This window comes from Sarcophilus harrisii, chromosome 3 (genome assembly GCF_902635505.1).
Source record: "Sarcophilus harrisii chromosome 3, mSarHar1.11, whole genome shotgun sequence".
In the NCBI taxonomy this organism is placed as follows: domain Eukaryota; kingdom Metazoa; phylum Chordata; class Mammalia; order Dasyuromorphia; family Dasyuridae; genus Sarcophilus; species Sarcophilus harrisii.
This window is the reverse complement of record NC_045428.1, coordinates 191,821,790-191,965,968: the sequence shown is the minus strand read 5'-3', so window position 1 is coordinate 191,965,968 and position 144,179 is coordinate 191,821,790. Positions and strand designations below refer to the sequence as shown.

General features: G+C 33.9%; 2 protein-coding genes across 3 annotated transcripts; one reads left to right on the top strand and one right to left on the bottom strand.

Moving 5' to 3' along the window:
* The first annotated feature begins 58,030 nt into the window (after positions 1–58,030).
* Positions 58,031–143,915, top strand: ARL13B (ADP ribosylation factor like GTPase 13B). Of its 2 annotated transcripts, XM_031958899.1 has the most exons (10): positions 58,031–58,128; positions 65,200–65,270; positions 68,651–68,900; positions 103,389–103,494; positions 105,486–105,688; positions 107,650–107,770; positions 109,939–110,158; positions 131,163–131,285; positions 136,981–137,103; positions 141,320–143,915. In XM_031958899.1, exons 1-10 carry the CDS (start codon positions 58,046–58,048, stop codon positions 141,400–141,402), a joined length of 1,383 nt encoding a protein of 460 aa, XP_031814759.1. In that variant the 5' UTR covers positions 58,031–58,045; the 3' UTR covers positions 141,403–143,915. The 2 variants fall into 2 exon arrangements, with proteins under 2 accessions (XP_031814759.1, XP_031814761.1); XM_031958901.1 differs by lacking the exons at positions 136,981–137,103; positions 141,320–143,915 and adding an exon at positions 132,218–132,389.
* Positions 78,325–81,623, bottom strand: STX19 (syntaxin 19). The gene is given in 7 exon segments (XM_023501022.2): positions 78,325–78,411; positions 78,414–78,587; positions 80,969–81,187; positions 81,190–81,317; positions 81,319–81,459; positions 81,461–81,566; positions 81,569–81,623. Coding segments are annotated over 7 exon segments (849 nt in total). The 3' UTR covers positions 78,325–78,385.
* Positions 143,916–144,179: the final 264 nt, after the last annotated feature.

Below are 144,179 nucleotides of genomic sequence, written 5' to 3'. Positions count from 1 at the left end.
TTTTACAGTGGAGGGAAGAAGAGGAAGAGGTGAAAGTGAACTTTATTCTCATCAGAATATGCTCAAGAAAATAACATACACACTCAATATGGGTATAGAAATATATCTTATCCTGCAAGAGGAGAAGGGAATATGGGAAGATTGGAAGGTGGTAGAAGAGATGGTGTGTTGGGGGAGGGGTGGTCAAAAGCAAAAGGCTTTTGAGGAGGAATAGGGTGAAAGGAGAGAGAATGGAATAAACGGAGAAATAGAGATGGTAATTATAAAAAGAATTTTGAAGTGAGTTTCTCTGATGAAGGCCTCATTTCTCACATATATGGAAAACAAAGTGGGCTTCACTGCAGCTTCAGTTAAGAGAGTGTCCAAGACCTCTCTTGCCTAGGTATAGTACATCATCCCACTCTGATTTTTGGAAGCATTTCTATCTCTGCATCTATCTCGGTTCAATTTTGGCTTCTTTTCTCACACAATAAAGAAAACTAAAACAGCCAGAATATTTTTTGCATGCTTTGAGTTGGTGAGCAGCAACTTTATATTATTTCAGAATTTTCTGGAAACCGATTCCCTTAGCTCTTACAAGTGGCCTGATATCAGGAAGAACAATTTTCTAAAGACAACAAAAATGTAAAGCAGAGATCTTACTAGAATATGGAAATTTATTTCATTGCATGTGTTCCTAACTAGGGTTTTATTTTTCTTCTCAATTGATGGGGAAGCAGAGGAAGAGAAAAGATAGATTTTTATTGAGTGAAAAAAAAAATTCAATTTACAAAAGAAAAAATATCTTTATCTTCACTTAAAAGAACAACTGTGGTGCTATTATCCTTCCTGATTCCCATAATTTGTAGTACTCTCTACTTCTTTTTGTGATTTTTAGTTACTAATCTGTGTCCGTACTATGTTCTACTCGGCAGAATGTAGGCTCCTTGAGGTCAGGGACTAATACCAGCACAGGCTGGTAAAATGTAAAGTAGGTATTTATAAATATTTATAAAGTAGGTTTTTTTTTTTAAATTATAGTAACTTTTTAATGACAGAATCCATGCCAGGGTAATTTTTTTACAACATTATCCCTTGCACTCACTTCTGTTCCAATTTTTCCCTCCCACCCTCCACCCCCTCCCCCTAGATGGCAAGCAGTCCAACATATGTTGAATATGTCCTAGTATATCCTAGATACAATGTATGTGTGCAGATCCAAATAGTTTTCTTGTTGCACAGGGAGAATTGGATTCAGAAGGTAGAAATAACCCAGGAAGAAAAACAAAAATGGAAACAGTTTACATTCATTTCCCAGTGTTTTTTCTTTCGGTGTAGCTGCTTCTGTCCATCATTGATCAATTGAAACTGAATTAGGTCTCTTTGTCAAAGAAATCCACTTCCATCAGATTACATCTTTATACAGTATCGTTGTTGACATACATAATGATCTCTTGGCATCAGTAAGTTCTTCCATTTCATTTAAGTTGTCGAATTTATTGCCATAAAGTTGGGGAAAGTAATTCCTAATGATTGGTCTAATTTCCTCTTCATTAGTGGCGAGTTCTCCCTTTTCATTTTTAAGACTAACAATTTGATTTTCCTCTTTCCTTTTTTTAATCAGATTTACTAAGGGTTTGTCTATTTTGTTGGTTTTTTCATAGAACCAACTCTTAGTTTTATTAATTAATTCAATAGTTTTTTTTTAACTTTCAATTTTATTGATCTCTCCTTTTATTTTTAGAATTTCAAGTTTAGTGTTTGACTGGGGGTTTTTAATTTGTTCCTTTTCTAGCATTTTTAGTTGTAAGCCCAATTCGTTGACCTCCTCTTTCTCTATTTTATAAAAGTAGGCCTCTAGAGATATGAAATTTCCCCTTATTACCGCTTTGGCTGCATCCCACACATTTTGGTATGATGTCTCATTTTTGTCATTTTCTTGGGTGAAGTTATTATATCTATGATTTGCTGTTTCACCCAATCATTCTTTTTTTTTCTTTCTTTTATTTAAAAGCCTTTTATTTACAGGTTATATGCATGGGTAACTTTACAGCATTAACAATTGCCAAACCTCCTGTTCCAATTTTTCACCTCTTTACCCCCCCACCCCCTCCCCAAGATGGCAGGATGACCAGTAGATGTTAAATATATTAAAATATAAGTTAGATACACAATAAGTATACATGACCAAACCGTTATTTTGCTGTACAAAAAGAATCAGACTCTGAAATATTGTACAATTAGCTTGTGAAGGAAATAAAAAATGCAGGTAGGCATAAATATAGGGATTGGGAATTCAATGTAATGGTTTTTAGTCATCACCCAGAGTTCTTTCTCTGGGCGTAGCTGGTTCAGTTCATTAGTGCTCCATTGGAAATGATTTGGTTGATCTCCTTGCTGAGGATGGCCAGGTCCATCAGAACTGGTCATCATATAGTATTGTTGTTGAAGTATATAATGATCTCCTGGTCCTGTTCATTTCACTCAGCATCAGTTCGTGTAAGTCTCTCCAGGCCTTTCTGAAATCATCCTGTTGGTCATTTCTTACAGAACAATAATATTCCATAATATTCATATACCACAATTTACTCAGCCATTCTCCAACTGATGGGCATCCATTCAATTTCCAGTTTCTAGCCACTACAAAAAGGGCTGCCACAAACATTTGTGCACATACAGGTCCCTTTCCCTTCTTTATAATCTCTTTGGGATATAAGCCCAGTAGTAACACTGCTGGATCAAAGGGTATGCACAGTTTGATAACTTTTTGAGCATAGTTCCAAACTACTCTCCAGAATGGTTGGATTCGTTCACAACTCCACCAATAATGCATCAATGTCCCAGTTTTCCCGCATCCCCTCCAACAATCATCATTATTTTTTCCTGTCATCTTAGCCAATCTGACAGGTGTGTAGAGGTATCTTAGAGTTGTCTTAATTTGCATTTCTCTGATTAATAATGACTTGGAGCATCTTTTCATATGACTAGAAATAGTTTCAATTTCTTCAGTATGAGATTATTTAGTTTCCAATTATTTTTTGGTCTACTTTCCCCTGGCTTTTTATTGAGTAATTTTTATTGCATTGTGGTCTGAAAAGTGTGAAGACCGTGTATTTTTAAATTGGCAGGAGTCAGGAATTCAGGTTAGGGGAAAATCGTCAGTCTTTATTCTCAGTGAAGAAGGATCAGAGGTGGAAGATAATCGGCGATAGCAATGTGTGCAGCTGAGTCAAGAAGCTAGCTAGATCAGCAGCCACACGACCAGCAGCTAGGAGTATGGAACCCAGGCCCAAACTCTCCCAGCTTCTCTTCCTGTCTCTCTCTCTCTGCCTCCACCCACCAAAATCGTCATTTCCTATACAACACATCAGGACTTGCACGGAGAGTGGGCAGGGACCATTCTTTATCCAATCATGTATATTAATAGAGTATAGCCCAATTACTATTTAGCTTCACGGACTTGGGACCTCAGTGCATCAACTCAAACCTCAGCCCATTACAAGCCTCCTACACCAGACATGTAGATGTCTGCCTTAATCTTTGGCCAGTGACTGGGCCAGCTGGCACCTCTAATGACAGTACGATCTGCACCCGTGTCTACCAATCCTTTTAAAGGTATTCCATTCAAATAAATAGTGAGCATAGGTCGGTCATCTGTCACAACTGCAGTCCAAAAGATTCCTGGACTCTTCTGCTTGAAGTCAGAATCTGGAAAACTATCATCAGATTGTCTATTCGGGGTATGTAACAGTAAGGCTGATGCTACTACTTCTCCTGGCTGATAAATCACAGATTGTCTACCTGTGTTAGTGACTAGAATATTAGCTACAAATTCCCCAGTTTCCTACATCAGTGTGTGGATGGCCACTGTTTTGTAAGCATTCTCTGGAGGTGAAATGGTCAAGCCTACTGTGCCTGGAGGCAAGGGATCCATAGACTGGACAGGAAGAGATTTCACCTCTCCAGGAGATATCTCAGTAGTCCCCACTGCATACAACTCTGTTTTTCCTAATTGCAATCCCCTTTTACCCTCTGATTGCCTTTTGGCTAATTGATCATATGTTACTATTGAATTTCTAAAGACTCTCTGGGTGTAACCTCAGCTGCCATCTTGCCCCACCTGGGGCCCTGATTGATACTTAGGAGCTGGGCCTTGCCTTTCACTTCTCTGAGTCAATCTACATTCAGTGGCCCAGTTATAGCCTTGATTGCATTTTGGACATGGAGTTTTGGGGTTTCTCTCACCCTCCCTTCTCATTCCATATCCATATCTGCATTGGGCCCTCAAATGTCCAACTTTTCTACACTGAAAACATCGACGAGTTTCTCTAGAACTCAATTGCCAAGAAGGACCCTGTCTTTCCATGTTCATCATAGTTTGGGTATAATAAGCATTTGTGCCCACTGTGGCACAGTGTCTTATGGTCTCTTCTAAAGGAGCATCTTTGTCTAATCCCCATATAATTCTTTTGCAAATCTCATTGGCATTTTCCTTAGCCTGATGTCTCGTCATTATTTCTGTAGCAGCATTATCTCCAATGGTTCTGATTACAGCTGTTTGCAACCATCCCACAAAATCTGCAAAAGTTTCATTGGGACCTTGCTCTATTTTTGTAAAAGCTTCCCCTCGATCTTTTTGCCCCAGTAGGTTACACCAAGCTTTTATTGCAGCCTTAGAAATTTGCTCATACACTGTTATGGGATAATAAATCTGTTCTGAATTCTCTGCATACTGACCTTCACCAGCTAGTTGGTCAAAAGTGATTTGTTCAATAGTTCCTGTTTGTCTATTGCGTTGGGCTTTAATCCTACATAATTCATGAAACTCCAAAAGCCACAACAAAGTTTGTCCCGGTTCTAAGCATGTTCTCACAATGGATTTCCAATCATTTGGGGTTAAGATTTCATAAGACAAATTATCTAGCAACATCTTCACATAAAATGATGTAGCCCCATAAAGAATACAACCTTTTCTCAAATCTTTAATTTTTTTCCAAATTAAAAGGAGTGTATCTTCTCTCTTTTTGACCTGAAGGGTCAAGCTTTTCAATCACAGGATATGCATTTATAAAGTCAGATATATCTTCTCCTTTATTTTTTGCTTTAATTAATGCTTCTTCTAATCTTGTCATATTCTACTTCACAAGAGAAGCTGACTGTGTTTTTGCCTCTCTCTCTTCCTCTTCTTCATGAGATGAGGAATGATCTAATTCTTCCTACTGTGAAGTATCACACTCAGAATTGTACTTAACTCCATTCTTATCTGAATTTTCCTGCTTATCACCTAATTTAGTTGGCACTTTCTTCTCTTTCATTTTAACACTTAAATAACTTCTTATAGCCAGTTGTATTAAATTATATGTATTAAATATGTCTTTAGAAATTGAGTTAGGGCCATTTTTATTACAGAATTGACAAAGATCCTCTCCTACTAATTCCCATTCATCTAGATCTAATTCTTTCTCCAGAGAGAAACAAGGACATATGTTCTTAACAGTTTGTAAAAATTCAGTGATCTGCTCCATAATTATAATCAAATCTTCGCTTTTCATAACTTTCACAATGCTCTCTAAATATTTTCCTTGTACAGAAACAGAAGGCTTTTTTCTAAAGATCTGTCTCATCTTAGCCGAAATTCTACTTTAATTCTTTTAACAAAATTTCTTTGTTGTACTCACTCTAATTTCTGAATTAAGGAGACTTTTCGACTCGATCAGGGTCACAGGCTTTTCCACTGAAATCCACTGAGGGTCCTGTCAGTCCCTGTTCGAGCGCCAAAATGTGAAGGTTTTCTAGAGACAGCCTTAGTTTCAGTTGTAATCAATAATTACTCCAAAATGCATCCAGCTGGTAAAAATGCAAATATTTATTTCTCCTTCCAAAATAGCCCAGTTAGTTGAGGCCTTACTCTCTGCTTGGTTCCAAGAGATCTTGCAGCTTTGTCCTTGGCTTCTGCCTCTGCTTTCTTCAGCCTCCAGCCAGCACCAAATTGGAAGATGCAATGAATCTCTTGCCTCGAAGACAGGGCTTGTGGGTTCCAAGAGCTCTCTCTGACTCCAAGTAAAACTCTCTCCAACTCTCAGAGTTTCTAGTAACTCCTCAAGTAACTAACTCGAGTAAGTCCCACAAGAAAAACTAACTCAAGCTCCAAGAGCTCCCTGTATATGTGATCTCCCAAAGGTTAACTCCGCCTTCTGGAGGGAGAGGGATTCTGGGTTATCTCCCAGAGTGCTCTCTGGCCCTAAGGGAGGTGTGAATTCAGACTAAGCCATACTAAGCCCTGAATTCTCCCAAATGTGTTAACTCCATTGAGTACTTAGATACTTATGAGCTCTCTAAAGGTGTGAACATAAGCATTGTTTCCATCAGTTGTACTTAGTACCTTGTTTCAAGTTCTGGCCCAAAATATCTCTTTCTAAGATCAAATCAATCATATTGAACCATGCCAAATTAGATAATTATTTTCTCTATCAACTCCAATGGCTTAACACTTTGTAAAGATTCCAACACTTGCCATCTTGTTAACCCCTGTTCATGCTTTTCTCCCTTCTTTCCCCCTTACCCCCCTTCCCAGTATTAAACTTGTGAGCACCACTTGCTTCTCACAGCCCTCCCTTTTTAGTATCCCTCTCCTCCCCCTTAGAGTTCCTCCCCATTTTACTCCTTTCCCTCACAGTTTCTGTATTCCCTTCTGCTTAGCTTATTCCTTCCCTTTTCACTTTTCCCTTCTTAGTTTTCAATGAGGTGGGAGAAGTTTCACCATAAATTGAATATGTCTACAATTTTTCTCTTAAAGCCAATTCTGATGGCAGTAAGATACACACAATATTCATCCCCCTCCATTCTTTCTCTCAGATATAATAGGTTTCCTTTGCCTCTTTGTGAGATGTACTACTCCCACTTTACCCTTTTTCTGGTACAATGTCCTTTCCACCTCTAGTTTCTAGGACAAGGTATACATGTATTCTTTATACAACTTTACAGCAGAAATATAGTTCCCAAGATTTCTTTTTGCTTTTTTAGGTTTCTCTTGAGTTCTATGTTTGTAGATGGAACTTTTTGTTAAGTTCTGGTTTTTTCATCAAAAATAGGTGAAATTCGCTTATTTCGTTGAGTGACCATTTTCTTCCCTGGAAAAAGATGCTCATTCTGGCTGGGTAAGTTATTTTTGATTGCATACCGAATTCCTTAGCCTTTAGGAATATGATATTCCAGGGCCTTTGATCTTTTAATGTGGATGCTGCTAGATCCTGGGTGATCCTTATTGTGGCTCCTCTATATTTGAGTTGGGTTTTTCTAGCTGCTTGCAGTATTTTTTCCTTTGTTTGAGGGTTCTAGCATTTGGCCACTATATTTCTTGTTGTTTTGACTTTAGGATCCCTTTCAGTAGGTGATTGATGAATTCTTTCAATGTCTATTTTACCCTCTGTTTCTATGACTTCTGGGCAGTTCTCTTTGATAATTTCCTGGAAAATAGTGTCCAGGCTCTTTTTTTCATTGTATTTTTCTGGGAGTCCAATAATTCTCAGATTGTCTCTCCTAGATCTATTTGCCAGATCTGTTGTTTTCCCAAGAAGGTATTTCACATTTTTCTCCATTGTTTGATTTTTTTGCTTGACTGATTCTTGTTGTCTCCTCAAGTCATTCAATTCCATTTGTTCGATTCTCATTTTCAATGAACTATTTTCTTCACTCACTTTCTTTACATCTTTTTCTAATTGTCCAATAGAGTTGTTTTGTTCTATGGAATTTTTTTCCATTTTTCCAATTTTATTTTTTAGAGAGCTATTTTCTGTTTCCAGTTCACTAATCCTATTTTTCAAGGATTTGATTTTTTTATCCACTCTGTCTTTAAATGAGTGGAATGACTTCTACAGACTTTCTTGCCAAGCCTCTTTCTCCTTTTCCCATTTTTCTTCTAGCTCTTTTGTGAGAGCCTTTTTTAATTTCTTCTGTGAGTTTTATCTGTGCTGAGGAACAGATGATCTCCTCCTTTAGGGATTCACCTGGAGACAGTCTGTTTTTAGTCTCCTCAGGGTTTAGAATCTGCTCTGTATCCATATAGAAGCTGTCAATTGTTAAGATCCTTTTCAATTTTTTGCTCATTTTGTCAGAGAAGAATCAGAGACAAACTAGCAAAGAAAAAAAAACCCAAATGCGAGGAACTAGCAGAAATGTGCTGCAGCTAGGCTCTGAGACTCTGAGAGCATGCTGAGACACTGTGGGGGAGGGGTGGCCAGGTCCCAAGACACCCCAGCTGTTTGGGGTTGTATTCTTCATCTCTGGTGTTTTTAGCTTCTCTGCTGGGCTACTGACTTGCTGACAGAGCAAAGTCTCCAGTCCTGTAGCAAAGCTCTCCCCACAGAGATGGCTGAGATCACACCCCACCCCCCTCTGGTCTGCTCAGCTGTGAGCTGCCTGCTGAGCTCTTGCTGACGCTGCCTGCCCTCAGCCTGTGCCAGATCTGAAACCGTCCCTGCCCTCAAGCAAAAACAGACCTTTCCTGTGGAATCTCAAAGATGTCTTCTCTTGGTAACTATTTGTGGGGTTTTATTTCAGTCAAGCATTAATTCATAGGCTTGTAATGAAATAAGATCTGAGAGAAAACTTGGAGCTTATACAGCTGTGTGCCTCCTCTCCGCCATCTTGGCCGGAAATCCCCTGACTGTTGGATTTTGTTAGTGATATATAAGAATGCTCATGACTTATGTGGATTTATTTTGTATCCTGCACCTTTCCTAGAGTTGTGGATTATTTCTAATAACTTTTTAGTAGAATCTCTAGGGTTCTCTAAGGATATATGTATACATTTATAGTTATCTTGTTGCACAAGAAAAACCAGATCAAGAAGGAAGGAAAAAAACTGAGAAAGAAAACAAAATGCAAGCACACAACAACAGAAAGAGTGAGAATGCTATGTTGTGGTCCATAATCATTTCCCACGGTCCTCTCTCTTGCTGTAGATGGCTCTTCATCACTGAGCAATTGCAACTGGCTTGAATCATCTCATTGTTAAAGAGAGCCACATCCAACAGAATTGATCATTATATAGTCTTGTTGCCATGTATAATGATCTCCTGGTCCTGCTCATTTCATTTTGCATTAGTTTATGTAAGTCTCTCCAGGCCTCTCTGAGTAATATTCCATAACATTCATATACATAATTTATTCAGCCATTCTCCAATTAATGGGCATTCATTCAGTTTCCAGCTTCTTGCCACTACAAAAAGGACTGCAACAATCATTTTTGCATATGTGGGTCCCTTTCTGAGGGTAAGAAATGGGAAGAAAAACTCTTCTGAATGTTCTCTTAAACTTGGATTCCCCTAGCACAAATGAACAATGAAAATCAGTCATTCAGATAGATGGAAGTGAGATACTACTCATAATCACTTATGCTTTTTCCTCCACCACATTTGCAGGCAGAGAATATTTTTTAACTTATCTGATGCTCAACATGCTTTTACTTTAGTAGTCATTGACCCTCTGGGCTCTGACATTCCTTTGTCATTTTGTTAAACTTGAGAAAAAAATAAGATTCTTATCCTATGTTTTTAGAGACATGAGAATTAGATTTATGTATATATTTTCTAAAATGACTTTTGAAAAGTGAGATATTAGATAGATATGTTTGAAAATAAAAACTAGTGAACATGTTTTTAAAAAGCTTATGAGAATTCAGAATCAATTGAACAGTATTGTTCAAGGCAGGAAAGTCAAGGTTTTGTTGTAGAGTGCTGAAATTTAGAAGGGACACAACTGTATCTCCATTACCTAGAATAGTTTGGAAATGGTTGTTGATAGATTGATTCCAAGTTATTCCTGGTATTTAGTTAGAATAAAAAGCTACCAGGTGGCAGAGTCTCCGGATGCCTGCAACCCTTTCATCAGCAGTGGCCTCAGCACATTTGGAGATCTCTTCCCCTCTTTCTTCTCCTTCCCTACTAGCAATGTTGATTTTGGGTGGGTATGTTTTTTTTATGCTGCTTATCCTGAGCAGCTTTTGTGTTATTTGTTGTTCTTGAGCACAAAAATTGCTAGTTATGGATTATATATAGAAAGACCTGAATACAGAATTTATTGATGCCATTACATTGGCTTTATTGTTAAAATGCAATGTTAAAAATCTATAATTTTTGAAGAACTCTTAAAATTTCTCATAGAGTTAGCCTAAAGTAGTATAGAAAATGGAAAGATAATTATTTAAAAACAAATGACTTCCACATTAAAGTTCATTATGAAAAAATATTTGAAGTATGCTAACAATTATGATCACCCAGTATTACAATTAAGGAAAAAAATATTTGGCATCCCCTTCCTGCTGATGCAGGTTCATTAATTGGAAAATGTGAGAGCAGCAAATGTAATTAGCAGCAGTCAATTGTGGCTAATTTTGCATCTGGTAATGGCATTTCCTATGTGATTTACATTTTAAATATTGTCGTGGCATTCAAGTTCATGCTCTCCTACTTCCCTCATGTACAACAGAACCTTCTAAACTTTTCATCTATGTTTTTATCAATCCTGTTTCTGAGAAGTATTTATTGATGAGATGGAAGATTTTGGGAGTTTTTGAGATATTAAATTTTTTTTGGATTTTTTGATTGAATTGTTTTTAAAGGACTTTAAAAATATTCTAATTGTATTTCTACATAATTGGTTTCATGATAATCTTATGTAATTTATTTTGTGCATTAAAACATGATTCTGAGAAGAAATCAATAAGCTAAATCAGACTGCCAAAGGGATCCATAATAAGTTTAAGATCCTCCTCCCTTTTTTATTATAGCTTTTTATTTACAAAACATATGCATGGGTAGTTTTTCAACATTGACCCTTGCAAACCTTCTGTTCCAACTTTTCTCCTCCTTCCACCACTCCCCTCCCCTAGATGGCAAGTAGTTCAATACATGTTAAATATGTGAAAGTATATGTTAAATACAATATATGTATACATATTTATAGTTACCTTGCTCCTCAAGAAAAATCAGATCTACAAAGAAGGTTAAAAAAAACCTGAGGAAAACAAAAATGCAAGCAAACAGTAACAGAAAGAGTGGAAATGCTATGTTGTGATCCACACTCATTTCCCATAAGTTCTCTAAAAAGCCCCCTTTTTAAAGAGACTCTTGGCAACCTGATAATCATCTTCTTGCCTAACCCACATCAAATTCAGACTGGTTGAACATGTTAAGAAGTATTGCACTTTGGAGGAGTTCTTGTCCCCTGACAATATGGTAAGCATCATAAAATTGTGTGGTTGTTGTCTTATTCCCAGACCTGAGAAAAAACAAGAGTTTATACATTATCCAACAACATGTAGAAATGTTGAACTGAATTCTTCTCACTTGGTAAGGATGGGAGAATAGAGAAAGGCAGATTATTTTAAAAGCAAATAAATTACGTATAGGGTATGAACTATAGAACCATATTTTAGACCTAAAAAGAATCATGCATTTACAACTTCCTTATTTTTTTTAATATTTGAAGAAATAGATACTGAAAGAACATGATTTCCCCAAGGCTACACAAATAAGAAATGGTAGTGAGAAACTCTTGATTCCAACATCAGTTATTTGTTCCAAACTGACTGGGCAGAAAAGCTTCTAATCGAGGACTTTGTAAGCCAGACCTCTAGGCAAGTGGGCAGTCAGATGGCACAATGAATAAATAGAGTGCAAAGTTTGTAGTCAGAAAGATTTATCTTCCTGAGTTCAAACCTGGCCTCAGTTACTTACTAAGTGTGTGACCCTAGATGAGTCACTTAACCCTATTTTCTTTCATTTCCTTATTGATAAAATAAGCTGGAGAAAGAAATGACAAACTGCTCCAGTATCATTGTCAAGAAAACCCTAAGTGAAGTCACAAACAGTTGGACATGACTGAAAATGACTGAATAGCAAATAGGTAAATGATCAGACAAACAAGAATCTGGTAATTTGTGATAACAACAAACAGAATAAGAGGATAGGTCAATGGATAGAGAGAGAAATAGGACATAAATCAAGGTAAACTGTTCTGTTCTGTTGGTTTTGTGGAGGTCTTTGCTTCAGTTGGGTAATCACCATGAGAATAGCCAAGTGTTAAAGTCCAAATCTTTTATTATCTCCTTCACAATCTAGTTTCCTTGCCTGGGGCCTGGGCTAGCTTTCTTAGAGGCCTTCTGGAGTCTTGGTTTCAGTGGAGAAGCTAAGGAAGAGAGCCCTGCCTCCATGGTGGTGTGAGATGGGATGAATGAATCTGTCCCTTGGTCCCTGCTGGCTATTATGTACTCTATTATAATTACATCATCATAGGTGTGAATCTTGTAGAACTATATTAAGTACTAAGTACTTGTACTGAATTAGAGAACTATTAAGCACCATGCTAAATTAGATAACCATTGTATTTATCAATTCCACTGAGTTAACACCTTATAAGAATTCTTGTTTCAGAGTTCTGGCCCATAACAGCAAGCAGGAGAGGTTAAAAACTAGGTGACAAAACCAGGGAATGTATTTACTCTAAAACAAGAGTCAGAAGAATAGATACATGACATCACCAGCAAAGATGTTACTAAAGCTTCTTTCGGTGTCAGGAACCTTCTTATGCATTTCACTGGAGAAATAGAACTAACTCAAGGATATGGGTAGCTTGCACTAAAATAACTCATTATTAGAGCACCAGCCCTGAATTCAGGAGGACCTGAGTTCAAATTTGGATCAGACACTTAACACTTCCTAGCTGTGTGAACCTGTTGCTTACTTAACCCCAATTACCTCAGTAAAAAACAAAAACAAAAACAAAACAAATAAAAATAAAAGAACTCATTACACCTGGGAGATCCTAACAATTCTTATTTTCTTAGAAGGCAAAGAGAGCTGTAAAACTATTTTCAGGCAGAACCATAAGAGGAATTAGGTTGAAAGATAACAAGAAAAATGTATGATTGGAGAGCAATCTGGAATTGTGCCCAAAGAGTAATAAAACTGCGTATATCCTTTGACCCAGAAATACTACTATCAGGTATGTTTCCCAAGGTGCTTGGGGAAAAGGAAAATAACCTGTATGTCTTAAAATATTTATCGCAGCTTCCTTTACGGTGGCAAAGAACTGGAAATTGAGGGCATGGCCATCAATTGGGAAATGACAGTTGTGGTATATGGTTGTGATTGAATATTATGGTATTTTAAGAAATGATAAGCATTTCTAAAAATCATCCAATTTTAAAAAATATGAAAAGATTTATGTAAAATTATGAAGAGTAAAATGAGTAGATCAAAGAGAATGTTATACATAGTAACAGAAATATTGTTTGAAGAATAACTGTGAACTAAGTTATTCTGAATGTTATAAATATTCAGATCAGCTATAAAGAACTTATGAAGATCTATCCTCTTCCAGAGAAAGAATTATCAAACAGAAGCTAATGTAAAACAGATAGTTTTACATATATGTGTATGTGTGTATGTACATATGCACAGGAATATTTATGTACATGCATACGTATTAAATTTTAGACCAAGAGTCTATGCATAAAATGGTCTACTCTAGTAAGAGAGAAAGGGAGGTAAGAAGAAAGTTCAGAACAAAAATAATTAAATGAAATAAAAAAAAGAAGTATGTATGACTAAATGGGCTGAGCTCTGTCCCACTCCTCATTATTTGCTGTTCTAATTACCCCTTAAGGATACTCCCCAACTTGTTCTTACACTTTAAGAATTAGATCCCTAGATGGGAAGCTCCTTTCAGATTCTAGGGGTTATGAGATTTTCACTACTAGCTCTTGAATCTCTACTGATGTGCTTTCTGTGGATGACAGACAATAGACTTAATTAGCAAAGGCATATTCTAAGTTGAAACAGTAAGAACAAGTTAGTAGAAATGTTTCCCTCCAAAAAAACATGGGCTGCATTCCAAAAATAATATAGAGTTCAAATAGTATTCAGAATATAAGGATAATGAGACACATATGTGGCAAAGGGTAACTCATTACTTCTGGATTTCTCTTTCTTTGTAAGCTTTCCTTAGGAAGTATCTCTGCTGGCCAGGTCATTCTGCTGTGTTCACAGAATCTGCTCCTTTCTTAAATCCATAGCCTGCACTCTTCTCTGCACCAAGGAGGTCACAAACCCTGAAATAACTTCCACATTGAACTCTAAATCCATCTTCAGGTTTATGTTTCTGCTCCCAGGTAGACCTGCTGCCTCTTACTTGTCTAGTAGAAGAATAGGAGGTATATAATATAGAGATCCTCCTTTTTTTTTTTAGTTTTATTTTTTTCTTCCATTTTTTTTATTAAAGCTTTTTATTTACAAAGCATATGCATGCGTAATTTTTCCAACATTGACCCTTGCATAACCTTTTGTTCCAAATTTTCCCCTCCTTTCTCCCACTCCCCTCCTGTAGCTAGCAGGTAGTCCAATACATGTTAAATATGTTGAAATACATATTAGATCCAATATATCTATACATATGTATACAGTTATTTTGTTGCATAAGAAAAAATCAGATCAAGAAGGAAAAGAAAAACTGAGAAAGAAAACAAAATGCAAGCAAATAACAACAGAGAGAGTGAGAATGCTATGTTGTGTTCCACACTCTGTTCCCATGGTTCTCTCTCTGGGTGTAGATGGCTCTCTTTATCACTGCACAATTGGAACTGGTTTGAAACATCTCAACACTGAAGAGAGTCATGTCCATCAGAATTGATTGTCATATAGTCTTGCATTTGCTGTGTATAATAATTTCCTGGTTCTGCTCATTTCCCTTAGCATTAGTTCATGCAGATCTCTCCAAGCCTCTCTGAAATCATCCTGCTGGTCATTTCTTACAGAACAATAGTATTCCATAGCATTCATATGTCATAATTTATTCAGTCACCCTTCAATTGATGGGCATACACTCAGTTTCCAGTTTCTTGCTACTAAAAGAGGACTGCTGAAAACATTTTTGCACATGTAGGGCCCTTTCCCTCCTTTAGGATCTCTTTGGCATATAATCCTAGTAGAAACACTGCTGTATCAATGGGTATGCACAATTAGATAACTTTTTCAGAATAGTTCCAAATTGCTCTCAGATTGGTTGGATCCATTCACAACGCCACCAACAAGGCATCAGTGTCCCAGTTTTCCCACATCCCCTCCAACATTTGTCATTATCTTTTCCTGTCATCTTAGCCAATCTGACAGTGATATCTCAGAGTTGTTTTAATTTGCATTTCTCTGATCAATAGTGATTTGGAGCACCTTTTCATGTGTCTACAAATAGTTTCAATTTCTTCATTTGAAAATTGTCTGTTCATATTCTTTGACCATTTATCAGTTGGAGAATGGCTGAGATCTTCCCTTTCTTCCTGTACTTTGATAAAGGAGAGGGGGTATGCTCCACCAAGCACTTCCAAACCTGAAGTGTCTTTATACATTATCAAGGAACAGGACTGATTCTGTCATTCACAGCATGTTTTCTTTGTATTGTCAGTTTCCTTTCTTCAGGGACCAAATTCCTATACTTCTTTCACATTGGTTACAAACTTATTCCGACACTACTATAGAAATTTCTTAACGTTTACTTTGATTTTGTGATTACATTCTGCATCCTCCTTACATTGAAATACTCTGTGCATGTCTAATGTAACATCCATTTTGGATCCTGTCAGTCCATGCAGTCATACCTCGTTTATTCTTAAAGGACCAAAACCACATGAAGCTGACCTTCAAAAACAATCTCTTTGTGTTCATAGTCTTCAGAATTAGGGCTGTCTGTGGGATGATTCATTTGGATGCATGATCAATCAGAGGGTGGGATGCCCAAGATAGCCAATTGTGGAGTTTGATTCCTATCCATCCTATCCATTGAATACTATCCAATCACCCCTTCACCAATTATCATATAGTGCTTCCCAACTCAACCCTCTCCTACTTCTGTGCAAGCTCTTGATCTCTCCTTCTGAACCAAGAATCAAATGTTTAGCATAGTTATAATATAATCAAGACATGGGGAATAGCTGATCAGGTACTCATATATTTGCCACTCAGAATATCATGCCATGGCCACTAGTCCACTTTGTGATATACAATTGTCATCTTTTGGCCGTCCCTGGACTTCACGGAAGTATTTTGTGAGGAAAGCTTATTTTTCCTTGCCTCTCCAATTTTATTTTCAGTGGAATGGAATGAGTTACAAAGTTTTCAGCCTCACTATAATTGAAAAATTCCCACCTCACAATATCTAAGCAGCGGCCAAATTGCATTTTTTGTCTTTTTCCACATACTCAGAATTGCCATCTTTCTATTCACATAGCCACCATGTTAGTTCATTCCTTCAGAACTCCCAATGTGGATAATTGCAATATTCTTCCTAACTTCCTTCTCTCTTCCATCCATCCTTTATGAACCTGTTAAAGTGATTTTTTCCCTAAAAAAACCAAGTTTTACCATGTCAACTACAGTGATTCTCTTTTTGACTCAAGGATCAAATATAAAGCTCTCTGGTTTTTAAAGCTTTTCATATCCTGGCCCAATCAGCATATATAAATACAATACTTTCTTGTGTTAAAGAACTTGTCAAATTGAGCTTCTTTCTGTTTCTCACAAAAGCAATATTTTATTTCCTTGAAAATGTCTTGACATTTGCCAGTTACCATGCCTGGAAAAACCTCTGCCTTTAGAATGCTGTTTCTTTCAAGATTCAATTCAAATCTTATCTACCCTTCGAATGGAATTTCCAATAAAACTTAAGAATAAAAAAATCCAACTCACAACCATTTGTTGTCTTTAGTTTCCCTTGCCAGCATCATCTCATGCTGGGTTCTAAGCTTGCTGATACTGCTGTAATAGAACTATATAATTTCTTATATTTATTGTTACTTGGCCTTGCCTTCATTTTCTCTGGCTTTCTTTTTAAAATCCACTTTTGGGTTTTTCTATACATCCATATCAGTCTTTTCAGACAAATCCCATTTTTTCTTCTCAATGAAATTGTGTCCCTTTGTGTTTTCCAACTGTCATTTCTCCTAAGCTGACTTTTCCTCAAATATTGGTTCATGGGATCCAACCTATATTTTCTCTGAATGTCTTGAAACATTTTCCCCCTAAATCCATAATTGAATAAAGCCTGGATTTTTTCCTCTATCATAAACTACAGCAGGGTTTCTATCACTTCCACCCTAATAACCAACACTTCACTATTAGTGAGAATCAGATCCAGAGTGAAATTTCTACTTATTGGATCTGCTGTCTTTTGAAGGATAATATTTTCCCCAAATTATTAATTGATGTCATTTGAAGAGAGGGTGAAGGAAGAATTGGAGAAGGAAAAAAAGGGAAGGAGAGGAAGAGGGAGCAGGAGAGGAAAAGAGCTCTAGCAGATGTTTCCATGATTGAAATCTCTCATCCCTGCTATATTAAAACTATCAGGTTTGTGATCCGTTTTCTCAATTCCTCACCAATTAAACATTCAGGCACATAAATAACTATTTATGTTGCAGCTTTTCTTGAGAAAACATGGGATATAATCAAAGAATCTGACAAGATATTCCTTGAAGTCATTTTACTTTGGGAGTGTAAGTGATTCTCCCTTTTCTCTGGTGGCAATTCAATCATTGAATTTTCCAGAGATTTTCTATCTTAATTTGTCATTTCTGCTTCTACAGAGACTTTCCACAATTGAAAGGTATAAAATGATTGCATGTTAATTTCACTCTATTATTTGAGTCTGATTTTTAGTCATCATTCAGGATGAAAGGCTAACTATTAATTTAAAAGAACATGTCTCACATTTTCGGATGATGTCTCATTGTATTATTTTGCTTTTACCTTGTGAGTGAAATTCCATATTATCTAATAACTGGTTGAAGTAACAAAGCTAGATAAGAAATGATATTAAGTAAACTTAATTCTTTTTATTAGTACTTCATATAATTTCTTTTTTCTATTCTCAGGAAAGAGATGAAACGCTAAAATTTTCTTCTTTTGGAGGAATTAGGAAATTCTGCCTTGTATGCTTTCTGAACTTATTTTCTAGTTTCCTTACTTCATCTTATTTGTTTTGGTTAAATAAAGTTTTCTTTCTTTCATATTCCCTTTCCTTCCTAGCATTCTGTTGATATTTAGCAATGTTATCATTTTGTAATCATAAATTTTGAGTTTGTTTTTGTGAGAAATAGTGGGCCTCAGGGATAGACCTTGGCAGAAGGGAATAAGAGTGGAAGCAGTAAGATATAGGATAAATATGACACTTGACCTTGAAAATATGATACCTTGTAGAAGTGGGCTTCAGAAGGATTGCAGTGGAATATTGTGAAATGGTGGTTTTCTTTGTCCTCATTTTCTCACAGAAGAAATGGCACAAAAATGAACTAAAAATTTCTGTTATGTCCAAAATGATCCCTAATCTTATCAATCACATAAAAACAAATTTGCATTTTCTAAACAGTCTTTATAGGAGAACTGATGGTATTTAAATGTAAATATGAGGGAAAATTTCCCTTTCTAAAGGTCTCTAAAAATAAAGAGATCTTCCCCTTTTTGCAATGCTATTTTTTTCTGAATAGAGATGAGTTTACTATATATAAATTTTCTTCCAGGTCTCTTATTTTTAATATTGTTTATATTCAGAATCTTTATCCTGTTGGAGAAAAAACATTTAGATATAATATCACAGATTTATAGATGAAAGAGACCTTTAGAAGTCATCTAATCCAAATATCTAATTTTTAGGAGAAGAAATGGGACCAGAAAAATTGTGACTTGTCCAAGGCCATACCATGTTAATGACAGAGTTGGGTGGGTAATCCAACTTTTATGATGTAATAGCAGCACATTTTAAAGTAATATTTTATTTCTTCTAATTTCATGAAAAAAAGTTGGTTTTTTGTTTGTTTGTTTGTTTGTTTGTTTTTTTGAGGAAGTCAGATCAAGGAACTTACCCAGGATTGTATAGCCAGTAAATGTCTGAGGCCTGATTTGAATCAGGTCCTCCTGTCTCCAGGACAAATGCTCTGTCTATTATGCCACCTAGCTGCCAACTAACCTTTTTTTTTTTTTTTTTAATTTTGAGTTTCAAACTTCCTCCTTCTCTTCCCCTCCCTTCCCTCTTAGCTGAGAGGCTGAGTAATTTGATGTAAAGTTTGTACATGTGCAGTCATGCAAAATATATTTCCAAATTAGTCATCTTATGAAAGAAAACAAACAAAAAACCCTCCAACACACAAAAAAATGAAAAATAATATACCTTGATCGCTAATCAGACTATCAGTTCTTTCCCTGAAGATGTGTAAGATTTTTTATGATGAGTCCTTTGGAATTATCTTTAATCATTGTATCAGATATCATTGTGATATTATTGATGTGGTGAATTATCATTGTTAAAATTTCTCCACCAATGTGGATCCACAACTCTAATTTATGATCTTTGGGAATTAAATGGGGAAAGAAGATGTTGATCACAGAATGATAGATTTAAAAGTAGAAGAGAACGTAGAGGATCCTTAATCTATCCCCTTCATTTTACAGATATAGAAAAGGAGGCTCAAAGACTCACGTAATAGAGTGAAATTTGCATGTGGTCTCTTCAAAGACACCACCAGAAAGCATCAGAGATGGGATTTTTGGCCATGTCTTCTCCCAGTCCAATAGCCTGTCCATTTTGGCGTACCACTTCTCAAAGGGAATTTGATGCCCTTGGGAGGTACACTGGGTTGAGTGCTGGTTTGGAGTCAAGAAGGCCTGAAGTGAAATGCATCATCAGACATTTTACTAGCTGTGTGATCCTGGGCAAGTCATTTAATCTCTGTCTACCTTATCTATAAAATTGGGAACTAGTAGTAATATCCACCTCCCCAGGGTTGGTGTGAGGGTCAAAAGAGATAATATTTGTAAAGTGCTTTACAAACTTGAAAGTACTATATGAATGCTACCTATTAAGTAGATAAATAATATTAGCAGCAACAGCTTCTTACATTTCCATAGCAAATAGTCCCTGTAAACATTTAGGGTGGCTTTTCTAACTTCAGGTATCTCATGTTTCTTTTGGGCTAATTCAATTCTGCTTTGCTCATACAGTACAGCATCTTCTCTGATGAGGGTACACAATACTGGTAGGTCAGTGTCTCTCAGGTCATACAATAAATTCTAAAGTTCCTAAGAGAGACCTTGAGAATGTTCTTGCATCATTTTTTCTGACCACTTGGGAGTGTGAGTTTTCCATAAAATAATTTTTATTTTAGCAATCATATATTTGTCAGGAGTTCAAATGCAGCCTCAGACTCTTAACAATTACCATTTATGGGAGGACTTCCAGCCAATATGGCAGAAAGGACACAGATATCTATTTAAGCTCCTTCTTGCTCTCAGAATACTTTATTTCATGACAAGGCTTCGAAATTATGGCTTGACTGAAAAAACCCACAAATACATTACCAACAGAAGATGTCCTCAAAATTCGCCAGAAAAGGTCTGTTTTTGCTCACAGGTGGGAACGGTTAGATCAGACATAGACTGAAGGCAGGCAGTGAGAGTACAGAAGGCAGCTCACACTTAGCAGACTTGAAGGGGGTGGGGTGTGATTTCAGCTGTTTCTGTGGGGAGAACTTTACCACAGTGTGGCTACTTAGTCCTGGGAGCAAGCCAGTAGGTCAGTAGAGAAGCTATAAACATAGGGGGTAGAGACATTAACCCCAAAACCTAGGGTCTCTCAAAACCTGGCCATACCCACCAGGAGTGTCCCAGCACACTCTCAGACTCTCAAAGTGCAGACGTAGCACAGGCATTGCTGTCCTGCTAGTGCCTCACTGCTGCCCCCTGAACTCTGTAGAGGAAGCTCTTCCCACAAAAAAAAGCAGACTGCATTTGCTTTTTTTGTTAGTTTGTTTTCTTTGATTCTTCTTTGACAAAATGAGCAAAAAGTTAAAGCACACTCTAACAATTAAGAGCTATATGGATAGAGAGCAGACTTGAAACCCTGAAGAGACTAAAAACAGTGTCTCCAAATGAATCCTCAAAGGGAGGATATGATCTGGTCCTCAACACACAAGACTCTCATAGAAGAAACTTAAAAGGCTCTTACAAGAGAGCTAGAAGAAAAATGGGGAAAGGAAAGGGAAGGTGGCAAGGGTCTGGATAAATCATCCCACTCATTTAAAGATAGAGTGGATAAAGAAATCAAATCCTTGAAAAACAGAATTAGTGAAATGGAAAAGGTAAACAATTCCAAGGAAAACAAAATTAATGAATTGGAAAAAGAAAATAGCTCTCTAAAAAATAAAATTGGCGAAATGGAAAAAAAATCCATAAAACGAAACAACTCACTTAAAAACTCAATGGGACAATTAGAAAAAGAACTTAAAAAAGCGACTGAAGAAAATAATTCATTAAAAATCAGAATTGAACAAATGGAATTGAATGACTCGAGGAGATACCAAGAATCAGTCAAGCAAAACCAAAAAAATTAAGCAATGGAAAAAATGTCAAATATCTTCCTGGGAAAACAACACATCTAGAAAATAGATCTAGGAGAAATAATATGAAAATTTTTGGACTTCCTGAAAAATATGATGAAAACAAGAGCCTGGACACTATTTTTCCAGGAAATTATCAAAGTGAACTGCCTAGATGTTATAGAAACAGAGGGTAAAATAGACACAAAGAATACATCAATCACCTACTGAAAAAGACCCTAAAATCAAAACTCTAAGAAATGTTGTGGCTAAATTCCAGAACCATCAGACCAAGGAAAAAATACTACAAGCTGCTAGAAAAAAACAATTCAAATATAGAGGAACCACAATAAGGATTACTCAGGATCTAGCAGTGTCCACATTAAAAGATCTAAGGGCCTGGAATCTGATATTCTGAAAGGTTAAGGAACTTGGTATGCAGCCAAGAATGACTTACCCAGATAAATAAGCATTTTTCCCCCAGGGAAGAAGATGGACATTGAATGAAATAGGTCATCTATTTCTGATGAAAAAACTGGAACTAAACAAAAAGTTTGATTTCCAAATATAGAACTCAAGAGAAACATAAAAAGGTAAAAGGAAATCTTGGGAATTATATTTCTGTTATAAAGATACATAAAGAACACATGTATAATTTGTTCTGGAAACTAGAGGTAGAAAGGAAATTGTACCAGAAAAAGGGTAAAGTGGGGGTACTACATCTCATAAAGAGGCAAAGGAAACCCATTATATCTGAGAGAAAGAATGGAGGGAGATGAACATAGTGTGTATCTTACTCTCATCAGAATTTGCTTAAAGAGAAAAATATTAGACATATTCGATTTACGGAGAAACTTCTCCCACCTCATTGAAAAGTGGGAGGGGAAAAATGAAAAGGGAAGGAGTAAGCTAAGCAGAAGGGGGTACAGAAATTATGAGGAAAAAGAGTAAGAAAGGGAGAGGAACTCAAAGGTGAGGGGAGGGATCCTAAAAAGGGAGGGCTATGAGAAGCACGTGGCGCTCACAAGTTTAATACTGGGGAGGGGGGTAAGGGAGAAGGAAAAGAGAAAAGCATAAGCAGGGGTTAACAAGATGGCAAGTAATACAAAATTAGTCATTTTAAACATAAATGTCAATGGGGTTAATTCCCCCATAAAGAAGAAGCAGTTATCAGATTAGATTAAAAGCCAGAATCCTACAATATATTGTTTACAGGAAACACACTTGAAGCAGGGCAATACATACAAAGTAAAGATAAAAGGTTGGAGCAAAATCTACTATGCTTCAGGTGAAGTAAAAAAAGCAGGGTTAGCCATCCTGATCTCAGATCAAGCAAAAGCAACAACTGATCTAATTAAAAGAGATAAGGAATGGCATTATACCTTGCTAAAGGGTAGTATAGATAATGAAGCAATATCAATATTAAACATATATGCACTAAGTGGGTAGCATCTAAATTCTTAAAAGAAAAAGAGAGCTGCAAGAAGAAATAGACAGCAAAACTATAATAGTGGAAGATCTCAACCTTGCACTCTCAAAATTAGATAAATCAAACCACAAAATAAATAAGAAAGATGCCAAAGAGGTAAATAGAATACTAGAAAATTTAGGTATGATAGCTTTTTGGAGAAAACTAAATGGAGACAGAAAGGAGTATATTTTCTTCTCAGCAGTTCATGGAAACTATACAAAAATTGACCATACATTTAGGACATAAAAACCTCAAATTGAAATGGAGAAAGGCAGATATAGTAAATGCATCCTTTTCAGATCATGACGCAATGAAAATTACTGTGGTGTTCTCCTTTAAAATAATAATTCTCTTTGGGAGAAAGCAGGTTTCTTGGGGAGGTTTTCTGGAGGCTGCCTTTGTTTCAGTTAAAAGTAATAATTACTCCAAATGCAGCCAGCTTTTATTGTGTCCTTTAATATAGCCTGGTTAGCTTTCTTAGAGGCCTCTCTTTCTGCTTGGTTCCAAGAGCTCTTGTAGCTTTGTCCTTTGCTTCTGTCTCTGCTTTCTTCAGCCTCCAGCCAGAACCTCTTTGCCTGGGGCTAGGCAGCTTTCTGGAGAGCCTTTCAGACCAGCAATGGACTCAGTGGGGGAAGTGCAGGAGCCCAGCCACCACAGCTGTGTGAAGTGAATCTGGTTGTGCTTCTGAGAGTGGGCTTCTGCTGAATTGACTGACACTCCTCCACTCTGAATCTTTTCAACTGAACTCTCGATCAAGCCTCTGTCCACTTATATATGATCTCCCAAAAGTTAACTCCTCCTCTGAGAGAATGGGATTATGGGTTTCTCCCAGAGTGCTCTCTGGCCCTGAGAGCTTAAAGGGAGGTGTGAATTCGGATATCTCATACTAAATCCTGAAATCTCCCAAACGTGTGAACTCCAATGAGTACTTAAATACTTCTTGCTTATATGAGCTCTCTAAAGGTGTGAACACAAGCATTGTTTCTATTAGTTGTACTTAGTACCTTGTTTCAAGTTCTGGCCCATAACATCTCCTCATAGGTTCAGATCCATCATACTGAACCATGCTAAATTAGATAATTATTGTCTCTATCAACTCTAATGACTTAAGAGTTTGTAAAGATTCCAACAAATTACATTCAATAAAAAGCCAGGGGAAAGTAGACCAAAAAATAATTGGCTTGCAACTAAAAAATGCTAGAAAAGGAACAAATTAAAAACCCCCAGTCAAACACTAAACTTAAAATTCTAAAAATAAAAGGAGAGATTAATAAAATTGAAAGTTAAAAAAAACTATTGAATTAGTAAAATTAAGAGTTGGTTCTATTAAAAAACCAACAAAATAGATAAGCCCATAGTAAATCTGATTTAAAAAAGGAAAGACGAAAATCAAATTGTTAGTCTCAAAAATAAAAAGGGAGAATCGCCACTAATGAAGAGGAAATTAGAGCAATAATTATGAGTTACTTTGCCCAACTTTATGCCAATAAATTCCAAAACTTAAATGAAACTGAAGAATACCTTCAAAAATATAGCTTGCCCAGATTAACAGAGGAAGAAGTAAATTAGTTAAAACAAGTCCCATCTTAGAAAAAGAAAAAGAACAAGCTATTAATTAACTCCTTAAGAAAAAATCCCCCAGGACCAGATGAATTTACATGTGAACAATTAACTCCAATGCTATATAAACTATTTGAAAAAAAATAGGGATTGAAGGAGTCCTACAAAATTCCTTTTATGACACAGACAAGGTACTTGATACCTAAACCAGGTAGGTTGAAAACAGAGAAAGAAAATTACAGACCAATCTCCCTAATGAATATTGATGCTAAAATCTTAAATAAAATATTAGCAAGAAGATCACAGAAAATCATCCCTAGGATAATACACTATGATCAAGTAGGATTTATACCAGGAATGCAGGGCTGGTTCAATATTAGGAAAACTATTAGCATAATTGACTATATCAATAATCAAATTAACAAAAACCATATGATCATCTCAGTAGATGCAGAAAAAGCATTTGATAAAATCCAAAATCCATTCCTAATTAAAAAAAAAACTTGAAAGTATAGGAATAAATGGACTTTTCTTTAAAATAGTCAGGAGCACATATTTAAAACCGTCAGTAAGCATCATATGTAATGGGCATAAACTGGAACTTTTTCCATTAAGATCAGGAGTGAAACAAAATTGCCCAGTATCACCACTATTATTCAATATTGTATTAGAAATGCTAGCTTTGGCAATAAGAGTTGAGAAAGAGATTAAAGGAATTAGAATAGGTAATGAGGAAACCAAATTATCACTCTTTGCAGATGATATGATGGTATACTTAGAGAACCCCAGAGATTCTATTAAAAAGCTATTAGAAATAATGCACAACTTTAGCAAAGTTGCAGTATACAAAATAAATCCACATAAATCCTCAACATTTTTTATACATCACCAACAAAATCCAACAGCAAGAGATACAAAGAGAAATTCAATTCAAAATAACCATTGATAGCATAAAATATTTGGGAATCTATCTACCAAAGGAAAGTCAGGAATTATATGAGGAAAATTACAAAAAACTTTCCACACAAATAAAGTCAGATTTAAATAATTGGAAAAAAATTAAGTGTTCTTGGATAGGCTGAGCTAATATAATAAAGATGACAGTACTCCCTAAACTAATCTATTTATTTAGTATTATACCAATCAGACTCCCAAGAAACTATTTTAGTGACCTAGAAAAAATAACAACAAAATTCATATGGAAGAACAAAAGGTCAAGAATTTCAAGGGAATTAATGAAAAAAAATTCAAATGAAGGTGGCCTAGCTGTACCTGATCTAAAACTATATTATAAAGCAGCAGTCACCAAAACCATTTGGTATTGGCTAAGAAATAGATTAGTTGATCAGTGGAATAGGTAAGATTCACAGGACAAAACAGTCAATAACTATAGCAATCTAGTGTTTGATAAACCCAAAGATCCCAACTTTTGGTATAAGAATTCACTATGTGACAAAAACTGCTGGGAAAACTGAAAATTAGTATGGTAGAAACTAGGAATGGACCCACACTTAACGCCATACACCAAGATAAAATCAAAATGGGCCCATGATTTAGGCAAAGAGAACAAGATTATGAATAAATTAGAGGAACAGAGGATAGTTTACCTCCCAGACTTGTGGAGGAGGAAGGAATTTGTGATCAAAGAAGAACTAGAGATCATTATTGATCACAAAATAGAAAATTTTTATTATATCAAATTAAAAAGCCTTTGTACAAACAAAACTAATGCAAACAAGATTAGAAGGGAAGCAATAAACTGGGAAAACATTTTTACAGTTAAAAGTTCTGATAAAGGCTTCATTTCCAAAATATATAGAGAATTGACTCTGATTTGTAAGAAATCAAGCCATTCTCCAATTGATAAATGGTCAAAGGACCAATTTTCAGATGATGAAATTGAAACTATTTCTACTCATATGAAAGGGTGTTCCAAATCACTATTGATCAGAGAAATGCAAATTAAGACAACTCTAAGATACCACTACACACCTGTCAGATTGGCTAAGATGAAGGGAAAAAATAATGATGAATGTTGGACGGGATGCAGGAAAACTGGGACACTGATGCATCATTGGTGGAGTTGTGAATGAATCCAGCCATTCTGGAGAGCAATCTGGAATTATGCCCAAAAAGTTATCAAAGTGTGCATATCCTTTGATCCAGCAGTGTTACTACTGGGCTTATATCCCAAAGAGATACTAAAAGAAGGGAAAGGAACCTGTGTGTGCCAAAATGTTTGTGGCTAGAAACTGGAAAATGAATGAATGCCCATCAACTGGAGAATGGTTGGGTAAATTGTGGTATATGATTATTATGGAATATTATTGTTCTGTAAGAAATGACCAGCAGGATGAAAACAGAGATGCTTGGAAAAACTTACATGAACTGATGCTGAGTGAAATGAGCAGAACCAGGAGATCATTATATATTTCAATCACAATACTGTATGGGGATGTATTCTGATGGAAGTGGATATCTTCAACAAAGAGATCTAATTCAGTTCCAATTTATCAATGATGGACAGAATCAGCTCCACCCAGAGAAGGAACACTGGGAAATGAATGTGGGCTACTTGCATTTTTGTTTTTCTTCCCAGGTTATTTTTACTTGCTGAATCCAATTCTTCTTTGCAACAAGAGAACTGTGTGTTTCTGCACACATATATTGTATCTAGGATATACTATAACATATTTAACATGTATAAGACTGTTATTTAACATGTATAAGACTGCCTGCCATCTAAGGTAGAGGGTGGAGGAAGGGAAGGGAAAAGTTGGATTCCAAAATTGAGTGCAAGGGATAATGTTGTAAAAAATTACCCATGCATATGTTCTGTCAATAAAAAGTTATAATAAAAAAAAGAAGAAATGGAATGGACTGGGGTACAAAAGATCAGACTTAAGACATAAGAGAGAATCCAGCACTGTGCCATGGGACTTGGCATGACAGGGGGGAGGAAATACTTATATTAAAATCTTATTAGCCCCTTGAGTATCCATTGACATCTTGATGTTAGCATCTACCTGGGTTAGGTAAAGGTTTTTTCTCACATATGGATTGAACCAGGTAAATTCTTAAGAGGATTACATATTCATACATATAAATTCGCACTATTACATAGAGGATGAAGTATTGGGTTTATGTCAGAAGACATAATTAGAATCCTATCTTAAATACTTGTTACCTTTGTAACTCTGGGAAAAGCATTTAATTTTTCCAGTGTCATCTGTGAAATAAATTATTTACTAAACTTATTAAGGCCACATAGTTCTTAGGGTGAAATTCGATGTGTAGCTGATAAGACAGAAGATTTTAGTGTACAGCAGCAAATCAGATGGTGTTATCTAAGAAATCTGGAAAGTAGCAATGTAACTGATAAGGAATAACTTGTAATTTCCCTTCCAGCTCTTAAAAACAAAAACAAAAAACAAAACAAAACCAAAAAAAAACCAATTACCAGTTGTGTAACCTTAGGCAAGTTACTTAATCCCAACTCTCTCACAAAAAGAAAACAAAACAAAACAGAATTGTGAATGGCTACTTCCAGGTTCAAGGTACTCTTATTCCATTCCTCTAGAACTGTATCTCATGAACCTCCACAGATATGTTTCTCTTGAATAGTCAAAGAACACAATTAATTCAAAGCAAAGATATTTAATGAAATGGTATATGAAGAAAAGCATCCATTAACATATGTCCCATCAGAATAGGCACACTAAGGGAATAAATTTGGCTCATATATAGGGAACAACTCATGTGTCCTATCTACATATAATGAAAAAGTGTGAATAAGTGCAATCGTGGAGAGATACATATGTCCTACATAAATATATGCACCCAGGACACAGTAGCAGAGGAGCCACTAAGGCCACTGATACTATAGGGATCCTGATACTTTCTAGTAATGTCTTTAGTCTAATTCTTGCTTCCACGAAGCTGTTTCATATTGGTTACATAGTCTCTGCTTGCCACTGCTTATTTGAATGATATTCAGCTACCCAGAGGAGTCTTCAGAACTTTGTTTCACTGGTCTCGAAAGCTCTGCAAGCAATATGTTGCTTGAACATAGTTCCTGCTAACTATAATTTTTAGATCAATTAAAATTCTCAGATATCTTTTCCTCAGAAGGGGAATTGCATTTTTTTCTAACATTTTAAAAAGAGTAAAAATCCTGGTATAGGATCAACAACATGCTGCTTTTTAGGTTCTCCTGCCTTGTACTCTGAGATTTGGATCCTAAGTCTTTCAAAGTGGCATAGTCAAAGAGATGATAAAAGTTGGAGTCAGGAGAGATCTAAATGTGTGTTTCCTTGGGAAAGTTGGTTAATCTCTATGGATTCCAGTTTCCTCATTTGTAATAAATTAGGGTAAGATTAGATGAATTCAAAGGTTCTCTCCAGCTGATTCCATAATGTCTTCAAGAGGAAAATTTTAGCCCCAGGAAGACATGTCTTTTAGATCAACGATAAGCATCCTCTCAACTAGCTACTGCCCTTTGATTCAGTCTTCTTAGCACCACTCTTAAGAGAAAGGCTTGAAACCCTTGGTAAGACACCTCTCTTTATTTTGTGGTGAACACAGTTATTTTCCACTAGAGTTATATACTAGGTAATGGTTATTTCTTTACTAAGTATCAAACTGTTCTGGTTCCAAGTTCTCCAGTTTTCTAACTGAAACCACTTCAATTGTTCCATATAGATGAGTATATGAAAAAACCATTCCCAGAGCCAAACTATGTCCAGATGGCAAGTCTCTGCTATCTACAGTCAAATTCTTTGGTTTCCCCTACGTATCTTAAGCCAGCTCAAAGCTTTTGAACATTCCATTATACAGGGTATTCCCAAAGCCATAATGAAGTTTTAGGCTTTCAAAGCTTAAAATTTAAAACTAAATACTAGACTGTGGGTATATTTTGTCCATATGTAAATACAATATGTAATGTTACATAAAATATGTTATACATATAATTATCAGTTTCATTCTTCTTTTACTAGTGCTTTCTGAATTGGTGACCCAGAATTTTGCGTCTCCTGCCTATAAAATTTAACACAACTGCTTGTCCTTCATATGAAGTCTAAGGTATCTTAATAGGTACTTTATATCTTAGCTACCTTCTTTGTAGCTGGGATATATATAGCCCATTTCTATCATAAACTTACTTTCTTGAGTAAGTCTTCCCAATCTTTTTTTTTTTTTCTTGATATATTGTTGGGGAAATCATCTAGTTCTGAGAGGAAATTTTTCTATATCCAGTAACAAGTTCTTGATAGGCTTTGGGTAGCATGAACAGTGGAAATAATGATAAAAATAATAAATCACATCATAATACATAATAAAAGTAATATTTTATATTTCAGGTAATATGGGTTAATAAATATGGCACTGGACTAGATATAGGAACACCAACCTGTGCTCTGTTCACTTATTGAAGCTAAATCTGTTTTGTGTTTTTTTGTTTTTTATTTTACAAAACAGCAGTAATTACAATTTGTTAATTACAATGAAGAGCTGGAAAGTCCCTCATAACCCACTATAGGGTTATTGTGAGGACATAAAATATAAAATATCAATCATTATACAATTGTTAGACACTGGGAAATAGCGAAGGTCTATAAGGGAAAAGAAGCTGGTAGAGAAGGCTATTGCTGTTCACTGAGAAGCCTCTGGTTAGTCTTTCTGTGTCACCTATCTCTCCCCATCCCAGCCCATTCTCAGCTGGCAAACTGTCATCTCTAATTCCTCATTCTCTCTCACACCCTCAGTCTTGAATCAATTTGTCATTTCCACCTTTATAACATCTCTTATATACCTCCTTCTTTCCTACACAGCACTCACTCTGTTGCTATAGGCCCTCATCTCTCCAAGAGAATTGTCATGGTCTCTTTCCCCCTCAGTCTCTCCTCCACCCAGCAGTCAAATTGATTTTCATAAAACACAGATTTGATCATCTTACTCTGTTACATCTAGGATCAAATGTAAAATACTGTTTCTATTTTAAAGCCCTTCTTAATCAGGACCTTTATAACTCTTCAGTCTTCTTTCAATTTTTTCCCTCCTTGTGATTTTTGGAATCACAGACATTTTTCCTGTTCACGTGCCTGGAGCATTCTCCATACTTATTTCCATCTCCTGACTTTTTTCAAACCCCAACTCAAATCTTAACTTCTTCAAGAAGCCTTTACCCCAATAGCATTCCATCTTTTTGCCTGCCCTTTTTGCTCATAGAGATGGGCAACAGCTTGCCTCCTGCCCAAAGCACATGTCTGGGTCCCTGGCACAGTGCAATGGTACCTAAATTCAAATCCTACCTCAGATATTTGTCAATTATATGATCATGGACAAACCACTTACCCTCTCAGAATCTCAATTTTTTCATTTACAAAAAGAGATTTGGTCTTGATAGCCTGTAAGGTGCCTTCATGCTCTATAACCAGGACAATATGATCTTATGCTAATGATTGTGAAATGCTATCCCACATTTTTAATCAATCACCCACCACATAAATTCTTTCAGGCTTTGACTGTATTATTGTACACATTATGATCATAGATTATACTGCATGACTAACCCAGTATACAATCTCACTCTGCAGCAGTACATTTATTTACGATTCTTTTCCCCTGAAAAATTCAGTTGTTATATGAATTATTCCAAACGTAAGACATTTAATATCAATACAATGAGACCAAGGAAAGGATGGAAATAGAGGAAGTGAATGTGTTGAGAAAAATTTTTTTTAAAAAGGAGGAAAAGGAAAATAAGGAAATATAGGAGGCCTAGGCAATGATAATCTCTTGATTTTGGCAATAGTAGACAATTCGGAGAGGAATACTTAAGGCAGAAGCAAAGGAATCCAGAAGATCATAGAATCATAGCCTCTTTGATATAGATCTGAAAGGGACCTTCAAGAAAACCAAAATCAAAATACCTTGAAGAAATAGCAGATTATTGTGTAGTGAAGAGCACAGTTCAACTCAGCTGAAAACCAACAGATGGCAGCATTGCAAAGGAGTAGAATATGGCAATGCAACCGAAGAAAGATTCCTTAAAGGACAACAGATTGTGATGTAGTGAAGAAAGCTACAAGCATCAGAAGTGGATTGGGATTCCAATATTGATGCAACAAAGAGCATGAACTGTTCTGGCTAAACATCTTTAATATATATATTCTCTTTTGCAATAAACTTGGGATTTTGTGGGACTGAGTGAGTTGGGGGGACTATTCTTCATGTTATTTATCTTGATATGCTATGTAAATTAAGTGCCTTTTATTTTAAATTAATTATCAAATCACAGAAATTTAGAGCTGCAAAGAATTTAATCCAAGTCTTACCTGCCAAAAATATCCTTCTACAAGTGGAGCCAAGGTGGCAAAGAGTAGACAGGACTTTGCCCAAGCTCTTCTTGATTTCCCTCAGAATCAATACCAGATCAAGATTCTAAATGGATTTTGGAGTGACGGAACTCACAAATATCTGGAGAGTAACAAATTTGCAGCAGAATATATCTTGGAAGGACTTCAGGAAAGATCTGGCTCAATTGGACAGGGTGGGGAGGAAGTCCAGTGCAGGCGCAGGGCAGGGAAACCCTATGTGGAGCCCTGATATTCTAGAACCAGGGGGTAAAATCACCATTTAAAGAATCCACCAATCACCTCCTGAAAAAGACCCCAAAATGAAAACTACTAAGAATATTGTAGCTAAATTCCAGAATTACCAGATCAAGGAGAAAATACTTCAAGCAGTGAGAAAGAAACAATTCAAATATTGAAGGAGTCACAATTAGGATTACCTAGGTCCTAGCAGATTTCACTTTAAAGGATCAAAGAACCTGGAAAATTTTATTCTGGAGGACAAAACAACTTGTACTTCAATTATCCAGCAAAACTAAGCATTATCTTTCAGGGAAAAAGATAGATAGTCAATGAAATAGGAAATTTTCAATTATTTTTGAGGAAAAGACTAGAGCTGAACAGAAAATTTCATCTTCAAATACAGAACTCAAGAGAAGGATAAGAAGGTAAAAAGGAAATAAAAAAACACACTTTTTTAAAGATTAAAATGTTTACATCCCTACATGGGAAGATATATGTAACTTTTGAGAACTATATTTTTGTTAGGAGTATACTTGTTGACTTTCTTGTGATGATGTAAAAAAGAAACTAGGGGTTACAAAAGGGATTGTACTGAAAGAAAAGGTAAAATGGGGTAAGTACATTACATAAAGAGTCAAAAAAGACTTATTAAGAGTTGAGAGAAAGAAAGGAGGGGAATGAGCATTGCTAAACCTTAATCTCATCATATTTGATTCAAAGAGGGAATATCATATATATCTAGTTTGATATAGAAACTTTCAATCAATAGGGAAGTAGGGAAAAGGGGAAAGGAAAGGGGGGATTAATAGAAGGGAGAACAAAAGTAGAAGAGGAAAGGAATAAGAAAAGGGGAAAGGAGAAGGGGAGAGGTTGTTTGAGGAAGGTGGTGCTCAGAAGCAAAATTCTGGCGAAGAGGGAAAGGGGAAAGGAAAGAGAAAGCATAACTTGGGAAAAATAGGATGGTGGAAATGCACAGTTAATAATTTTAACTCTGAATATGAGCTGAATTCTCCCATAAAAGGGAAAAAGATAGCAGAAGGGATCAAAAGCCATAATGTGTTTTATTGAAACACTTTTGAAGCAGAGAGATATATATAGAATAAAGATAAAAGGCTCGAGCAGAATCTATTATGAGCCAGGTGAAGTACAAAAACCAGGGACAGTGATCCTCATCTCAGATCAAGCAAAAGCCTAAATAGATCTAATTAAAAGAGATAAGGAGGGAAACACTATCTTGCTAAAGGGTACCATATAATAATGAAGTAATATCAATATTAACCTGTTAGAATCCTAGTGTTAACTCAATGGAATTGATACAATGCTTATTGGTTCATACATTAGAGCAAATCCTTACAAGGTGTTAAGTCACTAGTATTGATAGAAAAACAATGCTTAAGTTAACACCTTTGAGAGTTCACATGTAAGCTCACTCATTAGTTCACACGTTTGGGAGATTTCAGGGTTCAGTATGAGATATCCAAATTCACACCTCCCATAATCCCATTCTCACAAGAGGAATCAACCTTTGAGTTTACACCTCTAAAAGAGCATAAAAACAGCTGAGCTCAGTCAGGAGAGTTCAGTTGAAAAGATTGAGAGGGGAGTGTCACTTGGAAATTGAGAAGCCATGAGTCAGAGTTGAGCTAGAGGCAGAAGCTGGAAGAGCTAAAAGACAAGCTGCAAGAGCTCTTGGAACCAAGGAGATAGGCCTCTAAGAAAACTAACCGGGCTATATTGAAGGAGACAATAAAAGATTTGAACTTTTAACACTTGGCTGCACTTGGAGTGATTATTACTCTGAACCAAAACTAAGGCTGCCTCCAGAAAACCTCCCCAAGAAACCTGCTCCCAGAGAGAATCATCATATATTATAAAAAAGAAGAGAACACCACACTACTATATATATATATATATATATATATATATATATATATATATATATAGTACATATCTCTATATATAGTACCATCATGGAACAAAAATTGACCATTAAGGCATTAAAAACCTCAAAATTAAATCCAGAAAGGCAGATAATAAATGCATCTTTTTCAGATCATGATGCAATAAATACTACATGTAATAAAGGGCTGAAGAAAAAACAGATCAAAAATTAATTGGAAACTAAATAATCTTATCCTAAAGAATGAGTGGGGGAAACAACAAATCATAGAAATAATTGATAATTTCACCCAAGAGAATGACAATGAGACAACATAACCAAAATTTATGAGATGCAGCCAAAGCAGTTCTTAGGGGAAATTTTATATCTCTAGATGTTTGCTTGAATAAAACACGGAAAGGGCATGCAACTAAAATAGTTAGAAAAAAAGCAAATTAAGAAACCCTAATTAAATACCAAATTTTAAATTCTGAAAATAAAAGGGGAGATTAATAAAATGAAAGTAAGAAAACTATTGACCTAATAATGTAATAACAATGTAACAATAATGAACAAAATGTAAGAGTTGGTTTTATGAAAAAACCAACAAAATAGATAAACCTTTAGCCAATTTGATTAGAAAGAAGAAAATCAAATTGTTAGTATCAAAAATGAAAAGGGTGAACTTACCCACAAAGAAGAGAAAATTAAAACAATAATTAGGAGCTATTTTGCCCAAATGCATGCCAATAAATCTGAAAAATCTAAGTGAAATGTATGAATACTAAAAAAATATAGACTGCCCAGATTAACAGTGGAGGAAATAAATTATTTAAATAGTCCCATTTTAGGAAAATAATTGAACAAGCTATTCATCAACTCCCTAAGAAAAAATCTCCAGGGCCAAATGGATTTATATGTGAATTCTACCAAACATTTAAAGAACTATTAATTCCAGTACTAGGCAAACTATTTGGAAAAATAGGGAAAGAAAGAGTCCTACCAGATTCCTTTGGTGCTGATACCAGGTAGGGTCAAAAGAGAAAAAAAAAATTATAGACCAATTTCTCTAATGAATATTGATGCAAAAATATTAAAATATTAGCAAAGAGATTACAGGCTCTCAAACTGAGTATATCCTTTGATCTAGAAGTGTCTCCACTGGGTCTGTATTTCAAAAAGATCATAAAAAAGATAAAAGGACCCACATGTACAAAAATGTTTGTAGCAGCCCTTTTTGTAATTTGTAGCAAGGAATTGTTAACTGAGTATGTTAAAGGACAGGTCAATTCTCCAAGAGCCTCCACAACTGTGGATCATAGCATCTGAAGGAGCTGCAGGGCAGCCTTTGCTGACACAGGTGTTGCACACTGGAAATGAGATAAATTGGAGGCAGAAGGAAGAGGAGAGAGGTCAGAGAACAACAACTGCCTCTCAGTCTCCTTGTATCATCTTCTCACAAGAGGGGATCCATTCTGGGTTGGATCTCCAGCAGTTAGGTGACTCCCGTGTATTCCAACAGTTCTCCCATGTATTCCAATATGAATAGATGCCCATCAGTTGGGGAATGATTGAATAAGTTATGGTATATGAATGTTATGGAATATTATCATTCTATAAAAAACGATCAGCAGGATGATTTCAGAAAGACCTGGAGAGACTTACACGAACTTGATGCCAAATGAAATGAGTAGAACCAAGAGAACACTGTACACAGCAATAACAAGATCGTGATGATCAAATGTGATGGATTGGCTCTTTTCAACAGTGAGGTGAGCAGACCAGTTTCAATGGTCTTGTAATGTAGAAAGCCATTTGCACTCAGAGGGAGGACATGGGGGCTGTATTTTCTCCTTTTTTATTGTTGTTCTCTTGTTTTTTTTTTTTCTTTCTCACTTTTCCCCTTTTTGATGTGATTTTTCTTGTGTAGCATGATAAATGTGGAAATATGCACATTTAATATATACTGGATTACTTGCTGTCTAGGAGAAGGGATGGGAGGAGAGAGAGAAAAATTTGGAACACAAGGTTTTACAAGGGTGAATGTTGAAAATATCTTTGTGTGTATTTTGAAAATAAAATCTTTTTTTAAATAAACACAAAAAAATATTCCTCTACAACATTCCCAATAAGGAGTGATAAAGCCTTTCAAGAATTCCAATGATATGCTACCTCACATGGCATCTCATACTACTTCAGGAAAATTTAAATTGCTCAAAAGTTCTTCGTTACATAATGCCTAAATTTCCCTCTTTACAATTTTCACAAATTGCTCCCAGTTGTGCTATTTTTAAGCTCAATAAAATCGAAATACTTCCACATAAGAATCCTCCAAATGTTCTAATGCAATTATTCTCCTGCTAAGTCTTTTTTTCTTCTACTTAAAACATCTTCCTTCCTCCCTCCCTATTTCCCTTCCCTTTCCTTTTCTTCCCTTCCCTTCCCTTCCCTTCCCTTCTCTTCCCTCCCTCCCTCCCTTCACTTTCCTTCACCTTCCTTCCTTCCTTCCTTCCTTCCTTCCTTCCTTCCTTCCTTCCTTCCTTCCTTCCTTCCTTTTCTTTCTTTCGCTGAGGCAATTAGGGTTAACTGACTTGCCCAGGATCACACAGTTAGAAAGTGTTAAGTGTCTGAGACCAGTCATCCCCACTTTTTTCAAATGATTCTCATACAGCATGAACTCAAAGCCCATAATCATCTTGCTTGTCTTCTGCATGATTTTCAGGTTCTCCATGATGTTCCTAAAATATATTACCTAGGTCTGGGCACAATACTCCAGATGTGGACTGAGCAGGGTAGAGTTATGGTATATCTTTATTTGTGGAAATCCTGCTTTCTCTTAACGTAATTCAACTCAACACTATATTTGTTTTTAAATTTTATTTTATTAAAAAACAAGAAAAAATAATAGAAAAGGAATATAAAAAATAAAACAAAAGAGAACATTATCACATGCACAGCAGAATATCAGGGAGGGTTCAAAATATATAACAATAAATTACCAGTTCAAGAAAGCATATATATATATTAGTAGGAGAAATTATATTCAAGAATGTCCATCTTTCCTTTTACTTCCTTGTAAATTGTTCTTTTGTTCTCTGCTACCCACCTTATTTACTTTATTCTTTTTTCCCCACTTTTCATGCCTACTGTCACCATATACATATTACATACACACACACATATATATCCTACCTCTCCTGCCTCCCCAGACCCACAAACACCTAACTTTCTATGCCTCCTGACCCTTCACTTTAATTCTGTTCCTAATTTGCTTTGCTATTACTTAACCTCCCTCCATTCATGGATCCTTCTCTTGTCTTCTTTCTCCACTCTTTGGTTCTTCCTCCACCCATCACTCTCTCCTTATTTCTTTATAGATTTTGAAGGGTGTAATACCCTTCATAGTATATATGTAGTGTTGCTTATTTAACCCATTCTCAATGTAAGTTTTCAGAATTACTAGCCCTCCTAACCTCCTCTAATGTCTCTGTGTCTGATCTTCCTCTACACCTTATTTATGTAACATAATTGCTATCTTTACCTTAATTATGTCCCAATCTTGCCTTTGAGCTACAGAATTGTTGATGTCAATCTTAAACATATGGTTTATATTTCCTATGTACAAAAAATCAATATGTCCATGTTGAGTTCCTTGAAATTGATCTTTTACATTGATTATTATATGTCCTCAAAATAAGCTAGTTTGATGATAATCCGGTTTTTTTTCCTCATTCAAGATTATAGAAAATTTTGTTGAATATGATATTTTTGGCTGCAGGCCTACTTCTTTTAATTATCAGTAAATATGATTCCAGAACCTGGGATCTTTTATTATAATAACTGAAAAGTCCCGTACAATTTTAATTGTAACTCCAGTGTTTTTGAATTGCTTTTTTCTTGTTTCTTGCAAAATTTTCTCTTTGATCTGTGGGTCTCAAAATTTGGCAATAATGTTCCTATGTGTTTTCTACAAAGGACCTTGTTGAGGTGGTAATCAGTGAATTTTTTCTATTTTTACTTTCCCCTCATGTTCTATCATTTCAGAACAATTTTATTGGATTATTTCTTGCATTGTTGTATCAAAGTTCTTTTTTTTTTAATCACAACTTTCAAGCAGTCCAATTATTCTTATATATTTTTTTCTTGATCTGTTCTCTAGATCTGCTGTTTTTCTTCTGTTTCACATTCTGTTCTATTTTTTCAATTTTTAGAATGTTTTGTTATTTCTTGGTCTCTCCTAGCTTCACTTGCTTCCCTTCGGCCAATTATAATTTTGAAAGATATTTTCATCTTTGAGACTGTGCATCTCCTTTTCTAGTTGGTTAACTTTTTTTTCATAATCTTGTTTTTCCTATATGGTTATTTATTTTTTTAATTTTTCTTCAATGTCTCTCATTTGATTTTTAAATTATCTTTTGAGTTCTTCTATAAATTCTCTCTGGGCAGGGAGCCATCTCAGATTACTCTTTGGGTTAGAAGCTCTTTTTACTTCACTGTCCTCTTCTGAAGATGAACCTCAGTCTTCCCTGTTCCCATAATATGTTTCACCAGTAGGATTCTTTCTTCTTTGTCAGTTCATTTTTTTTTTTTAAATAAGATATATTAATATAAGCACCTCTAATCGTGGATTAGGAAGATGGTGCCTCCAACTTCACTTGAGCTCTCCCCTCTGACATGGAACTCTAAACTGTAATGTAAGGGCTAACTCTCTGGTGGGCTTCAGGATCAGCCCAAAGCCTTGGGCTTAGTGGGGGAGTAAAGTGGAGGCAGGAGAGCAGCCACATGGCTGGTCAAAGATGGAGTCTGGATTCTGGAGTCTGTAGCCTGAAGTCTTCTCTGTGGCTGAGATTGCCGTAGCTGAGAGAGCCCTCTGTCTCTGGGACTCCCTTAAATACCCCAGCACAACTACATTACCACACTATACTGGACATGCGCAGCTGTCGAACATCACATCACAACATTACCCAAAGTATATGCCAACTAGATTGACCACGTCATTACATTATATCAAGTATGTACTTAGAGAACCATCATCTCAGACCAAATAGGTACTTAACTACAAGCACCCTGCTCTCTTAGATTCAAGTACACCCTTTCAGAGTTCTGGCCCTCTACATCTCCTGCTTTCTTTTGTATTTAGAACACAGGTGATCATGCCCTCCCTGACTTCTCAGGGAGGAAGGTGAAAACAACAACAAAAAAAGGGGGGGAAGTCAAACAAGATATTAGCCGGTTTCATCTGGGCTGAAGAGTACTTGAAACAGGTATATATAACTCCATTAGCATGGGAGGTATTATACAAGCACATAGTCCCTCGACAACAGCTCAGAAAGCTCAATCAGATGTCAGCAGCCCTTTATATGGTGATGACAGCCATGTCCCTCCTGACCATGACACCAAAGACAGCCAACACAGCACCACTGTAGCAGCTGAACTGGATTGTCCTGGTTGATGCACAACATCTAGAGACTGACAGAACTGGACAATGGGCTTATGTGCTTCTCCCATGGCTACCTGATTCATATGGTGGACTGTGGAGAGGCTTTGCCCTGTTTTCCATTTGTAGGCAACACCTCTAAATTAGTGGGTGAAACACCAACACACTCACCTGTCAAAGTTAGTGAGGCAATGCTATGGGACATGACTTTTCTTGTATACACTCCTCTTGTGTGCCTTTCTTTACTAGATATCAAAGGTGTATACAATTGAAAGCACAGATTTATGGCATCCTACCTCCCTGAACATGGCTTTCTTGAGTAGGTTGAATACCATGTTATCTTTTCTTAGTTTTGGTCCCTGCTGGGCCTAGTGCTTACTATTTTACTTTTGTTTGCCTTTGTTCCATTTTTATACACTCTGTAATCTCATTAATTAAGTGAGCTATTGTGGATGTCAAAGTTAGTTTGATGTGATGAGCGGTCCCACTAAACAAGAAAAGGAAGTTGCAACCAGGAAGCTCTGGTTACATTAAGAACCTATCATCAATGGGAGATGTTTCCTTCCCTTATTGGCTGTGCAGTGGCCTCCCAGACCCTTTGTAAGCAGTGGGGACCAGGAAGTAGGTGGAGTTCAATGGGAGTTCAGTAGGAGAAGTACAGCATGTGAACACATGGAATAAAATCTTGTGCTCGCAAGCCGCTGTGTCTGGGCACTCTGTGGGACATGAGAACCACTGCTAGGAGAAGCAGTGGCCAGAAATCTATGAAGACCTGTGATTGGGTAAGATTTCTGAAGGTTTGAGCCTAGGCAAGACTGGAAATCAGTAAACTCTGGATGGGAGGTTACACCAAACCAAGAGCTCCACCCTCCTGTAAGCACAGGCAGCAGTGCCCTTGCCTTACCACATATGCATTCACCAGGTGAGCTGGCCCCTTCTTGCTCAGAACCTCAGCTTTGCCGCACAGTTGGATCTGGCATTCCTAATCAGCCAAGGTCCACTCAGTATTCCTGACTATTTTCACTGGATGTCTCTCATGTCTGAAATGATCTTCCTCCTCATCCTCTGCTCCTGTATTCACTGGCTTCTTTTAAATCTCAGTTAAAATCCCACCTTCTGCAAGAAATGTTCTCATCGTTCCTTAATACAAACTACCCTCCTTTTACTACTTACTCTCTTTTTTCCCCCTTTCTTTGTATCTTAAGTGTTTGACACAATGCTTTGAAAAATTATTTGTTTTAATAAATGCCAGCTGTCTGACTAGCACACAGTGGGTTCAGTTACCATGTCCATACTGATGACTTTTGATTCTCTGTGTTTTGGGGGTTTTTTTCTGTTTTTTTTTTTTCCTGAACTTCAATCATAGATCACTAGCTGTTAGACATCTCCATGTGGAAGTTCTATCAGCATCAACAACTCAAAATATCAAAACATGAACCTATTAATTTTACTGCCTCAATATGTCTACTCCCCAAATTTCCCTGGTTCGGTTGATATATCTACTGTCACTTATGTTCATCACCTCTGAGTTTTCTTTGATTCTTTCCTCTCTTTCACTGTCTATATCTAATCATTCTTGAGTCTTGTCAATTCTGCCTCTGTATCTCTTATATGCATCCCTTTCTTTTCATTTATGTGACCTAGTTCAGACTCCCAAATCTCTCCTAGATGCTCTAAGGTCCTTTTAATTGATCTCTCTACTTCCACTTTTTCTCTCTCATCAATTTATCTTCAAACTGTTTAAATGATCTTCCTTAGGCAAGTAATCACTTCACTCTCCTGCTCAGAAACTCTCAGTGACTCCCTATTATCTCTAGAATAAAATATAAATTTCTCAGTCTGACATCCGGCTCTCACTAATATTTTTAGCTTTTATTCATGCTACTCCACTTTTAAGTATTTTATATTCTATCCAGGCAAGAGCTAGCTCTTACTTGGACTTGATATCCATTTCCTATCTTTGTGCACAGATAGGCAAAAGTCATATGGTCTAAGAACCATCACATTGACACCAGAGACCATTATCATAATGGGGATTATCTGGAGCTAACTATAAAGCAATGTGGTGTAGGAGAAAGAATTTCTATGTTCTGATACAAAAATTGTTGTTGTTCAGCCATTTCAGTTGTATTCTTCATGACCCCATTTGGAATTTTCATGGGAAAGAAACTAAAGTGGTTTGCCATTTCCTTCTCCAACTCATTTTATAAAGTTAAGTGATTTGTCCAGGGTCACACTTAGTAAATGTGTTAGGCCTGATGTGAAAATGAGTCTTCTTGACTCTTGGCTAGGCCTTGGGTCCAAATCCTGATTTAGCCACTTACTATCTGTAGATTCTGTTTATTGATTGGTAAAACCAGAAGGATGAGTCAAAAGGAAATTATTTCTTTGATTATTTTACTCCTTGTTCTTTTCCAAGTAAATTATTTTGCCCTTACAATTAGTTTTCCTTAAATTGTATTGCCACTCCATTACCACAACTTTTTACACATACACACACACTCATACTCACACATACTTTTCTCCCATTTATTAACCTTTCTCCTAGTTACCCAGTTTTCCTTTCATGATTTACTTTTTTCTTTATTTTCTTTTATTTAGTTAACTATTGTTTGCTTCTTTTGTCCATTCTTTTGCCATTCTCAGTTAAATAAGTTACTCAGAATCTCCTGTTCTCTACTCAGTAGACTCCAGTGGTTCTCTTATTACCTCCAGGATAAAATTTATCTCTTATCCTTTCAAACTTCTTATGCTTATTAGTTTTAATTTTATGCATTTTAAAAAATATATACACTTAAGAAAAGTTTTTCTTTGCTTTCTCTTTCCTTTTAGTTTATTCTAAAATTTTGTTCTCTGATTCATGGTTATACCTTATTTATTCCTAATTTGATCACTTTGTGTTCCACATATGGTTAAAATTTCTGAAGTACAAAGTTTACTTTGGCCTCCCTCTTCTAACCAATTTCTCTGTTAACTGATTTTATTTTTTTCTACTCCTATTATCCTTTCTTTCTCTTCTTCTCCAATCTGAGAAAATAGTATTTCATGGAAAATAATGCTGGATAAAAACAGCACCATGTTATAGAAATTATCCTGTGTCCCAAATCATTCATTTAAATCTATCCCCTAATCTCATTCTAATTTTCCTTCCCAGTAGCTATACTACCCCCCATCTCTGGGTCTATGTCCCTTATCCCCCAAATTTCTGAGTGCTAGTTTTCTGTAGGATTTCACATATCATTCCTCTTAACACAAAAGTCTTAGAAAGTTGTTTATTAATGTATCAATTCCCCCAATTTTAAAGCCAATATAAAGTCCTATCTCCCTTGAGAATACTTTTTAGAGGGATTCCCTCTCTCACTGGCTTATTATTATTCCTTTCATACTGCCAGATTTAATTCTTTTTGAGACCTCTTCCATTCTTCCTGCAACCCCTCTTCTTACCAAGAGATAACAGGAATGTCTGTTCACCCATGATCATCCAGACTGCTCTATTTTCCACCTCTTCTCTTCCAATTTATGCAGCCTCCTACTCTGCAATTTCCTCTCACAGAATTTACTGATTCATCTATGGGGAATTGACAGATTGCATTAGGAAAAGTATCCTTTATGTAGAATAGGATAATTTTTCCTTAAAAGATATCAGAACCATCCTTAAGACTTAATTCACATAGAGAATAAAGCTTAGGTCATTGACCTACCTTCCAATGGCCTTCATATAATAGTTAATTTACAAAAAGATAAGACTAAGTCACTCAGCATGCAAACATGACCAACACATGTCAGGGTTTTGGCTAAATAAAATGCCTATTACTGAGTCATCTGGTCTCAAAGTATCTCATTCCTTTTCGATTCTTAATATAAAGCATCCAATTGGCCTGAATCAAATCTATCCTATAACCACTGGCAAGAGATCAAAATGAACTTATTAAAGAGAATGAAGGTTAATGATAGAGAAAGATGAATATCCAGATGTCTTCTGTGCTTTGGTTATTTTGGGAATACAGACCACAGATTTAGAGAATTATGCTTAGAAAACTCTACAAAGTCAATTAAAAATTAACTGAAATAACTAATAATTTTCTTTCTTTTTTTATTTTTATTTTTATTTTTTTTATTTACAGGTTATATGCATGGGTAACTTTACAGCATTAACAATTGCCAAACCTCTTGTTCCAAATTTTTACCTCTTACCTCCCACCCCCTCCCCAAGATGGCAGAATGACCAGTAGATGTTAAATACATTAAAATATAAATTAAATACACAATAAGTATACATGACCAAAACGTTATTTTGCTGTACAAAAAAAATCAGACTCTGTATTTTCTAAGATTCACTTAATGACTATAGGATTCTAACTATAAATCACTCTGCAGAAATAAAGACATACATAATTGGAGAAATATTAATTCCTAGTTATAATTTTATAATTATATTTTATTATAGTATTATATGTTCTGTAACAACATAATATAACAACATTATATTATATTATATATTATATATAATATAATTATATTTTAAAATATAATTTAAAAATCACATTTATTAAAAAAGTAATACATATTTATTTATTAGGTAATATGTCATTCTAACTCCCATAAGAATATTTTATAGACCTAGAAAAATAATAGTAAAATTCACACAGAGAATCAAAAAATCAAATTTCAACTGTAATAATAAAATCAATAATCATTAAAAAGATTTGATACTGGTTAAAAAGGGGTTTGTCAGTGGAATAGATGAGGTATACAATATACACCCAAAGACACCAGCTAATGAGGGAAAGATTAATATTTAACAAAAACTGATGAGAAAACTAGGTAACAGTCTTTGCAAATACTAGATTTGATAACACCTCATATAAAGATATTGATTAATCACTTAGATATGAAAGGGCATATCATGAATAATTTGAGAAGCAAAGAAGACAGACATCTTTCATATCTATGGATAGAGATAGCACATATAACAAAACAAAGGAAAAAAATAGAATGGACAACTGATTACATAACTGTTGGTGTTCTTTTTCCAAGACACAGCCAGGTGATAAAAGTTCAGATCTTTTATTGTGTCCTTCAATATAGCCCAGTTAGCTCAGAGGCCTATCTCTCTGCTTGGTTCTAAGAGCTCCGCCCGAATGTCTCCAAATCCAAAGGTTTGTTCTTCCTACTCCAGCCAGCACCAAGGTAGAAGATACAAGGAATCTCTCTTGCCTTGGAGATAGGGCTTGTGGGCTTCCTCCCAGAGTGCTCCTCTCCGACCCCAGTCAATGTTCCCAAGAAAAACTCTCTCAAGCTCTAAGAGCTTCCTGTATATATATATATATATATATATATATATATATATATATATGATCTCCCAAAGGTTAACTCCTTCTGGAGAGAGAGGGATTCTGGGTTATCTCCCAGAGTGCTCTCTGGCCCTAAGGGAGGTGTGAATACGGATATCTTATACTAAGCCATACTAAGCCCTGAAATCTCCCAAACATGTGAACTCCATTGAGTACTTAGATACTTATGAGCTCTCTAAAGGTGTGAACAGAAGCATTGTTTCCATCAGTTGTACTTAGTACCTTGTTTCAAGTTCTGGCCCAAAATATCTCCTTCTAAGATCAAATCAATCATATTGAACCATGCCAAATTACATAATTATTGTTTCTATCAACTCCAATGTCTTAACAGTTTGTAAAGATTCCAACATCTCCCCTTTTCTTTTGATTTAGAACATAGGGGTCATGACCTTCCTGACTTCTCATGAAGGGAGATGAAACCACCAAAGGAAATAGAAAATCAAATCAGATTAGGGGGTTTCTAAAGGGTCTCACTTGAAACAGGTATGAAATAAGGTGTACATATGTGAAGACCGTGTATTTTTAAATCAGCAGGAGTCCGGAGTTCAGGTTAGGGGAAAATCGTCAGTCTTTATTCTCAGTGAAGAAGGATCGGAGGTGGAAGAGAATTGGCGATAGCAATATGTGCAGCTGAGTCAAGAAGCTAGCTAGATCACCAGCCACACGACCAGCAGCCAGGAGAAAAAGAATCCAGGCCCAATCTCTCTCAGCTTCTCTTCCTGTTCCTCTCTCTGCCTCCACCCACCAAAATCGTCATTTCCTGTACAACACACACATCAGGACTTGCACAGAGAATGGGCAGGGACCATTCTTTATCCAATCATGTATATTAACAGAGTATATAGTCCAATTACTATTTAGCCTCATGTACTTTGGACCTCAGTGCATCAACTCAAACCTCAGCCCATTACATACATAAATCCACCAATATGGGAGGCATTACACATAGTCACATAAGCACATAGCAATATAACAAGGCTAGTAGTAATGTAACAAATAACATGAATTAACATGAGAATTTACACATTTACACATTTACACATTGTCCATTAGTTCATGTGCCAGGAATCCAATGATTCATGTAAATTTTGAGGTAAACAATTTTTCATAACATGAATCAACATACAGAATTATACATCTCCATAAGTCCTAAAAATAGTCCCAAAGGAATCCATTGTCCATTAGTTCATGTGGCAAGTATCCAATAATTCCTGTAAGCTCTGGAGTACTGCAAAAGTCACATCAACAATTTTTCATCTCAAGGAAATCCAATGATTCTTGCAAAACCATTTCAAGAATTGAAAGAGTCTCATCTTGTGTTAGAAAATCCAATGCTTTATGAAGATTTTAAAGTTATTTTAACAGTCTCATTGTCAGCCATGCTCCTTCAGAGTCAGATGTTTCTTAAATCTTCTCCTTTGTTTAGAGGTTTTTCTCTTTTTCTTTCTCTCTGATGGACAAGGCTAATACGGCTCCTTGGCACCCATCTGATTCCTTCTCCTCCTGTAGATACAAGCAAATCCTCTTCCCCAAGCAGTTAACCTATCTAATTCCCTTCTGTTTACCACTTTTGGGATTTCTCTTCATCACCTGGTAATTACATTAGAGCTGTTTGCACTGTACACTGCCCAGTTGGGTTGAAAAATCTGTATTCTCTCCAACTGTAATCCTGATTGCTTTTCTGTTGATTAATGTCATCAGAGTCCTGAATTTCTAAAGACTCTCTGGGTGTAACCTCAGCTGCTATCATGCCCCACCTGTCCTTTGATTGATACTTAGGAGCTGGGCCCTGCCTCTCATTTCTAGGGGTCAATCTACATTCCGAGGCCCAGTGAAAGCCTCCGTTGCATTTTGGACATGGGGTTTTGGGTTTTCTCTCACCCTATCCTCTCACTCTATTTCTGTATCTACATTGGGCTCTTAAATGTCCAACTTTTCCACACTGAAAACATCGACGAGTTTCTCTAGAATTCCTTTGCCAAGAAGGACCCTGTCTTTCCATGTTCATCATACTTTGGGTATAATAAGCATTTGTGCCCACTGTGGCACAGTGTCTTATGATCTTCTCTAAAGGAGCATCTTTGTCTAGTCCTATTGGAATCTTTACAAAGTGTTAAGACATTGGAGTTGATAGTAGATAACCAGACAATTGTTATCTGGTTTGGCATGGTTCAGTGTGATTGATTTGATTTTAGAAAGAGATATTTTGGGCCAGAACTTGAAACAAGGTACTCAGTACCACTGATAGATACTTATGAGCTCTCTAAAGGTATGAACACAAGCATTGTTCTATCAGTGGAGTTCACACATTTGGGAGAGTTCAGGGTTAGGGTTTTGCATCCAGAATCTCTCTCCCTCCAGAAGGCGGAGTCAACCTTTGGGAGATCACATATACAGAGGGAGCTCTTGGAGCTTGGAGACTTACTGGAGGTACTTACTTGAGTTAGTTACTTGAGGAGTTACTAGAAACTCTGGGAGCTCGAGAGAGTTTTACTTGGAGTCAGAGAGAGCTCTTGAAACCCACAAGCAATATCTTCGAGGCAAGAGATTCATTGCATCTACCAACTTGGTGCTGACTGGAGGCTGAAGAAAGCAGAGGCAGAAGCCAAGGACAAAGCTGCAAGATCTCTTGGAACCAAGCAGAGAGTTAGGCCTCAACTAACCGGGCTATTTTGGAAGGAGAAATAAACGTTTGCAATTTTTACCAGCTGGCTGCATTTTGGAGTAATTATTGATTGTAACTGAAACTAAGGCTGCCTCCAAAAAACCTTCACATAGTCCCCATATAATTCTTTTGCAAATCTCATTGGCATTTTCCTTAGCCAGATGTCTCATCATTATTTCTGTAGCAGCATTATCTCCAATGGTTCTGATTACAGCTGTTTGCAAACGTTCCACAAAATCTGCAAAAGATTCATTGGGACCTTGCTCTATTTTTGTGAAGGCTTTATTTCCATCTTTCTGTCCAGGGAGAGAATTCCAAGCTTTTATTGAAGCCTTAGAAATCTGCTCATACACTGTTATGGGATAATAAATCTGTTCTGAATTCTCTGCATACTGACCTTCACCGGCTAGTTGGTCAAAAGTGATTTGTTCAATAGTTCCTGTTTGCCTATTGCGTTAGGCTTGAATCCTACATAATTCATGATACTCTGAAAGCCACAGCAGATTTTGTCCAGGTTCTAAGCATATTCTCGTTATGGATTTCCAATCATTTGGGGTTAAAATTTCATAAGACAAATCTATCATAAGACAAAAGCCCCATACAGAGTGTAACCCTTTTTCAAATCTTTAATTTTTTCCAAATTAAAAGGAGTATATCTTCTCTCTTTTTGACCTGAAGGGTCAAGTTTTTCAATCACAGGATATGCATGTATAAAATCAGATATATCTTCTCCTTCATTTTTTGCCTTAATTAATGCTTCTTCTAATCTTGTCATATTCTGCTTGACAGGAGAAGCTGACTGTGTTTCTGCCTCTCTCTCTACCTCTTCTTCCTCCACCCATGAGGGGGGAGGGTTATGAGATGAGGAATCTAATTCTTCCTGCTGTGAAGTATCACATTCAGAATTGTAGTTAACTCCATTCTTATCTGAATTTTCCTGCTTATCACCTAGTTTAGTTGGCACTTTCTTCTTTTTCATTTTAACACTTAAATAACTTCTTATAGCCAGTTGTATTAAATTATATGTATTAAATATGTCTTTAGAAATTGAGTTAGGGCCATTTTTATTACCGAATTGACAAAGATCCCCTCCTACTAAGTTCCATTCATCTAGATCCAATTCTTTCTCCAGAGAGAAACAAGGACATATGTTCTTAAAAGTTTGTCAAAGTTCAGTGATCTGTTCCAAAATTATAATCAAACCTTGGCTTTCCATAACTTTGACAATGCTCTCTAAACATTTTCCTTGTACAGAAACAGAAGGCTGTTTTCTAAACATCTGTCCCATCTTAGCTGAAATTCTACTTTAACTCTTTTAACAAAATTTCTTTTTTGTACTCACTCTAATTTCTGGGTTGAGGAGACTTTTCCACTTGATCAGGGTCACAGGCTTTTCCACTGAAATCAGGATCAGAAGCTTTTCCACTGAAATCCACTGAAGGGCCTGTCAGCCCCACATTCAGGGTGCCAAAATGTTGGTGTTCTTTTTCCAAAACACAGCCAGGTGATAAAAGTTCAGATCTTTTATTGTGTCCTTCAATATAGCCCAGTTAGCTCAGAGGCCTATCTCTCTGCTTGGTTCTAAGAGCTCCGCCCGAATGTCTCCAAATCCAAAGGTTTGTCCTTCCTACTCCAGCCAGCACCAAGGTAGAAGATACAAGGAATCTCTCTTGCCTTGGAGATAGGGCTTGTGGGCTTCCTCCCAGAGTGCTCCTCTCTGACCCCAGTCAATGTTCCAAAGAAAAACTCTCTCAAGCTCTAAGAGCTTTCTGTATATATATGATCTCCCAAAGGTTAACTCCTCCTTCTGGAGAGAGAGGGATTCTAGGTTATTTCCCAGAGTGCTCTCTGGCCCTAAGGGAGGTGTGAATTTGGATATCTCATACTAAGCCATACTAAGCCCTGAAATCTCCCAAAAGTGTGAACTCCATTGAGTACTTAGATACTTATGAGCTCTCTAAAGGTGTGAACACAAGCATTGTTTCCATCAGTTGTACTTAGTACCTTGTTTCAAGTTTTGGCCCAAAATATCTCTTTCTAAGATCAAATCAATCATATTGAACCATGCCAAATTACATAATTATTGTCTCTATCAACTCCAATGTCTTAACAGTTTGTAAAGATTCCAACACATAACATTGAACAATATTTAACCAAACAAATCTAACGTAAAAGTTAGAAAGAAAACAAGTAACTAGGAAAAAATCTTCACAAGTATCTCTGATAAACGCCTCATTTCCACGATATATAAGGAATGTGTAAGGTAAACAATTTCTCAATACATGGTCAAAGGATATGAGCAGGCAGTTTACAAAAGGAAAAATCCAACCTATCAATAATCATATGAAAATACTTGACGTAGCTCACTAATAATTACAGGAAAGCAAGTTAAAACAACTTTTGAGATTCAAACTCCTATCAGACTGGCAAGGATTACAAAAAGGAAACTAACAAATTTTGGAGGGAATGTGGAAAAATTGTTGGTAGAATTATGAATTTGTCTAGATATTCTAGAAAACAGTTTGGAACTATGCTCAGAAAGTTATCAAGCTGTGCATGCCTGTCCTTTCAGCTATTCTAATACCAGGCCTATATTCCAAAGAAATTGAAGAACAAGAAAAAGGATCTAGATGTTTAAAAATATTTACTGTAGTTTTTTCATGGTAGCCAAAATCTAAAAACTAGTAATCTCCTACTTGGGAATATACAAAAATATGATATGTGAATGTATTGTACTACTCTTCTGGCATAAGAAATTATGAAATATTCAATCTCATTAAAATAGCCAGGTATATTATGAAGTTTTAAAAATTTAGATATACTTCTACAAAAATCTTACTTCTACAGCTTGTGATGGAAGGCTGAGCTAAGCTCTGCTAGGTCCTACCAAGATGCACAGCCTTTGAGTATAGAATTCATTAGATACCTATACGTGCCTGTAATCAGAGAACAAGCTTAGCTGTTTGGATAAGCGTTTCTATAAGAAGGTGGTCCATTATGAATTTTGTGGAGTAGAACCACACACAAAGACTAATTATGGTGGGGAAAAGAAATGAGTTTTACTTCAGTGGCGAGATAATTCATATAGGAATTTTTTTAAAGTATTGATGAACACTGGAGAAAATGTGGGAAAATTCAGACAATAATATACTGTTGATAAAGTTATGAACTACCAATCAATCTGGAGAACAATTTGGAACTGCACCCATTAGTAGACCTATGTCCAAAAAGGTTTTTAAGAAAAGGGAAAAAAGGACCTTTTTGAATAAAAATATTAATAGCTTGTATGTGTGTGGTGTCAAAGAACTTGAAATTGAAGGGATGTTCATCAACTGAGAAATGGCTGAACAAGTTGTAGTATATGATTGTGATGGAATTTTGTACCATAAGAAAGATAAGCAGGATGGTTTCAGAAAAACTTAGGCAGTCCTATATGAACTGATGCAAATGAAGTTAATAGAAGCAAGACAACAATAGTAACAATATTTTAAGGACAATCAAATGTGAAAGACTTAGCTTACTCTGAGTAAGACAATTATCCAAGAAAATTTCAAAATGATTGAAAATGCTTATTTTCAGAGAAAGAACTGATAAACTCTTAAGTAAAGATTGAACTTTTTCACTTTCATACTTTTTTCACTTAATTTTTCTGAGGGTTTTTGTAACATGGCTAATATGGAAATAAGTTTTGTGACTTTATATATAATCAATATCATCTTGCTTGCATTCGCAAGGGGTGAAAGAGGAGAAGGAATGAGAGATAATTTGGAATTCAAATTCTGAAAGTTGAATGTTTTAAAACCTTTTAAAAATGCAATTAAAATATTTAATGAAAGCATATTCAAAATATTAAAATCACAAAAAATAAAAGTATTGAAGTAAACCGACCTTTTAACCTTAATTGCAGCTAGAGGATATTAGATGTAACTAGCAGGGCAAATCATTTATATTGCAACAATTAGTCTGAAATAACAAATATATATCACAAAATAAAGGAGAGTAGAATTGGTCTTCAAATGAATAGCAGGAATTTCAACCAGTAACCTTAACCTTAACTCAGTCCTAACTACTTAACATTAATCTTTAAAGAGAAACAGAAAATAAAGATCAAATGAAATTAACATGAAAAATATAAGGTAGAATAAGACAAGAAGACAGAGAAAAAGCGTAGAATGTTCCAGAATGGTCTGTATCCATTCAGGGGTGTGTGTGTGTGTGTGTGTGTGTGTGATTATAATTACCAAAAGAACAGAAACATTTTATAGAGAATATAAAATCATGGAAGAGAGGAATTTTAGTTGTAAATTTGGATACTGTTGCTATCATGACTGGAGAGAGACTATCAAACTTGGAAACTAAAGGAGTTATAACTGCCATATGTGAGAAAAAGTAAAAGAGAGGTTTGCTGAGAGACCTAAATCTAAATTTAAAATTTAAATTTAAACCTTTAAGGTTTGGAGAAGGTGTGCTGCAAAGAATTCTTGACTGGCTTTAATCAGTCTAGAAAGAACTACAAAGAATAGAACTGTACATCAAAAATTCAGGAAGAATTCTCAGTTACAATTGATGGTTCAAGGTAAATCTAGATATGATCTTAAGAGTGCTGCATTGTTGAAATACTAAATTTTTCTCTTATTTGTTTATGCTGTTACTAAATTACATAACTGATAACACTGACATTTTTCTAAACCTAAGAGATCAGGATTTTAGAGAGTAGAAACAGTTTATAGGGGACAGAAGGGAAGTACCTACTCTATATGCAAGGAACTGTGCTAAACACTTTACAAATATTTCATTTGATCTTCACAACAACACTGTGAAGTGAAAGTTACTTTTATCCCTATTTTACAGTTGAGAAAAAATTGAAAAAGATCGAGAATAGATCAAGTAACTTGCCTATTGTCAAACAGCTAGTAAGTAGTGGAGACTGAATTTGAACTCAGTTCCTGCTGATTCTAGGACCAGGCTTCCATCAACTGACCTCCAGAACTGCCTAAAAAAAAAGTTTTAAAAGTTTACTTACTAAGCTGGAGTGGGGACTTAGAGCTAACTGATTAATGATATATTATACATTTCATGTAAATTATCAGGAAAGATCAGAACATATGTTTGATTGATTTAGAACTCAGCATGAGAATTAGTAAGGAAAGAAACTACTTAAAGAGGAGGATGTTCACTCTATAACGATAAGCATTTTTCTAATATTCAGGACTAATTACTCTTCTGAAAAAGAGGCTTGAAAATAACTGTTTGGTCATGTATACTTATTTTGTATTTAATTTATACTTTAACATATTTAACATGTATTGGTCAACCTGCCATCTGGGGGAGGGGGTGGGGAGAAGGAGGGGAAAAATTGGAACAAAAGGTTTGGCAATTGTCAATGTTATAAAATTATCCATGCATATAACTTCTAAATAAAGAGCTATATAAAAAAAGGAACCTTTAAAAAAAAAAGAAAGAAAGAAAGAAAGAAAATAGCATGTTGAAGTTAGCATTTATTTTTATAAGAAAAATGAACTATATGTAATTCATATTTGCAGTTTGGGATATCAAAAGAAGATGGACCTTTGTTTGAGAAAAAAAAAAAAAAAGAAAAAGAGGCTTGGCAAATTTCCATAATAACATATATCTAGGTAGTATTTGAGAAAGGCATAGGACCTTTGCTCTTTTTTCCTCCGTAAAGTAAAAAAATTTCTCAGGAAAATTCCCCAAATCTCATTTTACTTAACAAAAATTTCCATCTAGATTTTTAAAAGCTAAGTCAAGGAATCTTATAAGCTGGTTATTTTGTGTTGAAATTTTCCCATTTTGGTTCTTAGAAATTGCATTAGTTTTCAGCGTTTTGATTTTTTAAAGACATATGACAATTTTGATTTATGCAAAATAAATGTTGTTTTGTTCCAATTCATAATTGACTTCTTTCTAAATTCCTAATTTGGAATGATTAAATTTGGACTCTTTTCCTTTTTCTTACCAAAAGCTACTTTAGAATCCAACGTTTATGTTTCTTGCTTACCAGAGAAAAACTCTGAGGTACAATTTTGCTAGTCATAATCCCATTTAATTTTAAAAAATCAAATAGATAATCAGCTTTAAGATAATTCACCTCAGGCAACCTTTAGATTGTAATAATATGATTTTAAAACCAAAGTAATCTTTCAAGTGTGGAAATATTCTATTCTTCCAAAAATGCATATTATGTATTCCATAAAATACAACAGGATCCTTAATTCAAGATATGAATGTATGGGAAGTTACTGTAAATATGTCAAGGAAGCAAATTAACTTTTTAAATATACCTAATGTTCGAGTGTGTAGTACCAAGTGACCTAGGTAATAATTTTTAATATTACTTCTTTTGATCTCGAGATTACCATAGAAAAGCAGCCTACAAGTAAGTTAAAAGAAAGGGGAAAGGGAGAGATATTTGGGAATGGATATTGGTGTGAGTGGGGTGAGTAATAGGGAGGAGTGGAGAATGAAGTTTGGGTTTCCTGGATTTCAGAATTTGAATGCACATTCTCTTGCTCTGATTAGGAATTTCATTTCTACATTGGAAGATAAGTGAAGATAAGGAAGATATGACAAGACAAAAATTCTGCACTCCATTATTATTACTAATTATTATTACTAATTATTAATTAACATCCCTTGGACTTGTTCTCAAAGAAGGCAAGTGGGCAGTAAATCACAGCTTTGCAAATATTTATCTTAACCCAACTCCCTTCCCCCAATTACACATCCTTTTAAATGAATGCAGTTGCTCCCTATCTATTTAGTTCTGATTCTATTAGACTTCTGCTAGGAGGAAAGGGGTAACAGGCAGTGCTAGGTGAAAAGACCCTAGGAAAAACGAACAAAAAACAGAATTTGGCAAAATTGTCAGGGGTGGGGAGTTTGGGGGATGAGGGACACGAGACGGAGCACAACTATGTATCGACACAATTGATTACTCACATTTTCTGCTTCTGAGAGCTGGATCTTAAGAGACTCCGAATGGAGGCAACGCAGCGCCCTCCAATTATCTTCATTGTGAGAAGGACCAGCAGCAAAGACTGCGAGATGTTGTGTGCAGACTTTTCTGTGCTGCTGCAGCTTCGGCTGCTTCTGCTTTTGCTCCAGTTTCTTCTCTATTTACATTGTCTCAGGGCCTCAGAGTGAAGCAGGAGAGCTGCAGTAGCATGCGAGAAAGAAGGAAGTACCCATCTGTCAAAGGCCCAGCCCCTGCTGGGAAAAGTGGATAACAATGGGACAGGATCTAATCCCAGAAACAGGACATTTTTTCAGGAAGCTTTTCAGAGTTTGTGGGGTTGGGACGGGGTGGAGAAAGCTGGTTTAGTAAACAGACCTTATTTTTTACTTTTGTTTTTAAAACTTTGAATTCCAGATTCTATTCCCCCCAACTGAAAAAGCATGTGAAAACATGCAAAACATGTCATGTTAACAAAAGAAAATATAGATGTCCTTCCATCCTCCCCCTCCCTCCCACCCCCCAAAAAAAACTCAAGAAAAAAAGTTTTTCCTTCTCTTGCAATACGGTCAAAATAGTATGTTCGCTTATTATTATTATTATTAATACATATCTTACTTTTGGTTATATGAAGGGATAAATGTAAAATATAGTTTTTAAAAGTGAACAGAACACTGAAAACATTTCAGCAGGAAATATTTGCTTAAGTCTACTGCTAAGAAATCATTGTATCAGAGATAAGAAAGAAAAGTGGAAGGGCTTTCTACTGCACTTTTCCTAATGGCATTAATTCGAAGAAGTTGGTTTCAGTGAATTCTTTCAGGAGTCTGTAATTATAAAGGTGTTCATGGAAACAAACAGTCCTGATATTCAATATTGTATTAGCTCATTTATTTAGTCCTTTCTATGGACTTTGAAATTGAATTTAGGAAGAGATCAGCAATTTGAACAAAACAGTCCCTTATAGGTATGCTAACTTGTTGACTTTAATAATGGCAAAGAAACTGAAATTTCTGATTAATTCACATTCGGGGTTGCATAAATCAATATTAAAGGACTAAAAACTTCCATCCAAAAGTGGTGTTTTACGCTAACTGAATTACTGCTTCAGTTTTAGTGGGAAGGGAAGAAGAAAAAAGAACAGATAAGGGAAAAAATTAACATCAGTATATAGATAAAAAGGAGACAAAATAAAAATGACTATTTTAATGAATTGTTGAAATTCCCAACTCCCTTAAAATACTAAATTGTGGTGTTTTTCTTCTATTATAATCTATTACAATAGATGACTTACCATTAGTCCTGAGTATGGTGCCTGAAATCTGTGTCAAACATATCCTTTGACATGGAATTGTAGTGAAGGATGTTTTCCTTCCAATTTTCTAGTCAACGAAAGGAATAGAATAGAATAGTAAAAGTAGAAGAAACAGAGCATTGACTTTAATAGAAAAAATTCAAGTATAGGGGAGCTACTGTAGGATAATACAAGTTAATTTCTATATTAAAGAATCAGAAGGCTTGAAATATGATATTCTAGGGAGTAATGGAGATATTATTACCAAGAATCATCTACCCAGCAAAGCTAAGTATAATCCTTCAGGGGAAAAGGTATTCAATGAAATATTGGCCTTTCAAGCCTACAGGATTAAAAGACCAAAGCTGAACAGAAATTTTGATTTTCAAATACAGAATTCAGGAGAAGTATAAGAAGGTAATCAAGGAAGGGAAACCATAAGGGATTTAATAAGGTTAATTTGTTTACATTCCTACATAGGAGGATACTTGCAACTCATAAGAACTTTCTCCTTATTATGGCAGTTAGTATAAATAGATAGCACAGATGTGAGTTGAAGAGGAAGAGATAATATCTAAAAAACTAAAATTAAGGGGTGAGAGAGGAGTGTACTGGGAGAAAGGGAAAGAAGAGGTGGAATGGTGTAAATTATTGGCCACAAAAGAGGCAAGACAAAGCTTTTACAGCGAAAGGTAAGAGGGGAGGAGGAATAAGTGAACCTTACTCTCATCAGAATTGGTTCATAAAGGAAATAACAAACACACTTAATATGGATATAGAAATCTATCTTACTCTCCAGGAAAATAGGAGGGGAAGGGAATAACAAAAAGGGAGGAAGGTGATAGAAGAGGAAGCATATTGAGGGAGGCAATGGTGAGAAGTAAAACACTTTTGAGAAGGGATAGGATAAGAGGAATGAGAGAATAGAATGAGAGAGAGTTAGCCGTAGCAATTATGAAAAGAATTATGAAGCAAGTTTTAATGATATAGGCCTCATTTCCTAAACAGACAGAATTTGTCAAATTTGTAAAAAAATAAGAGCCATTCCCTAATTGATAAATGATCAAGAGATATGGACTATGCTTAAAGGGATATAAAAACATGTATATCTTTTAACCTAACAATACCACTACTAGATATAAATCTCAAAAGAGATTTTAAAAAAAAAAGGACCTATTGTGATATGTGATTATGATGGAATATTATGGTTCTGTAAGAACTGATGAACAGGATGCTCTCAGAAAAACCTGGAAAATTCTCCATGAACTCAAACTGAAATAAATGAACTGCCTGCAAAATGCCTACAAAGTAACAATGTTATGCAATGACTTTGCTCTTCTCAGCAATAGTGATCCATACTACTTTGAAGGACTTGTAATGAAAAATGCTATCCATACTCAGAAAAAAGAATTGATTGTGTCTGAATATAGACTGAAACATACTTTTTTAAAAACTTTTTTTCTTGAGTTTTTTTTTGGGGGGGTGGGAGGGAGGGGGAGGATGGAAGGACATCTATATTTTCTTTTGTTAACATGACATGTTTTGCATGTTTTCACATGCTTTTTCAATTGGGGGGAATAGAATCTGGAATTCAAAGTTTTAAAAACAAAAGTAAAAAATAATCGTTCTACATGTAGCTGGGGAAAATAAAAATATTAAAACAAAAAAAAAAGGTAATCTAGGAAGCAACAGTCTAAGACAGCAAAAAAGAATGAAGGAATAAAATCTGTTGGGCCTAGCAGGGGTTTGTTTACACAACAGAAGCACTAGCAACTGGGATTCTCCAGTTGCGGGGTAGAACATTCCCCTCCCCCTAAGCCGCGTTCTCTTCCCTATTGTCCTCTTTAGGCGCTCGGGCGGGGGACGTGGGGCGGAGGCGGGAGGAAAGAAGTGGGTGGAGCTACGAAAGCCGGCCGCTCACAGGCCCGTAGTCCAGGATACCTGAGGCAAACGTTGGCGCATGAGTGTGGGCGGAGCTATAATTATTGGTGTACGGGCAGATCCTCAGAGTTGGCGCTAGTGGCGAGGGAAGGTTCTCTATTTTCTCCGGACTCGGGTCTTTCCTTGTCCTCTCTCGCTGGTGATCTGTGATCCCAGAGTAGTCTTTCCCCATCCATCCTTCCCCCTCCCCCTTTCCCATTTCACCCCCACCCCCATCCCCGTTTTGATTCCCGGACCTTCATGCCTTCTGTCCCTTCCTTTTCCCCCCTCCCCCCATCCAGTCCCCGTTCGGATTCCCGGGTCTTGCCTTTGTTCACCCCGCCCCATATTGATGTTCGGGCTTGATTCCCGGACTTTACCTTTTTTGTTCATCCCTGATATTGATTTGCAGGCCTTGTTCTTTTTTCACTCCGACTGGCTGCGACCCTTTAAATCCTAGGCCCGGAGGCCGCTAGCACCTCCTCCCTGTCCGGGCGGAGATGGCCGGAATCGGCCGCTGTAAATTGTTCGATTTCTTGAGTACCTGTTTCCCATGCATGAAAAATTATCAAGTCCCACCAAGGTAGGAAAGGGGGAAGGCGAGGGGTTCAGCCCCGCACCCATGGGGTCTGCTGTTATATGCTGTTTGGGGCGGGGCCCCATGACATCGATTTTTTAAAAAAAAACTTGTTTAGGTCTAGACATTGCTGTTTCCACTTTGCTCTCAGGAGAAAACCCGGAGCCGTGAAGGGGAAAAGCCTAGTTTCTTTAAAAAACAAACAAACAAAAAAAAAAAACCAACACGATTTTTTTTTTTTTTTTTTTTTTTTTTGCCGATCGCATTAAAGTTTGCAAAGAAAGCTTTTTTTTTTTTTTTTTCCTCACTCGAAATTGGAATCCTTTTTGAATTTGGAGGTTCCTCCCTTCCGGAGGAAAATTCCGAATTGAAAAAGAATGAAAGAAATGAAATAGCTTTTTAATTAAGCATTTCGACCTCCCTTGTTTTGCTTTGATATTTTTAAGACTACAGCTTTCTATATTGTAGATTGCATAGTAAACTAAAATTTCTTATAGTTGCAACGAGCATTTCTATTCTTTACCCTGGTTCCAGTTATGCCTATTTTTTTGTTTTTATTCACTTCTTCCTACTTGTGACCTGCATTGCCTCTTTTTGAATTTTCTGTACATCATTGGCTTTTTTTTTTTTTTTAAAGCTTTTGTGAATTCTAAAAGACCTAATAGCTCTTTAATTACCTAGAGAAAATATTCCCTAAACAGAAAATTGTAATAGAGATCTGGGGTAGTCTGCAACTACCTATAACTAATGTTGATTTTCTTTTCACATCAGTTTTGGAACCAAGAAGATGGTAAAATACGGGTAAAGCCTTTTTAAAGCTTAATTCAAGCTTCGTGTTTTCCTTCAAGTTGAATTGTACTTTATGAAAATGAATTTTCTAAAAAAATTTATAAATCTTAAGAAAAATGCATTTTAGATTGACTTTTAGATTATTATGATATTTTCTTTATATCATATTAGTTTTTCTAATACATCCTCTCCCTACATCCCTACTTGAACAGTCTAAAGCAAAAAAGAATGCATTACATAGCAAATATAGAAATATGTTTAAAAGGGTTGCATATATTTACTGTATTGGAATATTTACTCTCTTGGGGAAGGCAGAGGTAAAGAAGGTAGGAAGAAAAATTTGGAATACGATTTTACAAAAATGAATGTTAAAAACTATCTTTACTTGTATTTGGAAAAATCAAGTAGTATTAGAAAAATAAAGCAAAAAAGAATTTTAAAAAACATAAAAAATAAACTAGCTAACTTCATCTAAATCGTTTGACTGCATATGCTATTTCCCTTCCATGCTCTTTTCTCTCTACCGCCTCAAAGGATAGAGGATCATGAGCTATTTTTTTCTCTTTCTTGGGGCCCAAACTTGGTAATGATTACTTTTAAGGACTATTTTGTAATTTTGTAGTTTTAATGAGATTGATTTCTGCCCTTTGATATTTTGATGCTGTAGGTTCAGATTTTAACAACTAATGATTTGATTTCATAGTCTTCCTGAGCCTTCACTTTCACAAAAGATAACCTACAATCATTTTTTTTTGTTTGTTTGTTTCTAAAAGAGATGTATATAGAATAATAGTATTTTCCTTATGATTTTCCTGAAAGGCAACCACATCATCATCATGAGTCTTTTGGAATTGTTTTGGATCATTGTTGAGAAAAACTGTCATTCGCAGTTGACCATTGTACAATTTTGCTGTCCTGTGTACAATGCTCACTTCACATGGAAGCCTTTTTAGGTTTTTCTGAAAGCATCATGCTTGTTATTTCTTTTCATACAAAAATATTCCATTACAATTATATATCACATCTTGTTCAACGTTTCCCCTATTGATGAATATCCCTTAATTTCTACTTCTTTGTCGCTATAAATATTGTTATAAATATTTTTCTACAAATTCTTTTCACAGTTTTTTTAAAAATCTCTTTGAATACAGACTTAGATATGGTACTGCTTACTCAAACAGTATGTACAGTTTTAGAGCCCTTTGATCATAGTTCCAAATTCTTTTCTGGAATGTTTAGATTCGTAACTCCACCAACAGTAGGACCAGGATTTCTTAACTTAGTGTCCATGGACCACCCGGGGGTTAATGAATAGATTTCAAGGGGTTCATTAATTTGGATGGAAGAAATCTATTTTTTCAGTGGGATAGTAGCTTCCTAAGAACTTCTGGTCACAGTTTTAAATACATTTGAATGTATAGGCCATTTATAGAAACTGTGGAGAATTATTACTTAATCAAGTAGCTAATACTGATTATCTAGATTAAATTATTCATACCATACCATACCAATATCATATACTGCAGTGACTACAAGTCTATATCTTTTTGTATCTTCACCTAATAACTGAAAAAAAAAAAAGATGCTTAACAAGTATTGATAATGATATTCTGTTGTATTATACAACCTAGAGAATGAATGGTAAGAAAGGAGAGTTAAGATGTAGAACATGAACTGTATGAAGCTTTATCATAGTAATTGGAAATATTTACAAGTACTTAAGTTAATTTTTAGTTTAAAAACACTTTCTACATGTATTTTGAGTAACAGAAATTTTCTTTGATTTAGAAACCAGTTTTTGTTTAATTTGAATTAAAATTAATAAAAAATGAAATTAAACATATTTGCTATGTAGATAGGATACCTCAAGTTGTCTGTTCTTGTTGAGTATCTTTTGGATAAGTGAAATTCAAAGGATGTGAACTTTCCAAATATAGATGTAGAAAATATTGTGCCATTTGTTTTTAATTCCTAAAATTTTACATATATTTAACTTTTCTCTGACTTAATAAATGACTTGTATTATTCAGTCGAAAAATACATTTATCAGTACCACTTTGCAAAGGGCTCTATGTTTGGTACTGGGTATAGAAAGAAAAGAAAATAGTTCCTGACCTCAAGGAGCTTACATTTTACAAAGGAGGAGAACATAGTATGTACACAGATAAATAACTAAAAATAACTTAAAGAGAGAGCACTAAAAAATTATAGGGATCAGGAAAGGAGATAGCATCTCATTTTTTTTTTTTTTTAAGGGAAGATAGGAATTTTTTTGTTTTTTAAATTCAATTTTTTTCCAGTCAATAAAAATAATTCTCCTCTCCTTTCTTCCCCTCTCCAATTGAGAACAAAAGAATTCTTAAGTTGCAAACACATACAATAAAATAAAACACATTTCCATATTGTCCATATGATTTTCAAATTTATTTCTTCAGAGATTGGCAGCTTTGTACATTACTAGTAGAAGGAATAGTGTTAATATTTTAAATATATATCACAGTAAGATATAAATGGTTACATAAAAGATCATAAAAGGATTAGAAGGAGTCGTCCTTGGCAGTGGAATGAGGAAACTGAGGTAAACCAAGGTTATGTGACTTGTCTCAGGTCACACCGGAAGGTTCTAAGGATAGATTTAAACTGGGATTTTTACAACACTGGGCTAGGAACTTTACCAAAAGAATGTAAATTTGTACAATTAGATCTAGGAGATATATTCAGAATAAAACTCTTAAAGTTTTACTTCACACCCCTCAGATTGTCAGAAAAATGACAATTGTTGAAGGCTTTGTGGGAAGACAGGCACTCCAATGAACTCTTGGTGGAGCTGTGCCTTGTAACCATTCTGAAAAATTATGTGGAGTTATGTGTAAGTTGCTAAACTAAATCTACTCTTTGAACTTAAGGAAACTTACTAGATGAAAAAGCCCTATATGATACAAAAATATTTATGAAACTATTGTTGTTGCTTTTTATCTGCCATTTAGAATTATTTATTACATTACTTATCTTTAATCTATATAGATACTATGACTTGTAACCATTCTGGAAATACTATGTGGATTTATATTAGTCACTAAACTAAATCTATCCTTTGACCTCAAAGTCCAGTACATGAAAAAGTCTATATAATACAAAAATATTTATGAAACTATTCTTTATAATAGTTGGTAACTTGAAAGGAAAGTTCCCATCAATTGAATAATACCAGGACAAATTATAGAATATGAATATGACAGTAGTATTATACCATAAAAAATGATGGCCATAAGGAAGTTAGAGAAATTTGGGAATATTTATATAAATTGATGCTGATTGAAATAGAACTAGGAGAACAAATTATGTGAAAATCTCAATGATATAAAGGAAAACAATATTGAAGTCTTTACTTTAGACATATTCATAAATGCAAGTGTTGATTTGTTTTGCTTCATTTTATTTATTTAGGAGGGTTGATAGTGGACTAGAAAAAAGGGAGAGGGTGTCATTGATAAATTTACACAAGGTAAAAAAAAATGAAAAAGAACCAGTGTTTTAAAAAAGTAATACTATTTAAAAAAAAAAATGGATCTTTATTGAAAAGCTTGATATTTTAAAAAACCACAAGTTGTTAAACAGCAAACAAATTTTTTTTTATAAATAGATATATTGTATACACACATGTATATGCACACACATATAGAGGGAAAGAACATTACAGATTGTCTTTTAAATTGCATGTCAGAGAACATAGATAATCCAGTATTTAGTTTTTCCTGTGTACAAAGGCTAAATTCCTCTTGAGTTTTTTATGCCTTTGACATCTTTCTTTGTAAGTTATTTTGAGAATCACTCTCCCCATTGCCTGTTGTTGTTTCTGTTGCTGCTGCCTTCCTAATTCATCTGCTTTACTTAAATTTGTTTTCTGTGGGACCATGTCCATGTCAACCAGTCAAAAAAACATTAAGTACCTTCTGTGTTCCAGGCATTTTGTTAGGTGCTGAGAATGTAAATACAAAGAATAATTTTAAAAAAATCCCTATTTTAAAGCAGCACATTTGAGACTGTATATTAGAGTATAAGTGTAGTGATTTCCACTCTCTTTGGAGATGAAAAGAGCTTGGTATTGATGCGGGTTGTGGACCCTTTAAGAAAATAATAAATCAGATTGATTTATTCCTTTCTGATTCCCTCCTAGCTGATGTATTATCAATTCAGGAAGGTAGGACCTTTGATTCACTAATCCTGGTCAAAAGCATCCCTTTGAATCCCAACAGGAGATCTGGTCTCTCCCAGCCCCCATGGGATCTGAGCCAACATGGGCTGTCCCAGCCCCCATTCTAATGATATGCTCAGGTTTCCCAACCCCCACCAAACAAACTCTAACCCTCACTGAAACCCATTGAGGAGCCAACTTGGGACTCCACACGGGCCCCTTTAGCTAAATCTCTCATTATAAAAGAGCCAAGCTGGAGTGCTCTCTTTGCAGAGGTTCCAAGCATGCCAGCCTTTTGCCTGGCATGCCAAGGAGCCTCTGTCCACTGGAACCCTGTTTCCAGTGCCCTCCTCTCTTTATCCTCACCTGTTTCCTTAACTAGACTTTAATTTTACTTCCAAACCCCATAATAAACCTCTTTTATCAATATAGGTTTTTGGGTCTGTAAATTCCTTTATGGGGACTTTTGCGCCGCTACTAGACCTCATTTAACTCTGTATCCTTGTGAATCCAAAGGGGTTGCAGGGGAGCTGTATTTGACTCCCTGCACCCCGAACCTGCCACTAGACCTCAATTAAACCCTAATTTCATTTAGGTCCTCATCAGTATGAATATCTTTATAAATATTTTCTAATTTTCATCTCTTGCTTTTCTTGCAGTGGTCTCTACTTCCTTTAATACCATTAGGAAGATTTTGCTTTATTGGACTTAATTCTTTAAACTTTTTTTTTTCCCTCCACTGCTTTTCACTTTTATATCAAGCAAAATACTACTCATAAATCTTTTGTCATCTTTTCTTTATAAAGTTCTTATTACCTGAGTTTATAGTCTAAACTGGTTTTGCCAATTACTGCTATACATTTAGCAAAATCTAATTTACTGACTCAAGCAGTTTCCAGGACATTTCAGTTTATTTTTTTGTGGCAGTTGATTTGCACTATTTAAATTTCTGTAGGAAATTGTTATAATCTATTTTGAATGAGTGATTGAAAAAAACATTTATTAATCTCTTTCTTCCTGATTGTCACTTTGCAAAATCTTGGGGGTACATATACAAGAAAATACAGGATCTTCCCTTACATTCAAATAGGAAAAGAACATATTGAGGAGTGGTGACTAAGGGAGAGGGGGAGACTCCAAAATGATAACTGTAGTCCTGGGCCATGTTCTTTCCAGGAGTGGTTGTATTTCTTTGATTACTGTTTCCAGAGCAAGAATTTTATGGAGGATTAGTGGGACTGGAAGGACAATGAAGAGAAAGAAAGGGAAGTGAGATTTACCTTAATCAAAATATGACAAGTGATGGGAGGAGTAACAGCAATGGTAATGAGTCCTACTGGCTATAGTGAATGCTAATCATTAGAAATATAATTTTCCCAAAAATAACATCAAGATCACTGGAGAACAGCTTTTACTTTAACCATGTGCTGTTTTCATGGTATTTTAGTAGCTTGTTTAAATAGACCATGTTGCAATATTCCCCTTACAAGTTAGTTAGATGATTCAGAGTACATTTATTATAAATATTAAATATCTTGGGACAGTATACTGTTATAGAAAGAACACTAAATTTGGTTAAAGAGTTGGGTTTGGACCCTACCTTCAAATCGGAATAGCTTTGTCCTGAATCCTCTTCCCTCTTCCCTCTTAGTAGTAACTTCATAAGCCTCCATGAGACCAATTTATGTTTACACAGGTTACTTTCAAATAAAGATATCAAGTCTTCTGAGTTCTAGTGCTATGTCATTAGTGTTATGCTGGACATTTTCAAATTGGAGGTCCCATAGACACCTCAAACTTAACTTGTGTGAAATAGATAAAATTTCTTCTCACTTAACCCTCTTTTCAACTTATTGGGCAATCTTTCAATCATATAGGTTCGCAACTTTTATTTTAATAAAAAATATGTGATTATCATTTGGTTTTGTGCTGCTTTTAATCTGTCATTTTGAATTATTTATTACATCCCTCTATGTAGAATATCAAAAAGTGAATACCTTTAAAAATTATTTTGCTTAATTGTGTCAGAAATAAATTTTTAAAATGTAAATTATTGTATCCTTAAGTGATTTTTTAAATGTAATTTTTTAAAGGAAAGTTACTCTTCTTATGGTGGGGCTTGATAATTCAGGAAAAACTGCCACAGCCAGAGTTGTCAAAGGAGGTAAGCTTTGGATATTTATATAATTGTTAAATTATCTTTAATTTTGATTAGCTATTTCTTACAAAGCTTCCCCCCCTACCCCCCATTCAGGCCATCAAATGGTGTACTGTCTTTTATCTTGTTTTGCCCTTTTTTTCAACCTCTGTCAATATTCACAGATGTAACACTTCCTCTAAATCACAGATATTCCACTTTCTCTTAAACTTCACCTAATCAAATTCTGTCTCTTCCTTGAAGACTTTCCAGATCTGTCACTGCCCCATGCCTAATCTCATTCCTATCTATTTGACTTTGCTGATTGATGTGTATCTTGCATTGGGATTATATATATCTTCTGTGACTAGATTTGTCAAGTTCTTTTAGGAAAGATATCATTTTTCATTTTAGCATTATTTGTACTTAGAATGTTATATTGCACAAATTTTATATCATTATTTAAATTTCCTTGAATGCTGTTGAAATGATTTCTAGAATCATTGTATTTGAAGAGTTAGTTGTATGAAATTTGTAGCACTTTTTTGTTGTCATTGTTATGGAAACAGTGTTGTGAATGGTGATTACATACATACAGAAAGCCTATTTAACTTCTAATGTGGCTGAATGAGACTATGAATACTTAGAGCAGCATCTTTTATTCTCAGAACATAAAGGCCATGAAGTCAGAGAATAGATGGGAGTGGGTGGGAAGAGTAGGAAGCTGTATGAGTTTTTTATAAAGTCATTAACCTATCCTGAGCCTTCACATTTGAAGGGGGATAAGCTGACTCCTCTCTTTCTCTCTTCTTTTCCCTTGCATGATACTGTTTTTTACCCAAGGTTATAGCATTCCCCCAACAGATGCACCCTGTTGATAAGATTGTGAAAGATAGAGTGGTCAGTGGTCTAACATGGTGTCTTGCACAGAGGTATTTAACACTTATTGAAGTGCCACCATAAAACTTTTAAATATTTTATTTGTCTATTTATAATTTGTTTTGGAAAACACTGGCATAAAGGAAAGAGCTCTGAACTTGAATTCAGAAAATCATATTTTTAATCATTGCTTTACCACTGACTCATATAGCTTTGGATAAGTCACTTTTCTGTATTGGACCATCATTCTGATTTGTAAAATGAGGTCATTGGACTAAATGATCTCTAAAAACACTTCCAGCTTTAAAATTCTGTGATTCTGTAATCCCCCTTACCTCCTAACCCCAGACAACCTTTTTTTTTTTTTTTTTTTTTTTTTAAGTTTGTCTTTGATATCCAATTTCTTTGTAGCTTTCTTGGGTACTACTTGTTCTGCTGCCGCAGATATCCCCCCTCGAAGTCTCTTCCTCTATTAATTATTCCTTTATGTAGTTAAGAATTAGAAAGTAAGCAATGTAAATGATGGAATTTGTTTGTAATGATGAAGTAGAATTTATAGTAAAGAAGTGTTGGATTTGGAAACCTGATTTTAATCCAGGTTTAACTGGTTATTTATATAACAAGACATTTACTTTATCTTTCAGCCACAATTTTCTCATCTGTAAAATGGTATTTGTTATAAGTGATGGTGTTCTAATGGCAGTCAAAGAGCTGTGGGAATCCCCTTTTGGTTAGCGCAGTTCCTTCATGAAAGAATTCACGAACTGAAGAGTTTAAGTGGCAAAAATGGAAGTTTATTGTTGGATTAGAAGTCAGCGTTGCTAGAAAAACTGACTTCTTTAGTGGCAAAGTCCTATTAGGGAAATGGAGACTGGCCCTGAGAAGAGAATATCTTCACAGCAGGCAGGGTCCTGGTAGCTATGCCAAAGAGGCAAAGATGCTACTTTGGACATTCTGCAAAGAAGTGAGAGAACAGAAACCTATTTTATGAGCAGATCTTGGCAAGGGCTGATTAGACCAGGATCTCTCAATTGAAATTACTTTGAAGGCTTTTTTAGTCTGAGTGGAGATCTGGATACCAATGGAGGTCATTTGTCTTAGAAATGGCCCAGGCTGAGAAGCTCTCTCATAGACTCCAAGGAGCCTGGGAGACCAGGAATCAAAGGGGACAGAATTTCAGAGTATTAATTTTACAGATCAAAAGGGAACACAGTTTCATACCCTTTCATAAGAAAAGTACTTTGTTGTAAACTTCAAAGCAGTATATATATTTAAGGTAAAAAAGCCTTTTAATTCTACTAAAAGTAATTCTATTTTTAAAAGTTTATCCTTATTAATGCCAAATAAATTACATATTTGGTAAAATGTCTATCAGAAGGGGGTAGAAAAATTCAGCTATGAAGATATTTATTAGGGATGAGTAAACTCCTTTAAAAAAAAAAAAGCTCTACCCCTTGAAAGTTGCCCTTCAGTGAGTTAATCAGTAAACATTTATTAACCACTTACTATGTGCCAGAAATTATATTAAGTACAAAAGATACAAAGTAGGCCGAAAGACAGTCCCTTTTATCTGATTTAATGAATTGGAATATGTGAAAAGGACCATGTACAAATAAGATATACAAAATGTCATTAGGGGAAAGGCAAAAATCATTAAGAAGGATCAGAAAAAGCTCTTCATAGAAGGCAGGTCTTTAGCTATGCCTTAAAGAAGCTGGGAGGCAGAGATGAGGATACTGTAAACTTTCTAGAACTGATCTTGCTTTTTACATTTTATCTGAACCCATCTATTCTCTAAAAGATTTCTTCCTTAGGTAAGGGAAAGGCAGTTTAGCAGTGTTAACATTGACTTCCCAAATGATTATGCTGCCTTTGTGACAAAGTCACATAACCTCTTTGAGCCTCAGTTTTATTGTCTATACATGGGGGTGATGATAAAAAACATAGACCTTCTTAGTTGTTTAGTCCAATTCATATTTACAGATAAGGAAACTGAAGTCAACAGGTTAAATGACTTGTCCTGTATCACCTAGCTAGAAGGTGTCTGAGGCTGAACTTGAACTCAACTCTTTATGACTCTACACCTAGCACTTTTACTTACTTTGCTCACTACCCCCATACACTCCTTTACACACAAATAAAAAAAAACTGAATAAGTGTGAGATAGTCTTATATGGGAGGACATAAAGGAGGATATATAGCATATTTGTATCTATAAATTGTTTGTAAGTCATTGCTTATATTGTCTAACTTTTTGTATGTCCAATCTCTTATTGGATTGTAAGCTCTTTACCAGCAGGGTTTTTGTATCATATATTTCTTTGTATTTTCCATAGTCTTACATTGCCTGCCTGCCTAACAAAATTTTTTTAGTCAAACAGTGAATGTTTCTTTAAATGAATATTTGAAAGCTTTGCTTTAGTATAATGATGTAAGATTTTAAATTATTTAATAATTTGTGTAACGTTAAATATTAGCAAAAGCATTCCGAAGAATGTTGTGTTTTGTTTTTCTTTCCTTTAAAACAGAAAGTCCGACAGATGTGGCCCCAACCATTGGTTTTTCCAGAATTGATTTTAAACAGGGAAATTTTGATGTCACAATTTTTGACGTAGGAGGTGGACACAGAATAAGGGGAATTTGGAAAAATTACTATGCTGAATCATATGGCTTGATATTTGTGATCGATTCCAGTGATGTAAATAGAATAGAAGAAACGAGAGCGGCAATAACTGAAGTTCTAAGTCATCCCAGGATGTCAGGAAAACCTGTGTTGGTGTAAGTAACAAATCTGAAAAAATAAATTCAAGATAAGTGATATATTGTCATAAAGATAATAATTTGTGTTTTGAAATATTGGATATATGACCATATTAATTCTACTAATATGGGAACTATATAGTTTAACTTTTTTATGCTATAAGTTTATTGATCCTTCTTCCCTTTCTTTTTTAATGTAATTTTCCTACTATATAAAGCCTTCTCACATTAGTTAGGCACTCTATACCTGCTCAAAAATTTTTTTTTAGTTGTTTTTGATGTTCTACCAAATAATTGGAGCAGAAGAGTTGAGTAGCCATTTGGAATCTGTGATTAGTTAAAGGACAAGAAACAAAGAATGTAGTCTGTCTTGTAATAGGAATGAGAAAAGGTGCTAGCTCATTTTCCCCTTATTGAGTAATTTAAATTCTAACATGTATTTTAAATTAAATTATTACATGAATCTTTTAAAACTTTTGATCATACCATTTGTTTTTATATCACAATTATTTCTGACTATTCATCTTTCCTGCCAATCCTGTGACAATTGTTAAAAAGTTAAGGAAAACTAACCAACATCTGAGAGCATATATGACATTTTATACTCATATAATACTTGCCTTGTTTTGAATTATTCTTGTATAAATAATGGAGAAATGTATTTAGATTTACATTACTTTTCTTGTGTAAAGCCAAGGAAACCTAATTGCTATGTCTTTTTCATACCTTCTCTGCCAATCTTTCCTTCACTCAAAAAAACAATTTTGTGAATGGTAGTTGTGCCTTCTCTTTTAGGGGCTTCCAAGTGCTATTAATACTTCATTAAAATTAGTTTATAATCACTGAAATTTGATCAATAAGAGAATAGTGAAATTGTCCCACAATCATACTGAGCCCACTTTGCATTAGATTTTATGAAAAATAATGACATATAAATGTTATGTTTTATAATAGTTATATTTACATATATTTTATATTATATTTGTACATGTGTTTATATTTATCTATCCATGCCATTTCTTTTTTTTAGCACTCTTTTATTTTTTTTGGCTGAGCAATTAGGGTTAAGTGACTGGCCTGGGTCAGACAGCTAGGAGATGTTAAGTGTCTGAGACCAGATTTGAACTCTGGTCCTCCTGACTTCAGGACTGGTACTGTATGCACTACACCACCTAGCTGCTCCTCCTTTTAACTCTTAAATCATTCCTTGAGTACAATTTAAAATAATTCTTATAGTTAATTCACCTATCATTCCTTTTAGAGTGAGAAACTGGAGGTTTTTGTTTAATTTTATATTGTGAATTTTTGTACAGCTTAATACATAGGATATTATAAATTGTTTAGATAGTGGATTTGTTCCTAAACGTATTTGAATGAGAGAACTGTTGAGACCTAGGAAAAGTGACTAGCTTAAAATCATTTAGGAGGTTTGAAACAGAGATTAGAGGTTATCTCTCATTTCATATGTATCTCTTATGTCTCTAACCAAAGATAACTTGTAATGATGAATAAAGGAATATTTGCTCCAAATCATTGTATTTGGAATAAAGAAAAAGAGAATAACTTGTTCTTTACAGATGTAAAATTGATATCTATACATTTTTAATATATTAAGTCAAATTGAAATGAATCGCAGCTTTCCCCCTATATTGCCCAGCTTCTTAAATTTTGGATTACTGCCCTGTATGGGGTCTAAGAAATGAAAGTTGTGAAATTATGATTTATTATCAATAAATGTTTGATTTGTATATGTATTTTATATACTTATATACCCAAGGTCATGTAAAAATTTCTCAGATGAAAAAATTTAAGAAACCCTGTTATAGTTGGCCAATTTAGTCATACATTGCCCTTCCCATTTGAATTCTTTGTGCTATCCTATTGCCATTCTAGCATTGCCAATCCTCAATCCTGGACATCTGTCTCCTTTTACTCCCATGCTATTTGCTAATCACCATGCTAAATTCTGGGAATACAAATAAGAAAAAGAGACAGTCTCTGCCCTCCAAGTATTTATATCTAATGAGGAAAGCATATACAAAAGAAAACTGATTAGTGGGAAGTGAACATGTAAGAGCATTGGTGGGAGACACAATGTTCCTGGAATGAAATCTAGCAGAGCATATAGAAAATGAAATGAGCATATAGAGATGAAATGATCTCTTCTTAAAGTGAGACTTTGGGAGGATTGTCAAAGAGCACTGCCTTCCATTCTTCCTGCCTTAGGGAGGAGGTAATGATGCTTCTCATTCCCATTTGGGTTTTGATCCTATCCTTCCAGGAGCTTACCCTGTCATATTCTTCCATTTCCAGTCACTGATGGCTTCAAATATATCTTGATAGATCTATGCTTTAAAAAAAAGAAAGAAAAGGCCTTCTTTTGACTCTGTCATTTATTTAGCCTTTTATCTATTGTTTCTTCTTTTTACTATCAAAGTATCTTTTTAAAATTTTATTGGTGCCATTATGATGGTGTTTTTTTTTTTTTTAAATCAAGGTCATTTTCTGATATATCATTCCTTTCCTCCTAGATACTACTCTTGTAATAAAGAATGACACGTAAGCAAAAATTAACAGTATAGCTCCAACATCTGGGTTTATCATATTTGGCATATGTTTCTACCGTACTCTTTTATGGAGAGGAGATAGAATTCTTGTATCCTAGGATCAGTGTTGGTTATTGTATTTAATCTGAATCTAGTTAATATTTTTTTTCTGGTTCTGGTTTCTTTGACTCTTAATTTATATAGGGTTTTTATGATTTTCTGAATCCCTCGCATGTATAGTGTTCCTTGAGACACAATATTATATTCACATATCACTGTTTAATCATTCCCAACTTGATGTGTATCATTTTATTTTCAGTTTTCATTATCACAAGAGAACTGCTATGAATATTTAATATACGTAGGATTTTTCTGTGTTTGACTTTTTGAGTTACTCAGTAATAGGATTGCTAGATCAAAGTATGCGAATATCAACGATCTCTTTAAGTACTGTAACCAATAGTCATTTTTCAGTTCTCAACATGTGCATCACCCCCCCCAAGAAAAAAATTCCAAATTTTTTGACATTCTTGTTGCTCACTCCTAAAAACTTTCTCCTCCTCTGGCTTCCACATCATTGTTGTTAACCAGCTTCCTTCATGGTTCCTTGGATACATCATTATCCATCTCCTACCACTTGGGTGTGGATGTCCTTTGAGGTTCTTTTCTGTACCCTTTTCTCTGCATTTGACTTCTCCTGATGTTCTAGCTAGTCTGCTCCCATGAATTTCATCATCAGTTTACAGATGACTCCCAAATTCAGACCTAATATTTTTGCTGAACTCTGGTCCCATCTACCTGGTAGACTTCTTAATTAGGACATCTCATAGGCACCTCAAATTCAACTTACATAGAACAGAATTGCCCATTTCTTCAGTTGTCAAGCAATACCACAATTTCCATCATATTTTTTTAGTCATTTAATGATCATTTATTAAGTTTTTGCTTGTATACTAGATACTGATACTGGGGATATATTAAAAAAAATGAAAATAATTCCTGCCCTCTAGGAGTTTATATTAGGAGTGGGAAGCAATAATATACATGTAAATAAAATATAAACAAAATAAAGTAATGTAAGAGAGGTAAACTAGCAAAGTCATGCCATAGGAAATAGCAACAGAACTAACCTATGAAGAAAGCCAAGAAGCAAATGGCTCAAGGCAAAATATTCTGGGCATAAGAGAGAGTGTGTACAAAGGCAGAGTTAGGAGGTGGGATGTTGTGCATAGGGAATGTGAAGTGCGCTAGTTTGACTGGAATGTTCAATGCATACAGAGGAGCATAATAATCCTGGAAAACTAAGTGGTCCTAATCAATATTAGGAAATAGGACAAGGATGGGAAGAATTATCTTTTCCTTCTACCATTCTTTTGAATTTCTGTTGAAATGAATGGTACTACCCTTAAACTGACCACTTAAGAGACATCTTTTATCTTTCCCTTCTCTCTTACTCTACATATTTAGCCAAATTCCAAGTCTTGTTGATTCTACCTTCACAACATTTTTCGTATCTGGCCCCTTCTCTACACTCAGATTGTTATCACCTTAATTTAGGCTTTTATCACCTCCTTTTCAGTTTCTCCCCTCTACAATACATCTTCCACATAACTGTTAAAAAATGATTTTCCAAAAGCTATGCTGAAAGAATGAAACACAAATCTGGACCAAAAAATACACACACACACACACACACACACACACACACACACACACCATTAAATCTTAATTTATAATCTCTCTCTCCCCTTCTATATTTGGTAAACTTATGGAAATTATGTAAATGTTATGGGCCAGAATTTGAAACAAGGTACTAAGTGGAATTGAGGAAACTTTGGTTAAATCTAGTTTAGCATTGATTTAATCCTACAACAAATAATGGTTTCCTAGTGATATAATGATTGGTGTATACTCAGTGTGGAACATATAAACTAGGAGCCTTAGCCAGGAGAGACATTTGGAGAGAAGGCAAAGGACTGGCGGAAGAAGCTTAAGTTCTCAGAACCAAGGGGAGAAATTCAATTCGATCTTAGAGCTTCCTGGTGGCTGGCCTGGATTCCTGCATTTCCCCCACTAAGACCAAGGCCAGACTAAAAGGCTCTCCAGAAAGCTGCCTGGCCCCAAGAAGGAGATAATAAAGGATCTGGACTATAAGAAAGTTAACCAGGCCCCAGGAAAGGAGACAAGACTTTGAAAGAGACAATAAAGGACTTGAACTTTAACCTACTGAACTGAAAGGAAGGCTGCTCCCAGAGACCCCAAGGAAACCTCAACAGAGAACATTACATATAAATGATATGAATAATTTTGGAAAAATGCTAAACAATTACTCTCAGAGATATTAACAATTTAAACCAATATCATTAATCCCATTAGATGGCACACAGAGAAATAACCTTAAAATTGGTGAATCTTAGTCATTTTTTTTATCATTGACTCCTTTGACAATCTAGTATTCTTTTCAGAGTGGTGATTTAAAAACATTTTAAAACTACATAGGATTAGATATTTAATTGCATATTGAAATGTAGTTATTAAAGTGGTTTGATTTTTTTTAAGTTCAGAAATCCTATGTTGCTGCTACTGTTGTTTTTAATCTATCCTGTGGACATAAGGGCTATAGAAAAAAAGACCTATCTGTGCCTTCCATTGTGTTACAGTGTCTTAGATATAAGTTATCAGATATTCAAGGCTAACTACTCTCCAGCAGTATCTTCTGGGCTACAACTCTATTGGAGTTCATAAGAGATTAATTTCCAGGAATCTTAGAATCTTGGGGTTAGAAGAGGTCTTTTGAGGTTTTCTACTTTGAGCTCCTCCATGAATGAATTTTTAAATATCTTCTCATGCAGACACTTAAACTCAACTTTAAATGTACTACCAGTAATTAGCAGTTCAGTTCTTCATGGGCACCTGGTAATCTTCAGTCCAATAATGTAGAGTTTCTGAAAGTGCGATTTTTTAATTTTTAAAAATCAGGAAAACATTTGCCTATCTCCAGTATTCTGATGCTCCCTTCCCCATTAGTAATTCAGTCATAATTTAACTTATCTGGTGAACATTCGTCAGACATCTTCATTTATTAGAACATAACAAAACAGAAGGTAAACTGAGTTCATAAAATAATTCATGTTAATGCTCTAAGTTCTCAAATTCCATTGCATGTCCTTGGCTTTTGGAAGAATCCCTCAAGTCCTTTACTCAGAGCATATTCACCTGCATTTTATATATTTTCTTATAAAGCTTGATGATTAATAAGTCTTTTATCTGACTCCTAACCAATAGCAAATGAGAAAAGACAAATTGAAAGAGGAAATTCCTGTCAGCTAAATAAAAAGATGACAATAAATAACACAAACTAGAGAAAGCTCACAAATTTTGGAATATTTATTATAATAACTTCTTAGAACTTCAGAGTCATATGGCATTGCATAATCAGTATTTATGGTGGTATTCCTGACATGACGTGAAAAGATTATATTATTTCACTGTTTTCTTTTTAAGAAAGGGGAGTGTATAGTGTGCTGTGTTATTAGAAAATATTTCCATAAATATTTACATTAATGTGTTTCTTAAGGTACTCAGAGGTTGCTAGTTTTCTTGCAGAAAAATTGCTATTATTGACTACTATATTTCCCAGTGATACTCAATACTTGGGAATTACATAATTGTAAAATTCTGTTGCTTTGATTTTAGTAATCAATATTCTTGTGATGTTTCTCTCCAAACTTAGTTAGCTAGATAAGATACCAAGTTCATGCTTAAAGACCAAATTGGAAAGCACCTTCCAGATATTTTATTCCTATGATTTAATTTTTAAGAACTCAGCCATTTCATGTTAATGCCATGATATTTATTAGAATAATACTTAGTTTTCTCTGTCTCTCCCTTCCTTTCCTTCTCTTTTTTCCTCTGTTAATAATATATGTCCACATAGTTAAATCTTTTTTAACTTTTAAAAACTTAAATTGTAGGAATAATATTTCACCAAATTAAATCATTTAGATCTATTTAATTAGTTGACAGATTTTCCTTTACTTGAAGTATTCTAGTGGAAGCTAGATGATCACTTGTTAGTGATTTTTAGAAATTTCTTGGCCAGCTTGGATTGGATGATCTCTGCAGTCTCTTCTGCAATTCTTTTATAATGGTGGGGAAAAGAATCATTGGCTTTTTTATTTATGTGCATTAGTAATACTCACTGAAATCATATATCTTAAATATTTGTATAAACTATAAGAAAGCAATTTTATGAGAAAACATTTTTAAAGTACTTAATTTAGTTTTTTCTTGAATTAATATTCAAGATATTCTTTAATAAAATTTTTATTATTGATCACAAAGTTCAAGTGAAAAATTTATTTTAGTTATTATAAATGTCAGTTGTTATTTAGTACCTAAAAAAACCCCAAACAACTTGATTACTAATTGAAAATCCAAATGTGAAAATATGAAATTAAATGTATGCCTTTCACCATTTTAATGAACTTAGTCAATTATATAAGCAAAAGTATATATTGTGTATAGTTAGTAAGTATTGTAATGTTTAACTTTAAAACTGAACATTTGCTTTGTAAAGATGCATTATAACTTAAAAAGTGGTTATGGTGTTTCTTAGAGATATTTCATTGAAAACACTTGATTTCCTCATAGTTTTACATATCTTTGGACATTCACTTAGCTGCAACTCTGATATATATATATTTTACTACAAGGGTAAAGAAAATCTAGTTTGGTTTTAGTGGCTTACAATCTCACTTTGATACTTCCTAAAGGAGCTTTTACATGTACAGAACTTGTTCAGTTTTAAACAGTCATTGAGATAGTGAAAATAATTGAAATCTAAAGTCCATTTAAATTATTTTTCCTGAAAAATAGTCGATTGTGAAGGTTTTCTGGAGGCAGCCTTAGTTTCAGTTACAATCAATAATTACTACAAAATGCAGCCAGCTGATAAAAATGCAAACATTTATTTCTCCTTCCAATTTAGCCCAGTTAGTTGAGGCCTAACTCTCTTCTTGGTTCCAAGAGATCTTGCAGCTTTGTCCTTGGCTTCTACCTCTGTTTTCTTCAGCCTCCAGCCAGCACCAAGGTAGGATGAATCTCTCTTGTCTCAAAGATAAGACTTGTAGGCTTTCTTCCAGAGTGCTCTGTCTCCGACCCCAGTCGATGTTCCCCCAAAACTCTCTTGAGTGGCTCACTGGAACTGTATTTATGCTAACTTCTCCTAGAGTGGGATTGTGGGATATCTCCCAGCATGCTCTCTGAAATCTTGAGTACTTAGATACTTATGAGCTCTCTAAAGGTGTGAACACAAGCATTGTTTCCATCAGTTGTTTTTAGTACTTAGTTTCAAGTTCTGGCCCAAAATATCTTCTTCTAAGATCAAATCAACTCCAATGCCTTAACAGTTTGTAAAGATTCCAACAGTTGATCAAGACAAAATTGCCCAGTTTTGATTTGCCATTTATATAGGTACCGTCCCACATAGTGTTGGTGATATTATCAAACAAATAAATGTAAAATGCCTGGTTTGTTTGCTAATTGGATAATTAGTCATAAGTAGAATAAAATAACTTGGAATTGGATAACTAGGCATGGAAATTATGCAAAAGTAGAGAAATTAGGAAAGAGAATAGTGTCTTAAAATTTGGTGGAAGTATATGTTATAAGAAGTAACTAGATAATTCAGTAGATAGTTTTTGCTTGGAGTCAGAAACGCCTGAGTTCAAGTCTAGACTAAATAGCTATGGGAACCTGAGAAAGTCACTTAATCTCTTTTTGTCCTAACCTACTAAGGATGGGAATTTTAGTAAACCACTCCAACCACTCTTTTACCAAGAAAACCCCATGGAAAATATGATCCAGACACAACTGAATAACATGTTCTGTAACTGGTTAAAACAAATTCAAGGAATAATTAGAGTTAAAAAATATCAGAGTTTCTCTCATATCTTTGGTATTGTATTGAGGAGCAAGGATACTTTAAAAAAGAAATGCCGAGAGAAAAGTAATTTATCAAGGTATTATAACTTGAAGAAAATATACATTAGATGCATCCCAATCTTTTCATTCCAATTTCTTTATTTACCAAAGAACTTTTTTGAATGTCCTTACCCTTCAGGAAGATTGGAAGTATCCTAGGTAGATAATATTTTCAAGCTAGTCTTCTATTTTTTACATCAGTATTTCATTCAAAGTACAATTAATCATTAATAAATAAACTTCATGATACAAATCAATCTTATGTGTGTCTGAGGATCATGAACTTATTTTCCTAGGATATGATTACACTGGAATGAACCAAGGATCCTGAACCTACAGTATCTATATAGTACTCTGCTCTTTGAGATTTTAGTGCAAACTATTTTATTTTATGTTGTTCTTATCTCTAGCTACATTTATGGAAGCCATAAGTTTTGGGAGACATGCCAAGTGTCACATATGTGTTGCTTTGGGAATTACAAAAGTTATAATAAACATGATTCCTGACTTAAGAAAACATAGAGTAATAGTGAGTTAATATAGAAAGAAATGCAATAAATTGCAAGAAAGATTCTTTCATTTTAAATGTACCTGAATCTTCTGGTATCTTCAGTTAAATGAGCATTGAAATTATTATAATATTGAAAGAAAGTTGTCAGAATTTGAAATTTTTCTAAACTATTAAGTTTATATTTTTTCTCATCAAGAGGCTATTCTGAAAATTTCTGTGACCTAAGAAGTTCTTGTTTTTATTATTTCTTGCTTCCCCAAGATGAAATTTTCTGGGAGCTTTAGATTATCAAGTTCATTCTCTTAAATACCAGACATATTCTGAATTTTTATAATACTTAACCAGACTTAAATGTGAAACTATTATGTGTCCCATATAATGAAGAAGAGTGAAGTCACTTAAATATGGGATACCTCATTTTGTATAGTAGTCAGAAAATTCTGAAAATGATTCTTATTTTGTTAAGTGCAACATGAACAGCACCACAACACAAAATCTTGAAGGGGTTTCTTTTTTTGTACTCAATAACTAGTCTGAATTCCTCTTTTTTTTTTTTTTTTTTTTGGTTCTCACAATTCTCCCGAGTATCATTTATTGCCTTTTCGATATTGATTATGCTTTTTCCTTGCTCCTCTACTGAAATTGATATCCATATAAAAAGGCCTCTTTAATTTTTTTCCCCAAATTTATTTAATTTAAAGAAACAGAATAAGAAAAACGAAAAACAGAAAAGGAATACAAAATAAAATGAAACAAAACAAAGGAGAAAATTGTCATATGTCCAGCAGAACATCAGGGAGGATTCAAAATATATAATAACAAATACTAGTTCAAGAAAGCATATCCATATATCCATATACTATATATATATATATACACACACACACATATGTAAAAAAATATATTCATGAATGTCTATCTTATTTGTAAATTGTTCTTTTCTTAGCTGCACATCTTTTTTACTTTGTTCTTTTTCCACCTTTTATCTGCCCCACCATCCCCAAGCAGGCTATAGTTAAGAAAGGATATTTTCATATATAAGTATATAGATACATACACAAATCCCCCCCCCCCCATAGACACACATATCTTTCCTGTCTCTTTGTTTTAATTCTGTTCCTAACTTGCCTTACTATTACATTATCTCCCCCCATTCAAAGATCCTCCTTTGTCTCCTTCCCACATCCTTTACTTCCCTGTCCACCCATCCCTTCTCCCTTGTTTCTTTATAGATTTTTGAGGGTATAGTATATAGTATATAGTTTATGTAAAGTGTTGCCTATTTAACCCATTCCCTATGTGTGTAGGTTTTCAGAAATACAAGCTCACCTCTCCCCTGTAATGCCTTTGTGTCTATTCTTCCTCTGCACTTCATTTGTATGACATAATTACTATTTTTACCTTAACTCTGCCCCAATCTTTCTTTTGAGCCTACTGAATTATTGATGTCAATCTTAAACATACGCTATAAATTTCCCATGGGGGTGAAAGAACATAAATAGTTTATCCATGTTGAATTTCTTGAAGTTGATCTTTGATATTGGCTGTTATATGTTAAATTTTCTATTAAGTTGAGATTTGGTTGATAGAAAGTCCTGGAAATCTGAAAGGTGATTGAATTTCCATTTTTTCTTGGTCAATATTATAGAAAATTTTGTTGGATATTATATTTTTGGCTAGTTCTGATTGTCAGTAAATTATTCCAGGACCTGTTGTCTTTTACTGTGGCAGCTGTATAATTCTAATTGTAGCTCCAGTGTGTTTGAAATGTTTTTTTTCTTGTTTCTTGCAAAATTTTCTCTTTGATCTGGAGGTTTAAAATTTGGCAATAATGTTTTTATGTGTTTTTTTACAAAGGATCTTGTTGAGATGGTGATCAGTGAATTTTTTCTATTTTTACTTTCCCCTCATGTTCTATCATTTCAGAACAATTTTCTTGGATTAAATTTCTTGCATTATTCTATCAAAGTTCTTTTTTTGATCACAACTTTCAGGCAGTCCAATTATTCTTATATTTTCTTGATCTGTTTTCTAGATCTGTTGTTATTCTGTTTCTCATTTGTCCTATTTTTCATTCTTTAGAATATTTTGTTATTTTTGGTCTCTCCTAGCTTCACTGGTTTCCCCTTGTCCAGTTTTAATTTTCAAATAGTTATTTTCATCTTTGAGACTTTGTATCTCCTTTTCTAGTTGGTTACTTTTTTCTCATAATCTTATTGCTTTTCTTGGATGATTTTTATTTTTCTATTATTTTTTCCTTAATGTCCCTCATTTGATTTTTAAATTATTTTTTGAGTTCTATAAATTCTCCCTGGGCAAAGAGCCATGCCATGTTACTCTTTGATGTAGAAGCTTTTTTTTATTTCAGTCTCCTCCTTTGCAGATGGACCCCCATCTTCCCTGTTCCCACAGTATGTTTTTATGGTGGGATTTCTTCTTCAAATCAGGGAATTGAACCCTGATTCAATTTGTAGGGTTTTTTTTGTTTTGTTTTGTTTTTTCTTTTTAAGAAGAGATATTAGTGTAAGAGCTCTCCCCTTGACCAGGAGCCCTAAACCTAGAGCTCCACCCTCCTGCCTGAATGCCTGAAGCCAGCAGGGCCTTGCCCCACTTCCTCTGCCCTCATGGGTGTACTGGTTCCTTCTTGAGCCCAGAACTGTATCCCACAGCACAGCTGGGCCTGGCATTCCTAATCAGTAGAACTCTCAGTTTTCCCAGAATCAGACTCCAGTTCCACAAGGTGCCCCAGGGAGGTGAAAGTGTCTATGGTTCCTGCTAAAACTCCAGCTGCACCTATGGAGCCGGAGACTCTCCACTTGCTATTTTTAGAGAGCTAGCCCAGAGGTGTTTGCACTTCACATAGATTAATCTAGGTCCCAGGGTTTCTTCAAATCTTGGGATGTATCCGGTGGACCTCAGTTTTACCTCTGGTTGTCTAGATTTTTCAGGTGTCTGTCCTGAGGCACAAATTTTGTGGGGGAAATCAGGAGAGCTTGAAATTTACCAACTAACTCAACTATTTTCCCAGTATCCCCTCCTCTGACCTTTTAAATCTTTTACCTGGTTCTCCAAATTACTAAATTTGTGTCTTTTTTCAACTTCAGATAGTTGTACTTTAGTGATATTAATTTCTGTGAGCAAGTTTTCATTAAAAACTTAACTTTTCCCTGGTTGAAGCATATCATTCACTTCTCTAGACACATTCTGACTAAACTGATGAAAAATGAATTTCTTTCATTTTTTCTGCTTTGTTGCTGTTGTATGTTATGTACAAACATAATATTTTAGAATTGTCAGAATATGGCAGGCTGTTATGATTTATGAATTCTTGTGAGAGATGAAGGACCATTTTGAGCTTCTGACTTTTTCATTTCTTTTAATAAACATTTAAGTTCTTGTTATTGCGCTCTGCTTATGTTTTTATTTTTTTTTTATATGACTAGATTCCTTCTTATGACTGAATCCTTTCATGGAAGCCACCAGTCTTTTTTACTGTTCACCAAATTTTTGAATACTATCTGTTAAACTACTAAGTTTCCTGAAGCCTTTGTATGTCATGTAGTTACCTCTTAGCTGTAGGTTCTTTTTCATAAATGATAGAGTGAAAACTCATGTTTTCAATCTCTGTAGTAGCTTTTTGACTCTAGAGAGCTCAAATTCTTTTGTTCTGTGTGAGTTCTTGAGAAGTCAATCTTTCATATTTTTTTCTTCTAAGGAACACAAATGATTTCTTTTTATTGGGAATTATTACAGTCATCCATGGAGATGTTAGGTTTGATTTATTTTGATTTTTGTTGTGTTTGCATTTTTCTGCCTCATTACATATGAAGTTAACATTCCCTAGTGAAAGCTCTTGGTTAGTTTTCTGGGGGGGGGGGGGGGGGGGGGGGGGGGGGGGGAGGAAAAGGGGGGAGGGTTTTTGTTTTTGAAAAATGAAGTGTCAAGAAAATTCAGCAATCATTTTCTTTTTGAAAATATGGACAAATAAAACTTAGATTAAGAAACAACTTTATATGATGTTTTCTTTTCATCATGAAAATAATAGACTAAATAGTAGAAATAAAAAACGTAATTGTAACTGCCCAAATAATTATTATTCTTCAGTTAATATACTTTCAGATGGATGCATTTTCTTGCAGACTTATATGTAAGAAAATAAAAACTTTCAGGACTAATTTCAAATTCTAAATTTGCTTTGTGATAAAGCTGTGGTTTTAAGTTAAGTTGGTTGATGTAGAAATCAATTTTTTTTTTTTAATGTGCAAAATGATCTTTGAACTTATTTCAGCATAGAACCAATTCCATAGTAATATATATTCTTCTTACACACCGGAAACATACACATGGAGTTTACCTTTTGGTTATTTTGTTATTTTGGAATTTAATGTATTTTAAAGATTTTCTTTCCATTGTTATTTTGTACATGTTATCTGGATAAGATGAGAATCTTTGTAATAAATGCCCTTGATTTTATGTAATCTGCTTCTGAAAATCTATAGTGATATTTATTTTATTAAGTGTGTAATTAATAATTTGGTACATAATATGGAGAAATATGAGCTGTTATAGAATATTTTGGCATATTAAACAGTTTAAATGAAAGAATATTAATGAATCCATGTAAATCTGAAGGATGCCTCTAATGATAATAGAGGTTGTAGGATTAGTCTGTGTTCTTCAACATGTTGAATGGTAATTGATGAAGAATGAGAAGTTATGCTTGGGAAGGATAGTTAATTCACTTTAAAAAAAAAAAACCTCAATTGACTAGAACATTGGAGTGATACTACTGTTATGAAATTTAAATTGGAATCATTGTCAAGTTCTAACAGGTTCAAAAAGTACATATTCGTGTAAAGAATAAGGGTAGGATGATAGGATCATAACAGGTGTGATACTTCCATTCCCCCAAATGAAAACAATACTTTTTTTTTTTAGACTGTATTAATAAGAAGTACGGTGACTAAAAGAGGATAGTCTTACTTTTGTCTCTATATCAAACATACTAAATCTGTAGTGTTATATTGATGTTTTGGTTTTGCATTTTAAGAACCTTTGACAAAGTGAAGATTATTTATAGGATAAATAACAGAATGGTGGAGGATCCAAAATAAATATCATATTAGAGATTTAGTAATGTTTAGTAGTTTAGTAATGGATTGAGGTTAGAATCTATTGACTAAAATGTAATTTTTTGTAGGAAATATAAAATTGGGATTAAATTTATTACACATAACTACAAAGGATGAAATAAGGACCGGTGGGTTAGAAGCTATAGAAAGGCACATTTGAAAGCAAAGTGCATTTATTTATTTTTTTAAGCAAAGTGCATTTATAAAAAATAGAATTATTCAGAAGTATAATTGGCTCCTTTATGTGTTAAAGATATCCTCCACTAGAAGAAATCAAACTGAGAAAGTAAGAGAACATGTTGGCCTCAATATACCTCAGATCATTTTGAAAAGTTTATAGATGTGATTATGATCAATGATTTTTAAGAAATGATGAGGAATTAGGAATCGACAGATAGTCTTATTTTCAGTAATGTTTTCAAGTTGTAAGCCAATGAGCTTGCTTTCAATTGCTGGAAAAATTCTATAACCTATTATTAAAAGTTTGATTTGCATAAATTTACAGAAGCTCTGACTATTTAGGACCAACATGGATTCAACAATCAATTGGTCATATTAGAGTAACTTCATTTTCTTTTTGACAAAGTTACTAGATAGTCTGTACCCGGATTATAGAAAGGAAACAGTTTCTCATGATGTCTTTGTCCTTGTGGGAAGGAAGGAAGTCACATAAAAGTGTGGTCACATAAGGGATTTAACACTGGAATGATTTTTAGAGCTCTTCCAATCCAACCCATCGTTTTTATGGATGAAAACATTGAAGTCTTAGTTTACTTGCAGTAATAAAGATAATAAGTAGGACTAAGTATTTTAACCTAGATCCTCCATTTCTCAAATCTAATGAATGTATCTATATTCATCAGGTGAATTCAGAATGATTGAATAAGAATGACAAATTTCTAAGAGTTGTCAATAATGAAACACTTAGTCTGTTGGATGATTTCTGTCCAAAGATTTGTTGTTAGTTTCAGTCTGTTTTGCATTTTTTTAACTATTTTGATGAAGACATATATGAAAATCTTAACAAATATATGACCTGAACCTGGGAAGGAAAATTAACATAACATATTTTATAGCAGAATTAAGAGCCAAAAATAGCTTGATATGTTAGAATGATGCACCAGATCAGTTAAGTAAATTATTTTTAGACCAGACCTGTGATTTCATCTATATGGGGAGTTCCTGGTGAAGAAAATCGCAAGCCACTCCAATATCTTTGCCAGGAAAACCACAAATAAGTGTATGATGCATTGTATACAACTGAAGTGACTAAAAACAACAAACAACAAAAAGTTTTAAGTCAGAAAAGTAGAATTTGGGTAAGGGAATCTTCCAAATGGAGAAATTTCCTCTACTGATATACACCACCTCCTTTTCAGCAACTTCATCTTGGAGTGTTGCCTAGCATATTCAAGAGGTGACACATCTAGGCTGAATCAGAAGCAGGACTTGAACTCACATCTTTTTTACTTTGAGGGGTCATCTTCCATCTACTACACTACAATGCTTCTGTTGATTAAAATATGAAAGAAATAAAAGGAAGTCAGTTAATATGAGTATCAAATTCATTTTATGCTTATTTAGTTTAAAAGCACTTCTAATGAAGTCTCTTAGTTATCTTTAATGCAAAGGTAATGTAGCTAAATTACTAGAATTAAAGGAACTAATGAATTTTAGAGATCATGAATTTTATACTTTTTTTTCCTGAATTAGTAAATAATCCTCAAAAAAATTTTAGATAAACATTGAATGTTTGTCTTTTATCATAGAAAATTAATGTAAGAAAAAATTCAAAAACTGGAAAATCTACACTTGATTCTATTGTGACAATGAATGCAGGAAATACATTGTACTAACAAAGGTCAAATTCCATTTAATTTAAATAAAGGTGTCTTTCTGCAGAAATTATACTTTGTTTTTCCTGAAGTGAAAGAACATGATCCATATGATATTGCAGTGTGTATTATTTTGTTTCTAAAAGGTAATCTGAACAATCATTAGATTAGGCATCTCAAATATTTCATTGTTTTGAACTCTTCTAGAATCTGTTGTTAAGAAAACTCATGTATCTCATTCTTGACAAGAATACTTTTATTTTTCAAGTTTTGAAAAAGAAGAAAGGGCCTTTAAGGGAACAAGCTTTACATTTATTATGTATCTTACAGTTAACAACTCTTTATTATATTCAACAGTTCAAAAAATCAGAAATTTTCTTCTGAAACTAACCACAAAGAAAAATTGTGGAATTAGTAGATTCACTTATCTCTCTAGTGCTATATATACTACAGTGCTGCAGAAAATATTTGTTTAACTTCAGCCTGCTTTCTATTAAACTAGTAACTGTAAATCCCCTTAATTTATTTATTTTTATTACATACTCTTTTTGACTACACTAAAGATTGCAATGGAGATGTTGAGTATTTTGTTTACTAGCAAAGTTTGCATAATTCAGGTTGAATTAAAATTCTTTTCCATCTATGTTTGAAACAGGGCTTAAAGTAGATAGTCAGAGGTTCTTCTTTCTCATAGTTTGTGCATAAATTCCTTATTTTTCTTTTTGTTAAATCATGGATCACCAGGAATTAGATGTAAAACTATTTGTATAACTTACTGTATTCTCCTTTAATTATTAATGTTGTCTTTCACTGGTTTTTAAAAAACAGAGTAAAGAATATTTCTAGTTAAAGTTTTGTTGGGTTAGAGTTAAAAAGGCCATAGGGATCACATAACCCTTTGTATTGTAAATGAGAAAAATGAGACAAGCTTAAGCCCCAAATTACAAAGTGAATTAGTTAAAAAGTTGAGAACAGAGGTGCCAAACAAACTAACTACCTGTAGATTACATGAAACCCACAGCTTTCCCAGATATTACCTGAGCCTGATTAAAATGTAGTTTCTATCAGATTTTAATGTATTAATGTCTTAATAACAAAATGTTTATAAACATGTATGGTTTTGTAAGTCAATATGCTGCCCAGAGGGATATGTTTCAGTGGTTTGGGATTTTATGTGAATTTGACACCACTGGCCTAGAATATAGCTCACACATCTTATCTAGTACAGGCCTATAAGAAGGATACTTTGTAGCACAATTCTGTATGAATGATACTTTGTAAGGTCTGATTAATATAAATAGAATCGATAGAAACCAGAGTAATAACAATTTTATTTAATATTAACCTCAATATTAATTATATGATAGCAAGTTTGGTTTTTTTGGATTCTAATGAAATAGCTCAAAATTTCTTTTGCAGTTGTGAAATATTTCTAAGCAAATATTACTCATTTACTCAGTCTGCCTTTGTATAGGGTTTTTAATTGTAGAGCAACAATTGAATTTCGATTTCTCATCTTACCTTAGGACTATTAGTTGAAACTCTACACTTTGAACAAATTAGTATTCATATTTGCTATATGAATCGGGTTTCATATAAAAAAAAGTAAATCTTTGACTCAAGTGACAAGGTAGTGTAGCAGCAGGAATCCTCGCTACCCCAAAACAGGATGGAGGGATTAATGAGTAATTGAATAAATTTATCCTATATTAGAATGTGCTTTAGACATTGTAAAAATTAATGCATGCTAGTAGTATAAAGAAAATTATTTTTTATAATCAATATAATATTATAATTATTACTAGAAATATAGTCTGGTTTTTATAACATCAAATAAAACAATTATTATCTGTGTTTATGAAGTCTTATAACTAGTAACATTTAAACCCTTGTTTCTAACATGAAAAGGAATTAATCTTATGTATCTTTTGGACACTTAAAAGTAATACTCTTTCCTATAAATTTACCCAACTTAAGATAAATATGATTATTTGCTTTCTTTTGAGTTATCTGACAGTGTAAAAGCTGTTTTTAAAAGTCTTTGCTTTTAGATATTGTTTATTTGCTTAGTGTAAATTGGTTTAGCTTTACTGAAGAACATAAAGTTTTATCAACTTCGATTTTTTATTTACTCTTAAGCACTGTAAGCAGATCTATAGTCATCAATAAAGCAAGAACATGCTGTATATCAGGCACTATGCTAAGGGATAGTTACATATAATTTATTTTACTTTTAAATATTTCATTCATGGTGAAGGGTTTTCATAGCAAATAGCAATTCCGTTGTTTTAACACTCTTAAAAAGTGACTCATTTTAAGTTGATTTTGAATTGTTAAATTCTAACAAAAATGTTTCATTGTTAAAAAAAAAAATAGATTGAGAGATAACAAAGTTAATTATAGTTGATGCAGTCTTCCAAAAAATCTTTGATTTAAAGTATGTCAGTATCATCTTGCAATGTTTTTCTCCTTAATGCCAAGCTTTTAATATAATTAGAAATGAAGTATTAATATTTATATTAAACCTCACAGTTAAGATATTTTTATTGGACTTTGCTAATATTACAGAACCAAAAATTCTTTAACTCTTGTATGATAATCATTTTTTAAATTTTTTCAAATGAAAAGTGTACAAAAAAAAGAACAAATGAGCTTTGATCTTTTTTCCAGTTCATTAAATACTCATCATTAAACAGAACAATATTTTTGCTTCTTAAAAGACTTTTTTAAGATGTTTACTAAAATAAGCCCATTCTAATTTATATACTCTATTTTATTTATATAGGAGAAAGTATTTCCGGCATTTTTACTTACCTATCTCATCACTATGTCTAAAATGAGAAACTAAGTACATAAAAGAATCTGCCTTCAAAATTAAAAAACAAGTTCCTTCTTCTAAGGTTGGTTTTTACCACAGTGGCAATTTTCCTTTATGTTCTATGCATAAATCTATTAAATGTATATAGAAGCAGTTTAGCTACTAGTAGCTTCTGGACTCCAGAATCAAGAAGAGATCTTTGGCAAAATTCCTGGCAGTTTGCCTGCTTCTTTCTCTTCTCCCTAGAAATCAAGGACTTTTACTTATCCTGACTCTGGCTGATCCTGAGGCCTCCAGAGAGCTACTTTAGACTTAACAACTACAAATAGTTTCAATTTCTTCATCTGAAAATTGACTGTCCATATCCTTTGATCATTTATCAATTGGAGAATGGCTTGTACTATTATAAATTTGAGTCAATTGTTTGTTTTAAAAATGAGGCCTTGATCAGAACCTCTGAATGTAAAAATGTTTTCCCAGTTTATTGCTTCCCTTCTGATCTTGTCTGCTTTAGTTTTGTTTGTACAAAACTTTTTTAACTCAATATAATCAAAATTATCTATTTTGTGATTAATAATTATTTCTAGTTCTTTGGTCACAAATTCCTTCCTCCACAGATCTGAGAGGTAAACTATCCTATGTTCTTTTAATTTGTCTATAATATCATTCTTTTTGTCTAGATCATGAACCCATTTCAACTTTATCTTGGTATACGGTGTTTGGTGTGGGTCAGTGCCTAGTTTATGCCTAGAATCATGTTTTCTAAGAAAAACCCCATCTACTCATAGACATAGTGTTTCTACAAATAAGTAAGATGAAGTGTTAGATGTTATCTTTTAAGAATGTGGTACATGGGTGACTTTGAAGTCTATTTCAAAGCACAATGCTTGTCTTCAGGACCTTACTAAATTGTACCCTAGATCCATCCTGCTTGTGATGTATTCCTTTAAAAGACTATCACAGTACATAATTTACCTTCTCAGAAATACATAGTTGCCTATTGGTGAAGGGCTCATTCATCATGTGATAGTTGCATTCACATTGCTTTTGGGTATCTTTCAGTTAGCCTTGGCTGTCTCAGACTTTACCAGATTTACACTGTACAGTATCACAGAACTTTTCTCTGGAAATATAGTATATAACTAACATTACCTAAGTGCCCATTTTTTCATTGGTGTGCTTTGTATAGAATTTGCACTCTTTTAGATCTTAAGATCACAACATCAATGTATCATGCACCTTTTGATTTGTTAACAAGATTGGTAGTAATCACCTCTCATTGACTATAAAATAAAAAATAATTTTCTCTTACAGAACATTTTAATGGATTAGACATGCAACTTGTTTTTTTTCTTTCTCTTCCCTTCCTAGTCACTTACTACTCAAAACATGTGTTTTGAACATACTGTCTTACAGTTTCTTTAGCATCCCAACTTGCACATATCAGTATGCTATTATGGCTGTCACCTTGAGTTTTTTCCTCTTATCTAGCCAAATTCATACTTTGGCTTGCCATTGTCCAATCTGAGATATCTCTAACTTTTCTTGTCTAATTTTATAGTTTATACTTTCCTTAAAGCTAGCTATATCATCTGTTGCTACTGAATCTTTAGTTGACCACATCTTCAAAACTTGAATTGTATTATCTTTACATAGTAAATATATTTTTATTTTAAAAAGAAAAACCATCAGTCCATAATTTGAGTTGACCATAATGAGAGAGAACAAACATAATGAGAGAAAACATAATGTTTATTGGAAAGAACATGGTACTGGGAATCAGACTATTTGCAATCAATTTTTGGTCAGCTTGTTATGACTTTAAACAACTTGTTTGTAATAACATTTGTTGCCCCATATTTCTCATGTGTACCATGAGGATAGCCAGATGATTTAATGAAGAGGGCCAAGCTTGGAGTCAAGGAAACTCATGTTTGTGAGTTCGAATCTGGCCTCAGCTTACTAGCTGTGTGACCCTAACAAAGTCAAATAGCCTTTTTTACCTCAGTTCTTCATCTGTAAAATGAGTTGAAGAAGGATTTGGTAAACTACTCCAATATCAATAGTCTGACAGGATCAAGAAGAATCAGACATTCCTTTTAACAACTGAATGACACAAATACAAGGATAATGTTACTATCTTTCTAATAAAAAAAATAAAGTACTTTGTAACCAAAAAGGACTTCTTCATAGGGCAGCTTTTTATTATGATGTTTAGAAAGTTTACAGTTCTGTTGTTCAGTGTTTTAGATAATTTTAAGGTTATGGAACATTATACTTGTGTTAACTGTTTTAAACCTTTAAATGATTTTTTTTGGAGTTTTTTACATCCACTTGAGTGGCAATGTGCATGTGGGTTTTGCTAGGAAAACCTAGGCTTTAAAAGCTGTTAGTATAGGATTCAAATAATAAAAAGAATATCTGATTTACCAGAGCCTTTTCTTAAATAATGTTTCCCCGTTAATGCAGGTTCTTGATACGAGAGGTAGACAAAAACTTAAAAAGCATAATCTAAGAAACTGTTGACTCTTAAAAGGATATTTAATAAAGCAAGATAAAGTACAAGTACTTCTGAGTTATTTAACACATTAACAATTCAGGCAAAAATAGAAGAAACTTACTGCCTATCCTTCAGTTCCCTTCTTTGCTTGCTCCAGGGGAAAAAAAAAAAAAAAGCCTTAATATGCCTAATAACTGACATGGAGAACTCTTTGATCCACTCTGTTGTCATACTTTATTCTCCCTAAAGAAAATCAAATATATATATTTTTTAAATTGTTCATTTTGAACCTAAATAAAAGAAGATTAAAAAAGAGAGAACATTTCTCTGTACACAGCACAGCAACAAAAAAAATTCACATAAACCCATGAAAAAACCTTTCATACTGTTTACTTTTTTTGGAAACTATATAATAAGTGCTATGCATCATTTCTTTTTTTTTTATTTAATAGCCTTTTATTTACAGGTTATATGCATGGGTAACTTTACAGCATTAACAATTGCCAAACCTCTTGTTCCAATTTTTCACCTCTTACCCCCCATCCCCTCCCCTAGATGGCAGGATGACCAGTAGATGTTAAATACATTAAAATATAAATTAGATACACAATAAGTATACATGACCAAACCGTTATTTTTCTGTACAAAAAGAATCAGACTCTGAAATCTTGTACAATTAGCTTGTGAAGGAAATCAAAAATTATGCATCATTTTCAAAGTTACCCTGCTTTTTTGTGCTTGCTTCTAAGTTTTCTGTTGTTCTCTGTTGTGCATTAAAAATTTTTTTTCCTTCCTTTCCCATCCCACACTAAAAAAGGCAGCCAATACACACAATTATTTATATATGTGCAGAATCATATGATGCATACTTTTATCAGTGCTTTCTCTAGCTTTGGATAGTATCCACTGTCATAGGTCCTTTAGAGTTCATTAGAATATAATACTCAATATAACTTAAGTTATTCAGAAAAACAGTCTTTCCCTGTTTTTCTAAAGTAAAACAGCTCATCATTTCTTTTATTTTTTATTAAAGTTTTGTTATTTTCAAAACATGTGCATAGTTTCCAATATTAACCTTGCAAAACTTTGTGTTCCAAATTTTTTCTCTTCCTTTCCCCCATCCCTTCCTTAGACAGCAAGGAATCTACTATATGTTAAATATGTGCAGTTCTTCTATATATATTTCTATAGTTATCATGCTGCTCAAGAAAAATCAGATCAAAAAGGAAAAAATGAGATATGCAGTTTGATAGTTCTTTCGACATAATTCCAAATGGGTCAATGCCTAGTTTCTGCCATACTGATTTTCAGTTTTCCCAGCGATTTTTGTCAAATAATGAGTTCTTATCCCCAAAACTGAGGTCTTTGAATTTGTCAGACCCTAGATTGCTATAGTTATTGAATACTTTGTCTTGTGAACCTAAACTGTTCCACTGACCTAGAACTCTTATTTCTTAACCAGTACCAAATGGTTTTGATTCCCGTTGCTTTATAATACAATTATAGGTCTGATACAGCTGGGCTACCTTTATTTGTATTTTTCATTAATTTCCTTGAAATTCTTGACCTTTTGTTCTTCCACATGAACTTTGTTATTATTTTTCCTAGATCTGTAAAATATATTCTTGGGAATTTGATTGGTATGACACTGAATAAGTAGATTAATTTAAGTTGTATTGTCATTTTCACTATATTAGCTCAGCTTACCCATGTGCACTTGATATTTTTCTACTTGATTAGGTCTGACTTTATTTGTGTGGAAAGTGTTTTGTAATTGAATTCATATATTTCCTGACTTTGCCTTGGCAGGTAGACTCCTGAATATTTTATATTTACAGTTATTTTAAATGGAATTTTTCTTTGTATCTCTTGCTATTGGATTTTGTTGGCAATATATAAAAATGCTGATTTTATATGGATTTGTTTTGTGTCTTGTAACTCTACTAAAGTTGTGAATTATTTCTAGTAGTTTTTTAGTTGATTCTCTAGGACTCTCTAAGTATATCATCATATCATCTGCAAAGAATTGGTTTCCTTATTATCTACTTTAATTCTTTTAATCTCTTTCTCTTATTGCCAAAGTTAAGCATTTCTAATACAGTACTGAATACTAATGGTGATAGTGGGCAACCTTGTTTCATCCCTGATCTTATTGGAAATGGTTCTAGTTACATTACAAATGATGCTTGGTGATGGTTTTAAATAGATGCTACTGATTATTTTAAGGAAAACTCCATTTATTCCTATATTCTTTATTGTTGTTTTTTTTTTTTTTAAACAGGAATGAGTGCTGGATTTTGTCAAATGCTTTTTCTGTATCTATTGAGGTAATCATATAATTTTTGTTAGTTTGGTTATTGATATAGTCAATTATACTAATAGTTTTCCTAATATTGAACCAGCCCTTTTTTCCTGAGGATAAATCCTACTTGGTCATGGTATATTATCCTTGGAATAACTTGCTCTAATTTCTTTGCTCATATTTTGTTTAAGTTTTTTTTTCTTATCAATATTTATTAGGGAAATTGGTCTATAATTTAGGTATTAGCACCATATCTGTGCCATAAAAAAAAATTGTTTGGACTCCTTCTTTTCTGGTTTTCCCAAATAGTTTGCATAGTATTGGAATTAACTTTTTAATAGAATTCACTTGTATATCCATCTGGCTCTGGAAAATTTTTTCTTAGGGAGTTGTTCAGTTTCTTTTTTTTAAAATGGGACTATTTAAGTAATTTACTTCCTCCTCTGTTAATCTGGGCAATATATATATATATATTTTAAGTATTCATCCATTTTTCTTAGATTTACTGACATATAGTTGGGCAAAATAGCTCCTAATTATTTCTTCCATTTCTTCCTCTTTGGTGGAAAGTTCTCCCTTTTCATTTTTGATACTAACAATTTAACTTTCTTTTTTTCTTTTTCTAATCAAATTCATTAAAGGTTTATCTATTTTGTTTCTTTTTTCATAAAACCATATCTTAGTTTTGTTTACCAAGTAAACTAAAAAATAGTTTTCTTACTTCCATTTTATTAATCTCTTCTTTTATTTTCAGAATTTCAAATTTGGTGTTTAATTGGAGTTTTAAAAAATTTATTCTATTTGTACTTTTTTTTAGTTGCATGCGCCCAGTTCATTGATCTTCTCTTTCTCTATTTTATGCAAAGCATCTAAAGATATAAAACTTCCCCTAAGAACTGCTTTAATTGTATATTCCATAAATTTTGGTATGTTGTCTCATTATTGTCATTCTCTTGGATGGAATTATCAATTGTGTCTATGATTTGTTGTTTTCTCTACTCATTCTTTAAAATAAGATTATCTAGTTTCTAATAAAATTTTGCTCTATTTTCCCCTGGCCTTTTATTGCATGTAATTTTTTATTGCATCATGAACTAAAAAAAATGTATTTGCTATTTCTGCTTTTTGTGTTTAATTTTGAAGTTTTAATTCCCTAACACATGGTCAATTTTTGAATAGGTTCCATGTACTGTTTAGAAGAAAGTATATTCCTTTCTGCCTCCATTCACTTTCTCTAAAAGTCTATCATACCTAACTTTTCTAAAATTCTATTTGCTTCCTTAACTTCTTTCTTATTTATTTTATTGTTCAATCTAACTAGTTGTGAAAGAGCAAGGTTGAGATCCCCCCACTAGTGTAGTTTTGCTATTTCTTCTTTCATCTCTCTCTCTCTCTTCCTCCTTCCCCCTCTCTCTCTCCTTCTCTCTCTCTCTCTCTTTTCCCCCTCCCTCTTTCTCTTTTGCAAAATCAATTGGGGTTAAATGACTTGTCCAGGGTCACATAGCTAGGGAGTTTTAAGTGTCTGAGACCAATATCTACTGTACCATCTAACAGCCTTTTCTTTCATCTCTCTCAACTTCTCCTCTAAGTATTTGAATGCTATACCACTTGTGCACATATGTTTAGTATTGATATTGCTTCATTATCTGTGATACCTCTTAGCAAGACATAGTTTCCTTCCTTATCTCTTTTAGTTATATGTATTTTTGCTTTTGCTTGATAAGATATCAAGATTGCTAACCCCTGCTTTTTTGTTTTTACCTCAGCTGAAGCATAATAGATTCTACTCCAGCTTTTTACTTTTACTCTGAATGTTTCACTGCTTTAAATGAGTTTCTTGTAAACAACAAATTGTAGGATTTTGACTTTAATCCAGTCTGCTCTCTGTTTGCATTTTATGGGAGAGTTCATCCCATTCACATTCACAGATAAAATTACTAATTCTGTATTTCTTGCCATCTATTTTACCCCGTTATACTTTTCCTTTTATATCCTCCCTCAAACAGCCCTTCCCTTTTTCAGCCCCTCCCTCTTTCTTATACCTTTCTCTGTCTACTTCTGTTCTACTTTCTATTAACTTCTCCCTTTCCTTTTCCTTTTCCCAGCTTACTTCCCTATAGCATGAGACAAGTTTCTCTGTGAAGTTTAAGTATGTTTGATATTCTCTCTTTGAGCCAAATCTGATGGGAATGAGATTCACACAAGGCTCATCTCTCTCCCTTCTTTCCCTCAATTATAATAGGTCTTATTTGCTTCTTTTTAAGATGTAATTTACCCCATTTTAATTCATTTTCCTCTTGTTCCAGTACAATCCCCTTTCCACCTCTAATTTCTTTTTAATTTCATCACAATAAAATGAAATTATACCTACACTCCAAGTATACCCATAGCAGAAATAGTTTTCAAGATTTAAACATATCATCTTCCCATTTATGGATGTAAACTGTTTAACTTTTAAAAGAAAGTTTCTTTTTGCCTTTTTATGCTTCTCTTCATTTATGTTTTTGAAGATCAAATTTTCTGTTCAGCTCTTTTCATCAGAAATAAAAATGAAATTCACCTGTTTCATTGAATGTCCATCTTTTCCCCTAAAAGATAATACTTAATTTTTCTGGATAGTTAATTCTTGGCTGCAATCCAAGTTCCTTTCCCTTTTAGAATATCAGATTCCAGATCTTTGGATCCTTTAAAATGGAAACTGCTAGGTTCTGGGTAATTCTGATTGTTGCTCCTTGATATTTGAATTGTTTCTTTCTGGATGCTTACAATATTTTCTCCTTGATCTGATAATTCTGAAATTTAGCTACAATATTCCTTAGAGTTTTCATTTGGGGGTTTTTTTCAGGAGGGTGATGGGTGAATTCTTTAAATGCCTATTTTACCCTCTGGTTTTTGGACATCAGGACAATTTTCCTTGATGATTTCCTGAAAGATGATGTCTAGGCTTTTTTTTTTTTTTTTTTTTTTTTTTTTATCATGGTTTTCAGGTAGTCCAATAATTCTTAAATTGTCTCTCCTGGATCTCTCTTCCAGTTTGGTTGTTTTCCCAATGAAGTATTTTAAAGTTTCTTCTATTTTTTTCATTTTTGGTGTGGGGGGGGAATTGTTTGACTGATTTTTAGAGTCTCATTGAGTCATTTATTTCCATTTGTTCAATTCTAATTTTTAGTGTGTTATTTTCTTCAGTTAGCTTTTTTATTTCCTTTTGCATTTGGTCAATTGAACTTTTAAATGAGATGTTTTGTTCTTTGGATTTTTTTTTTCCATTTCACAGATTGATTTCAACGAGTTGTTTTGATTTTCAAATCTATTTTCCAAGGACTTACATGCTTTTTCCATTTTGTTAAATCTAATTGTAAGGAGTTATTATGCCCTTTCCATTTCACTAAATCTGTTTTTAAGGAGTTTTATTCAAATAATTTCTGTGTTTCCTTTTCCATACTCTCTTGCAAAATTCTCATTTCCTTTCTACATTTTTCTCCTAACTGTCTTTTAATATCTTTTTTGAAGTCTTCCAAGAAAGAATTGTGAGATGGAGACCAAGTCATATCATCCTTTGGAGCCTTATCTGGAGGTAATTTGCCTTTAGTATCCTCAAGGTTTGAGGTCTGTTCTCTGTCTCCATAAGAGCTATCTATGATCAGAATTCTTTTTGCTTTTTTGCTTATTTTTTAAAAGTTGAGGTCTTCTCTTAGGGCAAAGTGGAGATTGTCCCAACCTCCCTCTATAGGTGAGAGGAGCTTTCTGCAGCCCTGGGCTGGTGCTGCTGATTTCCTTCTGCTGCTGTATGGGCCTGGCCAAGTTCCATGTGATTCTGGGGTTCAGAGACTCACCATTTGTTTCTCTTTTGTATTTGCATTGAATGTCTCACTACTAATCTGCTGATTCACTGGCTTCTGAGCTAAGACAGAGTAGCCAATGCTGCTTTTTTTGACTAAGAGCTTCCTAGTTCCCCCCAGAGCACAGAACCCACACTGCCCTGGTTCCTTGCACTCTGCCATCACTTGGCCTACTCCCATTGAAATAGACCTTTTCTGAAGTTCTTCCAAAATAACTACTACTGGAAATTTAATACACTTAAAATATTTGTAGGTTCTGTCACTCCCAAAACCAGTTCAGAGGTTTAATCTGGTGGTGATTTGAGGGATATTGGAAAGAGCTCAGATTAATATGTGTCTGTTTTCTACCATCTTAGCTCCATCCCCTCATCGTTCCTTATAGCTCAATAATATTCCATCACAATTAGCCATTCCCTAATTGAGAGGCATCTCCTCAATTTCCTGTTCTTTGCCACCACAAAGAAAACTGCTATAAATATTTTAGGACATATAAGCTCTTTTCCCTTTTTCCCTAATCACCTTGGAAAACAGACCTACTGGTGATATCCCTGAGTAAAGGGTACACACAGTTTTATAATTCTTTGGACGTAATTCAAGATTCCTCTCCAGAATGATTGGATCAGTTCACAGTTCTACTAACAGTGAATCAGTGTCCCAAATTTTTCTCATCCAACCCCTCCAGCACTGGTCTTTTTCCACTTCTATCATTTTAGCTGCTCTGATAAGTATGAAATGACAGCTCTAAGTTCTGTTGATTTGCATTTCCTTAATCACTGGTGATCGAAGATATTTTTTCCTATGACTATATGTACTGATTTCTTCAGAAAGTTTCCTATTCATATCTTTTGACCCTTTATCAGCTGGGAAATGTTTTATATTCTTATAAGTTTGACAAGATTCCTTTACATATTTCAGATATGTGATCTTTACTGGAGAAACTCTATTAAAAAACTTCCCTCCCCCCCAATTTTTTTTCCTTTTAATCTTGGCTACATTGTATAAAATCTTTTTAATTTAATATAATCAGCATTATCAGCATTATTCAATTTGCACTGTACATTGCTTTTTATCTCTTGTTTATTCATAAGTTTTCTTGGGCAAATCATTTAATCTTTCTGGGCCTCAGTGTAAAATTAAGGGATTGGATTTCTCCTTCCATTTAAGCCTATCCTGTCTTTATCTCTCACATTTATATATGTGCCTATTTTTAATACATATTTTTGCATTTAAAAAATCATATATTTGTTTTATTTTTAATTCCTTTTTTATTATCAAATTAATTTGTCATCTGCATTTCAAATACCAAGCTTAAGTTTTTCCCTAAACTTGAATGTCCTTCTGACTTAACCATTTCTACCTTTATGTGTTTGAATCTTTCTTCTAGCTTAAATTTTTACCTGTTACTGACTACTGCAGATTCTAGCTCTGTAAATATATCTGTCCACCTTCTCTCTCTTTTTGGGCACAGTTTATTACAACCCATAAAGACTTTTTCAATAGCTTCTCAATTGATTGTCCTACTTTCTTTATCTGGCTTTCAAGGTCCTTCAATCTGATGCTACCTTAAATTCCTAGCCTCATATTTTTCTGTTACATACTTTGTGCTCCAGTCAAGATTACTTTCTGTCCTATAAGTATATCTTTTACTATCCTAACCTCACTTCTTCTTTTCATATCCTCATGTTCTTTATGCTTAGAATATATTCTACTATTTCCTCTTTTGGCTTTTAAATTCTTTTCTTTTTAAGCTTGTTATTTTCAAATATATGGATAGATAGTTTTCAACATTCATCTTTGCAAAGCCTTGTGTTCCAAATTTTTTCTTTCCCTCCCTTTCCCCTATCTCCTGCCCCAGAGGGCAAGTGATCTAATATATGTTAAACATGTACAATTCTTCTATACATATTTCCACAATTATCATTTTACACAAGAAAAATTAGATCAAAAAAAGGGGAGAAAATGAGAAAGAAAATAAAAAACAAGCAAAAAGAAAAAAAAGAAAATACCTTTGATTGATTTACACTCAGTCCCCTCAGTCCTCTCTCTGGTTTGCAAATGGCTGTTTACATCATAAGACCAGTGGAATTGGCCTGAATGATCTCTCTGATGAAAAGAATCGCGTCCATCAGAATTGATTATTGTATAATCTTGTTGCCATGTATAATGATCTCCTAGTTCTGCTCATTTCACTTAGCATCAATTCATGTGAGTCTCTCCAGGCCTTTCTGAAATCATCCTGCTGATTGTTTCTTAGCCAACACTAATATTCCATAACAATCATATATCATAATTTATTCAGCCATCTCCAACTGATGGGCACTCACTCAATTTTCAGTTTCTTGCCACTACAAAAAGGGCTGCTACAAACATTTTTGCACATGTAGGTCCCTTTCCCACCTTTAAGATTTCTTTGGGATATAATCCTAGTAGAAACACTGCTGAATCAAAGGATTGCTCTTTAGAATGGTTGGATCAGTTCACAACTCCATAAACGACAGTTTTTCCCACATCCCTTCCAACATTATTCATTGTCTTTTCCTCTTGTCTTAATTTGCATTTCTGTGATCAAGAGGGATTTTTAGAGAATTTTTTTTTCCTATGACTAGAAATGGTTTTAATTTCTTGATCTGAAAATTGCCTGTTCGTATCCTTTGCCCATTTATCAGTTGGGGAATGGCTTGTATTCTTATAAATTTGAGTCAGTTCTCTAATATATTTTAGAAATGTGACCTGTGAATTCTTTAAAGCAAAACTGAAATGTGTCATCCATGAAGCTTTCCTTAACACTGAAGTTGATGAATTTTTATTATTTTTCTTTACTTTTTTTCCTTTTTCTCCCTTCTTCTTCCTTCCTTCCTTTCCTTCTTTCTTTCCTCTTAGGGCATCTATCTATACACACCCACACCCACAAATACATATATGCTTTATAATGATCTATAAATGTTGTATACTCCTACCAGATTAAATAAATTCCTTAAAGGGCAGAGTCCATGCATTGCTTAAATGTTTTATCTTTCCTAAACCTCAACATGGTAATCCATACAGAGTAGTTACTTAATAAAGTTTTATGGAATTAATCATGATTTGATTATCATAAATTACTAATTTGTTATTTTTTCAGTTCCTGAATATTTTCTATCATGTGAAAGCATTTTTAATAAATTTATTTTTCTTCTCCTTTAAGTAGTGGTTATCTTTCGATGAGGAAATTATAAGTATTGCTTAATGGTAATACTACTTTTAAAAGTCTAGGAAACACCATGCTGAAAGCTTTTAAGAACTACTGGATTTAAATAAGCAATTAGGAAGGAAGACATGTTTCCAAGAATACTTTTAGTTACAGTCTTATTGAATTATTGAAAGATTTTGACTGTGCATTTAAAGATTTTTTTGTGAATTATTGAGATTCTTCATTGAACACTACTACCAAATAGGAGAAATTGCTCATCCTTTTATATCATTCCTTATGTCATGAATAGCATTCGAGGATTTTTTTCTTAGTCAATTTTGAACACAATCTTTTTGCCTTTTAAAATAAAATTGTGTTAATTGGCATTTTGTTTTAATTCTTGCTTGAAAGCATCATGAATTTTTATATATGTTTGAATTTCTGTTCATATTAATTTTCTGGGCATTTTTTCCAAGAAGTTACTAAAGTACACATTAAGAGAAGAATAAGAGAGATCATTGGAAGCTTAATATTCAGTTAATGTTATATTAAGCTCAGATATTTGTTGTTATTGTATGCTTATTACAAAATAAAATTCTGAAAGGGGAAGGAATGTTATATACACAACTCAAAAAATTGATTCTTGATAGAGATTTAAATGATTCATGACATTTATTTCAGAATATACTAATTATATTTTGTTTTAAAAGGTGAAAAGAATACTTTAATTGACAGAAAGCTCTATAAATGTAATTCTGTAGATATTTTTGTGGGATGTATATCAGAAAGAATGATGCACCTAGACAAACCAAAAGATCTTTTTTTTTTTTTTTTAATTTTTTAAAAATTTATTTATTTATTTTTTAAAATAACTTTTTATTGACAGAACCTATGCCAGGGTAGTTTTTTACAGCATTTCCCTTGCACTCACTTCTGTTCTGATTTTTCCCTCCCCTCCCTCCCCCTTCTCCCCAAAGATGGCAACCATCCCATACATTTAAATAGATTGCAGAGATCTTGAATAAATATTGTGAAACCAAAGTTTTCTTTGTTGCCTGGAGAATTGAGAAAATAAATAACCCGGGAAGAACAAAATGCAAGCGTTTACATTCATTTCCTAGTGTTTTTCTTTGGGTTAGCTGTTTCTGCCATCCTTGATCAATTGAACCAGTTGGATCTTGTCTTTGTTGAAGAAACCCTTCAGAATACATCCCATACAGTTCACTGTTGGGATATAATATTTCTTTTTCTCATTTGCCAGCACATTCATGTAATCCGCCAATACTCTCTATATTCGTCCTGTTGGTCATTTCACAAAAAATTTATTCCATAACATTCATATCCAAATTTACTCAACCATTTCCAATTGATGGGCATCCATTCATTTTCCAGCTTTACAAACAGGGCTACAAACATTTTGGCACATACAGGGTCCCTTTCCTTTTTAGTATCTTTTGGGGTATCCCAGTGAGACATGTAATCAAAGGATGCAAGTTTGATAACTTTTTGGGCATAGTTCAAATTCTCTCCAGAATGGCTGGATGTATTCAAATTCACCAACAATGTATCAGTGTCCCTGTTTTCCCACATCCCTCCAACATTTGCATTATCTTTCCTGCTTCGGCCAATCGGCAGGTGTATAGTGTTTCAGAGTTTCTTAATTTGATTTCTCTGATCAATGTGATTTGGAACCTCTTTCATATGAGTAGTAATAGTTTTAATTTCATCATCGAAAATTGTTCATATCCCCGGACAATTTATCAATTGGGGAATGGCTTGATTTCTTATAAATTAGAGCAACCCTCTATATATTTTAAATGAGTCCTTTATCAGAACCTTTGTAAAAATGTTTTCCCCAGTTTTTGTTTCCCTTCAATCTTGCCTGCATTAGTTTTGTTTGAAACTTTTCAATTTGATATAGTCAAAATTTTCAATTTTTGATCAATAGTGATTCTGTTCTTCTTTGGTCATAAATTCCTTCCTCTTCCACAGGTCGAATAAACTATCCTTGCTCTTCAATTTTTTATGATCTCATTCTTTTCCCGATCATAACCCATTTTGACCTTATCTTTTGTCGGTGTTAATTGGATCAATGCCTGTTTCTGCCATACAATTTCCAATTTTCCCCAGCAATTTTGTCAAATAATGCATTCTTATCTCAAAAACTGGGGTCTTTGGGTTTGTCAAACCCAAGATAATTAAGGTTATTGGCTGTTTTGTCCTTTACCTAACCATTCCCATTGATCAACTAGTCTATTTCTTAGCCAATACCAATAGTTTAAACCGCTGCCTTATAATATAATTTTAGATCTGGTACAGCTAGGCCACCTTCATTTGATTTTTTTTTTTCATTTTTTGAAATTCTTGACCTTTTGTTTTTCCATATAAACTTTGTTGTTATTTTTCTAGGTCATCAAAATGTTTTTGGGAAGTTGATTGGTATAGCTAAATAAATAGATTAGTTTATAGTATTGCCATCTTTATTATATTTGCCCCCAATCCAAGAGCATTTAATATTTTCAGTTAGTTAATGCTTAATTTGTGTGGAAAGTGTTTTGTGTTTTTCCCTAAAGTTTCTGATTTTCCTTAAGATGATTCCTAAATATTTATACTACAGTGTTATTTAAATGGGATTTCTTTTTTAACCTGACTGTTGGATTTTTTATGATATTAAGAATGTGATGACTTATGTAGGTTTATTTTATAACCAGCAACTTTGCTAAAATTGTGGATTATTTCTAATAACTTTTTAGTAGAATCTCTGGGGTTCTCTAAGTATAGCATCATATCATCAGCAAAGAGTGATAATTTCAAACCAAAAGATCTTAAATATAAGACATTGTAGTGTATTGAATATCATGCTAAACTTGGGATTAGGAAGACATTTGTTCTAATCCTACCTTTCACACTTGCTGTATAACCATAGGCGAGTCATGAAATGTTGCTGAGTGTTGAATAATATTACCTGTAATAATCTACTTTTCAGGGTTGTGATAAGGCTTAAGTGAATAAGTATGAAGTTCTTAGTAAATGTTAAAATATTATATAAATGGCAATAATTATTAAATATGACCATTAGCAATCTTGATCTATTGCAAATATAATTTCTAATACAGTATAATTTGGCAGGGTCATAGAGAGATAAGGAGTTGTTTTTTTTTTTTTTCTTGCATTCCCATTTATTAACATGCAGTTCAACATATGAATATTATCACTTGCTAGGCCCTTGGAACACAAAAGACAAAATAATGGTTTTTGATTTCAAGAGTTTATATTCTAGTGGAGTGATATGTTGACCCAGGTAAATAAATTTATTTGTACCTAATTGTTCTTGATTGTATTAGGTTATATGAAAAATATAACAATGGACAAGTAATGTTTTAAAGTTTTCAAAATGTTTTAAATATTTACTACTTCATTTTTATTTACTGAATAAGGAAGATAATCACAGACACACCCATAGGTCTTTGGTCACTTAAATACAGCAAATAGAGAACATTAAATCAATATAACTTTGAGATGTGAAGGCTGTTGCTAAATTCAAAATGAAGAGGACTTCTTTTCCACACCCAATAATAGTGGACAGTAAACTAAATAATTTCTAATGTTCTCTTAAGAATTTGCTTTACAAATAGTAAAGTAAATCTTAGAGAATTTTAATGAATAAAAATTTAATACATACACACACATATACATACATATATTTACTTATATGCATACATATAAAGGTGTTTTTAAATGGCTTGACTATTTGAATAACTTGATTATAAACTTGATATAAACTATATATATATATATATATGATATAATATATATATATGATATAAATTATAAACTTGATATAAACATCATTTATTTTTGTTTCCTAGGTTGGCAAATAAACAAGATAAAGAAGGAGCTTTGTCAGAAGCATGTCTAATCGAATGTTTGTCTCTAGACAAACTGGTCAATGAGCAAAAATGTGTCTGTCAGATGGTAAGTTTCTCGAGCCCTCATTCTGTTTCCTAATTATTTTATGAATAATTTTTATGGAAAATCAGTCTTTTCAGAGAAATTCATATAAAAAGCCTATATGACACTACAATTTGACAAGTCATATTTTCTCTGACTATATTTATTAGTGTTGATAAATGCTGTAACATTTATTTTCAATTAAATTAACTTTTACAAACTGTATGGTAATTTTTCTAAAAAAAATTAGTTCGTTGCTGTAGAGCTTGTCATCATATCATATAAAGTAAAGTTAAACTTGATATTACAAAATGAATATTGAGGCTTTAAGGTAATTTTTTTTAATAGCCTTTTATTTACAGGTTATATGTATGGGTAACTTTACAACATTAACAATTGCCAAACCTCTTGTTCCAATTTTTCACTTCTTATCCCCCATCCCTTCCCCCAGATGGCAGGATGACCAGTAGATGTTAAATATATTAAAATATAAATTAGATACACAATAAGTATACATGACCAAACTGTTATTTTGCTGTACAAAAAGAATCAGACCCTGAAATATTGTACAATTAGCTTGTGAAGGAAATCAAAAATGCAGGTGGGCATAAATATAGGGATTGGGAATTCAATGTAATGGTTTTTAGTCATCTCCCAGTGTTCTTTCTCTGGGCGTAGCTGGTTCAGTTCATTACTGCTCCATTGGAAATGATTTGGTTGATCTTGTTGCTGAGGATGGCCAGGTCCATCAGAACTGGTCATCATATAGTATTGTTGTTGAAGTATATAATGATCTCCTGGTCCTGCTTATTTCACTCAGCATCAGTTCGTGTAAGTCTCTCTAGGCCTTTCTGAAATCATCCTGTTGGTCATTTCTTACAGAACAATAATATTCCATAATATTCATATACCACAATTTATTCAGCCATTCTCCAACTGATGGGCATCCACTCAGTTTCCAGTTTCTAGCCACTACAAAAAGGGCTGCCACAAACATTTGTGCACATACAGGTCCCTTTCCCTTCTTTATGATCTCTTTGGGATATAAGCCCAGTAGTAACACTGCTGGATCAAAGGGTATGCACAGTTTGATAACTTTTTGAGCATAGTTCCAAACTACTTTCCAGAATGGTTGGATTCGTTCACAACTCCACCAACAATGCATCAATGTTTTAAGGTAATTTTTATAATATGTAAGTTCTACTCTTGCCTTGAGATATCCCAGATATTGCCCATGAAACAAACCTGAGTGATATATAGTCCAGGTCCAGAGAGGGTACCAGTGATAATACTCTGTGTGTGTATACATGATAATAAAGCTTAGTTTCTTTTTTAACTTAAAAATAAATGTAAATAGAATTTATAATATTAACACATTTCAGCAGATTGATACAACCAACTTCAAACATTTAGAATATTATGCCACTATAATATTTAATTTCAAAGTTGTCAAAATATAAGGTGCCCCAAAAATCATAGTTCTACTAAAGCTACTAAAATTTTAAAATTAAAACTTTAAACTCTAGAACTTTCTGTATTTCATTTCCTTTATGTGCAAATAAGTTGGTGATGATAATAGTAATAATAACTGACATATAAATTGTGCTTGGAAGTTTTGAAATATATTACACTCATTTTATTAACCTGGTATAGTAGGTATAGTACTGGACTCTGAATCAGGAAAACCTGGTTTTGAATCTTGCCTCAGACACTTACTAGCTGTGTGATTAATGAAGAAGTCACTTAACCTTTATGCTGCTCAGCTTCCTCATGTGCAAAATTAGCACTTTGGACTAAATTTGTGATCCTGTAAACTGTACATTTTATGCAAGTTAAATCAAAAGATATATTCTTTTTCTTTTCTTTTTACTTTAGATTTGTATGGATATATTGTGCAGTTACTATGAGACAGCTCTCTTAGTTTGAGTAAATGCCTTATATTTTGTGTCTAGGTAATGTTCATGTGTTTACCATTTGCCATTAAATAGTTTTACATATTTACCATGCTTTTTTAGAAAGGTTGTTCAACAGTGTTGGGCACTGGCAAAAAAATTGACAAGTCTATAAGAAGAGGTCTTTTTTGGCTACTGAACTGCATTGGCAATGACTTCGATGGTTTAAAAGCACGTGTTGAAAGAGACACAAAAGCTCAACAAGTTTTTGAGGAAATGGAGAAACAGGAACGAGCTGAGCGAGTGCGGCAACTACGAAAAGAAAGGTACTAATTAAAAAACACAACCAAATATGTCTCATATCAGAAACACCAAAATTATGGGAGAAATGTATATTTGTTATTTTTATTCATTCAGCCCTCTTTCTTTATGAAGGAAGTCACTGAGTGAGAATTTATTTCTATGTATCTTTTGTATCTACAAGTTTGGATATGTTTGTAATACACCATGTAATGCACTTATTGGACAAGCTCTATCCAAAAAAAAAATCTACATGTCCTGAAATTCTTCTTTGAGTCTCTCCTTTTTCCTATTGTATACAAGGCAAGCATTTTGATGAACGTTTCTTTTTTTTAATGGATGAAATCAGTATTTTTTTCTAGAACATTTTTATTCTTTGCTCCCAAAATCTATAAACCATTTGATAGAGAACTTTCCCTGTAACATTCCTCTTTTTTTTTCCTTTCCTGCTTTCCATGCACACCCAATCATACTTTCTTCCAAAGGCCTTTCTGGGGGGTAGAGTCTCTATTAATTAACAATACATAGGTGTGAATCTATGAGTGATACAAAAACTTTTCATTTCCTATCATTTAATCTTCAATGATAGTCACTCATTTCCAGTATATTTAGAAAACAAAATACTGTTTTTAATGACATGTTCATAGATGTACCTGATCATGTTTTTAAATGATTTCCAAGTGAATACCTTGAAAAATAAGGTCAAATTGAGGTGCAGCAGGAAAGGTTATCTTAGTCATTTTTCATAATAGTATATATAATCCTTAAGTTTCAGCTATGATCCTTAATGTCATTATGTCATGGTTATAATCCAGGGCTGATAAACTTTTAAAATGTTATTTTATTATATAGTGACTTTTGTTTCAGGAACTCATCTTTCACACATGTTATCATTTGCTATATATAATAGAGAGACAGTGGTAATTATCTGGAGTACTGTTTTATTTTATGTGTCATATCAGGCAAATTTTAGTTGGTCCATTTACCATTGTACATGAGTACAATTATTAGGCAGTGATTTAAACATATCAGTTCAAATGATGTATATTTTTTTCTACTTGTTTTCCATCATTTAAGTGTGCAAGTAAATTATATATATATAGCTATATATGCACTCTGTGTTTATGTAAACATATTTAAGAAAAAAACAGGAAACACTGGTAAGACAAAATAATAATTATCTAGTATGTGAAAACATCAGCTATGTTATAGAGAAGATAAGATTTGGGAGGGCAAGTTATTCATTTCTTCTATGCCACCACTTACAATACTAATGCAGACTTATTTTTAATGGACAAACTGGTAAACATAAATTATTTTCAGTTGGAATAGATAATATATGTGTGTGTATGTGTGTGTATATGTGTGTATATATGTATATACATAATATATTAAAAACCCATGACCTTGGGAGATTGGAAATTAGTCAAAAAATTTCCCTTCTCACCAAAGTTGCACTTAGAATTAAAAAAAAAAATCAGTCCATCAACAAATGTATGTTACTATTTGTCAGGTACTATAGCAGGTATTAAGTCAAAATAAATGCCTTAAATTTTCAAGGAACTTACATGAGAAAATCTTGTGTATACTTATGATTAACTACACATATATATGACATTTACACATGTATATATATGATATACACAAAGTAATTTTAGCAGAGTACTACTAATTAATCAGAAAATGCCTCATATAGACGATGTTGCTTGAGCTTATGATGGGCTTCTAAGAAGCAGAGGAGGTGAGGAGATGTAGGGGAACAGCCTATTCGAAGGTAGGGAAACAGGAAGGAGATAATAATGCACAACGTCATCACGTAGTTTAGGCTAGAAGAATGTTTGAATTCCTGAAAGGTGACTAGAAATCAATTACAAGTAATTTTATGTTAAATTGTTTATATTTTTTAAAATGTAACTTATTTACAATTTATGTATGAGTTAAAACTTTTGAGTGAGAGATTGTTTTTTCTTGCTTCTCTATCTAACAGAGAAGAGAGGGAGAAAGAACATGCCACCGAGCATCCTGAATTTTCCGGCTTTGATTCTGATATTGATTCTGATCCATTTATTGCCAATCCATTTCAACCAATAAATGCTGTACTCATGGAGGTATGTATGATGACATGCAATTTTTGTTTTAGCCAAAGTTCATAGGAAAACATTTAGAAGACTATAGAAGGAAAGCCAAAGAAATAATTGCCAAAAGACATTTAATGATTCTGGGGGAGGAATAACATGATTTTTCCCCCTTGTTCAGGGAAGTGTGATGTAAGGGAAGAGAAAACTGGTTTCAAAGCTAGGAAGACCGAATCTTAACCTCTGACACAGAATTGCTGTAGGATTTTGCCCAAGTACTCTTCACTTCTAAGTAGTTTCAGAGAAGGCACTGCCCTGCCTTAGCAGAAATTCCTTCCTCAATGGGAGAGACCAATGAAATAAATTATAGGTCTCTCTCCCTGTCAAGGTGGGAAGCATAATTGTAAGAAAAAGATAGAATGAAGTGAAACAAAATGAAGGAATGAACATAATGAAATACTAACCATTGCCATTGTTATTTACATTTCAAAATTGTTTTTATTTTTAAGTATTCTGTATCTCTTCTTTCCCTTTGTTTTGCTGCTCTCATCTTACTGTGGTAATATGTAAATACTTTGTAGAATTAACAAATTGTTTTCTGAGTACATTTTAAAGTGTTTTAAATTACCATAAACAGTCAGATGTCTGAATATTGCTTTGTGAATATAATTTTCAGTTGTCTAAAATTTTTACTGAATTTAATTTATGGATTGCATTCTTAGTTATGTGTATTTATGTGTGTTTGAGTCTATTTTACATCTCCTAGAACTAAGAGTTTACATGATCTTTTACACATCTCAACAACTCCTGAATCTTGATAGTTCCTGGGCTTATTTTCTGTTCTCTTATACAACTAAGTTGTTTCTTCTGCTTATGCATATTATCATCTAAACTCCTCCTCATTGCTTCATTACAGTTTCTCATTGGGCAGCAAGTAATGATTGATTCTAACAAGTAGCTCTTCTTTCTGAGATGGGAAGGCAGCTTATAGAAGAAGGTATCACACATCTTAGTTTTCTTGTTATCTAGAATATTCGGTTCTTCTGATAACAGAGTATACTATATTTTCTATTCCTTTAGTTACATTTTCTTTAATGGTATTTCTATTTGCAAAGATGAATATTAAAAAATTGCCTTAGTAACATGAGTTATCCTATCTAATTAATGTTAAATATGTTCATTTGAAAACATTGCAGGAGTAAAAATCTAAGCCTTATTTTATATGTTGATACAAAAATTTATTTTGTGTGAATAACTTTGCACAAATGATAGCTTTTATAAACTAAGGTCACATGGATATAAGTATCAAGTGTTTGAGATCAAATTTGAACTCAGATTTTCCTGACTGCAGGGTCCTTGCTCTATCAACTGTGCCATTTAGAAGTCCTTTTCTTTTTTCTAAATTGGTGAAAATTTTTCAATTTCTACTTCTCAAAATATATAACAACAAATTCATTTTCAGAAAGCATATATGATAATAATAATAAAAGACTGTATTCAGAATTGTCCATCTTTCTTTTTGCTTCCTGGTAGGTTTTCTTTTGTTCTCTGCTATGCACTTTTTACTTTATTTTCTCCCCTTTCTTTCCCTTTTCCTCCTGTCAAGTAGGTTACAATTAAACATGGGTTATATTTATGTCTACATTCACACATACACACATACATACACACAAGAACATATACGCTTATGTTTACCCATATTAAACACATGAGTGTTTTTCTCCATGTTAGAAATCCAGAATGAATATTGATATAATGAAGTTATACATTGTATTTTTATAATAACAGTTCTTGGTTGATAATACATTAAAAAGAGAAAATATATGCATCTTATTTTTTAGGTTTTAAAGCTTCTAAATTCTGTGTACTTTGAAATTGTCTTATTTTTATAATTTGTAACCTTTTCTTCCTAAATTTTTGTTTAAAAAAGTCTTTTATGAAACAGCTAATTGTCTTTCAAACTTGTCAAAATGAAAGAAAAGATACATATTTCTTAGGATTTTATTTTCACTTTCTTGGGTTATATTGGTACCAGTATAGAGTCTGTTTTTTCTCTTATTTCTTAAAATACGTTAACATTTTTAAAAGACGGCAATTTTACTTTTTTTCTCAATGGTTATTTTAAGACTTGCTGCTTGAAATTTTTGAAACTACATTAAACACATTGTGATAATAGAGATGCTATGCTTTGGTTTTGTTAGAATGAGAGAAGAAAGCGGAGGATGGATAAAGATATTGACTGCATTATCCAGAGACCATACACAGAACAAGAAAAATCTGACATGCAGAGCCAATTCAACAATGGAAGCCAAAGAACATTTGATGATTGTATATGCACAGACCCTTATAGGGTGCTGTCATACATACGGCCAACAGAGAAGGAAATTGACAATGCACAATCCTCTGAATGTGCTGACTCAGGTAATAACTCTGATATAAAAAAGTAACTTACTGTTTATATTATGACTAAGAAACATGATATCGCTTTACAAATTTATTTTAGGTTTTCATAATTTTTTTCCTCCCAAGGCTTTTCCTTTAAACTGTTTGGATCTTTGTGTATTACTTACATTTTTATAATATGTAGAATGGAATATTCTTTAAAATTTCCCAATCAGGTAATTTTTATCACTTTGATTTTATAAGTCAAATATATCAATATGTCTAATGTTTTTATAATTAGTAGCTATTTAATTTTTTCAATTAATTCATAATTTGATCCAGTTACACAAAAGTATATTAATTATTTGCTGTGTCCAGAACATCGGGCTAAATTTAGGGAAACTAAAAGTGTTAAGATGTTCTTCCTTATGGAATAAGGGATAAAATGAGATAACTATAATACTCAGTTATGTATAAGGATCTTAGAATTCTTGAATTTCAGAATTAGAATCAGTGTTCTCCAACACTTCGAACAGGAGGAACTAACTCTATCACTTCCCAACAAGTGGCCTTCTAGTTTCCACATGAACACCTTTAGGAATACATTACAGTGTATTCCTTTTTGGGATTATTCTCTTTCTCCCCCTCTCCCTCCTCCTCCCTCTCTTTTTCTCTTCCCCCCTCCCCTTTTACTGAAACAGTTGGGGTTAAGTGACTTGTCCAGGATCATACAGCTAGAAAGTGTTAAGTGTCTGAAATCAGATTTGATTGGTCCTCCTAACATCAGGGCTGGAGCTGTAGCCACTGCACCATCGAGCTGCCCCAGGATTATTCTCATGTGGAAGAAGTTTTTACTTAATTCCAAAATTTGGTTCAATAGTCTTTCAATGGCTTCAAAAGATTTTTAGATGAATCATTTCTTCTCCAGGTTAAGCATAAGTAGTTTTAAAATACTGCTGAAATTGTTGAGTAGAATTTACATTACTACAGAAAATATTTAGTTGACTATTTCCATTCTCACATTTCTCTTCATGAAGGTGTGGAGCACAGTGGGTTTTCAGGAATCCTCTTCACTAATCACCTCAGACATCAGTTTATTTATTTGCTTATTTATTAGTCGGACATCAGTTTATTTGCTTATTTATTAGTTTGAGGTTTTTAAATCTTTTTATTAGCTTACTTCCCTCCCCCAATTCCCACCCTAGTAATATTAGAACTTACATTTTAGAAGCATTCTTTTAGTTAGACACATTGTTCAGCAATACATAGGTGAAAGTGAACCAGCATTTTTGACTTCTGTATGATAGTAAAATGACTTTTAAATTTTATGTTGCTTTTTAAAAAATTGATTGTTGGTTTATCTAACATTTTAAAGCAAATGTTTGACTACATAGAGAAACAGTTTCTTTCCTGCTTTGTGGTGTGCCTCCATGGTATTTAAGAATTTTCATAAATTTGATAATATTTAAGGAAATTCTTAATATTTCATTAGCTTATATCAGTAGTAATCAAGTAATGACTATTTCTTAAGTAACTACTATGTGAAAGACCCTGTGCTAAGCACTGGGGGATACAAAAACTGAAATGAAATTGTCTTTGCCTTCATAGTGTTTACATTATATCATGGGAAGAATGGAAAGATATAAAAGTACATAAAAAATAAAAAGTAATTTGGAACAATTAGGACAAGTATATAAAAAATAAAAAGTAATTCGGAACAATTGGGACAAGGGAGGAAAACCATTCAACTGGAGAGAACAGGGAAGGTTTTCATATTGAAGGTGTAGTTTAGCTGAGTTCAAAAATATTAAAAATTAGAGGCAGAGAAAAAGAAAAGACCATTTCAGGCATAGAGGACAGTTTGTTTAAAGCATAGAGACGGGAAAGGGACTATCATGTATATTAAGCAAATATACATACAAACACACAGGTAGAACTAACTAAACTTTAGATTGTGTAAAGGCAGGTAACCTAGTAAGCTGGATATTTCAATTGGAGGCAAGTCTTTAAATGATAAATTTTATCATAAAAGTAATAAGAAACCTTTGAAATGTATTAAGTGGATAACTTTGGCAGCTATGTGGACATTGATTGGAAAGGAAGAGACAAGTTGGAGACATCTATTGCTTTTATAGTAGTCCAAGCTAAAGTTAGGGCCAGCATTAGAGTGGAGTAGAGAGACTGGGACATGTAAGAGAAATATTATAGAAGTACAACTAAGTAGATTTGATAATTAGTTGGATGTGTAGAGCAAGGGACAGTAAGGCAACAAGGATGAAAATGAGGTTATAACCATTTATAACTAGAAGAGTGGTGATGGTATATTTGATAGGAATAGATAAATAGCTTCTGAAAGGTGAGTTCAAATTTGGGCATGGTGAAAAAGGTGGCAGAGGACAAAAGTGTTAAGCCTGGTCTAATTGTGGTCAATACAATTCTTTTTAAAAATAAAAAAAAAATACTTTCCCTCCTTTCTGTTAACATTATTACATATTTTAGTAATAAAACAAACATTTCTATAGTATAATATAAATAATGATTATACATTAAACTGAAAAATCTACATGCTCAAATATGCAAAAAAATTATTGTGTAAATGTTTTTTCTACATACCCCTAACCACTAGAGATGGTTTCCATTAGACACAGATAGAGGTGTGTGTGTGTGTGTTGATGTGTGAATATGTGTGTGTGCACCTGTATGTATATAATATAATATTCTATAATCTATTTCTCTGGATGCAGATAACATCTTTCTTTATAACCTTTATGATTAATTTGGTTATTTATAATAGAATACCTTATTTACTCAAAGTTATTCTTAAACCAGTACTATTGTTACAGTATTTTCTTGGTTCTGGTCATTTTGCTCTGCATAATTTATATAAATGTTTCCATTGAGCTTATCAGTTTTGGGAGGATATGGGTAAATAGTATTTTAATTTTTTCCAGTTTATACAAAGATAGTTTTCAACATTCATTTATTATAAGACTGACTTAACAAATTTTTTCATTCCCATTCCATCCCCTCTCCCCAAGCCAGCAAGCAGTTTGATAGAGCTTATACATGTGTAACCATGTAAATATATTTCTATATGAATCATGTTATAAAAGAAGAAACAGAACAAAAGTGAAAAGCCACAGGGAAAAAAAAAGTAAAATAGTCTACTTCGATATGCACTCAAACACCAAACTCTGGATATGGATAGTATTTTCTTCCATGAGTCATTTGGAATTATTTTGGTTCCTTGTATTATTGAGAAGAGTTAAGTGAACTTTCGTTGATCACATTATGTTGCTCTTAGAATATATAATGTTCTTGTGGGTCTACTCATTTCACTTAGTCTTTCCAGATTTTTCTAAAATTCTCCTGCTCATCATTTCTAATAACATAAGAGTATTTCTTCTACATTTATATGCAGCAACTTGTTCAGCCATTCCCTGACTGATATGCATTCCCTCCATTTCCAGTTCTTTGCCACTACAAAAGAAATTGCTATAAATATTTTTGTAAATGGGATAGTCCTTTTCCCTATTTTATGATCTGAGATACAGATCAAGTAATGGTGTTGCTGGATCAAAGGGTATGCGCAGTTTGATTGTTGTCTGGGCACAATTCCAAAGGCTCTCCAGAATCACAACTCCACCATAAATGCATTAGTGTCCCAAGTCTCCAACGTTTGTCATTTTCATTTTCTATCATGTTAGGCAATCTGAGAAGCATGAGGTAATGCCACAGTTTTTTAAGTTTGCATTTCTCTAATTAATAGTAATTGGAGCATTTTTTTGTATCACAATAGGTGACTTTAATTTTTTCATTTGAAAATTGCCTGTTCATATCCTTTGGCCATTTATCAATTGGGGAATAACAAGTATAAATTTGACTAAGTTCTATGTATTTTGAGAAATGAGGCTTTTTACCAGAAACAGTTCCTGTAAAAATTGTTTTTCATCTTTTCTCCTTCTTGGTTTCATTGGTTTTGTTTGTGCAGAATAATCCTTTTTAAGTTAATGTAATCAATATTACCTATTTTGCATTTTATGATGTTCTCTGTCTTTTGGTAGTCATTGCATATAAAAACTTTTTTTTTTTTTTTTTTTTTTTTTTTTGCTGAGGCAATTGGTGTTAAAATGACTTGCCCAGGGTCATACAGCCAAGAAGTGTTAAGTGTCTGAGGCCAGATTTCAACTCAGGTCCTCCTGACTAAAGGGCTGGTGCTCTATCCACTACACCACTTAGCTGCCTCCTATAAAAATAATTTTTAACATTTATTTCTAAAAAAAAATTGAGTCCCAAATTCTTTTCCTCCCTCTTTCTCCCAGTTCTTGAGATGTTAGTCTACACTGAGTGTCTGCTGTATTATTTTCCAGTTTTCCCACCAATTTTTTTTTGTTTTTTTAATGGTGAGTTCTTATCCCAGATATTGGAATCCTTGGGTTTATCAGACTGTAAATTTCTATAGCCTTTTATTATTGTGGCTTGTATACCTCATTTATTCCACTTATCCGCCACTCTCTATTTCCTAGCCAGTGCCAAATAGTTTTGATGATTGGTGATTTTTAATATAGTTGTAGATCTGATATGTCTGTCACATTCCTTTGCATTTTTTTTCATTAATACCCTTAATATTCTTGACCTTTTGATCTTCCTCTTGAATTTTGCTATTTTTTATAATGGTGTAAAACAATTTTTTTTGGCAATTTGATTGGTATGGCATTGAATAAGTAAATTAGTTTAGGTAGAATTGTCATTTTTATTCTATTAGCTCAGCCTACTCATGAGCAGTTGATACTTTTCTAATTGGTTAGATCTAAATTTATTTGTCTGCAAAATAATTGTGTTCATATAGTTCCTGGAACTGGCCTGGTAGGTAGACTCCCAAATATTTTATATGATATTTCGTTATCAATCTCTTGCTACTGAGTCTTGTTGACAATATACAATACATATATAATATCAGTGTGTTGGCTAATGATTTATATGGGTTAATTTTATATCCTGTTACTTTACTACAGTTGTAGTTAATTATTTCAAGAATATTTTTGTTTATTCTCTAAGATTCACTTGAGTATGCCATCATATCATCTGTAAAGAATAATGGCTTTATTTCTTTGCCTGTTCTAATTTCAATTTCTTTTTTTCTGTTATTGCTAAAGCTAATATTTCTAGTATAATCTTGAATAATAGTTGTGATAATGGGCATCCTTGATCTTATGGCTAAGCTTATCCTCATTATGTATAATTCTTGCTGATGGTTTTAAATAAATATTGCTTGCCATTTTAAGGAAAACTCCATTCCTATGCTAGTGTTTTTAATAGCAATACGTGCTGAATTTTGCAAAAGCTTTTTCAGCATTTATTAAGATAATGATATGATTTCTGTTAGTTTTCTCACTGATATATGCAAGCACACTAATAGTTTCCTAATATTGAACCAGCCCTGCATTCTGTATTGGTACCAGCCCTGCATTGGTAAAAATCCCAATGATTAATTATAGTGTATTATCCTGATAGATTGCTTCAATATCTTTGCTTATCTTTTATTTAAAATTTTTGCATCATTCTTCATTAGTGAAATTGGTTTATAATTTTCTTCTCCTGATTTGACTCTTCCTGGTTTAGATAACAAACATTACATTTGTTCATTATGTTTGTTTTACAAAAGGAATTTTGTCAGACTCCATTATTTTTCCAAATAGTTTGTATAGTATTTCAATTAATTGTTCTTTAAATGTTTTGTAGAATTCAATTAGAAGTCCATCTAGCCCTGTAGATTTTTCTTTTAGGAAGTTTATTGATAACTTGTTCAATTTCATTTCCTTAAATGGAGTTCAGTATTTTATTTCCTCTTCTGTTAAACCTGGTGATTTATGTTTTTGTTAACATTAATCCATTTCACTTAGTTTGCCAAATTTATTGGCATAGAGTTAGGCAAAATAGTGCTTAATTATTGCTTTAATTTCCTTTACATTGCTGGTAAATTGACCTATTCGTTTTTTAATATTGGAAATTTGCTTTTCTTCATTTTTTTAATCAAATTAGCCAGAGGTTTATCTATTTTATTGATTTCCCCCTAAAAAATTAGCTCTTAGTTTTGTTTATTAGTTCAATGATTTTCTTGCTTTCAATTTTATTCATCTCTTCTTTGACTTTGAAAATTTCTAATTTGGTGTTTAATTGGGGCATTTTAATTTGTTCTTTTTCTAGCTTTTTAATTGCATGCCCAATTCATAGAACTGTTTTTTCTCTCTTATTAATATAAGCATTTTAACGACTAAGTCCTAAATAATGTGGATTGTGGCCTCCTTGTTATTTTAATTATTTCTTTCTGACTGCTTCCTTTTGACATGATAGTTCTAGAATTTGGCTACAATATGGTTTGAAGTTTTCATTTTTGGATCTCTTTTAGGAGGTGATTAGTGAATTCCTTCAGTTATGATTTTTACTCTCTGGTTCTAGATTATCGGGCAGTTTTCCTTGATAATTCTTGAAAGATGTTGTTCAGACTTTTTTTTCCTCATGGCTTTCAGGTAGTTCAATAATTCTTAAATTATTTCTCCTGCATTGTTTCCAGGTCAATTGTTTTCCAAATGACATATTTTAATTCTTTTTTTTTCTTTTTTTTGATTTTGTTGGACTGATTTTTTTCTTTTTTTAATTGAAGTTTTTTTATTTTCAAAACATATGCAAGAATAATTTTTTCAGCATTGATGCTTGCAAAACCTTTTGTTCCAATTCCCCCCTCCCCTTTCTCCTATCCTGTCCCCTAGATGGCAAGTTGATTTTTTTTTTCCTACTTACATGTAAAGATAGTTTTTAACATTAATTTTTTAAGATTTTGAGTTCCAAATGTATTTCCCCCTCCTTTTCCCTACCCTCTTCCCAAGAGAGGAGGGAATCTGATATAGGCTATCCTTGTACAATCATGTTAAATATTAGTCATATTGTGAAAGATGAATCAGAATAAAAGAGAAAAACGAGCAAAAAGGAAAAAAATGAAAAACTGAAAGTAGTCTGCTTTAATCTACATTCAGACTCAATTGTTTCTCTGGATATGATGTCATTTTCCATCTCAAGCCTTTTGAAATTGTCTTGGATCATTGTATGGCTGAGAAGATTTAAGTCTAAATTGATCATCTCACAATAATACTGTGTATAGTGTTCTCTGGGTTCTTCTAAATTAATTTAGCATCATTTCATTTACGTCTATACAGGTTTGTTTTGTTTTCTAAAATGCCTTATTCATCTTTTCTTATATCACAGTAGTATTCAGTATCATTCTTACAAGAGCTTATTCAGTTATTTCCCAGTTAATGGATGTAGAGGGCTGAAACTCCAAAAAAGTATGCTTGAATCAGACAACTGAGCATTTAAGGCTAATTATCTATTCAATGTGAGATAATGGCTCTATATACCTATTTAGATGAGATGGTGATGTGATGGCTCTCCTCACCATTGGTGCTTGCTGAATGTTTGGTGTTGACATAATCGTATGCAAGGATTGGAGAACTGGGGCAGAGAAATCAGAGGCACTTGGCAGCAGGACAAGGAGGAGAGAGGCTGAAGACTCCAGAATCCAGGATACATCTTTGGCAAGCCTCATAATAGCTTGCTTGCCTCCTTCACTTCTCCCCCTAAAGACTAAGGACTTTGATTTACCCTAACTCTGACTGATCCTGAGGCCCTCCAGGGAGCTAGTCCAGACAATATTTTTGGTGCCCCAGTGTGGACCAAAAACAGTAATTTCAGTAAAGAAGTCCCTGTGACCAGGAAATAGAATGAGTATTAAAGCAGACAAACAGGGAACGTTGTCAAGGACTAAACTAGTAATTTTCATTTTGTAGCTGAAATGGGGCAGATGTTAGGAAAAGATTCTCCCCCATCTCACCCTCACTCCAACCCCGAGGGAGCTCTTATAGAAAGCATACTTAGGCTAATAAAGAGGCAATGTTTACTTGTAACTTGGGAGCAGATTGGTAGACTCTTGGAAACATTAGAATGCATGTCCCCTTGGTTCTTCAAGGAAGAAGAAATAGAGGCAGATAACTGGAAACTAGTAGGAGATCCAACTATATGAATATTACAATGATAAAGGTCCTGATTCAATTTCTAAGGAAACATTCTATAAATACAACATAATACAATTGGCCTTAAAGAATCCCACAAGTTCTAGAAAAAAGAATAGTCCTAAGGAGAACAATCAGACAAGAAATCATGAGAAAGAGGAAGGGAAGGGAGGGAGGGTGATACTGATCAAAATAGCAGAAAGGCATGGGAAGTTCAGTGAACTTAAAGGGGGTGATGATTCTCACCCTCACAGACCAACTTCATCTGGCCCAACACCCAAGCAGGCTATTGACCCATCTCCATCAACTTCAGCTTCCTGGGTGGAGGGAGGAGGAGGAAGTGGGGGCAGTGATATCACTAGCACCTCCCCCCCAGCAACCATCTGTAACTATGACTGAATTGCAAAAGGCACTACTTAAAGCCAAAGAGGAAGGGCAGAACACAGCTGATTTGAGAATATAAATTTATCCTGTGATTGAACAGCTTAAGTCTTCAGGTCAAGAAAGAAACACTTTTTTAAATCAGAGAAATTATCAAATATCTGAAAAAGGCTTGCACTCTTTATGGGTCTACATCATCTTATGTTAAGATGTCATTACAGAATTTAACTTATGAAATTTTAACCCTTAGTGATTGAAAATCTATACCAAGGACATGCTTAGAAAGAAGCTGGACAAAACTTGTGGCTTTCTGAATAGAGTGAACTCTGTAGGATACAAGCTCAACGAAATAGGCAGACAAGTTAATACACCAATCACTTGTGACCAACTAACAGGTGTAGGTTCTTATGCAGACACTTCAGCACAGATTAATTACCCCAAAGCGCAACATATGAGAAATTGCTTCTGCTGCTATCAAAGCTATTGGGGGGGGGGGGGAGCTCCCTTGGGCTCCCTCCCAGGAAAACAAGATAGAGAAGAAGTCTTCACGAAAATAGAGCAAGGTCCAAAATGAATCTTTAGCTGATTTTGTTGGATGTCTGCAGATAGCTGGCATACAAACTATTGGTGAAAATGCAGCAACAGAAATTAGGATAAGGCAACTTGCTAAAGAAAATGCTAATGACGTTTGCAGAAGGATTATACTGAGACTACACAAGGATGCTCCTTTAGAGGACATCATAAGACGTTGTGCCACAGTAGGCACAAATACCTTTTATACCCAGGCTATGATGTAGACTTTCCAAGACCTGAACATGGGAAGACAGGGTCCCTTTCAGGGCATCTGAAAGTTCAATGTTGGCATAGAGACAGAGTGAGAAAACAGGGAGAACAAGACCCAAAACCCCATGTCCAAAATGCAACAGAGCCTTCCATTGGGCATCAGAATGAAGATTGATTCAGGGAAAAGCATGGGGGGGCTCAGCCCCAGGGCCCCAAGCAAAAAATTTGGGGCATGATGGCATCTGATGCTACACCCAGGGAGTCTTTAGAAGCAGTACACAGACATGAACAATCATCCAAGAAGCAATCTGATGGAAGAAAGGGATTTATATAATCAATCAGCCAGCAACCAACCTTACGGCAGAAAGGGATTACAGTTGGGGAGAATACAGTTGTATGCAGCTGGGACTACTGAGACACCCCCTGGAGAGGTGAAATCTGTTTCTCTCCAGCCTATGGATCCCTTGCCTCCAGGCACAGTAGGCTTGACCATTTCACCACCTGAGAGTACTTACAAAACAGTGTTCATCCATACACTGAAGCAGGAAACTGGGGAATGTGTAGATAATATCTCAGTCACTAATACAGGTAGACAATGTGTGACTTATCAACCAGGAGGAGTAGTAGCATCAGATTTACTGATAGACTCCTAATAGGAAATCTGATGATAGTTGCCCATATTCTAACTCCCAGCAACAGAATCCAGGAATATTCTAGACACCAGCTGTGATGGCTGACTCTCCTATGCTCACTATAAATGGCATACTATTAGAAGGGTTGGTAGACACAGGTGCATACAGTCGTTAGAGGTGTCAACTGGCCCAGTCCCTGGCCAAAGATTAAGGCAGACACCTACATGTCTGTTGTAGGAGGATCAATATCAGTAGCAGCTGAAGTTAGTGCTACCCATATGAGATAGACATTTGAAGGTGAAACAGGCATTTTTACTCCTTTTATAGTTGAAAAAATCACCATATCTCTGGGGAAGAGACATTTTACAACAGGATTACAAATGAGTACTTCAGTTTTTTACGCAGGGCTACTGTTGAAAGCCTGCCAACATTCTCACCTGTTTCTATTCAATGGAAAACTGATACACCAATGTGGATAGAACAATGGCCCTTAATTAGCAATAAAATTCAGGTCTCATTATAGTGCAGGAGCAGCTTGACCAAGGAAACTTAGCACTTTCTCTAAGTCCTTGGAATTCCCCTGTATTTGTTGTAAGAAAGAAATCTGGAAAGTGGGGGATGTTGACTGATTTAAGAAAAATAAATGAACAGATGGAAACTATGGGAACTCTTCAGCCTGGACTTCCATTTCCTACTCAGTTATCTCGGGAATGGCCTCTTTGGGTTATAGACATTAAGGATTGTTTCTATTCTATCCCTCTAGATAAGGAGGATATGAAAAGATTTTCATTTTCAGCGTCCAGCATTAACTTAGCTGAGCTTTATAAAAGATATGAATGTACAGTTTTATAACAGGGAATGAAAAACAGCCCTACTATGTGTCAAATGTATGTTGCTGCTGCTCTTCAGTAAGAAAAGCATTTCCAAAAGTAATATTACATTATGTGGATGATATATTGGGATGTGTACCTGAGGAACAAATGTTAGAAGCATGTCTACAAAAGACCACAGAAACACTAAGGAACTACAATTTGCATATAGCTCCAGAAGAAATTCAAAGACATGCTCCTTTTCAATATTTAGGATATGAAGTATACCCTAAGGTGCTTACAGTACAAAAACTTTCCTTAAGAACAGAGAAGCTAAACACCTTAAATGACTTTCAGAAAATGATAGATTTCCAATGGATGGGTCCAGTGTTAGGCTTGATTACCTATCAGTTGCAACCATTATATGACATTTTAAGGTGCTTTAAACTCACTACGCCAGCTTACAAAAGAAGCTCAAGAGGCTTTGAGAGAAGTTGAACTGGCTTTATCCAATGTGGTTGAGTCACTCAAAAACCCTTGGAAATAACAATTTTTGCTACACAAGAGGCACCCACAGCAGTCCATCAAGGAGACAGTGTGATAGAGTGGGTGAACCTCCCAGCACAACCAAAACAAAGCCTTACTCCTTACCCAGTGCTTATGGCTAGAATTTTATTAAAGGCCATTAAGTGAGCAGTACAATTATCTGGCATAAGACCTGACAAGATATACACCTTTTATACCAATGCACAAATTAATGTATGCTGTGAAACCATCCTAGAGTGGCAAATTTTATTGGCTACAACTCCAAATTTTACACATAAGTCTCCATTAAAGATAATCTAGCTATTAGATACTTGGCAATGGATTCTTGAAAAGATTTCTAAAGTTCCTCTTAAAGGACAGACTATCTTTACAGATATATCCAAACATATTTGTGCTGTATGTATACTCTCGTGAGAGTTGTCAGAACTCCTTTTCAATTTACTCATTCTAGCTTTTATTATCCAGGAGATATAAATATATCTGATTTGGTCTATTCAGTAGGTGTAGTACAAAGAATTGCCACACCCAGAATAAAATTTGTAGCTTCTGATATTTGTCATCTCTTTAAGGAACTTCAAGAACAAGTGAAAAAGCATCCAGGTAAGATTTATATCTTGCATGTCCACTTACATAGTGGACTTCCAGCTCCTGTTTTTGATGGTAATTCAAAGGCAGATAGCCTTCTATGTTGGCCAATACTACTCTTATTTCAGGAAACCCAAGAATCTCATTTTTAAACATTATCAGGCTGCTCGAGCTTTATGTTTGCAATTTGGGATAACAAAAGAGGAAGCTAGGAGCATAGTAAAACCCTGTACAGCTTGCCTTCCTTTTCATGCTCCCTCCAGAGAAGAACCCTAATGATTTGAGACCCAATGAAATTTGGCATATGGATGTGACCCATTATTTATCTTTTGATTATCTTTTATCCATGTTGTAGTAGACACCTTTTCAGGATTTACTTTTGCAATACCAGCAGCAAAAGAGAAAGTCCAAGTGGTCAATTGAATTCCTTATACAAGCATTTATGATTATGGGTGTGTCACAAGCAATAAAAACAGATAATGGACCTGCATATACTTCTAAACATTTTGCATATTTTTGTATACAGTATCAGATTTTACACACCACTAGCATACCTTTCAATCCTTAAGGACAGGCTGTAGTAGAAAGTAGAAACAAGAGACATCAAGACACTCCTCCAAAAACAAAAGAAAGGGGTAGCCACAGATAACCCTAGAGAACTTCTAAATTTAGCACTTTATACAATTAACTTATTGATTTTTGATAAAGATGCACTGGCTGTGGCAGACAGGTTTTATAAACTGCCAGAAGGTCAGTGTCCAGTTTGAGCAGCTCCACTATCTTTAGATAATCACCAGATGACGTGGTGAGATCCAGAAAATGGTGAATGGAAGGGACAGATAGGTTAACTGCTTGGGAGAGAGGGTTTGCTTGTATTTCTACAGATGGAGAAGGAATCAGATGGGTGCCAATGAGCTATATTCGCCTTGTCCATTGGAGAGAAATGGAGCAGACCCTTGAAACGAAGAAGACCCAAGAAATATCGGGTGGTTCCATTGCTGATTGTTCCCACTCCTGAAAGAGTATGGCAGTTATGGCAATTGACTCATAGACATCAAAAATTGTTAATGAGACTGATGCAGGACTTGAAAATCCTCTGGAATCATTGGATTCCCTGACATATAAGACTGTTGCAAGACTTAAAAATCTGCAGGAATCATTGGATTCCCTAACACATAATAAGACTGTTGTAGCACTTCAAAAACTTGCAGGGATCATTGAATTCCCTGACACATGAAGTAATGGAAAATAGATTGGTTTTGGACTATCTCTTGGTTACTTAAGGAGGCTGTATGTGTGATTGTTATTTACATACCCTCCTTCTAGGACTTCTGGAAATCTTTTACAATACCATGTTGATTCATATTGTTATATCACTACTTGCATGTGCAATTCATGTTTGTTACAACCCATTGAGCCTGCACCGGCTGTGGGGAAAGTCATCACTACTAGCCTGTGCTTTATTGCTATGTGCTTGTGTAATACCTCCCATGCTAATGGATTTGTGTATACCTGTTTCTATTAAGACCCTTTAGCTCAGAAACCCTCTAATATCTGGCTTAACTCCCCACTTCCCTTTGGTATTTTTCATCTCTCTTCCTGGGAAGTCAGGGAGGGCATGATCATCTCCTTTTTAGTGCTTTTACCTCCCTTCCTGAGAAGTGATTACCTCCTTTTTGAGGTTCACACTTTCCTGAGAAGTCAGAGAGGGCGGGACCACTTGTGTTCTAAAACAAAAGAAAGTGGGAGATGTAGAGGACTGAAATTCCAAAAAGGTATGCTTGAATACCTATTTGATGTGAGATAATAGCTCTCTGTACATATTTATATGAGATAATGATGTGATGGCTCTCCTCACCATTAGTGTTTGCTGAATGTTTCGTGTTGAGATAATTGTATGCAAGGATTGGAGGACTGGGGAAGAGAAGTCAGAGGCTCTTGGCAGCAGCAGCAGGAGGAGGAGAGAGGCTGGAGACTCCAGAATCCAGAATCCAGGATACATATTTGGCAAGCTTCCTGACAGTTTGCCTGCCTCCTTCACTTCTCTCCCTAAAGACCAAAAACTTTGATTTATTCTGACTCTGGCTGATCCTGAGGCCCTCCAAAGAGTTACACCAGACAATATAGATGGGGGCATCATTTCAATTTCCAATTGTAGGTCACCTGAAAAAGAAATGCTATATGTTTTTTGTATGTTTGGGTCCTTTTTTTCCCCTGACCTTTTTGGGGTACTCATCTAGTAATGGTCATTTCAGATTAAAGGGTATATACAGTTTTATAGCTCTTTGGATATAATTCCAAATTGCTTTCCAGAATGGTTAGATCAGTTTAGAACTCTACCAGCTGTGTATTAATGTGTCTTGACTGATTCTGGATGTCTGCTGAAGTCATTAGTTTCTACTTTTCCCCATTACACTTAAGGAATTATTTTCTTTGATTGGCTTTTGCACTTCCTTTTCCATTTGGGCAGTTCAACTTTTAAAGGAATTATTTTCTTCAGGCAATTTTTGTGTTTTCTTATTTAGGCTGTGGAGTCTTCCTTTATAATTCTCTTGCATGAGTCATTTATTTTTCTGTCTCTTTTACTTGATTTTTAAAATACTTTTTGAGTTCTTTCTAAAGGACTTTTTGGATTTGAGGCCAATTGATATTCCCTGTTGAGATTTTGTATGAGTTTTTGTTTTAATCTTCCCTTTTATAATAGTAACTTTCTGTGGTCAGGGTTCTTTACTTTTTGCTCATTTTTTAAAGCTGAGCTTTATTCTTGGTATCCTAGTTATTGGCTTTCTGTTCTGGGGCCTCTGGTGCTGCCAATTTACCCATTACACTTGGGTAATCTGGCCTAGTTCCTCCTGTTGAACTCTATATTCCACAGTGTTGTCTGCTGAACCAGTTCTGCAGGGCCAAATGCTGACCATGCTGTGCCAGATAGCCTCCCACCACTGGGACACCACCTGCATTGGGCTGTGCTCCTCTTTTACCAAAATAGACAAAATGAAATCCTGATAAATTGTCTTGCACTGGTAATTTGTTTCACTATTTTTTTTTTTTTTTTTTTGGTGGATTCTGGAGAGAACTTCGTAGCTTCTCAACAAATTGCAAAGCAAATTAAAATGTTTAAGAAAACGAACAAAGATATAATAAAAGAAAGAATGTTAATTTGTATTATTCTAAGTAAATATATGGCCCCTAAGAGATTCAGAAACTTTTTTCTCCTTGGCCATCACTGATCTACAGGGTCTCCTGCTTAACAGAATTCATATTGTAGAGAAATAGTTATGTAAATGTTTGGGTGAACAAATTTCTAATTAATTAGAATTTCCCTCTACTAAAAATCTTACTTTGAGATCTCATTTAGGTATTTATGAATTTTTAGAGGCCATACCAATTGAGTATGAACTGCACTTGGTAAATATTGCTGAGATAGAAAGGTTTTAAATGTAGACGCGGTGATAGATTGTATTCTTGTCATTGTGTATGTCTTGTCAGGGGGTCATTACTGAGTTCTTGTATTTGGATGAATATTCATTCACAACTCCTCAAAAATTATCTATTCAGTCATGAGAGTGGCTGTAGTCTATAGTAATGGAAAAATCATTTCCACGAATGAACTTCTAATTCTTCAAATAATGACGTCAATTTAGAATCAAGGCATCCATCTTAAAACATATGGGAATGGCATTTGTCACCTGAGCTAAACAGAATTTCAATGAACTCTCTCTTCAGAGTAGGGGAGGCTATAGCAGGACCACATATATACAAGCATATTCCTGATTTTCTAAAAAAAAGGAATGAGAAGTCAATTCTATGACTATAACTAGTGACTATAATACCTAGAAAAAAAATCTCAGTCATCAGAGTAATGCTTTCTGTCCACTTTAAAGAGATAATTATACTTGGAGACAGTATAAATACATTAAGAATAAGTCACTATCACTCTAATTTCATTTCACTTTTTGATAGTTAGTACATTAGTATTTCAGGAGCTCCCACAACCAAAGTATGCCTGAATTTTAGCAAGACTATTATTGATTGTCTCTTGGAATATTTCTTGGAGTTGGAGAGATGTGGACTTGATGGGATTATGCAATTACACAAATTCAGAACTAGTTAAATTAACAAAACCTCAAATGTAAATTAATTGGTATTAATACAAGTATAGGAAGGTTATCTTCATTCAAGAATGTCCCAGTGCTCTTCCCTTGTCCATGTCAGTTCATCACTTATATTAGTGAAATAAAAGATGGACTGCTTAATCAAGTTTAAGGATCACATGAAGCTTTCTTTTTTTTTTTTTTTTAAATTATAATAACTTTATTGACAGAACCCATGCCAGGGTAATTTTTTACAACATTATCCGTTGCACTCACTTCTGTTCCAATTTTTCCCCTCTCTCCCTCCATCCCTTCTCCTAGATGGCAAGCAGTCCTATATATGTTAAATATGTCGCAGTATATCCTAGATACAATATATGTGTGCAGAACTGAACAGTTCTCTTGTTGCTCAGGGAGAATTGGATTCAAAAGGTGGAAATAACCCAGGAAGAAAAACAAAAACGCAAACAGTTTACATTCATTTCCCAGTGTTCTTTCGTTGGGTGTAGCTGCTTCTGTCCATCATTGATCAATTGAAACTGAGTTAGGTCTCTTTGTCAAAGAAATCCACTTCCATCAGAATACATCTTCATACAGTATCGTTGTTGAAGTATATAATGATCTCCTGGTTCTGCTCATTTCACTTAGCATCAGTTCATGTAAGTCTCTCCAAGCCTCTCTGTATTCATCCTGCTGGTCATTTCTTACAGAACAATAATATTCCATAACATTCATATACCACAATTTACCCAACCATTCTCCAATTGATGGGCATCCATTCATTTTCCAGTTTCTAGCCACTACAAACAGGGCTGCCACAAACATTTTGGCACATACAGGTCCCTTTCCCTTCTTTAGTATCTCCTTGGGGTATAAGCCCAGTAGTAGCACTGCTGGGTCAAAGGGTATGCACAGTTTGATAACTTTTTGGGCATAATTCCAGATTGCTCTCCAGAATGGTTGGATTTGTTCACAACTCCACCAACAATGCATCAGTGTCCCAGTTTTCCCGCATCCCCTCCAACATTCATCATTATTTTTTCCTGTCATCTTAGCCAATCTGACAGGTGTGTAGTGGTATCTCAGAGTTGTCTTAATTTGCATTTCTCTGATTAATAGTGATTTGGAACACTCTTTCATATGAGTGGTAATAGTTTCAATTTCATCATCTGAAAATTGTCTGTTCATATCCTTTGACCATTTATCAATTGGAGAATGGCTTGATTTCTTATAAATTAGAGTCAATTCTCTATATATTTTGGAAATGAGGCCTTTATCAGAACCTTTAACTGTGAAGATGTTTTCCCAGTTTGTTGCTTCCCTTCTAATCTTGTTTGCATTAGTTTTGTTTGTACAAAGGCTTTTTAATTTGATGTAATCAAAATTTTCTATTTTGTGATCAATAATGGTCTCTAATTCATCTTTGGTCACAAATTTCTTCCTCCTCCACAGATCTGAGAGATAAACTATCCTATGTTCCTCTGATTTATTCATAATCTCTTTCTTTATGCCTAAATCATGGACCCATTTTGATCTTATCTTGATATACAGTGTTAAGTGTGGATCCATGCCTAATTTCTGCCATACTAGTTTTCAGTTATCCCAGCAATTTTCCCAAAAGTTAGGATCTTTGGGTTTGTCAAACACTAGATTGCTATAGTTGACTATTTTGTCTTGTGAACCTAACCTATTCCATTGATCAGCTAACCTATTTCTTAGCCAATACCAAATGGTTTTGGTGACTGCTGCTTTATAATATAGTTTTAGATCAGGTACAGCTAGGCCACCTTCATTTGATTTTTTTTTTCATTAATTCCCTTGAGATTCTCGACCTTTTATATTATATTATTTTTTTATATATTTATATTATAGAATACTATATGAATTTTGTTGTTATTTTTTCTAGATCATTAAAATATTTTCTTGGAAGTCTGATTGGTATAGCACTAAATAAATAGATTAGTTTAGGTAGTATTATCATCTTTATTATATTCTTTTGGCCTATCCAAGAGCATTTACTATTTTTCCTATTTTTTAAGTCTTACTTTATTTGTGTGGAAAGTTTTTTGTAATTTTGCTCATATAATTCCTGACTTTCCTTTGATAGATAGATTCCCAAATATTTTATGCTGTCGACAGTTATTTTGAATGGAATTTCTCTTTGTATCTCTTGCTGTTGGATTTTGTTGGTGATGTATAAAAATGCTGAGGATTTATGAGGATTTATTTTGTATCCTGCACATGAAGCTTTTATGACCATACTACAGAAGTAGAAGATAAAATATAAGAAGTTCAAGAGTTTGGGAGGTTTTTTAGTTTGCATTTGTTAAATACATTGGATCTTAGGATAGATTCAGTTTAGCTGGAGTCAGTAGTGTGATATGGTCACCAAAAAAGTCAAGAATTTTTTTTAGAATGTATTATAAAAGTATCATCTTTGTAACAAGGGAAACATTCCATTCTGGTTAGAGACTACATTTGAAGTAACGTATTCAGTTTAGAGTGTCATGTTGGTTTTAAAAGACTGTCTTCCCCCATCTTACCAAGACTGAAAGTTCAGGAACTATTTGTTCACAGCTTATATCCTCTTGCTGGTCAGTTTTGACTTGCTGTTTTTCTAACTTGTACCAATATATCCCTGCTTTAGGCAAGTTTGTGACCTCCCTACTCCCAAGGGCCCACCATATTAAAGTTAAAAAATGTGGACACCTGATTGACATGTCCCACCACAGCTCAGAACGGCCAAATTCAAGAGCTCCACAAGCCTCAGATTTCCCCTTTCTGTTTCCATCCCTTATTTAGCTATGATTATGTCTGTATACTCGCTTGCTAGTGCTGTGTTTTAAAACTTGGAAATTTTTAATGGTTATGAGGTTATTTCCTTCTAAAGAAAGAAAAGACTCAGATATAGGATATGTATCAATGCTAAAGCTTTTTCTTTGATCCAGCAGTCTTTTCACTGGACCTGTATCCTAAAGAGATCATCATAAGAAAGGGAAAAGGACCCACAAATGCAAAAATGTTTGTAGTAGCCCTTTTTGTAGTGGCAAGGAACTGGAAACTGAGTGGATGCCCATCAACTGGGGAATAGCTGAATAAGTTAATGGTATATGAATGTTCTGGAATATCATTTTTTTATAAGAAACAATCAGCAGCCTGATTTCAAAAAGTGATGAAGAGACTTATATGAACTTTTGCCAAATGAAGTTATTAGAAACAAAAGAACATTGTACAAGGTAACAAGAAGATTGTGTAATGATCAACTATGATAGACTTGCCCCTTTTCAACAATGAGGTGATTCAGATCAATTCCAATAGACTTATGATGGAGAGTCCCATCTACATCTAGAGAGATGACTTTGGGGACTGAATGTGGATCACAACATAGTATTTTCACTTTGTTGCTGTTTGCTTGTTTTTTTTTTTTCTATATATATATTTTTGCTTTTTGCTTTTGCATCTGATTTTTCTTGTATAACATGATAAATGTAGAAATGCATTTAGAAGAAATGCACATTTTTAATCTATATTGGATTACTTGCTTATGTAGGGGATAAATGAGGTAGGGAGGAAAAAAGAAAAATCTGAAAACAAAGTTTTGCAAGGATGAATGCTGAAAACTATCTTTGCATATATTTTGAAAAACAAAAATCTATTAAAAAGTAGAATTGATCAAATGGAAAAGGAAGTGCAAAAGCTAATTGAAGAAAAAATTCCTTAAAAATTGAAACAGGACAAGTGGAAACTAATGACTCTAGGTGACATCAAGAATCAGACACATTAATGCATAGTCGGTAGACTGATCCAATCATTCTGGAAAACAATCTAGAATTATGCCCAAAGAATTATACAATTGTGTGTACCCTTTCATCCAGAATGACCATTACTAGATCTGTATCCCCAAAAGATCAGAAAAAGTACCCGTATATATACAAAAATATTGATATCAGTTCTTTTTTTTGTGTGTGTGGAGGCAAAAAAATTGGAAATTGAGGGGATGCCAATCAATTCAGAAATAGCTGAACAAGTTGTTGTATATGAATGTAATTGAATGCTATGATAAGAAAAGATGAACAGGGCATTTGAAAATAAAAGCTGTTAAAGACTTGCATATACTGATGCTAAGTAAAGTTAGGAGAACTCGGAGAACATTGTACATACTAACAGTAATACTATGTGATGATCAACTAAAGTAGATTTAAATCTCCTCGGCAATACAGTGATCCAAGACAATTCTAAAAGACCTGAGATGGAAAATGCCATTCACATCCAAAGAAAAAACTATGGAGTCTGAATGTAGATCAAAGCAGAGACTTATTTTCACTTATTTTTCTTTTTCCTGATTTTTCTCTTTTTTCATTTTTGTAACATGGAAATATGTTTAACATGATTGTACAAGGATAGCCTATTATCAAATTACCTACTGTTTTGGGGAGAAGGCAGGTAAAAGAGAGGAAAAAAATTAGAACTGAAATCTTTTAAATGTTGACAACTATCCTTACATGTAACTTAGAAAAAAATAAAATGCTATTAAGAAAAAAAAATTAACTTTGACTAGAACCTGTTACTATTATGTATTTCTATTTTGTATATCTATTACTATTTTGTAATCAAGATCCATATTCACATAAAAGATCTATGTGATAGTTATTTAACATAAAAAACTTATTCTCTTACGTTGTCATTAAAATAAGTTATTTTAAAAAAAATTTAAATACTTAAAGACTTATTGTGCTTAACCTGAAAAGACATTAGAATTAATGAATTGGAGCTGCCAATCAGGGTGGTAGCTTCAGAGTAGGTTTCTTCTACACAGTATATGGCTTAATTGAGCTACCATATCCAAAATTAAATTCATCATCTGGTAACCAAGTCTTTAACAGTGAAGCTATCCAAACTTAACAAAGTAAATTTCAAGATAAAAAGCCTATTGCCAGCCTGTCCTGAAAACTTTTCTGGCTTGAATAGGACCTCATAGAACTTGAATTTTATTTTCATAGATAAGAGGCCACTTTCTTCTCCTAATGAAATAATAGGATAGAGGAAAAATATTAATACATAAGCTTGTTATTCTTCTTCATATAATGGTACAGGATTTATCATAATGTGTCAATGTATTCTTCACATAATATTTATATTTGTTGTAGATCCCAGTGAAAAGAAAAATAAGACCTTCAGGTTCATAAGACCTAACCGGATACTACCACATAATATAAGTGACCCTGGTCCTGAGCCACAGGATTCACCATCAGAGGCACATCCAGTGCCTGGTAAGTAATTGAGAGTAGAAAAATATTTTTTCTCCAATTATTTTTGAACAGTGTCTAATTTCTAAATTAATAGATTTTTACTTTTTTCCAGACAATGTCAGTCATAGTAACCCCAGCATACAATCTTTGTATTTATTGTGAAAATAAAGAGATAACTTTGTGTTTTTCCTTCAACTTCTCTTTTAAAAATATGTGCACAGATGCTATATAAAATAGCAAATGATTGAATTGAGACACCTTAGGATACTATTTTTTACACCTATATGTTAGAATTCAATTATAAAGACTTACCTGTATAATTTTGACAAATTGCATATTTTAAGCAAGTTCTTAATTTGTAGTATTACTTTGATTCCAAAATATTTGAAATTAAAAGTATATAAATTTCCTTGGATATTTTTCTTGGTAATCCCTAATTAAATTTGAAAGCTATTTCTTATTAAGGCTGGGCTGAATTTTTCCTCTATTATATGTAAATAAAATTTAAGCTAACTTGGGAAAACTTTAAAACTTGTAAAATGATGTCTATATTTGTCATTCATTGCATTTTATTTGATCTTTAATTTTACTCATAATTCCCAATGAATCAAGGGTATTCTTAACTGAAACAGACACTTGACATCGTTGTGATATTTTTGAATGTTTTTGTTTTCCTGTAGCTGTCTAGGAAACTCCCAGAATTATTACACTTCCAAAATCTGAACCTCTTGGGGAAATACATCATAATGGTAGTGCAACAAGATCATTATTTTATGTCTCATCACATTCCCTGCATCCTTTTTCCACACATATCAGTAAAACAAACTGATACTTAATTTTGAAAATCTGTTTTGATTTCTTTTCTTCTGATTTTAAAAACAATTTTTTTTCCTCATTATGTTCATTGGTATTTTATTTCATATTTTTTTGAATTTCATATTCTTAAAATGTAGTTGTGTTGGGGATCATGGCACCAACTCCTGAGTAAAACGGGCCTTATGTGAACCAGTGCTGCCTGTCCATTTGAATGGCAAAGACTATGAGTAATGAAGGGCGAGAGCTAAGGTAGTGTGAGACTCTGCTTTATTACAAAGACTGCATAATTTGATAGCCATTTGGGTATAGTTCTAATTGAACTCCAGAATGGTTGGATCAGTTTACTATTCCCTCAACAATATATTAGTGTCCCAGTCTTCTCACATTCCCTCTAGCATTTATCATTATCTTTTTCTGTCATCTTAGCAGATCTGAGAGATGTGAAGTGGTACTTCAGAGTTGTTTTTATTTGCATTTCTTTAATCAATAGTGATTCAGAGCATTTTTTCATACGACTAGAAATGGCTTTAATTTCTTCATCTGAATATTGTCTGTTCATATCATTTGACCATTTATCACTTGGAGAATAGCTTGTATTCTTAAAAATTTGAGTCAATTCTCTATATTTTTATCAGAACCCTTGGATGTAATTTCCCCCCATTTTCCTACTTCCCTTCTAATTATGGCTGCATTGGTTTTGTTGGTATAAAATTTAATTTAATATAATCAAATTATTCATTTTACATTTCATGTTTTCTAGTTCTCCTTTGGCCATAAATTCCTTCCTTCTTCACAGATTTGAGAGGTAAATTGTCCTTTGCTCTCTTAATTTGTTTGTAGTATCACCCTTCATGTTTGAATCATAAACCTATTTTGACCTTATTTTGGTATAGGGTGTAAGGTATGGGTCAGTGCCTCATTTCTGCCATACTATTTTCCAAATTCCCCATCAATTTTTGTGAAATAGTGAGTTCTTTTCCCAAAAGCTGGGGTCTTTGGGTTTATCAAATACAAGGTTAGTATAGTCAGGTCTTTAAAATAATTTTATTTTTCAGTCAATTTTTGTGCTTCTTTATTTAGATTGTGTAGTCTTTTTTTATAAATCTTTTGCATAACTCATTTTCGTTTCCTGAGTTTTCTTTTATCTTTACTTTTAAGATCCTTTTTTTGAGTTTTTTTCTAGAGAACTTTTTGGACAAGATCAATTGATAATCCCCATTGAAGCTTCCCATGTAGGCATTTTGACTTTATCTTCCTCTGAGTCTGTCTTCTTCCCTGTTGTGATAGTAGCTTTCTGTGGTCGAGTTTTTCTTTGTTTTTTGCTCAAATTGAGCTCTGCTCCTAGGGTGCAAGGGGCACTTTCCAAAGCTTCTTACACCAGGGTCCAGGAGTCATTGGCTGTCTGTTCTGGAGCCTATGACTTCCAGTTTGCCCCAGGCCAGTTAAGATGGCCTGTTCTGGTCACACCTGTTGTGCATTCCCCACTGCATTCCACACTGTCAGTTTGTCTGCTGAGCTGGAGCTGGTGGCTTCCCAGCTGATTTGCTGATCAAGTACCGCAGGGCTCCAATTGCTGATCTATGCTGTGTCTAAGACCCTCCCGCTGACTTGCCAGCACACCACCTGCATTTGTCAGTGCTTCCCTTTTACCAAAATAAGTTAGACTTTTCCTGAAATCCATCTAAATATTCTTAGATTTTAGAATTGTTTCATCACTTATTTTTGTGGATTCTTTTACTCAATGAATTCCTTTAGAGGCTTAATTTAATATTTGTTTCCAGAAGAAACTGGGAAGAGTCTAGGTAACTTCCTGGCTTCTTACCACCCATCTTCTCTGTCCCCAGTAAAATTCTTGAGCACCACAAAATACATTAAAATGTGATAGAGAAATGGTTAACAAAATAAACAAAAATATGTTATAACAGAGAATATTAATTTGTAGTTTTCTAAGTAAATATAAGGCTCCTAAGGAATTCAGGGATCTTTTTCTATTTGACTTTCACTGATATAGTCTACTACATTAGACAGATCATAGTGTAAAGAAATAATTAGGTAAATGTTTGGGTGAACAAATTTCTAATTAATTAGAATTCAGCTTTACTAAAATCCTACTTTGAGATCTCATTTAGGTATTTATGAATTTTTAGAGGCCATATCAATTGAGCATGAACTCCACTTGGTAAATATTGCTGAGTTAGAAAGGTTTTGAATGTAGATCTGATGATAGATTGTATTCTTTTCATTTGCCTGAGAGGGTCATTACTGGGTTCTTGTATTTATATGAGTATTCACAGCAACTCTTCAAAGATTATCTGTACTAAGTTATGAGAGTGGCTGCAGTCCGTAATAAAAATCTCACTAATGAACTTCCTAATTTTTCAGATAATGATGTGAATTTAGAATCAAGGCATCTGTCTCAAAATGTAATGGGAATGGCATTTGTCACCTGAGCTAAACAGAATTTCAGTGAACTGTCTTCAGAGTTGGGGGGAAGCTATAGCAGGACCACATATGTGCAAGCATGTTCCTGATTTTCTAAAAAAAAAAGGAATCAAGTCAATTCTAAGATTATAATCAGTAACCTTAATGTTTTGTGTCCACTTTGAGAAGATAATATCACCTGGAGCTAGTTTAAATCCATTTTAAAAAGTCACTGTCACATTTACTGCATTTTATTTTTTGACAATTAGAGGTATTGTTATTTCAGGAGCTTCCACAACTAAATTATGCCTGGATTTTAGTAATGTTTTCTGGAGTTGGAGAGATGTGAACGTCATGGGATTATATAATTACCCAAATTCAGAATTAGTTAAATTATCCAAATCAAAGATGTGAACTAATTGGGATTAATTCAAGCAAGGAAGGTTGTCCTCAGTCAAAAGTGCCTCAGTGCTCTTGGCCTTGTCAATTTATCATTTATATTAATGACATAATAATATTGAAGTCATAGATGGAATGCTTAATTAAGTTTATGGATCACATGAAGCTTTTATGACAAAACTGATACCCATAATGACATCAATAAAGTAGCAGGTAGCAGTAGAGGAAATCTTTTTAAGATGTATTATTCTTACTGGAAACTGAGTGAATGCCTTACAGTTGGAGAATGGCTGAATAAGTTATGGTATATGAATGTTTTATGGAATATTATTGTTCCATAAGAAACGACTTGCAGGATGATTTTAGAAAGGCCTGGAGAGACTTAGATGAACTGATGCTAAGTGAAATGAGCAGAAGCAAGAGATCATTGTATATGGCAACAATAAGATTATACGATGATCAATTGTGGACATGACCAATAATCTTAAGATAAAGAGAGCTATCTACACCCAGAGAGAGGACTGTTGGAATTGAGTGTGGATCATAATACAACATTTTCACTCTTTTTGTTGTTTTCTTGCATCTTATTTTCTCTAATTTTTTTCCTTTTTGAGCTGATTTTTCTTGTGCAGCAAGATAATTGTATAAATATATATGTCAGATTTAGCATATATTTCTAACATGTTTAACATATATTGGATTAATTGCCATCTAGAGGAGGGGTGGGGGCAAGAGGGGGAAATTTGGAACACAAGGTTTTGCTATCCATGCATACGTTTTGAAAATAAAGAACTATAATAAAAAGAAAATACTAACGTAAATTAAAAAAACAGAAAATATGTATTATTCTTGAGTTAAAACAATAAATTCTGAAAATAGAAGATGATAATATAAGAAGTTCAAGAATTTGGGGGACTTGGAGGGGGTGTTTTTGTTAAGGACTTTGGGATAAATTGAGCTTAGTTTGACTCAGTGGTATGATATGACCACCAAATAAGTTAAAAATGTTTTAGCATATATTATGAAAGCATAATGTTTGTAACAAGGGCAATATAATCCATTCTGATATAGTAGTGTATTCAATTTTGAATGCCATTTTTGTTTTAAAAAAAGACTTGAGTTTCCTGATAATACCAAGATTAGAAACACAGGAACTATTTATTGCTGGTCAGTATGATAGCTTTGACCTGCTCTTATATATCCTTCCTTTTGCAACCTTGTGACTCCTTACTCCCAAGGCCCCACTTGATTGGCATTAGCTCAAAACTGCCAATTTAAGAGCTCCACAAGCCTCTGCTCACCCTTACCAATTTCCACATCCTTATTTAACTAGGATTATGGGTGTGTGCTACTTTGCTAGTGCTGTGTTTTTAAAGTTGGACCATTTTTCATGGATACATGGATCCATCTCCTACTGAAATAAAAGACTAGGATAGAGGATGAGTATCAATACTCAAAACTTTGGAAAAAAATGTCTCTAGGAAGGTAGCCAGGAGAGTGAGATGTATTGAAATCTCTTCACAAAAGGATCTGTTGAATTAATTGTGCTACAGAAAAATTGCAGGAAGAATTAGAGTGACCTGTGTATTTAAAAGTTTGAAAGAGTTTTTTTAATAGATGAGAGATCAGACTTCTTGTGCTTAACCTGAGAAGACATTAGGCTCAATGAACTAGAGCTACCAACTAGGGTGATAACTTTTTAGGATAGGTTTCTTCTACCATGGCAGGTTAAACATTTTCTGCATATAAATATGTAGCTTAGTGAGCTACTATACACAAAATTAAATTCGTCACCCGATACCCAACTCTTTGGCAGTGAAGCTTTGCAAACTTATCAAAGAACATTTCAAAAGACAGAAAGCCTGTTGCCAGCTTGTCCTGACATTTTTTCTGACTTGAGTTGGATCTTATAGAACTTGAATTTTGTTTTCATCTCCTAATGAAATGAAAGAATAGGACAGAGGATGAATATTAATACCTAAGCTTGAAAAATAAATTGTTATTCCTCTTCATATAATGGTGCAGGCTTTATCATAATGTGTCAATTAACATATTCTTCAAATATTTATAATTCTTGTAGATCCCAGTGAAAAGAAAAATAAGACCTTCAGGTTCATAAGACCTAAACGGATACTACCACATAATATAAGTGACCCTGGTCCTGAGCCACAGGATTCACCATCAGAGGCACATCCAGTACCTGGTAATTAATTTTTTTTTCCAAATCATTTTTGGAACAGTGTCTAATTTCTGAATTAATAGGTTTTCACTTTATTCCAAACAATGTCAGTCATAGTATCCCCGGCATACAATCTTTGTACTCGTTGTGAAAATAGGAAAATAAATTTGTGTGTTTTTCCCTCAACTTCTCTTTAAAGATATGTGCACAGATTGCTATATAAGATTGCTATATAAAATGGTGAATGGTTGATTTGAGACTTCTTAGAATACTATTTTTCACATCTATATATTATAATTTAGTTGTGTAGACTTACCTGTATAATTTTGACACATTACATATTTTAAGCAAGTATTGAGGTATCTGGTTCTTAATTTATAGTATTAATATGATTTCAAAATATTTGAAATTAAAAGTGTATAAATTTTCTTGGATATTTTTCTGGGTAATCCCTAATTAAATTTGAAAGCTATTATAAAGGCTGTGCTGAATTTTCCCCCTATTATATATATGAATAAAACTTAATGTATAAATAATTAGCAACTGGCTTTAATTAAAACTTTAACTTGGAAAACATTTAAAACCAATATAAAGATATCTAGAATTGTCATTCTTCATATTTTATTTGTCCTTTAACTTTATTCATAATTCCCAGTGAAACAAGGATACTCTCAGCAGACCTACAACTTGACACAATATTTTTGACTGTTTTTGTTTTCCTGTAGTTGGCTGGGAAACCCCCAGAGTCAACTAGACTTTAAAAATTTGAGCTTCTTGCTGAAACACGTCATAATGGTAATGCAATAAAATCATTATTGGATGTCTCGTCTGTATTCCCACCATGCATTTTCGCATATATTGTTTCAACAACTCATACTTTATTTTGAAAATGTTTTGATTCTTTCTCTATGATTTAAAAAAAATTATTTCATTTTTCCTTTATTAAGTACATTGATGTTCTAGTTCATAAAATATAGTTGTAAAAATAATCCAGCTAGCACTTGACCATAGTAAGTATTCCAATAAGGCTAGAAAAGAAAAAGAAAAAGTCTTTGAGTATTTAAAATATTTTGAAAGATCTTCTTTAATGGTAATATAAAGGAATATGTTCTTTGTATGTTAAATAACTGTACCACCACATGAGTCTTCTCTCATATAAATTTGTATCATATACAAAATATGAAGACAAGATTCTTCTCAAAAGAAGTTGACAAATTCAGAATTAAACTCTGGAGGTCTAAATAGAATTTTTTAAAAAACACTAAATTAAATGCCCACATATTTGGTTAGTGTTGAGTTCGTGTGAAATTGTGAACCTTGCAGTTAACTTTAATAAATGTGAATTAGGGAAGGACATATATTAAGATAATTTGTGTAAAATTGTCTTAAACCTGAAGGCTTGCCAGGTTATAATTAGGGAATGATTGTAAAGTTTAAAACTTAATATAATGTGAAATTTAGAAAAGAGAATGTATATCTTCAGTACTATATAAGTAAAATTATTTTTTTACCAGACTCTAATGCTGGTTCTTCAAACCAGATTATGCTTTGGTAGTGTAATTAATTATCTTTTTCAGGTTTTACATTTTTTTAAATTCTGTGTTCAGTTTTCTCCCATAAGTCCTTCACAGACAGTTCACTATGTTGCTTTCTTTGGGATCTTTAAATTTAGTCCGTAGTGCAGCATTCAAGTCTATATCTGGATAATATTTTTAAGCTATTTTTAGACAGAAATCATTCTGTAACTTACTTATATTTGCTATATAACAAGGATTTATATAAATACATGTTCTGTATTTACTGTACTTTGCTAGGCACTAAGAATACAAAGATAAGGGATGGCTAGATGGCGCAGTGGTTAAGTACTAGCCCTGAAGTGAGGAAGTCCTGAGTTCAAATTTGGCCTCTAACACTTAACACTTCCTAGCTGTGTGACCCTGGGCAAATCACTTGACTCCAATTGCCTCAGCAAAAAATCAAAACAAAACAAAAACACAAAGATAAAATGAAAAACAATTCCTATCCTCAAAAAGCTCATGATAGATGGATAGATAGTTAGAGTAAACACAATGATATTTTGAGTGGGAGGCTTCTAGATGAGATGATTCCTGAACATGGAGCTTAGAGGAAAGCCAAAGATTTTTCAGATAGTGTCATAGGACAGAGCATCTACTCATAGCATTTAGGACAGCCACAAAGGCAAGAAGGTAGAATAATTTGAGTGAATGAGGCAATGGCAATAATATAACAGACTATGTGAAATAAATCTGTCAAGTTAGGCCAGATTTGGATATAAAATGGTTTTACATGTTAGAGTTTGTTTTATTCTAGAACAGTGGGGAACTTGGAGGATTCTTGAGCAGGGAAGGTCATGATGAAGCTCCAGGAAGATTATTTGGGCAGCTGTAAATAGGTAGAATTAGAAAAGGAGAGTCTGGAAAGAGCAAAACTAATTTGATGATCATTTGAGTCTTCTTGTTACTGTTTGAATTATCCAAAATATTATTTGTGGTATTGCATGATTGACAACCATTTGGATATTTTTGGTGGTCTACCAAAATAATTTCTGAGCACACTTTAATAAGTAACTGAGATCTTCCATACTTATATCTTTCTTTTTTCCTGGTATCTCTTAGTAACTTGCTGCTGAAATTACATGGTCTTTTTATCTTTATATCCTTCTAATTTGCTATTGATTTTGATCTTTGCTCTAATGAACCATTATGATATTATATCAGTTGCTGATTGAGAAAGTACTTCCATAAAGCTAACTTGTCACCCTGTCTGTTAAGAGGTTTTTTATTTTTTGTGTGATAATTTTCAATAGTCATCATTCTGCATCTTGTAATTGCATTGTCTTTGAAGTATTCATGATTTACAGAAGTATGAGTCTTTCGTGTAGTTCAAAAACATTTGGTCATTTCTTATTTTAATGCTAAACTGTACTTTCCAACACACTTTCTCCTACCATCCCCTTCTGTTAATTAATTTCCTGATTATTAAGATACATAGTTCACAGGATCTTATTGAGATCTTTGTAGAATTCATGTATTTTTTCATTCTCTGCAACATATATTCATGAATAAACTTGGTTATCTATGACATTTTTCGTTAATACTTATCATAAACACAGACAGGCACAATAGCCCAGTGCTTGATGCTTTGTTATTAATTTCCATTGAGTGCGTAATAAAGCAAACTCTACCAACTCTTTTAATTGTCCAAGAAAAAGACTGTGTGCACCACTTTCCCATTCTTTGTTTCTTTTAGTTTTATTCATAATAAAGATTTGTTGGCATGGTTCATTTCCTTTAGTAGTAGAGTGTTGACAGATCACTAAGTAAGGCGCTCACATTTAATTATCTAAAAATGGCACAATTCATATCATCCCCCAATTTTTTATTTTATATTGTTTTATGAGTTGTTATAACATTTACATCAAGTGACTAGCCTACTTTTGATAAATCCCTCTATATTTAGCTGTCTTGGTCTTAGACAGGTATACATATGAAGTTATTAGGACCATACTTTCTAGTAAGAACTCCAGGGTTTATATACTTTAACTATAGTTTTTGTTTGTTTGTTTGTTTGTTTGTTTTTTTGAGGGCAAGGCCTGTTTAATTTTTGCCTTTGTGCTTTAGTATCAAATCTTGAATGGATCTTAAATACATTGAGGACACCTTGTTGGAGGACACTTAATAAGTGTTTGTTGATTGAATTAGTAAACCCTAGTCTAGTTGTACACTAAGGTGAAGCATTGGAAATGTAGAAGCAGGTCACTGTATTTTGATTCAAGTATTAACTAAAAAGCATCTAGCTCCTTGTTCTGGTTCTGCACAAGATCTATAGGTATAGGTATAGATTTTTCCTTATTAGAAAAAAGTCTAATGTTCAATATATAACTATATAACTTACCAGGAAAATTTGAAATGATAGTTATATAAAGTTATTCCAGTTTATTATATTCTTTTTGATACTGTTATAAACTCCATGCTAAATGTAATACCAGGAATAGAGTTAGGATTTTATCCCAGTGGTTGAAATTTTTTTTGTGTGTTCGTATAAATAGCTTCGAAAATGTGTTGTTTTTCACCAATCCTGTCTCCCTCAAACCTAGTGTTGCCTGGATAGAGAATGTTATGTGAAAAATAGAAATCAATGTAGTCAATTTGGGTTAATTATGTCTTGGTTTCTCTCTCTCTCTCTCTCTCTCTCTTTTTTTTTTTTTTTTTTTGTATAGATTTCTGTGGAAAGTCCCTACCACCACTGAGAGACCTTTTCCGTCGGAAACCCAACAGTGATACCGATGATTGTATCTCATAATTAATTCTCATGTGGTGTTCTTTGTCTAGGATAAGAAATTATTAATGATTAAATTAACATAAGGACAATTTGTTTTTGCAAAGAAGAAAATATTCTGAAATTTGGTAATGTAAAGAAATAATACATTTTAGTCATTGAAATTTCTTCCAGAGATCTGATCAGTTTCACAGAACAGAATTTCATCAAATTTCTACTTTCCAAGTGAAGATATTTTTTATACTTGCTTTTCTGTCTCTGTCATTTAAATTTACAAAGGAATAATATGATAGGCAACCAAGTTAACAGAAAACGTTGACCATTCATTTACAATGAACATTTACGGCAACAGACCTGAAGGAAAACAACTTCAGGCAAAAAACATTTGGACTTGGGACACTTGAATATTTTGTTTAATAATGAGTATTTGTATAGTTTACTTTTTAAAGATTTTTTTGTAAGTTACGTGTGCATGCATGTTGGGGTAAATCCTGGGAATCATAAACTAAAATTTTAAACTATATTTCTATATATTTCCTAAAACTGTTTGAGATTTTACATGAATATAATTTAAGTTTTGCCATTTTCTGTAGCTTGTCAATATCCATATTTAGATTTGGTTGCCTGGAGGAAATCAACTTCAGGCAAAAAAGCAATTGGACTTGGGACCATTTAATATTTTGTTTAATAATAATTATTTCCCTAGTTTACATTTTTAAGATATTTTTGTAAAAGATATGTACATGCATGTAAATCTTGGGAATTATAAACTGAAATTTTAAAGTATATTTTTGTATATTTCCTAAAATTTTGCCTTGGGAGTTTACATTAATATAATTTGTTTTTCTGTTTTCTCTAACTCATCAATATCTGTTTTGTTTTGGTGGAATACATTTGTTTTGACAAATATAATTGTACAAGTAAAATATATTTATATAGCTTTGTAAAAGCAATGACATTTTAAAAATATCCCTTTTTTGCCCTGATTTTTTCATGATGTTTCTTTTTTATAGCAAAAATCTAAAAACTTACTCTACATTAACTTATCAGGTTTTTGTTGAAATATTTTCTTTAGTTTGAAAGAATTTTAAAATATTGACCAATACTTTTTTTTTTGATAGGTAAAATTCTATTCCTATGTGAAAAGCAATTTAAAGACTTTTCATATGTTTAACATATCAACAATAAATTATTTCAGTGATCAAGGATGTGGTAACACCTTGACTCCTTTCAAAGCTATAAGTCTTTCATATTTCCCTAACACTTTTCAGTATATTTGTTAAACCTTATTAGGAAGTACCTTAATTTTTAATTAAATCATTTTAATTTAAAGTTAATAAAGCTTCCAAAGACAAGTATCTTTGCCAGTAATTATGACCCTGAGAAAACCTGGAGCAATAAAAACAACAAAAAAAAAAAATGCTAGTGGAATATTACATTCTTCAAACAGTATTTCATGAATAGACTACAGAAATGATAAAATTATTTTTCAGATTTAAAAATAGTATAACATTATGTACTATAAGTTAAATATCATTTGAATATGATTGCATGCATGATTATCATACATTCGACATGATTCAGTTATATGTTTTACTGGCATACATGAATAATTTCAAAGATAATTAAATGTATAGCTATATTTAAACCTAAAACACTTTTAAAACAGAATTAGAGCTTTTTTTTTTTTAATAGTTTCTGGGTAGGACAGAAACATACTATTATATAAAAACATAACTTGAGTATTTTTAAGATAGGATTAATATAATAACTTTTAATATTATAATTGATACCTTCATATTTTAACCCCCATTTCATTTAATTTCTTTAATTGTCATGGATATAACTCCATGTAACTCTAGTCTTGACTATGAAGAACTTGAGGTGAATGCTTTTATTTATTTATTTATTTCAGCTGGCATTATTATGCCATACTTAACTAAGAAATCTGCCTTCTATTTTAATAATATTTGCATAGCAGGTTAAATCTGACAAATTTTCCAAATCTAAGAAGACATGATCAGTTATAGATTATATATAATTATACAGTTTGAAAATTTTAGTAACTAAACTTGGTTCATATGTGTGTTTATATATGCATATTTATAATATACCCATACATGTCTTTAAATTGAACTTAAATTTTACTTTGTTTATGTATAGTTATATAGTTTTACAATTTATATGATTGTTTTTCTAAGCTTTTCGTTCCTTCAATTTTATTTCATTTTAATTTTTTATTATACAACCCTGAACCAATGCCTTATCTGTTGATTTCTGGGAGTCCTATAGAAAACATAAACAACAAAAAAAATTTTTTCATATAAAATTAAGCTCAACTGGTAAATACTGAATAAAAAGATTTAATATTTCTCATAATTGGTTCTTCCAACTAACAATATATTCTAAAAGGCATTTTGTAAATGTAATTGATTGTAATTATGAATGCTTGATTTATTGTCCTATACCGAATTTATATTCTTAAAGTTCATGAACCATGATATTTATACGCAATAAAACAGTATTTGTCAATTTGGTATTTCTGTTTTGCTTTGTTTTTCTCTTTGATTTAAAAACTTTAAGACTTTAATTATGCAGTTTAAATTAATATACTTTGTTAATAATTTCTTGTTTTATTTTAAAAATGTTTTCGATAGGCCTTTTTATTTATGAAGATATGCAGAAGGGGCAAGCTGTTGTTACAGGTATTATGTTTTATTTGGCCTTCAACTTTATTTATGCCAATGAGACAAGGATACTTTCAGCAGACCTACTCCTTGACAGCATTATGATATTTCTGA

Bases quoted from the DNA above. Each gene is read 5' to 3' on its own strand.
- ARL13B (XM_031958899.1), top strand. From the start codon at position 58,046: ATGGCCGGAATCGGCCGCTGTAAATTGTTCGATTTCTTGAGTACCTGT. The intron at 105,689-107,649 runs GTACTAATTAAA...TCTATCTAACAG, and splicing joins CGGCAACTACGAAAAGAAAG to AGAAGAGAGGGAGAAAGAAC. The intron at 107,771-109,938 runs GTATGTATGATG...TGGTTTTGTTAG, and splicing joins TAAATGCTGTACTCATGGAG to AATGAGAGAAGAAAGCGGAG.